Here is a 121,985-nt window from a genome sequence, read left to right as displayed (position 1 = left end):
ACTTAAGAAAAGAGAAAAGGTATTATTAACAGTTGTAATAACATAAATCATTTTTCTAAATAAGAAAGTGCATAAATTTATATACACAGAAAAGCTATCTGGAGGCTGGGCACAGTGGCTCATGCCTGTATTCCCAGCACTTTGGAAGACTCATAATGAGACTTTGTCTCTAAATTAAAAGAGAAAAGGAAAAGAAAGGAAAGGAAGAAAGAAAGAGAAAAACTATCTGGAAGGATATTTTCTCAAAATGTTAACAATAGCTACATCTGGAGAGTAGAATGTTATTTTTATTTTTTTTATTATTATACTTTAAGTTCTAGGATACATGTGCACAATGTGCAGGTTCGATACATAGGTATACATGTGTCATGTTGGTTTGCTGCACCCATCAACTCATCATTTACATTAGGTATTTCTCCTAATGCTATCCCTCCCTAACCCCCCACCCCCCGACAGGCCCTGATGTGTGATGTTCCCCGCCCTGTGTCCAAGTGTTCTCATTGTTCAATTCCCACCTATGAGTGAGAATATGCGGTGTTTGGTTTTCTGTCCTTGTGATAGTTTGCTGAGAATGACGGTTTCCAGCTTCATCCATGTCCCTGAAAAGGACATGAACTCATCCTTTTTTATGGCTGCATAGTATTCCATGGTGTATATGTGCTACATTTTTTAATCCAGTCTATCGTTGATGGACATTTGGGTGGGTTCCAAGTCTTTGCTATTGTGAATAGTACCGAAATAAACATACGTGTGCATATGTCTTTATAGTAGCATGATTTATAATCCTTTGGGTATATACCCAGTAATGGGATTGCTGAGTCAAATGGTAATTCTAGTTCTAGATCCTTGAGGAATCGCCACACTGTCTTCCACAATGGTTGAACTAATTTACACTCCCACCAACAGTGTAAAAGCGTTCCTATTTCTCCACATCCTCTCCAGCTTTTATTTTCTTATTCCAGCTCCTCTTTCTTTTTTCTTTTTTTTTTTTTTTGAGATGAAATCTTGCTCTTGTCCCCCAAGCTAGAGTGCAATGGCATGATCTTGGCTCACTGTAACCTCCGCCTCCTGGGTTCAAGCAATTCTCCTGCCTCAGCCCCCCAAGTAGCTGGGACTACAGGTGCCTGCCACCACGCCCGGCTAATTTTTGTATTTTTAGTAGAGACGGGGTTTCACCACGTTGGCCAGGCTTGTCTCAAACTCCTCAGGTGATCCACCCTCCTCGGCCTCCCAAAGTGCTGGGATTACAGGCATGAGCCACCGCGCCTGGCCTCTCCTCTTTCAATTATTTCTTTCCACACTAATATTCCTATTATGGAGAAGGAGGAAAGATGGGATAATGGCAGGCCTTGACAACACCTTTCCTTGGTCCTCCATAAGGAGAAAGAGCCTCCTCTAAGCCTGGTAGTATGGTGCACTGAGTGAGGACAGGAGGTTGGGACATTTCCCAGAGGCTTGGATTCAAAACCACCGAGGTATTGAGAAAGATGAAGTAACTTTTACATGGAAGGTAAAAACAAGATCCTTTCCTCAAAAGACTTATACTTTCCTCAAAAGAACCCATACTTGCCCTCAGGCAACCCATAGGTTGCAACAACAGTGTCTATTTTTTTTTTCACTTTTGTCGCCTGTTTTTTTTTTGACACAGTTTCACTTTTGTCGCCCAGGCTGGAGTGCAATAGTGTAATCTTGGCCTACTGCAACCTCCACCTCCCCGCCTCCCCAGTTCAAGTGATTCTCCTGCCTCAGCCTCCCAAGTAGCTGGGATTACAGGCATGCGCTACCATGCCTGGCTAATTTCTTGTTTTTAATAGAGATGGGGTTTCACCATGTTGGCCAGGCTGGTTTCGAACTCCTGACCTCAGGTGATCCCCCTGTCTCGGCCTCCCAAAGTGCTGGGATTATAGGCATGAGCCATCACGCCTGGCCAGTGTCTATTTCCTTAAGAAAAAAAATGTGTAAAAACTATAAAAATCGAAACAGCATACAAAATCCAAAGAAAATATCCAATAGGCATGAATATAATTCATTTCCACTTATTGTCCTTGCCCCCAGGAATGTCTTTAGCACCCCCTCCCCTGCATACATTCTTTGTTGAGGATAGCACGCATTGTTAGAAGCAGTTTATCATGAATTTCGGTTCATAGTCATAGTGGCAGCTGTTGTGTATTGACTAGGCCTTGTGTGAAATGCTTTTTCCTCATGATCTCCTGTAATTCTCTAGAGGGTTATTGTCCCCATTATACATTTGGGGAAAATCAGCTAGGAAGTAGCATGGCTGGGATTCAAACCCCGTGTGGGTCGGGTACAGTGGCTCACACCTGTGATCCCAGCATTTTGGGAGGCCAAGACGGGAGAATCACTTGAGCTCAGGAGTTTAAGACTAGCCTGGGGAACATACTGAGACCTTGTCTCTACTAAAAATAAAAATTAGCCAGGTGTGGTGGTGTGCGCCTGTAGTCCCAGCTACTCAGGAAACTGAAGCAGGAGGATCACTCGAGTCTGGGAGGTCGAGGGTGCAGTGAGCTATGACTTGCCACTGCACGCCAGCCTGGGCAGCTGAGCTAGACCCTGTCTCAAAAAATAAAAAAAAAGAATAAGTAAATAAAAATAAAACAAACAAAACTCCCTCATCTGTCTGAAGTCATAGCCTGGGCTCCCAATTCTTTTCCACTGTCTCTCTCTGCCCAGTGCCCACGATCAGAACTTTCTTGACTTGAGGTCTCAGAATCTCTAAATTACAATGTGGAGTAGCTTGTGGTTGGTTCACTTCTACAGGATCCAGAATTCTCCTGGCTCTATGAAGTGTACACAAAGTAATGCCACATATTCCAGTCTCACCGGTCTGAAGTGGGAGGTGGGAAATGATGGGAGGGGCTTCCCAAGAGAAAGGAACTATGATCAGGCAGGGTCGCCTGGGTTACTGATTCTTGTCTCCACACAGGGTTAACCCTGTAGGTAAGTCCTGCACTTTCCTGTAGACAGGTGCCATCAGGCCAGGTGAGGTGGCTCACTCCTGTAATCCCAGTACTTTGGGAGGCTGAGGTGGGTGAATCACCTGAGATCAGGAGTTTGAGATCAGCCTGGCCAACATGGTGAAATCCCACCTCTACAAATAATGCAAAAAATTAGCTGGGCGTGGTGCACGCCTGTAATCCCAGCTACTTGGGAGGCTGAGGCATGAGAATCACTTGAACCTGGGAGGCAGAGGTTGCAGTGAGCTGAGATCACGCTATTCCATTCCAGCCTGGATGACAGAGTGAGACCCTGTCTCAAACAAACAAACAAACAAACAAACAAAAACAAAGACAGGTGTCATCTCTGTAGGGAAGCCAGTTCCCTGCCCACGTCCAGATTCTCCTAGGACCCCAGCGTTGACTCACTCCAGGCTCCCCAGGCCCCACCTCCTGGTGGTCAGCCACCCCAGGAGCCACACCCTGCCACCATCAGGGACCTGCTGCCCTCATCCCACTTCCTCCCTACCTGTCCACCATTGCCTGGTAGCAAATCATCTGTAACCCTCAGTTCACAAAAGGCCTTTATTCCCTCTTACAGTAAAAATTACTTCTCAGGCACTTCCCATCAAAAAGAGATGACATGGTGCTTTTCATACTGTGACATCAGTGGCAATTTCTCTCACCAAAGAAGCGAGCATGGAAAGAACCCTACAAGTTTAATCTCTGATGGAATAACTGTCAGTGCTAGAATTTCTGCTAAAGGGAATTGGAGGTTTTGTAAGCATGACGGTTAAGACACTTTCCCCACCAGCGTGTCCTCCATGCTTGCCTGGGCAGAGGGAGGGATGGGGCCCCTGAGATCCATCGTGCCTGGGAGGACTGGGGACCTTTCAGAACAGCTGACATGTCTAGAATTCTCTGCTGCAAGCAGGAAGCTTGCTGACCGCAGATGTGATCCAAAGACGACAGAGGAAACCAAGGGAAATACCGCTTACAGCTGTTAGCAAACATTGCTAGGAGCGCTTTAGCAAGGCCCTGGAAGACAGATTTGTCAAAAATGGAATAATATTAATCAGCTGGGTGTGGGGGCTCATGCCTGTAATCCAAGCATTTTGGGAGCCTGAGTAGGAGGCAGGAGTATTGTTTGAGCCTAGGAGTTTGAGATCAGCCTGGGTAGTAGAGTGAGACCCCATCTCTAAAAAGAAAATTGAAAAAATTAACTGGGCTTGGTGGCACGTGCCTGTAGTCCCAACTACTTGGGAGACCACGGCAGGAGGATTGCTTGAGCCTGACAAGTCAGGGCTGCAGTGAGCTGTGATTGTGTCACCGCACTCCAGCCTGGGCAACAGAACAAGACACTGTCTTAAAAAACCAAAACAAAAACAACAACAACTACAAAAAAAAAGTGGCATAATAAACCAGAGGTGAAGTCTTACATTGAAAAAGAAAACATTTTCCCCATAGACCTGACACATTTCTCAAAATCATGCCAAATCCATGTTATTGTGGTCTGCAGTAATTTACCATATTGATAAGACTGATAGTAAATATAGTAACACACAATAAAGTTGCTATATTCCTTTTTGCTGTGCTAAGAGCTTCATACTGATAATCTCATTTAATCCTCACAAACTTCTGATGAGAAGTGCAGAAGTATTATAAAAGATATGTACTGTCCAGGCAAGGTGGCTCAGGCCTGTAATCCCACCCCTTTGGCAGGCTGAGGCTGGAGGATTCCTTGAAGCCAGGATTTTTAGACCAGCCTGGGCAACAAAACAAGACTCTGTCTCTATTAAAAAACAAAACCAACAATCAGTAGGAGAACATAAATATATAACTCAATACATAAATAAAAGATTTAAAAATAGATTTCACCACTGCCCCACTTTGTCGCTAACTAAACTGACCTATATTACAAAACCACTTATACTTATCAAGAGAGAGAAGTTTTCATACAAATTGTTAATCACACCATTCTCATATTTTGTAAGGTTTTGTTGATGTTTAGAAATGGATGGCCGGGCTCACGTCTTAATCCCAGCACACTGGGAGGCCGAGGCAGGCAGATCACCTGAGGTCGGGAGTTGAGACCAGCCTCGCCAACATGGAGAAAAGCTGTGTCTACTAAACATACAAAACTAGCCGGGCATGGTGGCGGCGCATGCCTGTAATCCCACCTACTTGAGAGGCTGAGGCAGGAGAATCGCTTGAAGCCGGGAGGCGGAGGTTGCAGTGAGCTGAGATTGCGCCACTGCGCACCAGCCTGGACGACAATAGTGAAACTCTGTCTCAAAAAAAAAAAAAAAAAAAGAGAACAGAAAGGAAAAAGAAGTGGATGGTGTGGTCTTTTGAATCCTGGCATGACTTAACATGGGCCTTGAACTTTTCCAATAAATTCTTTCAAATCGATGGCCACTGGGTAATGTATGGTCTCCATAAAAAGGGAATTTCTCTTCATACTAATAGTATTATTTATGGTGTTAAATCCTCAGCCCCTGATGAACAATAACAATTACAAAATTTAAAAATTTTCTAGCTTGCTGGGCACGGTGGCTCACGCCTGTAATCCCAGCACTTTGGGAGGCCAAGGCAGGTGGATCATGAGGTCAGGATATCGAGACCATCCTGGCTAATATGGTGAAACCCTGTCTCTACTAAAAATACAAAAAAATTAGCCGGGCGTGGTGGTGGGCGCCTGTAGTCCCAGCTACTCGGGAGGCTGAGGCAGGAGAATGGCATGAACCCGGGAGGCAGAGGTTGCAGTGAGCCAAGATTGCGCCACTGCACTCCAGCCTGGGCAACAGAGCAAGACTCCGTCTCAAAACAAACAAACAAACAAACAAACAAACAAAAAAAACAAGAATGTTCTAGCTCGAATGATGATGCTGTTTGAAAATTTTATATACCCAATGATATGATTTGGCTCCGTGTCCCCGCCCAAATCTCATCTTGAATTGTAATCCCCAAGTGTTGAAGGAGGGATCTGGTGGGAGGTGATTCGATCGTGGGGGTGGTTCCCCCATGCTGTTCTTGTGATAGTGAGTTCTCATGAGATCTAATGGTTTAAAAGTGTGTGGCAGTGTGGTAGTTCCCCCTGCCTCTCTCTCTCCTGCCGCCTTGTGAAGAAGGTGCTTGCTTCCCCTTTGTCTTCTGGCACGATCATAAGTTTCCTGAGGCTTCCCCAGCCATGCAAAACTGTGACTCAGTTAAACTTCTTTCTTCATAAATTACCCAGTCTCAAGTAGTCCTTTCTTTTTTTTTTTTTTTTTTTTTTTTTTTTTTTTTTTTTTTTGAGACGAAGTCTCACTCTGTTGCCCAAGCTGGAGTGCAGGGGTACAATCTCGGCTCACTGCAACCTCCACCTTCTGAGTTCAAGCGATTCTCCTGCCTCAGCCTCCCAAGTAGCTGCAATTGCAGGCACCCGCCACTATGCCCAGCTAATTTTTGTATTTTTAGTAGAGATGGGGTTTCACTATGTTGGCCAGGCTGGTCTTGAACTCCTGACCTCGTGATCCGCCCACCTCAGCCTCCCAAAGTGCTGGGATTACAGGCATGAGCCACCGAGGCCAGCCTCAAGTAGTTCTTTATAGCAGTGTTAAATCTGGCTAATACAGAAAATTGGTACCAGGAGTGGGGTACTGCTATAAAGATACCTGAAAATGTGGAGGTGACTTTGGGACTGGGTAATGGGCAGAGGTTGGAAAAATTTGGAGGGCTCAGAAGAAGACAAGAAGCAGCTGGACATGGTGGCTTATGCCTGCAATCCCAGCACTTTGGGAGGCCAAAGTGTGAGGATTGCTTGAGCTCAGGAATTCAAGACCAGCTGGCCAACATGGTGAAACCCCACCCCTCTAGAAATTTAAAAAAATAGCTGGCCATGGTGGTGCGTGCCTGTAATCCCAGCTACTCAGGAGGATGAGGCATGAAAATTGCTTGAACTCGGGAGGCAGAGGTTGCAGTGTGCTGAGATCATGCCACTGCACTCCCGCCTGGGCAACAGAGCAAGACTCTGTCTCAAAAAACAAACCCAAGAAGAAGACAGGAAGATGTGGGAAAGTTTGGAACTTCCTAGAGACTTGTTGAATGGTTTTGACCAAAATGTTGATAGTGATATGGACAATGAAATCCACTCTGAGGTGGTCTCAGATGGAGATAAGGAACTTATTGGGAACTGGAGTAAAGGTCTCTCTTGCTATGCTTTAGCAAAGAGACTGGTGGTATTTTACTCCTGCCCTAAGGATCTGTGGAACTTTGACCTTGACAAATATGATTTAGGGTATCTGGCATAAGAAATTGCTAAGCAGCAAAGTGTTCAAGATGTGGCCTGGCTACTCCTAATGGCATACAGTCATATGCATTTCCAAAGGATAATCTGAAATTGAAATTTATATTTAAAAGGGAAGCAGAGTATAGAAGTTTGGAAAGTTGGGGCCAGGCATGGTGGTTCACACCTGTAATCCCAGCACTTTGGAAGGCTGAAGCGGGCAGATCATGAGGTCAGGAGTTCGAGACCAGCCCGGCCAACAAGGTGAACCCCACCCCTGAAAAAAAAATACAAAAATTAGCTGGGTACAGTGGTGTGCACCTGTAGTCCCAGTTACTCAGGAGACTGAAGCAGGAGAATTGCTTGAACCTGGGAAGAGGAGGTTGCAGTGAGCTGAGATTGCACCACTGAACTCCAGCCTGGGCAACAGAATGAAACTCCATCTCAAAAAAAAAAAAAAAGTTTGGAAAGTTTGCAGCCTGACCATGTGGTAGAAAAGAAAAACCCATTTGCTGGGGAGAAATTCAAGACACTGGGCTGCATAAATTTGCATAAGTAAAGAAGTTGAATGTTAATAGCCAAGACAATAGGGCAAATGTCTCCAGGGCATTTCAAAAATCTTCATGGCACCCCCTCTCATCACAGGCCTAGAGGCCTAGAAGAGAAAAATGGTTTTCTGGGCCAGGCCCAGGGCCCTGCTGCTCTGTGCAGCCTCAAGACATGGTGCCACACGTCCCAGCTGCTCCAGCTCCAGCCATGGCTAATAGGGACCAATGTACAGCCCAGGCTGTTGCTTCAAAGGGTGCAAGCCCCAAGTCTTGGCAGCTTCCACGTGGTATTGGGCCTGTAGATGCACAGAAGACAAGAGTTGAGCTTTGGGAGCCTCCACCTAGATTTCAGAGGATGTATGGAAATGCTTGGATATCCAGGCAGAAGTCTGCTGCAGGGGTGGAGCCCTCATGGGCCTCTATCAGGGCAATGCAGAGGGGAAATGTGGGGTTGGAGCTCCCCACACAGAGTCCCCCTGGGGCACTGCCTAGTGGAGCTGTGAGAAGAGGGCTACCATCCTCCAGACCCCAGAATGGTAGATCCACTGACAACTTGCACTATGTGCCTGGAAAAACTGCAGGCACTCAATGCCAGCCTGTGAAGGCAGTTGTGGGGGCTGTACCCAGCAGACCCATGGGGGGGTGGAGCTGCCCAAGGCCTTGGTAGCCCACCTCTTGCATCCGCATTCCCTGAATGTGAGTCATGAGTCAAAGAAAATTATTTTGGAGCTTTAAGATTTAATGACTGCCCTGTTGGTTTTGGACTTGCATGGGGCCTGTAGCCCCTTTGTTTTGGCTGATTACTCCCACTTGGAATGGGAGCATTTACCCACTGCCTGTACCCCCATTGTATCTTGGAAGTAACTAACTTGCTTTTGATTTTACAGGCTCATAGACAAAAGGGACTTGCCTTGTCTCGGATGAGACTTTTGACTTGAACTTTTGGGCTAATGCTGGAATGAGTTAGGACTTTGGGGGACTGTTGGAGGGCATGATTGTGGTTCTTGTTTTTTTGTGAGACAGTGTCTCACTCTGTTGCCCAGGTTGGAGTGCAGTGGTGCAATCTTGGCTCACGGCAACCTCCACCTCCTGGGTTCAAGCGATTCTCCTGCCTTAACCTCCTGAGTAGCTGGAACTACAGGTGCACATCACCATGCCTGGCTAATTCTTGTATTTTTAGTAGAGATGGGGTTTCACTATATTGGCCAAGCTGGTCTCAAACTCCTGACCTCAAGTGATCCACCTGCCTCGGCCTCCCAAACTGCTGGGATTACAGGCGTGACCCACTATACCTAGCCTGATTGTATTTTGAAATGTGAGAGGACGTGAAATTTGGGAGGGGCCAGGAATGGAATGACATGGTTTGGCTCTGTGTCCCTACCCAAATCTCATCTTGAATTGTAATCCTCAAGTGTCAGGGGAGGGACCTGGTAGGAGGTGATTGGAGCATGGGGACAATTTCCCCCATGCTGTTCTCATGATAGTGAGTTCTCACAAGATCTGATGGTTTAAAAGTATGTGGTGATTACCCCCAACCCCCGCCACCTTGTGAAAAAGGTACTTTCTTCACCTTCCCCTTCTTCCATGATTGTAAACTTCCTGAGACCTTCCAGCCATGTGGAACCGCAACTTAATTAAACCTATTTTCTTTTCCCCTTTTTTTTTTTTTGAGATGGAGCCTTGTTCTGTCACCCAGGCTGGAGTACAGTGGTGCAATCTCGGCTCACTGCAACCTCCATCTCTCAGGCTCAAGTGATTCTCCTGCCTCAGCCTCCCAAGTAGCTGGGATTACAGGTGCCAACCATAATGCCCAGCTGATTTTTATTTTTGTTTTGTTTTTGAAACAGTTTCACTCTTGTTGCCCAGGCTGGAATGCAATGGCATGATCTCAGCTAACTGCAACCTCCACCTCCTGGGTTGAAGTGATTCTCCTGCCTCAGCCTCCTGAGTAGCTGGGATTACAGGTGCTCACCACCACGCTCAGCTAATTTTTGTATTTTTAGTAGAGAGGGGGTTTCACCATGTGGGTGAGGCTGGTCTCAAACTCCTGAGCTCAGGTGATCCACCTGCCTCAGACTCCCAAAGTGCTGGGATTACAAGTGTGAGCCACCTTGCCCAGCCTAAACCTCTTATGTTTATAAATTACCCAGTCTTAGGTAGTCCTTTATAACAGTGTGAAAATGGACTAATATACTATATATATATAATATCTAATAGTTCTATATATTAGATTCTATATCTATATCAATATTTATATCTAATAGTAAAATATTAGATATAAAATATCTAATAGTAAAATATTAGATATAAAATATCTAATAGTAAAATATTAGATATAAAATATCTAATAGTTCTCAATAACAAAAATTATCTAATTCATTGGTTTAACTTTATTCTTCCACAAAACTTTAATAAATACCATCTGGTGAAGGTGTAATTGCCTGATGAGTTCTTCTTGCCTGCTACACAAACAAAAATCAATTCACTGAGATGACAGCATTGCAAAAAGAGAGTTTACTCAGCGTGAGGTCAGCCATACCACATGGGAAATGAAATTTATTACTCAAATCAATGTCCCTGGAGGCTATGATGCTAAGGGTTTTGTGGAAAATTTGGTGGGCGGGGACTTGGGAATGGGTGTTACTGATTGGTTGAGGATGAAATCACAGGGGTGTGGAAAACAGTCTTCATGAGTTGAGTCCACCTCTGCGTGGAGCCACAGGATCAGCTGACTCATGAGTCATGGGTCCAGGTGGGGTCAGTATGAAAGATCTCCAAAACACCAATTGTAGGTTTTACAATAGTGATGTTATTTACAGTGTTTCCAGAAAGGGGTTCTGATCCAGACCCCAAAAAAGGGTTCTTGGATCTCACACAAGAAAGAATTCAGGGCATGTCCACAGAGTAGAGTGAACCCAAGTTTATTAGAGAAGTAAAGAAGCAAAAGAATGGCTGCTCCATAGGCAGAGCAGCCCTGAGGGCTGCTGGTTGGCTATTTTTATGGTTATTTCTTGATCATATGCTAAACAAGCGGTTGATTATTCCTAAGTTTTCTGGGAAAGCGGTGAGGAATTCCCAGAACTAATGGTTCCTCCCCATTTTAGACCACATAGGGTAACTTCTAGACGTTACCATGGCATTTGTATACTGTCATGGTGCTGGTAGGAGTGTCTTTTAGCATGCTAATGCATTCTATTAGCATAATGAACAGTGAGGATGGCCAGAGGTCACTTTTGTTGCCATCTTGGATTTAATGGGTTTGGGCTGGTTTCTTTACTGCATCCTGTTTTATCAGTGGGTTCTTTGTGACCTGTATCTTGTGCCAACCTCCTATCTCATCCTGTGACTAAGAATCCACATCCTCCTGGGAATGCAGCCCAGCATGCCTCAGCCTTATTTTACTTAGCCCCTGTTCAAGATGGAGTCGCTCTTGTTCCAACACCTCTGACACATTTCTCCCTCCTTTTTACAAGGGGACTAAGTGGAGTAAAGGGGTGAAGATCCATCATCAGTAACTTCTTTGGGCTGAATAGGGGTGGTGATATTCCTGCCTAACTATTAGGGTCTCTTTTATCAGGGTAGAGAAGAGCTCAGTCAGAAAGCATTAGTATGGTGAGGGTCATTCATAACTCTGAGTTCTGACAAAAAGGTGGTATCTGGAAGATTAATAAGTGTTCAATTTAAGAAAATGTTGGCCAGGCACAGTGGCTCATGCCTGTAATCCCAGCGCTTTGGGAGGCCAAGGCAGGCAGATCACCTGAGGTCAGGAGTTCAAGACCAGCCTCACCAACACAGAGAAACCCCATCTCTACTGAAAATACAAAATTAGCCAGGTGTGGTGGCATATGTCTGTAATCCCAGCTGCTCGAGAGGCTGAGGCAGGAGAATCGCTTGAACATGGGAGGCGGAGGTTACGGTGAGCCAAGATTGCACCATTGCACTCCAGCCTGAGCAACAAGAGTAAAACTCCATCTCAAAAAAAAAAAAGAAAATGTTGAGTAAGTTTATCCTGCATTCCTACACAAAGAGTACAACAGCCATATATTCCATAATAGTAAAACAAAATAGATAAAATAATTCCAAGTAAACTAAATAGGAAGGCTTTCCATGAACTGGGCAATTGTTGGAACCAAGCTGATACAGAGTTGTTAGCCAATCCCAATACATGCCCAGAATTACAAACCTGATCCAAATTTTTACATTGCCTATTCCTCCTGTTTCTGCTGAGCAGCAGACAGAGATCACTGGTTGGTTCACAAAAATAATCAGGATCAGTCTAAATAGCAGAGAAGGTCGGGTGCGATGGCTCACGCCTGTAATTCTAACACTTTGGGAGGCTGAGGAAGGTGGATCACTTGAGGTCAAGAGTTCAAGACCAGAGTAGCCAACATGGTGAAACCCCATCTGTACTAAAAATACAAAAATTACCTGGGTATGGTGGTGGCTGTCTGTAATCCCACCTACTGGGGAGGTCAAGGCATGAGAATCACTTGAACTCAGGAGGTGGAGGTTGCAGTTTGCCGAGATCATGTTGCTGCACTCCAGCCTGGGTGACAAAGCGAGATTCTGTCTCAAAAAATAAAATTTAAAAAGCAGAAAAAACTCAAAAACAATGGATGAGACCAGACTCTAATAATAGATATGTATTAGTCCATTTTCACACTGCTGATAAGGACATAGCCGAGACTGGACAATTTACAAAAGAAAGAGAGGTTTAATGGACTTACAGTTCCACATGGCTGGAAAGGCCTCACAATCATGATGGAAGGCAAGGAGCAGCAAGTCACATCTTACATGAATGGCAGCAGGCAAAGAGAGAGCTTGTGCAGGGAAACTCCCCCTTATAAAACCATCAGCTTTCATGAGACTTATTCACTATCATGAGAACAGCATGGGAAAGGCCTGCCCCCATGATTCAATTCCCTCACACCAGGTCCCTCCCACAACGTGTGGGAATTCAAGATGAGATTTGGGTGGTGACACAGCCAAACTATATCAAGGTATACCATAGTTTTTGATACATAATTTTTTCTCTCTCTCATCTCCCATTTCTATTAAATTAAAACAAATCATGGCACGACTGATTTGTTTGCAAAACAAGCTTTAGTCTTATGATACTTGGCATATTACTCACATAATGTGCAGCAAGAATAATTATTTGCTATATAGGCTTCTTCTAAATTTGGCTTTGATTGCCAGGCACGGTGGCTCATGCCTGTAATCCCAGCACTTTGGGAGGCTGAGGCAGCCAAATCACCTGAGGTCGGGAGTTCAAGGCCAGCCTGACCAACATGGAGAAACCCTATCTCTACTAAAAATACAAAATTAGCTGGGCATGGTGGTGCATGCCTGTAATCCCAGCTACTCAGAAAACTGAGGCAGGAGAATCGATTGAACCCAGGAGGTGGAGGTTGTGGTGGGCAGAGATCATGCCATTGCACTCCAGCCTGGACAACAAGAGCAAAACTCCTTCTCAAAATAATAATAATAATAATAATAATAATAATAGAAAAATAAAACTGGCTTTGATGTAACTTTGTTCTATAAGGACTCTTAGATTAGAGTTTTTAAGGCCTTGAACCCAGCCACTGATTAATCTGTGCCTGCAAATACCTATATGAGTTGGTAAATTTCTCTCTTCTTGAGGTCCCAAGATAACTTGAGGCTTCTGGGCCTGTCAGAAAGTGACATTCTTTACTTGCCACAGGTCAGAAATCCTGTACAGGGATTGTGTAGACAAGGTATGATGGCAGTTTTCCTAAGGGGCTTTTATTGGCTCGATATGTCAACTTTGATTCCTTAAAGCAGTCTATTTGAAAGCATGCCAGATAAAATAACATGATACAAAAGAAAAACAGATTCTTATTGCACTTATGCAAATAGCTATATTGCCATAAGTTAAGAATACTAGGCCAGATGTGGTGGCTCACACCTGCAATCCCAGCACTTTGGGAGGCTGATGTGGGAAGATCACTTGTGCCCAGGAGTTTGAGACCAGCTTGGCCAACATAGTGAGACCTCATCTCTACAAAAAAAAAAATTAGCTGGTTGTGGTGACACACAATTGTAGCTCCAGATACTTGGGAGGTTGAGGTGAGTGGATCACTTGAGCCTGTGAGGCTGAGGCTGTAGTGAGCTGTGATGATTGTGATCATGCCACTGAACTTCGGCCTGGATGAGAGAGAAACAAACAGACAAAAAACCAACCAAACAAACAAAAAACATTCATGAATACTCACAAATAGTTTCCAGATTTGGAAAAATCAGGTAGAGAGAAAGAAATATGCTCCAAATTTTGCTCATAGGAGTATACTTTACTCAATTGTTAAAAGCTGTAAATAATTCAAAAGAAGAGTTTTCTTGACTCTGAAAAACAAAACAGGAAGGATCAGCAATGTTTGAAGCAAAAAGTCATAAGAAGATTATTTTGGTCTTTTTTTAATTTAGTCTATGCAATTAATTCTTGTTTTGTTTGATATTTATGAACACATTACTTTTCCAAGAGAGCTTGGAAATTTCTCCCCTCTACTTTAATGGCACACTTTCAAAACTTAGCAGAGACCTGGATTTAAGAGTCAGAGTCCTATAGCTAATTATAAAACATCTTTTGAACGGGATCAAAACAAGACAATAATTGTCTGTGAATGACAAAAGGTCTTAGGGGAGCCACATTCAAAGACATAATTGACAAGGAAATTTGGTGACTTCTGTGGTATACAACAATTTTACATAAAAATTATAATTATCACTGATAACTTACACTAACTCATATCAGAACTATAGGAGTTTCCCATAATTTTGCACTATGTATCAATAACATACTTACACAAATAAATCCCAAAGAAAGCCAAACACCATTTCATATTTGACAATGCTTCCAGTATGATTTTAACATACCACATAGGTCAAATATGTTTTGTTTTGTTTTGCTTTTTTGAGACAGTCTCACTCTGTCCCCCAGGCTGGAGTGCAGTGACGCAGTCTCACTCTGTGCCCCAGGCTGGAATGCAGTACATAATCCCGGCTCATTGCAATCTTCACCTCCCATGTTCAAGTGATTCTTGTGCCTCAGCCTCCTGAGTATCTGGGACTATAAGCACACACCACCATGACTGGCTAATTTTTGTATTTTTAGTAGAGATGGGGTTTTGCCATGTTGGCCAGGCTGGTCTCAAACTACTGGCCTGGAGTGATCCACTGGCCTTGGCCTCCCAAAGTGCTGGGATTACAGGCATGAGCCACTGTACCTGGTCCAAATATGTTAATTTTGGATTTTATAGGACTTAATATCTAAAAGGATTAATCAGGTCAGAAAAAGACATAATTTAGACTTTGATTTTGGAAAGTTTGTCAAATATCAAAGATTTAAAATACTGACATTATAAAATAAAATCCTAGGTCAACATAAGTCATTTATTTAGCCAAAATGATAACTCAAAGATTTTAAAAAGACAAAAACCTTTACTTATTGATAGAGGAAGAGGTAGCTTTCCAAAAAAAAAGTCTTTTTAATTTCCCTTCTTTTTCCTGTAGTTTATTCAAAAGGCAAGCAAAAATCTTTCATTATATTTTAATATTACATGAAAATTTTGTTCAAGAGAGAAAGCCAAATTTCACCTTTGCATTAGTGTACTATTAATGTCAAACCCAATTCTTAATAAAAGCTATAGACAAATTTATTTAATTTCATTTAGTTTGACCATAAGGTAAGATTCTCATAAACATTTTATAACCCTTTACAATTTTCTGTTAAAGATCAAATCAGCCAGGCGCGATGGCTCATGCCTGTAATCCCAGCACTTTGGGAGACTGAGGTGGGCGGATCACTTGAGATCTGGAGTTTGAGACCAGCCTGGCCAACATGGTGAAACCCCGTCTCTACTAAAAATACAAAAATTAGCTGGGCATGGTGGTACACACTTGTAATCCCAGCTGCTTGGGAGGCTGAGGCATGAGAATCGCTTGAACCTGGGCGATGGAGGTTGTAGTGATCCCAGATTGTACCACTGTATTCCAGCCTGGGCAACAGAGTGAGACTGTGTCAAAAAAAGAAGGATCAAATCAATGCCCTAAGAAAACCCTGTTGTGGTTTTATTTCAATGTTCAATTTATGGAAAAATGGAATAATATCCCTTTAACTTTAGCCAATATGTTCACACGTAGAATTTGTTTTATAAGATTAATCTTTCATAAACCTTTCACAACTTACCCAAAACCTTAGCTTTATCCTATCAAACTTAAAACAATCCTTTAACTCTCTAAATTAGGCCAAAAAACCTACATTCCCATATCTTCTTTACCAAAAACACATTCTACTTTCCTTACATACCTTGCATGTGAAACTGTTTCTCCTGTACACTCAATTACATATGTTACAATATTACCTCTTAGTTACTTTTATTCTTGGTGAAAAACCTAGCAAGTAAGAGATTTTATTTATATACCAGGTGTGGAGCCTAGAACACCTGCTAAGAAGTGCAGATAAGGTCTGACTCTTCTCAGCATAGCTAGGGGGCATAGCTAACTCCACTTCCTCAGCCCCTTGCTCCAAAGCAGGTAAGTTGAACAATTATCACATTAGATAAGCAATTTATGACATTAAACCGTCTAGCAAATGTGTCAGAGGTGCTGGAACCAGAGCAACTATTCTTTTGAATAGGAGCTGGGTAAAATGAGGCTGAGACCTTCCGGACTGCATTCCCAGGTTAGGCATTCTTAGTCACAGAACAGGAGATCTGCACAAGATATCCTAGGTCACAAAGACCCAAGTGATAAAACAGGATGCAATAAAGAAACCAGTCAAAACTTGCCAAAACCAAGATGGCAAGTAAAGTGACCTCCGGAATGTCTTCATTGCTCATTATATGTTCATTATAATGGATTAGCATGCTAAAAGACACTCTCACCAGTGCCATGACAGTTGACAATACCATGGCAACGTCTGAAAGTTATATAGACTGCCTCAGTTTCAAGAATTCCTTCCCCTTTTCCAGAAAACTCATGAATAATCCATCCGTTGTTTAGCATACGATCAAGAAACAACCATGAAAACAGCCAACAGCAGCACTCTGGGCGGCTATGCCTCTTGAGTAACCATTCTTCTGTTTCTTTACTTCTCTAAAAAACTCGCTTTCACCATACTCTGTGGGCACACCCTGAATTCTTTCTTGTGTGAGATCCAACAAAGGAAAATCATCTGTGCAGCACTAATTGGCCGACTTTGGGTAAGTAGTGGGTACCTTTTATCCCGGTTAAGGGACAAAAATTTGGGTTAGAAGCCCAACTTCGAAGGGCTAGATTCCCCGCTATGACATAGGGGGTTAGAGGTCCCCCTCAGTAAGGCCCCTCTTAGTTAAAAATGGATCTAGCAGCCGAGTGCGGTGGCTCACTCCTGTAATCCCAGTACTTTGGGAGGCTGAGGCAGGTAGATCACTTGAGGTCAGGAGTTCGAGACCAGCCTGGCCAACATCATGAAATCCCATCTCTACTAAAAATACAAAAATTAGCTGGGCGTGGTGGTGTGCACCTGTAATCCCAGCTACTGGGAAGGCTGAGGTAGGAGAATCACTTGAACCCGGGAGGTGGAGGTTGCAGTGAGCCGAGATGGTGCTACTGCACTCCAGCCTGGGCAACAGAGTGAGACTGTCTCAAAAAAAAAAAAAATGGATTTGGCACTATGGGATGCTAACAGCTATCCTCTTTGGATTAATCCACCTTGCGTTCTTTGCTGATGACTGCGGGTTTTTTTCCTCCATCAAAGGGGAAAATTGAGAGCTGATGAGACTCCTGAAAAAGATCCCTTTGTTACTGACAAGCAGTTGCCTGAACTTTTGTTTCAGTGTTGCTGTGATGGTGGATCTTTCCATGGCCACCCGGTGCTTCTAATCTCCCTTTCTCTGCCACAGGCAATGCTTTTCTCCCTCCACTTTCCTCTCTCTGTCTTTCTTTCCTTTCCCTTTTCTATCTTTTCTGTCACTCAGGGTGACTGTCCACTCTTCCATCTTGCCCAGAGACCACATATTGAAACTCCTGGTTTGGAGGTCCTTCCACCCCACTTTGAGTAGATCAAAGATGACAGGGGCCAACAGGGGCAAGTTTGAGCCTTGCCAGGCTGATATTTGGTGCTCAGCAGGGTGGCTGTTTTGTCATGTGTATTTTGCTCCAGCCAGAATGAAAAAATGTTAATTAGATTTCTCCATGCAGCCTGTTGGGCAGCATCTTGCAAAATTGAGAGGCTTTTGCTTATGGTTCCATGAAACAGTAAAAGATGATTCTCTTTTGTCACATGGCTTGGCCCCCATAGCTATGGCACAGCAAGCAGGGCCATCAAAGTCATACAGAGAAAGGGAACGTAGAAACTTGGCATGCTGGCAAAAGGGTAAGAATTTCTTACCAGTCAGAGACCAGATGCAGTGACTCACGCCTGTAATCCCAGCACTTTGGGAGGCTGAGGTGGGAGGATCACCTGAGGTTGGGAGTTCAAGACCAGCCTGGGCAACATGGTGAAACCCCTATCTCTACAAAAACAAAACTATAAAAATTAGTTGGGTGTGGTGGTATATGCCTGTAGTCCCAGCTACTCGGAGGGCTGAGGTGGGAGGATCACTTGGACCTGGGAGGCGGAGGTTGCAGTGAGCAGAGATCTTGCCTCTGCACTCCAGGCTAGGTGACAGAGAGATACCCTGTCTAAAAAAAAATTTAAAAATGTCTTACCATTCAAGCTTCTGGCCTCTCTCTGTGTGCAAACTGGTTGAATAAATGGTTAAAAAAAATAGTGTCTGTCTCCTCTGCAAGGTTTTGATTAATAGAAAAAATGATTTGTGAGGCTAGTCTTAGGCTGTAGTGAATCTGGTGTACCTTGTGTCATGAATTTGTCTTTCTGTGTTGTTCTGTCATGAAGAGAGGGGTACCACAGGATAGAATGTGGACTTGGGACCCCTCTAAGCCCACTATTCAAGCCGGCCCATCAGATTTCCTGTCTTGAATTTTCCTTTCTCAGAGCTACCTTTGGAGATTCCAGATCTTATAAAAACTGCTCACCACCTCTTTGAAAATACCTCCTATGCCCATGATTAAGTCATAACTTTAGTTAAGGCTCATTGGTTTCACCCGGAGAGCTTTTAGTCTCGGTATGTAATAACTTGGTGGAAAATATACTTTTAGGGATAGCTAATGGCAGCTATGGGGCATACGCGGCTCTTTCCGTGTTTGGTTCAGAGACCCATCTTCTTGGAAGCTGCATCCTTTCCTGGCCCTGTTCCTCAAAGGGCTCCAACCCGAAGCTAGTAATCCAGTTAAAAAACTTAAAAACTGGGCCAAGTGGTTCATGCCTGTAATCCCAGCACTTTGGGAGGCTGAGGTGGGTGGATCAATTGAGGACAGGAGTTTGAGACCAGCCCGGGCAACGTGGCAAAACCCCATCTCTACTAAAAATACAAAAATTAGCCAGGCGTGGTGGCGGGTGCCTGTAATCCCAGCTACTCGGGAAGCTGAGGCACGAGAATTGCTTGAACCTGGGAGGTCGAGGCTGTAGTGAGTCAAGATCATGGCACTGCACTCCAGCCTAGGTGATGGAGTGAGACTCTGTTTTAAAAAAAAAAGCTCTTCTTCTGTCTGTGTGCATATTTATATGTGTTGTGTGTATAATGTTTACATAAAAGATCTCTAATTAATTGGTTTAAAGAAAAATGAGCACTTAAATCAAATATTTCTCAGAAAAGTAGAAATGTTAATGCCTTTTAGTTCACATGACTTAAATAATCTTTGGGAGATAAAGATAGTTTTAAAGATTATTGGTAAAATAAAAAAGTCTTACAAAAAAAAAAAAAAAAAAAAAAAAAAAAAAAAAAAAAAAAAAAAAAAAAAAAAAAAAAAAAAAAAAAAAAAAAAAAAAAAAAAAAAAAAATGTCTTCAAAATTTAGACATTTGGTGTAAGTTAGGCAGGTCAGATACTCTGTTTATCAAACTACATAAACTGCTTCTATGACTTTTGGAGCCATTAGAGTCTAGGGAAGGCCTGGGGATATATGAGGGTAGCCATGACCTCTGGCTATGCTGGAAAGAGTCACACCTTATCTGCACTACTGCCTGCTGTCCTAGGCTCCATACCCGGTACTTGCCAAGTTTTTCACCAAAAATAAAAGTTGCTAAGAGTTAACACTGGGAAATATGCACACAAGGTGTGTAAGGAAAGTACAATGTTTTTGGCAAACAATTACAAGAAGGCATGGGAATGTGGATTTTTTGGCCTAGTTTAGAGGGTTAAAGGATTGTTTTGGCCGGGCACAGCGGCTCACACCTGTAAATCCCAACACTTTGAGAGGCTGAGGCAGGTTACTTGATCTTTTGAGTCCAGGAGTTCAAGACCAGCCTGGGCAACATGGCAAAACCATATCTCTACTAAAAATACAAAAATTAGCCAATCATGGTGGCGCAGGCCTATAATCCCAGCTACTCGGGAGGCTGAGGCACGAGAATCTCTTGAATCCAGGACACAGAGTTTGCAGCGAGCCGAGATCACACCATTGCACTCCAGCCTGGGCAACAAAGCAATTCTGTCTCAAAAAGAAAAAGGAAAAAAAAAAAAAAGACTGCAAAATTTAAATAGGATAAAGCTGAGGTTTGAGCAAGTTGTGGATGGTTGTGAAAGGTTAATCTCATAAAAGAAATTCTATGTGTGAACATATTGGCTAAAGTTAAAGGGGGTATTATTCAGTTTTTTTCAATAAATCAAACATTGAAATAAAAGCACAACAGTTTTCCTTGGAACAACTGTTCTTTAAAAAAAAAAAAGAAAAAGGAAAAATCTTATAAAAGGTTTATGAGAATCTTACCTCATGGTGAAACATTAAGATTGGATAGATTTGTCTATAAGGTTTTATTAATAATTGGGTTTGACATTAATAATACATTAATGCAAAAGTGAAATTTAGCTTTCTCTCTTGAACAACATTTTCACATAATATTAAAAGACAATGAAAGATTTTTCTTCACTTTTAAATATGCTACAGGAAAAAGAAGGGAGAAAAAAGAGACATTGTTTGGAAAGCTGTCTTCCTGCTATCAATGAGTAAAGGTTTTTGCCTTTTAAAAATCTTTGAGTTATCAATTTGGCTAAATAAATGACTTATGGTGACCTGGGATTTTATTTTATAGTATCAAGTGTTTAAAATCTTTGATATTTGACAAACTTTCCAAAATCAAATTCTAAATTATGTCTTTTTCTGACCTGATTAATCCTTTTAGATGTTAAGTTCCATAAGTTCAAAATGAAATATTTGGCTTATTTGGTATATTAAAATCATACAGGAAGCATTGTCAAATATAAAACAGTGTTTGGCTTTCTTTGGATTTTATTTGTATGAATGTGTTATTGATGTATGCTCCAAAATTATGGGAAACTCCTGTAATTCTGACATGACCTATGGTATGCTATCAGTAATTATAACTGTTATGTAAAATTGTTGTATGCCACAGAAATAATGAAATTTCCTAGTCAATTGTGTCTTTAACCACGACTGCCCTAAACTTTTTGTCATTGTTAACTAAAAGTATCTGAGACAGGTCTCAATCAATTTAGAAAGTTTATTTTGCCAAGGTTAAAGACATGCACCTGGGAAACTGTGCCATTCTCCAAAGATTTTGAGGGCTTCAATATTTAAAAAGGGAAGGATGGATATTGGGAGAAGAGGAAGAAATTTTTTAAATGTCTGGGTATATAAGAGACAAATGATTGCATCTTTCTGAGTCTTTGCTCAGACTTTCACTGAATACACAGTTTACATAAGGCAGGGGAGTAGATTAATAGTCACTTATGCCATTGTCTGGCTCAGTGAATCTGCATTTTTACATATGATAATGTAAACAGTAGGGCAGAGGAAGCAGTCAGATATGCATTTGTCTCAGGTGAGCAGAGGAATGACTTTGAGTTCTATTCTTTGTCCTGCACCTGTGAAAATAAGCTATCAATTTACATTGCCAGGGTGAAATTCAACAGAATGGTTCTAAGGTAAAGATCTTGAGACCCACAAGGAATTTACTTGTGGGCAAATTGTAAGGGAGGTATATGGCTTTTTTTTTTTTTTTAATCTTTGTAGCCATCTTATTTAAGAATGGGAGGCACGTTTCCCTGATGCAGTTCCCAGAGTGACTTTTCCTTTTTACTTAGTGATTTCAGAGTCCCAAGATTTATTTTCCTTTCACATCATCTACAGACAATTGTCTTGTTTTGATCCTCTTCAAAAGGCGGCTTATAATCCGCTATAGAACTCTGAGAAGTACCCTTAAATGCAAGTTTCTCATAACTTTGGAAAGTGTGCTATTAAAATGGAGAGGAAAGAACTTCCAAGACTATCTTGGAAAATGAGTCTATAAGCATTGAGCAAAACAGGAACTAACCGCATAGACTGAACTAATAAAAAGCCAAAAAATCTTTTTAGTTTTTTCTGCAATTTAAACTTACCTTGCTTATTCCTGTGAACCAACCAGTGATTTCTGGCTGCTGCTCAGGAAAAGAGAATAATGAGTAATATAAAAATCTGGATTGGCTGGGCGTGGTGGCTCACGCCTGTAATCCCAGCACTTTGGGAGGCCGAGGCTGGCAGATCACAAGGTCAGGAGATCGAGACCATCCTGGCTAACACAGTGAAACCCCGTCTCTACTAAAAATAGAAAAATTAGCCGGGGTGTGGTGGCGGGCACCTGTAGTCCCAGCTACTTGGGAGGCTGAGGCAGGAGAATGGCCGGAACCTGCAAAGCAGAGCTTGCAGTGAGCTGAGATCACGCCATGGCACTCCAGCATGGGCGACAGAGCCAGACTCTGTCTCAACAACAACAACAACAAAAAATCTGGATCAATATCTAATTCTGGGACAGATGGAATTGGCTAGCAACTCCATATCAGCTTGGTTCCAACAGTTGTCTAGTTCATGGAAAGCCTCCTTATTTAGTTTACTTTAGATAATTTCTTAAATTGAACACTTATTAATCTTCTAAATGTCACCTTTTGTCAGAACTCAGAGTTATGAATGGCCCTGACCATACCGACGCTCTCTGATTAAGCTTTTCTCTACCCTGAATACAAGAGAATCTAATAGTTAGGCAGGAATGTCATCACCCTTATTTCTCCTAAAGAAATTACAGATGATGGATCCTCATCGCTCTACAACACTTAGGATGAAAAGTCTCCTTGTAAAAGGGAGGGGGAGTGTGTCAGAGGCATTGGAACAAGAATGACTCCATCTTGAGTAGGAGTTGGGTAAACTGAGGCCGAGACCTGCTGGGCTGCATTCCTAGGAGTTTAGGCATTATGTAGAATCTAGTGGGGCTTATTTAGAATCCAATGTCTCCAAAGTAGGTAAGTTGAACAATTATCAAATTAAAGAAACGTCCTGGCCAACATGGGGAAACCCTGAGTCTACTAAAAAAATACAAAAATTAGCCAGGCATCCGGCCACCCCATCCGGGAAGAAGTGAGGAGCGCCTCTGCCCGGCCGCCCCGTCTGGGAAGAGGTGAGGGGCACCTCTGCCCAGCCACCCATCGTCTGGGAAGTGAGGAGCGCCTCTGCCTGGCCGCCCCCTCTGGGAAGTGAGGAGCGCCTCTGCCCGGCCACCCATCGTCTGGGAAGTGAGCAGCGCCTCTGCCCGGCCACCCATCGTCTGGGAAGTGAGGAGCGCCTGGGCCCGGCCGCCCCCTCTGGGAAGTGAGGAGCGCCTCTGCCCGGCCACCCACCATCTGGGAAGTGAGGAGCGCCTCTGCCCGGCCGCCCCGTCTGGGAAGTGAGGAGCGCCTCTGCCCGGCCCCCCCATCTGGGAAGTGAGGAGCGCCTCTGCCCGGCCACCCACCGTCTGGGAAGTGAGGAGCGCCTCTGCCCGGCCACCCATCGTCTGGGAAGAAGTGAGGAGCGCCTCTGCCCGGCCGCCCCGTCCGGGAAGAAGTGAGGAGCGCCTCTGCCCGGCCGCCCCGTCCGGGAAGAAGTGAGGAGCGCCTCTGCCCGGCCGCCCCATCTGGGAAATGAGGAGAGCCTCTGCCCGACCACCCATCGTCTGGGAAGTGAGTAGCGCCTCGGCCCGGCCGCCCCGTCTGGGAAGTGAGGAGCGCCTCTGCCTGGCCACCCATCGTCTGGGAAGTGAGGAGCGCCTCTGCCCGGCCACCCATCGTCTGGGAAGTGAGGAGCGCCTCTGCCCGGCCACCTATCGTCTGGGAAGAAGTGAGGAGCGTCTCTGCCTGGCCGCCCCGTCTGGGAAGAAGTGAGGAGCGCCTCTGCCCGGCCGCTCCGTCTGGGAGGTCTACCACGGAGGCCAGAAGCAATCTGGGGGCTGGACGTGGTGGCTCACGCCTGTGGTCCCGGCACTCTGGGGGGCCGAGGCGGGTTGATCACTTCGGGCTAGGAGTTCGAGACCAGTCTGGCCAACTTGGCGAAACATGAAAAATTCAACAGACAAACCAACCAACCAACTCAGTGACAACAAAACAGGTCTACCCTGGAGTCATACTCTAATTTTTTCTATTTTCTTCCCTTTCTGATCCTTTATCCCACTTTCTTTTTCTTCCTCTTCCTTCTCCCTCTTCTTTGTCAAACAGAGGATTGAGTTATTATCACTGATCCATATAAAGTCCCTCTCTCATTTATTTTAACTCCCACCCCCCATTTCTATTCCCCGACTTCCCATGTGTAACCTTCCTAATATGTTTGATATGCATCTTTTTGTTTGTATGTATTTTTAGAAAATGTTTATTGTTTTTGTGTGCAAAAAAATTAATAAAAAAAAAAATTAGCCAGGCGTAGTGGCACATACCTGTAGTTCCAGCTACTCAGGAGGCTGAGGCAGGAGAATTGCTTGAACCCAGGAAGTGGAAGCTGCAGTGAGCCGAGATAGAGCCACTGCACTCCAGCCTGGGCGACAGAGTGAGACTCCAGTCTCAAAAAAAAAAGACAAGAAAAAGTTAAAGCAGTTTATGATATTAAAGCATTTAGCAAATGTTTCAGAGGCACTCGAACCAGAGCAACTCCCTCTTGGGTAAAATGAGGCTGAGACCTGCTGGGCTGCACTCCCAGATTAGACATTCTTAGTCACAGGACAGAAGATCAGCACAAGATACAGGTCACAAAGACCCAGCTGATAAAACAGGATGTAGTAAGAAGCTGCCAAAAACCACCAAAACCAAGATGGTGAGGAAAGCTACCTCTGGCTGTCCTCACTGCTCATTATATGCTCATTATAATGCATTAGCATGCTAAAAGACACTCCTGCCAGTGCCATGAGAGTTTACAAATGCCATGGCAATGTCTGGAAGTTAACCTATATGGTCTAGAAGGAAGATAAATCCTCAGTTCCAGGAATTCCTTGCCCCTTTCCCAGAAAGCTCATGAATAATCCATCCCTTGTTTAACATATAATTAAGAAATTTCTAAAAATAGCCAAGCAGCAGCCATCGCAGCTGCACTGCCTACGGAGTAACCATTGTTTTGTTTCTTTACTTTTCTAATAAAAACTTGCTTTCTCTTTACTCCGTGGACTCACCCTGAATTACCTCTTGTGTGAGATCCAAGAATCCTCTCTTGAGGTCTAGATTGAGACCCCTTTCCAGTAACAAATCTATCTTTTACTCAAACCAAGGAAAAGTGTACGAATAACCGCAGTTAAGACTGTAACGGCTCAGTGGGTTCACCTTGCCCACTGCCTGGACAGACTGATTTATTAAGACAGGAGAATTGCAATAGAGAAAGAGTAATTCACACAGGGCCGGCTTTGCGGGAGACCAGAGTTTTATTATTACTCAAATCAGTCTCCCCAAGCATTCAGGGAGCACAGTTTTTAAGGGCAACTTGGTGGGTAGGGGGAAGCCAGGAAGCCAGGAGTGCTGATTGGTCAGGAATGAAATCCATAGGGAGTAGAAGTTGTCTTCTTGCACTGAGTTCCTGGGTGGGGGCCACAAGATCAAAGAGTCAGTTTATTGACCTGGGTGGTGCCAGCTGACCCATCAAGAGCAGGGTCTGCAAAATACCTCAAGCACTGATCTTAGGAGCAGTTTAGGGAGGGTCAGAATCTTGCAGCCTCCAGCTGCATGACTCTTAAATCATAATTTCTAATCTTGTGGCTAATGTTAGTCCTACAAAGGCAATCTAGTCCCCAGGCAAGAAGGAGGTCTGCTTTGGGAAAGGGCTGTTATTGTCTTTGTTTGTCTGTTTGTTTGTTTTTGAGATGGAGTCTTCGCTCTGTTGCCTAGGCTGGAGTGCAGTGGCGGGATCTCAGCTCACTGCAACCTCCACCTCCCAGGTTCAAGCAATTGTCCTGTGTCAGCCTCCCGAGTAGCTGGGACTACAGGTGCCCGCCACCACACCCAGCTAATTTTTGTATTTTTGGTAGAGACAGGGGTTCACCATATTGGTTAGGCTGGTTCAAACTCCTAACCTCAGGTGATTCACCCGCCTCAGCCTCCCAAAGTGCTGGGATTACAGGCGTGAGCCACCTCACCCAGCCACCACTGCACCCAACTTATCTTTGTTTTAAACTATACACCAAGTTTCTCCCAAAGTTAGTTCAGCCTGTCTAGGAACGGACAAGGACAGATTGGAGGTTAGAAGCAAAATGGAGTCAATTAAGTTAGATCTTTTTCACTGTCTCAGTCATAATTTTGCAAAGGCGGTTTCAAGACGGCCAGGAAAATCTTACGCATGGGGAGTTCTTTAAAGACGTAAGTTAAGGCCAGGTGCGGTGGCTCACGCCTGTAATCCCAGCACTTTGGGAGGCTGAGGTGGGCAGATCACCTGAGGTCAGGAGTTCGAGACCAGCCTGGACAACATGGCAAAACCCCGTCTCTAATTTTGTAAAAATACAAAAATTAGCCAGACGTGGTGGTGCACACCTGTAATCCCAGCTATTCAGGAGGCTGAGGCAGCAGAATCGCCTGAACCCGGGAGGCGGAGTTTGCAGTGAGCCGAGATCGTGCCATTGCACTCCAGCCTGGGTGACAGAACAAGACTTTGTCTCAAAAAAAAAAAAAAAAGACGTAAGTTAATTACTGGCTTTAGGGTGGAGCCTTTTAAGGAACAGGGCCAGGAAAGTATGCAGTTTCTAGGGACTAATAAGCAGGCTTGGATCCCCAAATAAAGGGAATCAGGCTATCCCTTATAGGAGTCTTATCTCTCAGTGGGGGTGGGTGGGTATGTTTCCATACCTTCTAGGTGGTCAAGAGCATGCTTCTCTGATCCAAACATGCAAAGAACTGAGTACTCCCCTATAACTGCCATTAGCCATCCCTTGAAGTATATTTCCTATGTAGTTATTACACATTAAGGCTAAAAGCTCTCTCATAATGTAATTTCTCATACCCTAAAAGTAAAAAACATCAGGTAACACAATGCAAAACAGAGCAGAGCCTGACTTTTAACCAAATCTCTTATTACCACTCTAGCCAGGACAAATAGCCGATATTCCTGGTTTTGGACTTTACCAAAGGTAAACTTCCAGGTGAAACCAATAAGACTTAACTAGGATTATGACTTAACCATGGATGTGCATTTTTTTGTTTTGTTTTGTTTTGTTCTGTTTTGTTCTGTTTTTTGAGTTGGAGTCTTGGTCTGTTGCCCAGGCGAGAGTGCAGTGGCACGCACGATCTCAGCTCACTGCAACCTCTGTCTCCCAGGCTCAAGCTATCCTCTTCCGTCAGCCCCCCTAGTAGCTGGGATTACAGGCACGCACCACCATGCCCAGTTAATTTTTGTATTTTTGGTAGAGACAGGGTTTCGTCATGTTGGCCAGGCTGGTCTCAAACTTCTGACCTCAGGGGATCCACCTGCCTCGGCCTCCTTTTAAAGTGCTGGGATTACAGGTGTGAGCCACTGTGTCTGACATGTGTGGTATTTTCAAAGAGTGCAGTGGCACGCACGATCTCAGCTCACTGCAACCTCTGTCTCCCAGGCTCAAGCTATCCTCTTATGTCAGCCCCCCTAGTAGCTGGGATTACAGGCACGCGCCACCATGCCCAGCTAATTTTTGTATTTTTAGTAGAGACGGGGTTTCATCATGTTGGCCAGGCTGGTCTCAAACTTCTGACCTCGGGGGATCCACCTGCCTCGGCCTCCTTTTAAAGTGCTGGGATTACAGGCGTGAGCCACTGTGCTCAGTGTGTGTGGTATTTTCAAAGAGGTGGTAAGCAGTTGTTACAAGATCTAGAATCGTCAAATGTAGCTCAGAGAAAGGAAAATTTAAGATGGCAAGTCAGAAGTTGTTCATGGAGCAGAAGATAATTAATAACTGGCAAAAGTCACACAGATAGCAAACCAGAAAGCACTTATTCCCTAAGCTGGGAATTGAACCAAGGCCACCACTGTGGAAAAAAAAGATAAGGCCTTAGCCACTGAGCTAGGGTGCTGGGCCATTTCTAGTACTCTTCCCAGAAGGAGACTAAAGCAGTCAATTTCGAGCTTGCAAAGGCTTTTAGCTGCTCAAGTTAATTTTTAGAGCTAAATATGATATGAACCTCCAAAATTCCCACCCTTCAGATGGCAGAAGCCAAGAGAAAGTACCCCGACATGGTCACAGGGTTAAAGGATCAAGCTCCCGCCTCACTTCCCCAGGTAGCTGGGATTACGGGTACTTGCCACCATGCCTGGCTGATTTTTTTTTTTTTTTTAATTTTAGTAGAGATGAGGTCTTGCTATGTTTCCCAGGCTGGTCTTGAACTCCTGAGCTCAAGCGATCCTCCCACCTCGGCCTCCCAAAATGCTGGGATTACAGGCGTGCACCACCATGCCCAGCTGAAATTACCCTTTTAAACCAAAGCCAATAAGGATGTGGGTAGGCCCTTAGCTGCCTGCAGAAGTGACCTATCCTAAGAGATGATTTGTCAAGATTTTGTTAGTGGAGAGAAGACGATTCCAGAAAATCTGGGGGTTTACCACAGGCTGAGCACAAGGAAGGAAGGAAGGAATGCTTTGGGTTTCCTTGTAGAGGCAGGGGACAAGTAAGGGCTCTGGTGACTCTGTTTTCCTGTCTTGTATCCGGAATGGCCTGGGCTGCCACCTGGGAGAATGCTGCACTCCCTAGGTCCCAAAGTGATGCCAGTGGACCTCCAGACCCCCTTCAGGCGAGGGGGTGCTGAGGATTCTGGGAAGACTACATCAGCTGACCTAGGTGAACTTGTTTCTTGTTTGTTTGTTTTGCCTGTTTGTTTGTTTGAAACAGGGTCTTGCTCTGTAGCCCAGGCTGGAGTGCAGTGGTGTGATCTCGGCTCACTGTAACCTCCATCTCCCAGGCTCAGGTAATCCTCCCGCCTCAGCTTCCTGTGTAGATGAGACTACAGGTGCGCGCCACCACACCTGGCTGATTTTTTGTATTTATTGTAGAGTCAAGGTCTCACTATATTGCTCAGGCTGGTCTTGGATTCCTGGGCTCATGCAATCCTCCCACACTGGCCTCCCAAAGTGCTGGGATTACAGGAGTGAGCCACTGCGCCTGGCCTCAACTTTCTTTATTTAATTTCAAGTGACTCAAAAGAAAAACAAGCAAAAATAAAAATAAAGTGTTAAGGCATAAACAGTTAATGGGCAGTCAGTTCCTTCCCTAGCTCATTTCAAATTACAGACACCTGACAATGACGCCCTCTAGTGGAAGATTAGCAGGTCAGACGAAACCCATCTGTTTCTCCTGATTCTTGCTCTGTCAGCCCACAGCTGTGAATAAGTGAGTTTTGCTGGCCATCCCAGGAGTGGACTAGCCCCAATTGTGGGGCGTCAGCACCCAGGAACAACATCCTATGAATGGTCTTTCCTGCTTCTCTGAGTTTGCTGGGCTGTCCTCTGGTCTTTCAAGTTCCAAAGAGAAGAATCTAGCACTTACTGAGTACCTCCTGGTTAAAAAGGTCAGTTCATTAGATGGGCCAGCTGACTCCATCCTCATAATGACCCTGTGACGTGTTCTGTTTCACACATGAAAAAACCCAGCCTGGTCAACGTGGCAAGTCCTCATCTCTACAAATAATTTAAAAACTAGTCAGATATGGTGGGGCGTGCCTGTGGTCCCAGCTACTGGGGAGGCTGAGGCAGGAGGAGTGCTTGAGCCCCGGGGCTCAAGTGATCACACCACTGCACTGCAGCCTGGGCAACAGAACAAGACCCTGTCAAAAAAATAAATAAATAAATAAAAAGGAAACTGTAACTATAAAGGTAGTCTGTCTCTTTGTAGATAGGCTGAAAATACTTGTTTGTACATAGTGCTAGAAGAGCCTTACTGTTGGAATTTACCGGGGGAGAAGCTGAGATATTTGCTCAAAGTTGCTTGCTACTCAATGGGAATGGTGTTTGGGCTGAAACTCAAGTTTTTTGGGGGGCAAAAAACTTGCAGTGAGCACTGTAACCTCGATCTCCGGGGCTCAGCTGATCCTCCTGCCTCAGCCTCCCCAGTAGCTGGGACTGCAGGCATGCTTCATCATCGCACCTGGCTAATTTTTTTTATTTGTAGAGACGAGGTCTTGCCGTGTTGCCCACGCTGGTCTCCTGAACTCAAGCGATCCTCCCTCCTTGGCCTCCCAGAATGCTGGGATTCCAGGCATGAGACACCATGCCTAGCCTATTTTATATATTTTCAATGTACTATTTCTGTATTACATATTTTATATACTTTTAAATATCAATAGTATGTCTGTATTAGAAATAACAATGTAAAAGTGAAATAAGCAATGGGAGTGTCCAAAGCTATTTTAAAGGTGTTTAGGGTGGCCAGGTGCAGTGGCTCTCGCCTGTAATCCCAGCACTTTGGGAAGCCGAGGCGGGTGGATCGACTTGAGACCAGGAGTTTGAGACCAGCCTGGGCAACATGGTAAAACCCCGTCTGTACTAAAAATAAAAAAAATTAGCCAGGCATGGTGGTGCACCCCTGTAATCCCAGGTACTCAGGAGGCTGAGGCACGAGAATCACTTGAACCCAGGAGGTGGAGGTTGCTCTGTCTCAAAAAAAAAAAAAAAAAAAAAAAGCGTTTAGGAGAAGCTGCAGCTGATAAATTACAAATAGATGGGTTTTCGTCTGACCTGCTAATCTTCCACTAGATGGCATCATTGTCAAGTGTCTGTAATTTCAAAAGTGCTAGAGAAGGAACTGACTGCCCATTAACTGTTTATACCTTAACACTTTATTTTTATTTTTGCTTGTTTTTCTTTTGAGTCACTTGAAATTAACGAAAAAAGGTTGAGGCCAGGCACAGCGGCTCACTTCTGTGATCCCAGCACTTTGGGAGGCCAGTGAGGAAGGATTGCGTGAGCCCAGGAATTCAAGACTAGCCTGAGCAATATAGTAAGACCTTGTCTCTACAATAAATACAAAAAATTAGCCAGGTGTGGTGGCGCGCACCTGTAGTCTCATCTACACAGGAGGCTGAGGTGGGAGGATTACCTGAGCCTGGGAGATGAAGGTTACAGTGAGTACAGTGAGCCAAGATCACACAACTGCACTTCAGCCTGGGCTACAGAGCAAGACCCTGTCTCAAACAAACAAACAAACAAGAAAGTTGAAGTTCCCTTCAGAAATACCCTACTATTTCAAGCCTATAGAGGGTAAACCAAATGAGGTGCTCGTTAAAAGAATTTAGTCCTTAGATGAAAAATACCATCAAATGCATGTCGTTTCTTTTAGTCCTGCAGAAATTCACCCCCGATACCTTGATTATCACAGAGAAAAATGTTTTTGGCTACTTTAAAATGTTCCATAATTCTGAGCAGGCTGGCAGTCCTACCTTTTCACCATCAACAACCCCTCCATTATTTTTATGATGTATTTATTTTATGTTTTGAGGCAGGGTCTTGCTCTGTCGCCCAGGCTAGAGTACAGTGGCACAACCATGGCTTGCTACAGCCTTGAAATCGGGGGCCTCATCCTCCCAACTCAGCCTCCCTAATAGCTGGGACTACAGGCATGCACCACCAAGCCCAGCTGATTGTTTTGTTTTGTTTTGTTTTGTTTGTCTGTTTTAGTGATGGAGTCTCACTATGCTGCCCAGGCTGGTCTCAAACTCCTGGGCTCATGTGATCCTCCTGCCTCTGCTTCCCAAAGTGTTGTGATTATAGGCATGAGCCACCACTCCTGGCCCCTTCATTATTTGTATTTTATAAATCTCATTATTGGGAATATTTTATCCAAAATAGCATCGACTAAGTAGTCAATGATTTTTCTATTTATATTTATATGTATATTTGATTAATTAAAGTCCTCAGTAGATAAGGGACAACCTTGCTAGGTTGATAAAACTCCATCCCTGCTGGGTGCAGTGACTCACGCCTGTAATCCCAGCACTTTGGGAGGCCTAGGCAGGCAGATCACTTGAGGTCAGGAGTTCAAGACCAGCCTGGCCAAAGTGGTGAAACCCTCGCCGCTACTAAAAATACAAAAATTAGCTGGGTGTTGTGTTGCCTACCTGTAATTCCAACTACTTGGGAGACTGAGGCAGGAGAATCGCTTGAACCAGGGAGGCGGAGGCTGCAGTGAGCCAAGATCACGCCAGTAAACAGCAAATATTTTCTTTTCTTTTCTTTTTTCTTTTTTTTTTTTTTAGATGGAGTTTCGCTCTTGTTGCCCAGGCTGGAGTGCAATGGCACGATCTCGGCCCACTGCAACCTCCGCCTCCCAGGTTCAAATGATTCTCGTGCCTCAGCCTCCCGAGTAGCTGGGATTGCAGGCATGTGCCACCACGCCCAGCTAATTTTGTATTTTTAGTAGAGACGGGGTTTCTCCATGTTGGGCAGCTGGTCTCAAACTCCCGACCTCAGGTGATCCACCTGCCTCAGCCTCCCAAAGTCCTGGGATTACAGGTGTGAGCCACTGCGCCCGGCCCAGCAAATGCTTTCTTAGTGTAAGTATATCCCATGCAATATGCAAGGATGTTCCATCTGAGACATACTTATATTAAAAATAGTATTTGTTGCTTATCTGAAATTTAAATGGGCATCCTGTATGTTTATTGACTAAATTCGGGAACCCTACAATTTGTGAAGACAGAGTTGTACAAGCATCACCACAATCCCGTTGAGCACATTTTCTTCACCCCCAAAAGTTCCCTCTTGCCCAATGGCGATCGTCCTCCGATCCCTCTCCAAGTCCCAGGCAACCTCTGGTCGGCATCCTGTCTCTATAGATTTGGAGAAGACTGTATTTTTAAGTGGAGAAATTTGGCTGTTACATAACTGTTTAGCACCCGAGTATTTGCATGAAGAGTTTCGTTTCATTTTTTCAAGTGAAACCACGGAGGAGAGTGGCTGCCCAAGGTGGGGTTTGTCTTTTGCCGTCTGAGTGGCCCCTGGGATGCAGGTATGTCCATTATTTAAATCTCTTGGTGTTTACAGACCACATGGGTAACCCCTGTTGTGGCAAGGCTGAGGGCCTCTTCCCCTGTCACTGAGTGTGGGGACTCTTTCCAGGCCTGGGCAGGGCAGGAAGTCTGGAGGGGATATCAGGTGATCAGAGGGGCCATTCAAGAATGCTGCAGGCTACACTGACAAAATGCTGGTCCTTGGCTACCTGGGACCAGTCCTGGAATGACTTAACTAAATTAAATATTATGAATCAAGGTGCCTAGCACCGTGCCTGTTGCCTAAACGGTAGCTGGAAAATAGTCTCCCACGAATCCAGAGTGACGTTTGCTCCACACCCAGTTGGGCCTAAGCCTCTAGATCTAGAGATATCCATGAAGAATGGCTCTTGCTTTAAGAACTTAATTCTTTAGTGACTAATGTTTCTAGAGCATTAACCACAGGCAAGCATTTTCTAAGCGCTTTACATATGTTAATGTCCAGTCCTCACAGACACACTGTGAGGCAGATGCTTGTATTCTCTCCATCTTGCCTATGAAGAAATCAAGGCTCAGAGAGGTTAAGCAAATCCCCTGAGGTCACACTGCTAGTCTGGGCCTAGAAGAGCCTTTTCTCCTACTATTACTCTGTGCTGCTTCACAATATGGTGTAAGTTCTGTGGGAGCCCAGAAAGCAAGGCATCTGAGCTACTGGGAAGAAGGGATGAGACAAGTCCCCTGAGGAGTTAGCTGACCAAGGAAGCAGGGAACAGCATTTCAAGCAGAAAGAACAGCACGTGCAAGGGTTACAGGCAAGAGACCGTGGCCTGCATAAAGAGTGGCTGATGAGGTTTGGGATAAGTGCCTTCCCAGAGCATTTCAAAAAAACTCAAATGTTTTCTTTGGGGAAAATAGTCTGATTTTGGCAAGAGAAAGAATCTCAAAAGAGAGCCTTGAGACCTTCAGGAGCTGTTGTTAACTTGGTGAATTGTCTGTGGTGCATCTCTCTCCCTCACAAGGTCTGTTTGTTCTTCTGTGATAAAAGGGCTAATAGCACCTGTGCTGTGGGCTCATTTAATAGAACACAGTCGTGTGTAGGGCGTAATATAAGAGAATGGAATGGAATAATGTAGGTGGCAGGCATCGAGAGCTTCACATGTGGTGGCCACCCAGGTGTGGCACAGCCCTGGGCCCTGACGCATCCGCTCGGGCACCCATGCCTTACTGACACATTGAAGAGGAGCTGGGAATTTGTTTTCCATCTGGCAGAGTCCCTTCCGTCTTCCTCTACCTGCGGTTCTGCGGGCTCAGTGTGGAGAGGCGCCAGGCGGCTAACTGACTCTGGCGTTGGGAATGCGTTTGCAGGGAGCCAGGGGAAGGGAGAAGTCTTACTGCTCCCTCCGGGCTCCCTTCCTGGTGATTTATCACTATGGAAACTGAGCTCCTTTCCTCTTCGCGCTGCCGGCTGGTGGGAGTGCACATTGTTGATGCCGTTGCCGCACAGATCAGAAGTTCCTTCCTCTTTCCTGCCGCAGAAATGCCACAGTAACCTACGTGGCCCAAGAACTGCAGCTCACACCTGAAGAGCCCAGTCTTGGGAAAAACAATCTCATCAAATTCCCCAGGGCTCACGGGGGGCCTTCTGGGTAAGCAGAGTTGGCCTAAGAACAATGTCAGGGGAGAACAATGCAGCCACTGGGCTGAGCTGGTGGCCCTGCTGTTCCTCTTACTTCAGCTTCCCTAGCTGGGGGTTAAAAATGGATTTACAGGCAGTAGCAAGTAGCATCAGGTTAGGCGGCAGAAAACTGAAACTCAGAGTCTCTTAGTGTGGGCAAAGTCTCCCGTGACAACCCACTTGCTGTAGGTGCCCAGCCCTGCATATGCCCACCCATGACATGCGCCCACCCACTGCATTTGCCCACTCACTGCATATACCTACCCACTGCATATACCCACTCACTGCATATGCCCACCCATCACATATGCCCACCCATTGCATATGCCCACCCACAGCATACATCCACCCACTGCATATGCCCCACCCACTGCACATGCCCCACCCACTGCATATACCCACCCTGCATATGCCCACTCACTGCATATACCCACCCACTGCATATGCCCACTCACTGCATATACCCACTCACTGCATATGCCCATCCACTGCATATGCCCACTCACTGCATATACCCACTCCCTGCATATGCCCACCCACTGCATATGTCCTCCCATCACATATGCTCACCCACTGCACAGGCCTGGTGAGAGCTGGCTCTGCCGGACTTGGTCTGGCCCTCAGTAACCATTCCTTAGAGGCCAGTGCCTGGATTAGAGCACCCTGGGCATGGCATCACATGTACCTGTGCCAGGTCCTAGACTCAAGGACACAGGGTAAGGGGGGATTCCAGCGATAACAAACGAAGCTCCCTGGCCAGGAAGTCCTGAGACACTGCCAGGCCCAGCAGTCCCCTTGCTGGCCACACAGACAAGACATGGCCAACCTCAAGGCCTCAGGGTCCTTCTCTGTAAGTTGACCTAAGGGATTCCTCCGTAGGCCTCATCCTATGGGGGATGGGAGAGAGGGAGCTCAGAGCACCTCCTACTTGCTCATCTCTCTCTTAGAGAGGTTCATCTAAGAGTAGTTTTCTGGGGAAACCGGCCTTCAAACGACCTGGGAGGAAAACATTTCATTTAGGAGCTGAGGCTTGTCAATGCATCTCACAATAATTTGCAGAAATCCCCTTTACCTCCCTGAATATACAAGATCTTTTCTAGGTGCAAAATGTTCCTGTTTGTTTTCCGTTTAGAATTTCCCCTTGTTGGGAGCATATTTGCTCCCTCTCACCCTCAGAGAAAATTTCCAAGTTCCTTCCACATTCTAAAGAGCAATGTGAAAATTCAAGTTTTTTTGTTTTGTTTTGTTTTGTTTTGTTTTTTTGAGACTGAGTCTCGCTCTATCGCCCAGGCTGGAGTGCAGTGGCGCGATCTCGGCTCACTGCAACCTCCGCCTCCCGGGTTCAAGTGAATTCTCCTGCCTCAGACTCCTGAGTAGCTGGGACCACAGGCATGTGCCACCACGCCTGGCTAATTTTTGCATTTTTAGTAGAGACAGGGTTTCACCATGTTGGCAAGGCTGGTCTCCAACTCCTGACCTCAAGTGATCCTCTTGCCTCAACCTCCCAAAGTGCTGGGATTACAGGTGTGAGCCACGGCATCCGGCCCTATTTTTTAAATAGAAATATTTTTATTGGGATAATGGTACACTTGCATACATTTGCCGTAAATAATACAGAGATATGTACCAGTTTCCCCTAATGGTAACATTTTGCAAAACTACAGTATACCATCACAACCAAGTTTTCTGGTTTTTGTTTATTTGTTTGTTTTGTTTTTGAGACAGGGTCTCACTCTGTCACTCAGGATGGAGTGCCATGGCCCAATCATGGCTCACAGTAACCTCCACCTCCTGACTCAAGCAGTCCTCCCACCTCAGCCTCCCAAGTAGCTGGGACCACAGGCATGTACCCCCATGCCTGGCTAATTAAAAAACAAAATTTATGTAGAGATAGGGGTCTCACTATGTTGTCCAGGAGGGTCTCGAACTCCTGGGCTCAAGTGATCCTCTCGCCTCAGCTGCCCAAAATGCTGGGATTACAGTCACGAGCCATAGTGCTGGCTGCAACTGGTCCATTTTTAAAAAGCTCTAATTAAAGCAAGTCCTTGACATTTGGGAGGTATCCATCCGCAAGCCCAGATGTGTTCTCACATTCTGAGTATTACGAATGTTTACACAGGCTCCTGACGTGGTCCTAAATCACATGAATCTCATTTCTGTCTAGAAGCACCATTTCCTGTGCATATTCTCATACCCCAACTTGGCTGCCTTTTTGATTTTTATATATCTATTTATTTTAATTGTGTTTAATCAGGTAATGAAGCTGTAAAGAAACAGGAAACATGGAGACGGTTGTATAGAACAAGGTGAAGGATTACATCCTTGAATAACCTTGGTGAATACATATGTTACATTCAGTGTATTTCAACTGTTTCAGACTTTGATCCCTTCCACCTTTGTTCTAGACCAAAGATTTTTCTATTGTGGAACATTTCAAGAAGTCCTGATATGTTTTTCTTTTTTTTTAAGACAGAGTCTTACTCTGTCACCCAGGCTTGTGTGCAATAGTGTGATCTCAGTTCACCTCTGCCTCCCGGGTTCAAGCAATTCTCCTGCTTCAGCCTCCCGAGTAGCTGGGATTACAGGCGTGCACCACCATGCTCAGCTAATTTTTTGTATTTTTAGTAGAGATGGGGTTTCATCATGTTAGCCAGGCTAGTCTCAAACTCCTGACCTCAGGTGATCCACCTGCCTTGGCCTCTCAAAGTGGTGGGATTACAGGTGTGAGCCACCGCACCGGGCCCTGAAATGTTTTTCTTCTAGAGGCCCTGTGTGAGGAATTAGGGCTCAGGGCTGAAGGCAGGCAGCCAGCATCACCACTTCAGCTGCAGGATCGTGGACAAGAGTACTAACCTTTCTGAGAGTCTTGTTTCTCTCTTGTAAAAGGAGGGTAATAACAGTAACTGACTCATAGGATTAAAGGAAACGTGAGAAGTATGTAAGCACTCAATAAATATTAGTTATTATTATTTAAATAAAAGCTCCATAGTGGAGTCTTACAATTTTTAGGAGTAAAATCATAACTCTCATGCAAATATAAAATGAACATGTGTCAAATATTTTATTTAACTTATCAATTAATGAGTGAACCAGTGAAATGCTGTAACTTACTCAAAGGAGATTCAAAGGGGATATGTATATATGATCAGATTGATTGACCAATTGATCATTAGATACACAGATATCTACCATCAGGGATGCTAAAATGAATTGGCTTAAAAGATGTACAATTGGCCGGGTGCGGTGGCTTACGGCTGTAATTCCAGCACTTTCGGAGGCTGAGGCAGGTGGATCACCTGAGGTCGGGAGTTCGAAACCAGCCTGACCAACATGGAGAAAACCCATCTCTACCAAAAAATACAAATTAGCCAGGCGTGGTGACGCATGCCTGTACTCCCAGCTACTCCGGAGGCTGAGGCATGAGAATCACTTGAACCCAGGAGGCGGAGGTTGCAGTGAGCCGAGATCGTGCCATTGCACTCCAGCCTGGACAACAAGAGTGAAACTTCGCCTCAAAACAAAAGATGCACAATTGCTCAATATCATTAGGGGAATTATGAACTGCATCATCCCCACTGGACACAATTTGCATTTCTCCGGACAATCTGGAAAATTATAAAATATCTCAAAGACAATGAAAGACACAGATACCTCATAGAGTCAGATAAGCTGGAAGAATGCACTAGATTGCCTCTACTTTTTGTTGAAGACACCCAGGAATCTTTTAGGCCTATTTCAAATCTTTTCACCATTTTTCCTGATGCTTGTTCATTTGATATGAGGTCAAAGGACAATACTTAATGTTACCCATATCCCTATAGAATTTTATGATATTGAGGCCCACAGTGGCCTTATGAGGAGCAATCTACAGGCTGGTGAGCTGAGGCTTGGTAGACTTGGCTCACATGAGTTCAGAAGTCCACAAACCTCCTCCACGGCAGCTCCTCCTCCCTTTCTTTTTTCTTTTCTTCTTCTTTTTTTTTTTTTTTTTTTGAGATGGAGTCTCGCTCTGTCACCCAGGCTGGAGTGTAGTGGTGTGATCTTGTCTCACTGCAACCTCTGCCTCCCAGGTTCAAGTGATTCTCCTGCCTCAGCCTCCCTAGTAGCTGGGATTACAGGTGCCTGCCACCATGCCTGGCTAATTTTTGTAATTTTAGTAGAGATGGTGTTTCACCATGTTGGACCAAGCCGGTCTCGAACTCCTGACCTCAGGTGATCCTCCCGCCTTGGCCTCCCAAAGTGCTGGGATTACAGGCGTGAGCCACTGCACCCCGTCAGCTCCTGCTCCCTTTCATGGTGGGTGATGCAAAGCAGGATTGATCTTGGCCCCTCAAGGCCAAACTAATGAAACTGTGCTACGTGGAACTGATGCGGGGCAGGTGAACTCCAGAATTGGGGCTTAGCCTGGCAGGGTTCTTGGCTTTGCCCAGGAAAGAATTCAAGTGCAAGCTAGGGGAGCCGGTGGTGTTAGACAGCAACTTTTATTGAAGTGGCAGTGCACAGCAGCAGCAGACGGACTGCTCCTGTGGAGCAGGGCTACCCTGTAGGCAGTGTGCCCAGAGCACCAGCTCAGGGCAGTTCTGCATCATATGTGTGCCCATCTAGTTATATGCAAATTAAGGGCCAAACTATACAGAAATTTCCAGGAAAAGGGTGGTAACTTCTGGGTCATCAGGTCATTGCCATGGAAAGGGGTGGTAACTCCCGGTGTTGTCATGGCAATAGTAAACTGACATGGCACACTGGTGGGCGTGTCTTATGGAAAGCTGCTTTCTCTCAGTCCCTGTTTAGCTAGTCTTCAATTTGGTCCAGTGTCCAAGCCCTACCTTTGGAGTCGAGTCCCGCCGCCTACCTCAGAACATTCGTAGAGTCATTTAAAAAGGAAAACTCTCTAATGTGACCCTTCGTAGATCCACTTTATGTCTGATAAGGAAAGGCTGGAATTCTTTCTGCTGTGTAGGCACAGGTTCAGGGCCACACAGCCCTTCCCTTCTTTGAACACCGGATTAGTGTGCCAGGGAGCCCCAGTGTGGTGGATTCAGGCTCAAACACTGGAAACAGTCCAGCAAAACCTTCACCTATAGAGAGTGAAGGGCACAGGGCCAGGGGAGGTGAGCTCTTTGTGGACACAAGGCGACTTCTTTCTCTAATCTGCCTTTTGGGTGTCCTTGGCTTTTCCTCCCTCCTCCTCTTGGGTGAACTTGTGAGAATGAAGGTGCATGTCTGTGGCCCATGCTGGGTCCTCCAGGCATGGTGGGGTCTGGGAGGGCCATGACTGAGGAGCCCAAGGAAGCCGGGCCCATTGCTTTCTCACCTGAGGACTCGTCTCAGAACCATGACACAGTCAAATGAGAACAGAAACCCCACTTTAAGGCCGGGGCCGGTGGCTCAGGCCTGTAATCCCAGCACTTTGGGAGGCCAAGGTGGGCGGATCACTTGAGGTCAGGAGTTCGAGACCAGCCTGGTCAACATGGCAAAGCCCCATCTCTACTAAAAATACAAAAAATTAGCTGGGCATGGTGGCGTATGCCTGTAATCTCAGCTACTCAGGAGGCTGAGGCACGAGAATCGCCTAAACCTGGGAGGTGGAGGTTGCAGTGAGCCAAGATTGTGCCACTCCACTCCAGCCTGGGTGACAGATCCAGACCCTATCTCAAAAAAAAAAAAAAAAAAAAGGAAAAAGAAAAGAAAGAAACCTCACTTCAAATCTCTACTAGAGGTTGCTTGAAGGTTGCTGGAAGGGAGATGTGAGGACAGACTTACACCACACTGCACAGAGAAAAGCCCACGAAAAACTTGTGTCTCCCTCAGAGTCCTGGTAGTGGCCCCAGTGTCCCTGCCACCCCTCCCAAAGTCAACCAGTCAGTCTCGCCCTGTTTCCCTCACCCCCAGATCAGCTCCTTTCTGCCTCATCCTGGGCCTTCATCCTTCTGTTGTCCCCAGATGACCCCACCGCCCCTGGGGATACAGACTAGGCTGCATTTTGCTTTTCTTTTTGTTTTTGGGGTCTCTGTCATTCTAAAGTTTGTCCAGCCAATCTGCTTAGGTTTCCACAGTGGGGACACAGACACTTTTTTTTTTTTTTTTTTTTTTTTTGAGATGGAGTCTCCCTCTGTCACCCAGGCTGGAGTGCAGTGGTGCAATCTTGGCTCACTGCAACCTCCACCTCCTGGGTTCAAGTGATTCAGCCTCCTGAATAGCTGCGACTATAGGCTTGTGCCACCACTCACGGCTAATTTTTATATTTTTAGTAGACATGGGGTTTCACCATGTTGGTCAGGCTGGTCTCAAACTCCTGATCTCAAGTTATCCGGCCACCTCAGCCTCCCAAAGTGTTGGGATTACAGGTGTGAGCCACCATACCTGGCCAGATGCTGTTTTTTTATGTTGTCTGGGCAGTCATTTGTGCGCTCCATGAACAGTTTCATGGTCCTTTTTAGCATCAGGCCAGAGCTATGATCCCAGCCCACAGTGACAGAGGCCACCTAGCCACCTTTGCAATGGCAACCACTTTGACGATGACAGTCTTCCTTCCTTTTCCTTTGTCTTCAGCTGTGGCAATCAGTGGGACACTGCTCTGACCCCTGGCATTGGTTTTGACAAATACTTGGCCCCTTGTTAGCTTTATTAATAAGATGAAGAGACATTTGACAGCTACATTTTCCCCCTAGAGGAAGAAGGAGTGGCCCACATGGCTTCTGGAGTTCTTGGGAACTGACACAAAACTTGCCTCTTGGTGGAGGCTGAGTTTGCCTCAGGTGGGCCCAGAGGAGACTCCGCAGCTTTAGGAATCACCTCCCTCTCTCTCAGCTTTTTTTTTTTTTCTTTTTTTTTTGACAGAGTCTCACTCTGTGGCCCAGGCTGGCGTGCAGTGGTGCAATCTCGGCTCACTGCAACTGCCGCCTCCCAGGCTTATTCGATTCTCTTGCCTCAGCCCTCTGAGTAGCTGGGACTACAGGCGCATACCACCACGACTGGCTAATTTTTGTATTTTTAGTATAGACGGGGTTTCACCATGTTGGCCAAGTTGGTCTCAGACTCCTGACCTCAAGTGATCCACCCGCTTTGGCCTCCCAAAGTGCTGGGATTACAGACGTGAGCCACCATGCCCGGTCTCATCTGGCCTTTTAAAACATTTGCAAAACTTTCCTTACCTGCTGTGTTGCACAGTTCTGGCTGAAATATACCTCCCTATAATTTCCACCAAAAGTAGAAAAAAGTCTAGTTCTTCTTTCATATAAAAACAATGCAATTATTTAGGCTGTGCAGGATCGAGGTGTCAGGTACTTTTCAGGTCTGAGGGCAGGCCGTGGGCGGGGCAGCTTCTATGCACCTCATCTCAACTCTCCCTTTTCTTGCTCGGTGTCACATGTAGGACCAGTTACATAATTTGTGGGTCTAGTGCAAATGAAAATTCAAAATTATCGAGAATTTCAAGGTGGCGACAGCAAGGCCTCAAACCAAGCATGGCAGCTTCTGAGCACAGGGCCCCTGTGACAGCACGGGTCACACATCCATGAAGCTGGCTCTGGTCTCATGACTCATGTGTGTCAGGTCAGGAACTGGGTCTGAGCCTTCTGCCCAGAAAGGTGCTGTAAAAGGTCAGTCATAGAAGCCTTGTAGCAAGCCAGGCAGACACAGGCAGGCAGATGTGGTGCTGGGAACTTGGTTGATGTTTCACCTTCTGGCCCTCAGCTCCCCATCTGTAATATGGGTCATGATACCCCTGTGGTAGGCTGCTGATGGCCCCCAAGGATGTCAGGCCCTGACCCCTGGAAGCTGTGAATGTTGCCCTGTATGGTGTCTTAGTTTGTTTGGACTGGGTGCCTTAGAAACAACAAAAATGGGCCGGGCGCAGTGGCTCACGCCTGTAATCCCAGCACTTTGGGAGGCTGAGGTGGGTGGATCACCTGAGGTCGGGAGTTTGCGATCAGCCTGACCAACATGGAGAAACCCCATCTCTACTAAAATTACAAAATTAGCCAGGCATGGTGGCTCATGCCTGTAATCCCAGTTACTCAGCCGGCTGAGGCAGGAGAATCGCTTGAACCCGGGAGGCGGAGGTTTCAGTGAGCTGAAATTGTGCCATTGCACTCCAGCCTGGGCGACAAGAATGAGACTCCATCTCAAAAAAAAAAAAAAAAGAAACAACAAAAATGTGTTTCTCACAGTTCTGGAGTTTGGGAAGTCCAGCATCAAAGCTCCAGCAGCTCCAGTGTCTGGTGTCTGGTGAGGCCTACTTCCTCATTCATAGATGGCTGTCTCTCTGCTGTGTCCTCACATGATGGAAAGGACTAGGGAATTCTTTTCTTGCTTTTTTTTCTTTTCTGTTTTGAGAAGGAGTCTTGCCCCGTCACCCAGGCTGGAGTGCAGTGGCGCGATCTCGGCTGACCACAACCTCTGCCTCCCGGGTTCAAGTGATTCTCGTGCCTCAGCCTCCCAAGTAACTGAGGCTACAGGCGCGCCACCATGCCAGCTAATTTTTGTATTTTTAGTAGAGATAGGATTTTGCCACGTTGGCCAGGCTGGTCTCAAACTCGTGGCCTCAAGTCGATCTGCCGGCCTTGGCCACCCAAAGTGCTGGGATTACAGGCGTGAGCCACCACACCTGGCCTAGGGATTTCTTTATGGTCCCTTTCATAAGGGCACCAGTCCCATTCATGAGGGCTCCACCCTCATGATATAATCACCTCCAAAGGCTCCACCTCCAAATACTATCACATTGGGGATTAGGTTCCAACATGTGAATTGTCACGGGGACGCAAACATTCAGTTTGTAACACGTGGGAAAATGGGATTTGCAGATGTCATTAAGTTAACAGTTTTGAGAGGGGGAGATTATCTGGATGGGCTCCAAATGCAATCACAAGTGACTTTACCAGAGAGGCAGAGGGAGGCGGGGCACATTGGTTTACACCTATAATCCCAGCACTTTGGGAAGCCCAGGCAGGAGGATCCCTTGAGCTCAAAAGTTCAAGACCAACCTGGGAAACATAGCGAGACCTCATCTTTACAAATAATTAAAAAATTATCTAGGCATGGTGGTGCGTGCCTGTGGTCCCAGCTACTCAGGAGGCTGAGGTGAGAGAATTGCTGTGGTCAAGGCTGCAGTGAGTCGTGATTGAACCACTGCACTCCAGCTTTGGAAACAGGGTGAGACCCCATCTCAAATAAATAAATAAATAAATAAATAAATAAATAAATAAATAAATAAGGGAGATTAGACACACAGAAGAGAGGCGACGTGAAGATTGAGCAAAGATTTGAAGATGCTGGCCTTGAAGACTGGAGTGACGCACCCACACACCAAGGAACGCCAGCAGCCACCAATCTGCTCCTGTAAGAGGCTAGGAACAGATTCTCCTCCCATAGAGCCTCTGCTGGGAGTGTAGCCCTGCTGGCAGCTTGATTTTGGTCCATTCATAATTACTCTAGATCCAGAATGGGGAAAGAGTAAGTTTCTGTTGTTTTAAGCCAGGAAATGTGTGGGTATTTGTCACTGTAGCCACAGGAAATGAAAACATACCCTCTAAGATTTTTTAAATAACAGCTTCGTTGAGATATAGTTCACGTGCCATACCATTTACCTATTTAAAGCGTGCAATTCAATGGTGTTTCATATATTCAGAGTTGTGCAACCATCACCCCAATCAATTTTAGAACATTTTCATTATCCCAAGAAGAAACCCGTATTCTTTAGCTATCTTGCCTAATCCCCCAGCCTTAGCCAACCAAACTACTTTCCATCTCCATGGATTTGCCTATTCTGGACATCACATAGAAATGGAATTATATAATATGTGGCCTTTCATGTGTAGCTTCTTCCATTTAGCATGTCTTTAAAGTTCATCTATAGCGTAGCATGTATCAGTATTTCATTCCTTTTGTTGTTGTTGTTTAGAGACAGAGTCTCACATTATAACTTGGGCCAGAGTGCAGCAGTGCAATCCTAGCTCACTGTAGCCTCAAAGTCCTGAGCTCAAACAAGCCTCCCATCTCAGCCTCCAGAGTAGCTGGGACTACAGGGCACACCACCACACCAGGCTGATTTTTAAAATTTTTTTGAGGGAGGTTGGTGGGAGGTGAAAAAAAAAAAATTTTTGTTTTTGGTAGAGCCAGGGTCTGGCTATGTTGCCCAGGCTAGTCTCAAACTCCTGGCTTTAAGCAATTCTCCAGCCTCAGGCCCCCAAAGTGCTGGGATTACCGGCCTAAGCCACCATGCCCTGCCCAGTACTCTATTTTTTTTTTGCCAAATAATATTCCATTATATGGCTATAACACATTTTGTTTACTCATTCATCAGTTGATGAACGTTTGTGTTGTTTCTACATTTTGGCGATTGTGAATACTGCTTCTATAAACATTTGTTTTTGTTTTTGTTTTTTTGAGACGGAGTCTCGCTCTGTTGCCCCAGGCTGGAGTGCAGTGGTGTGATCTCGGCTCACTGCAAGCTCCGCCTCCCGGGTTCACGCCATTCTCCTGCCTCAGCCTCTCCAAGTAGCTGGGACTACAGGTGCCCACCACCACGCCCGGCTAATTTTTTGTATTTTTAGTAGAGACGGGGTTTCACCGTGTTAGCCAGGATGACCTCGATCTCCTGACCTCGTGATCCACCCGCCTCCGCCTCCCAAAGTGCTGGGATTACAGGCGTAAGCCACTGCGCCTGACCCTATAAACATTTGTGTACATGTTTTTGTGTGGACATGTTTGCAGCTCTCTTGACTATAGCCCCAAGAGTTGAATTGCTGCTGGATCACATGGTAACTCTATTTTTAATTTTGGGGACCTGCCAACTATTTTCAAAGTGGCTGTATCATTTTACAATGCCATAGTAGCATATGGGCATTCCTGTTTCTCTACATCCTCATCAATACTTATTGTCTGTCTTTTTGGTTATAGTTATCCTAGTGGGTATGAAGTGGTATCTCATTGTAGTTTTGATTTGCAATTCCCTAATGACTAATGATGTTGAACATCTTTTCATGTGCTTGGAGTCATTTTTTTTTTTTATATTCTTAGGGGAAATAATCTGCTCAAATCCTTTTTTTTTTTTTTTTAAGATGGAGTCTCATTCACTCTATTGCCCAGGCTAGAGTGCAGTGACGCAATCTCGGCTCACTGCAACCTCTGCCTCCTGGGAACAAGCGATTCTCCTGCCTCAGTCTCCTGAGCTCCTGAGTATCTGGGATTACAGGCGTGTGCCACCGCCTGGCTAATTTTTTGTATTTTTAGCTGAGATGGGGTTTCACCGTATTGGCCGGGCTGGTCTTGGAACTCCTGACCTTAAGTGATCCTCCTGCCTCAGGCTCCCCAAGTGCTGGGATTACAGGCGTGAGCCACCACGCCTGGCCCCTTTGCCAGTTCTATAAAATGGTTGTGTTTTTGTCATTGAGTTGTAATAGTTCTTTATATATTCAAGATCCTAGACCCTTATCAGATATATGATTTCCAAATATTTCCTCCCGTTCTGTGAATTACCTTTCACTTTCCTAATGCTATCCTTTGCAATAAAAACATTTTTAATTTTAATAAAGTCCAATTTATCTATTTTTGTTATTTTGTTGCTTGTGCTTTTGTGGTTTTGAAAACAGAATGCACAGATACCTGTTTTGGCTTCAGTGCCTGGGACATGGTGGTCCTCTTCCCAGGTCAGCGGCCAGGCCACTCGGGGTGGAAGACAGTAGGTCCCTTAACCCCTTGGGCTGTTGTGTGCCTGATCTGTTGTCAGGCCCTTCTTCATTAGGTCTAGAAGGTACAGTCATCAGAAGAATAAAAATACTGTCTAGGCAAAAGAAAATTTTAAATATATAATATGAATATATTCTTATTTATACCAGTACAGTTTCAAAATATAATTTTTTTTTATGGAGGAAGAGGTCTACAAAGGCAAAAATGCCTATGGTTGTGAGTCATAATACAACCATGTCAGCCAGGTGTGGTGGCTCATGCCTATAATCCCAGCACTTTGGGAGGCCAAGGCGTGCAAATCGCTTGAGCTCAGGAGTTGGAGACCAGCCTGGGCAATGTGGCGAGACCCATCTCTACAAAAATCGCCAAAATTAGCTGGATGTGGTGGTGCATGCCTATAGTCCCAGCTACTCGAGAGGCTGAGGTGGGAGGATGGCTTGAACCTGGGAGGCAGAGGTTGCAGTGAGCTGTGATCACACCACTGCGCTCCAGCATGTGCAACAGAACAAGAACCTGTCTCAAAAAAACCCCAAAAACAAAACAACCATGTCCCTTGTAACTGGAGGGGGCCTCCTGCAGGGGATGGAATAGCACAGACTCCTCCACAATGTCCCTGCCTGCCTCCCTTTTGCCCAGCTGCCCACCTTTGTGAGAGGCCAGACTGGGGTGGTGAGGGCAGCACATGGTGGGTGTGGAAGAAAAGGCACTGGGTGCTGCCCCTTGGGTTCACTAAGTCAGCTGAGCTCCAGAGCAGCGAATCAGATGTGGCAGGTCCAGCCAAACCAGACCAACAACTGTCGTTATTATTGTTCAATCATAACTATTGTTTCTTTAAAAACTTTAATTAATTATTATTACTTTTTGAGACAGAGTCTTGCCCTGTTGCCCAGGATAGAGTACAGTGGCGTGATCGTGGCTCACTGCAGCCTCAAACTCCTGGCTCAAGCGTTGCTCCCACCTCAGCTTCATGAGTAGTTGGGACCACAGGCATGCAGAACCGTACCCAGCTATTTTTTATATTTTTTTGTTGTTACTATGTTCTTATTGTGCTCTGCTGGTTAAATGTGCTTTCAGGGGCTAGCTCTTGTTTGATCTTCCTAACAAGCCTATTCAGTGGGTAGATGGGCACATTATTCCCATTATATAGGTGAGGAACATGAGCCTCAGAGCATTTAAGCTATTGAACTGCAGAGAACAGACAGGAACCCCAGTCTTCTGATTTATGCGTTAGTGCACGTTCACTCCCAGGCTGGGGTGTGTCCCAAACCCAGTGGATGGGGGCTGTTGAGTCTGGCTCATCATCTCTCCAAGACTAATGAGATCTGTGGCTACAGGTGGGGGAAATGGAATGGCTGGTGAATCTCATTTCTGATCACCATTGTTATGAAATAGGTGGTTGGCCTGCTGTGCCTGGTGCTGATAACCCTCTGACATGTCTGTTGCCCACCTGCCTCCGCCTTCCTCCCCCCCATCGCACCTCCAGCTGCTGAGAAAAACCACTTCCTGAAGTTTATTCCAGCAGACAGCTTTTTTTGTGCAGTTAACGTGTCGCTATGTTTCGGATCTGCGTTACTTCCCTGGTATTTGAAGGCAGGAGCACTGCAGGTAGGAAGGACTGTGTGTCTGTCCTCCTTCAATTCTGCTTGGCTGAGAAGAAGCGAACAACACCATGGGAGAAACAGGGTCCTGGGTGAGTTTGTTAAGCCTGGTGGGAATTCCTGGGGTCCCTTGGTTATGTAGGAGTCAGTCTCTTAATCAGTTACCAAGAAGCCAAAGCAGTGTGGGAACCTTTGCCCCAACCCAATCAAGGAATCCACCAAGGTCAAGGGGAAGAAGCGGGGAGAAAGGAGAGGACCACAAACGAATAAAACCCCATTCAATTTACTATATTGAAAAAGGCAAGGACAGGCATAGTGGCTCATACCTATAATCCCAGCACTTTGGGAGGCTGAGGCTGGAGGATCTTTTGAGACAAGAAGCTGGAGACCAGCCTGGGCAAGACCCTGTCTCTACAAAAAGTAAAAAATTAGCTGTGTGTGGTGGTGCACACCTGTAGTCCCAGCTACTTGGGAGGCTGAGGTGGGAGGATTGCTTGAGCCCAGGAGTTTGAGGCTGCTATGAGCCATGATTGTGCCACTGCACTCCAGCCTAGGAGACAGAGTGAGACCCTGTCTCAAAAAAAAAAAAAAAAAAAAAAAAGATTTTGGCTGGGTGCGGTGGTTCATGTCTGTAATCTCAGCACTTTGGGAAGTTGAGGTGGGCAGATTGCTTACGGTCAGGAGTTTGAGACCAGCCTGGCCAACATGGTGACACCCCGTCTCTACTAAAAATACAAAAATTATCTGGGCATGGTGGTGCACACCTGTGACCCCAGCTACTCGGGAGGCTGAGGCAGGAGAGTTGCTTGAACCCAGGAGGCAGAGTTTGCAGCAAGCCGAGATTGTGGCACTGCACTCCAGCCTGGGCCATAGAGCAAGACCCTGTCTCAAAAAAAAAAAAAAGATGCTAACTGATACATAGACGACAAATAAGCATGTGAAAACATGCTCGATAGTGTTAGTCAATAAGAAAATGCATATTGAGCCGGGCGCGGTGGCTCACGCTTGTAATCCCAGCACTTTGGGAGGCCGAGGCAGGTGGATCATGAGGTCAGGAGATCGAGACCACGGTGAAACCCTGTCTCTACTAAAAATACAAAAAAAATCAGCCGGGCGTGGTGGCAGGCGCCTGTAGTCCCAGCTACTTGGGAGGCTGAGGCAGGAGAATGGCGTGAACCCGGGAGGCGAAGCTTGCAGTGAGCCGAGATCGCGCCACTGCACTCCAGCCTGGGTGAGAGAGCGAGACTCCGTCTCAAAAAAAAAAAAAAAAAAAAAAAAAAAAAAAAAAAAAGAAAATGCATATTGAAACCATAATAAGATATTACTACACCTCCCACTAGAATGGCTAAAATTAAAGGCCTGCCAAGTGTTGGTGAGGGTGTGGAGCAACTGGGACTCACACAGTGCTGATGGGAATGCAAAATGGCATAACCAGTTGGGAAAACAGTTTCTTAAAATATTAAACATACATACACCTATCGTATAATCCAGCTGCTTCATTCCTAGGTATTTACCAAAGAGAAATAAAAATATATGTCCATACAAAGGTTTGTTCATAGCAGCTTTATCTGCAACAGTGCAAGATTGGAAACAGCCTAAATGTCCATCAGTAGATGAATGGAGAGGCGAGGTGCAGTAGCGCATGCCTGTAATCCCAGGGTTTGGGGAAGCTCAGGCAGGAGGATGGCTTGAGGCCAGGAGGTCAAGACCAGCTTGGGTAACAAGAAAAAACTTGTCTCTAAAAAAAAAAAAGAAAGAAAGAAAAAATAATAGGTGAATAAATAAACTGTGGTGTATTCATACAGTGGACTGCTACTCAGCAGTAAAAAGGAATGAAATATTGATAGACCCACCAACATGACAACATGGAGGAATCTCAAAATAATTACACTGATCAAAAGAAGATAGACCAGGCTGGCCGCAGTGGCTCACGCCTGTAATCCCAGCACTTTGGGAGGCTGAGGCAGATGGATCACGAGGTCAGGAGTTCAAGACCAGCCGGGCCAAGATGATGAAACCCCATCTCTACTAAAAATACAAAAATTAGTCGGGCGTGGTGGCAGGTACCTGTAATCCCAGCTACTCCGGAGGCTGAGGCAGAGAATTGCTTGAACCTGGGAGGTGGAGGTTGCAGTGAGCCGAGATTGTGCCACTGTGCTCCAGCCTGGGCGACAGAGAGAGACTCCATCTCAAAAAAAGAAAAAGAAAAAGAAAAAAGACACACCAAAGATAATGATAATAATAATAAAAGGTACATACTGTATGAATCTTTACAAAGTTCCAGAACAAGCAAACTAATCAGAAAGCAGATCAATCCTCGCAGTGGGGAGGGTGCAGAGGGCAAGGGAGACAAAAGGCACAGGAACCTTTTGGGGGTGGTGGATGTGTCTACTTCCTTGATTGTAGAGGTTGTTTCATCGGTATACACATGTCAACACTTTTCTAAGTGTATACTTTAAACATTTGCAGCTTATTGTATGTCAATTATATAATACTTCATAAAGCTGAACAGAAATTCAATTTCTTAATTAAAATTTTAAAGGTAATACTGCTGGGCATGGTGGCTTCCGCCTGTAATCCCAGCAGTTTGGGAGACCAAGGTGGGTGGATTGCCTGAGGTCAGGAGTTCAAGACCAGTCTGGCCAACATGGTGAAACCCCATCTCTACTAAAAATACGAAAATTAGCTGGACATGATGGCACATGCCTGTAGTCCCAGCTACTTGGGAGGCTGAGGCATGAGAACCACTTGAACCCTGGAGGTGGAGGTTGCAGTGAGCTGAGATCGTGCCACTGCACAAAAGCCTGGGCAACAGCGCAAGACTCCATCTCAAAAAAAAAAAAAAAAAAAAAGTGAAGGGTAATACAGTCACATGATTTAAAAAACAAAAGTACAGAAAGCTTTACAAAGAAAAGTCTCCAACTGCTCAGTTTCTGCCACCCACCCCTCTGTCACAGATAGTAAGAATCCTTTGCATCCTTACTGACTTTCTACAAGTTAATGTTTACCCTCCCCTACTGATTGTAAAGTATCCTAGTCTACTGTAAATAGCAAGTCAAATAAACATTAATAACCTTAGAGAGTCAGGTAAACCCTGGACAGGCATGCAGTAATCATTTTTGCCTATTTCCAATTTCAGATACCTTTTCTTACATTATGGAAACTATCTGTTCATATTCTTTGCCCATTTTTCTATTGGATTGTTGGTCTTTTCTTTTTCTTCTTCTATTTTATTTTCTTTCTTTTAATCAGGCAGCCTCCCAAGCCAGGGTAGCTTAGACAGACTCCCGATCTTTTTCTTCTTAATTTATGAGTGTTCTTCACATACTAGGGAGGTTAGCTCTTTGTCCATGATGTGAGTTGCAAACATTTTTTCCAGTTAGTAGTTTTTCTCTTGACTAATTTTTTTTTTGGCAAAGCAGAACTTTTTTTTTTTCATAAAGTACAATTTATTAATCAATTTTATGGCTTCTGGATTTTAAGTTTTAGTTAAACCAGCCTCTGCCATTTAAGGTTGTAAGGACTTCTTTTCTTCCTTTGTGTTTTCTTCTAGAACTTTTTTTTTTTTTTTTTTTGAGACAGAGTCTCACTCTGTCGCCCAGGCTGGATGCAGTGGCGCTATCTTGGCTCACTGCAAGCTCCGCCTCCCGGGTTCACGCCATTCTCCTGCCTCAGCCTCCAGAGTAGCTGGGACTACAGGTGCCCACCACCGCGCCCAGCTAAGTTTTTTTTTTTGTATTTTTAGTAGAGACGGTGTTTCACTATGTTAGCCAGGATGGTCTCGATCTCCTGACCTCGTGATCCACCCGCCTCGGCCTCCCAAAGTGCTGGGATTACAGGCGTGAGCCATCACGCCCGTCCTTTTTTTTTGCGAGACAGAGTCTTGCTCTGTTGCCCAGGCTGAAGTGCAGTGGCACAATCTTGGCTCATTGCAACCTCTGCCTCCCAGGTTCAAGTGATTCTCCTGCCTCAGCTTCCCAAGTAGCTGGGACTACAGGCATGTGCCACTACGCCTAGCTAATTTTTGTATTTTTTAGTAGAGACGGGGTTTCACTATATGTGGGCCAGGCTGGCCTTGAACTCCTGACCTCAGGTGATCTGCCTACCTCGGCCTCCCAAAGGGCTGGGATTACAAGCACCAGCCACTGTGCCTGGCCTCTTCTAGAACTTTTATGGGTTTATTTGTACATTCATATCATTGGTCCATTTGGAATGTATTCCGGTACATAGTGTGAATTATGGGATACAATTTTTCAATTTTCTAAAAAAAAAAAAAATTTATTTTTGAAATAAAGCTTTATTTTATCATGGTATCCTGAAAATATTAGAATCATTTATGAAGCAATTGCCACATTTTAGAAATTTACTTTGGAACTTGGAGGCGTGGGGTCTGGGGTCTTTGCATTTATCACTATCATTTGAATGTCGCTCTGCAAAAGGTGCTTACTTTGCAATATTGAAAAGTTACCATTGAAGCCAAAATTTATTTTATTAATCATGGTGTTGGCGGGGCGCAGTGGCTCACGCCTGTAATCCCAGCACTTTGGGAGGCCAAGGCGGGCGGATCACGAGGTCAGGAGATCAAGACCATCCTGGCTAACATGGTGAAACACCGTCTCTACTAAAAATACAAAAATTAGCCGGGCATGGTGGCAGGCGCCTGTAGTCCCAGCTACTTGGGAGGCTGAGACAGGAGAATGGCGTGAACCCGGGAGGCGGAGCTCGCAGTGAGCCGAGATCGTGCCACTGCACTCTAGCTTGGGTGACAGAGTGAGACTCCGTCTCAAAAAAAAAAAAAAAAAAACCATGGTGTTTCCATGTTTGTTCCAACATCAAAATTTGGTAGATGGGTGAGGGTAATTTCCAGTAGATTGCCAAAGAAGATAGCTTATAGTGGGGAATGGGGAGCACAGAACAGCAAATAACACAATGGAAAACGTTTCTTTAGAAATAAATGGGTAAAGTGTGTATTGCTGTTCAAGGCTCTTATCAAAACTTCCACTGAACCGCAGGTCAGAGAGGAACTGTTTTCTAGCTGGAAGCCATTACTTCTTGGTTCTTGCCCTGAGGTAAAGGAATCTGGTTTCGATTGTGGCCAGTTTGTATCTGTCTTAGCTTTACCATGGGGAAGTCCTAGAGGGTGGCATTTCAGAAACAACATGGCACCCTCAAGGCAGTGATCATCTGATTCAGACAATACAGTAGCTTGTCTTCATCCATATAGACAACCATCCATTGCACTAATGCTTTTTCATCATCTACTAGGTTCCAGGCACTGCCCCTGTCATCAAGGAGATTGCAGTCCATTTGGGGGAGGACAAGCCATTATGACACATCATATAATAAAAGTGTCCAGCTGGGCGCAATGGCTCATGCCTGTAATCCCAGCACTTTGGGAGGCCGAGGCGGGTGGATAACGAGGTCAGGAGATGGAGACCATCCTGGCTAACACAGTGAAACCCCGTCTCTACTAAAAACACAAAAAATTAGCCAGGCGTGGTGGGGGCGCCTGTAGTCCCAGCTACTTGGGAGGCTGAGGCAGGAGAATGGTGTGAACCCTGGAGGCAGAGCTTGCAGTGAGCCAAGATTGCGCCCCTGCACTCCAGCCTGGGCAGCAGAGCGAGACTCCATCTCAAAAAAAAAAAAAAGGGTCCGACATCTGGGCCTGGTGGCTCACACCTGTAATCCCAGCACTTTGGGAGGCCAAGATGGGCAATCTCCTGAGGTCAGGAGTTCAAGACCAGCCTGGCTAACATGGTGAAACCCCGTCTCTACTAAAAATACAAAAATTATCCGGGCATGGTGGCACATGCCTGTAATTCTAGTTACTCGGGAGGCTGAGGTAGGAGAATCGCCTGAACCTGTGAGGTGGAGGTTGTGGTGAGCCAAGATCACGCCACTGCACTCCAGCCTGGGCGACAGAGCAAGACTCTGTCTCAAAAAAAAAAAAAAAAAGAGTGTCTGACAGAAGGAAAACCAGGGAGGTGAGGGGGTTGCAGAGGAAGGGCAGCTCAGTCTGGGGAAGACAAGGAAAAATTCTGGAGAAATGGATTCCTGAACTGAGTTAGGAAGGATGGGTAGGAATTTGCTTGGAAAGAAGTCGGGAGGGCATTCCAAGTAGGGAAGCAGCCCGGACAAAGGCACAGACAGATGAAGAGTGCTGGGAACTAGAAATTCTAGCAGCCACAATATAGGTGCGAGGAAGGAAGTGGTGAGAGACGAGGCTTGAAAGGTAAGCAAAGGCTGTATATGGCAGGCTGTAAATTGACTTTTTCCGGTCTCAAACAGAGGAGTGAAAGGAAATGATGTATATCTTCTTTTTTTTTTTTTTTTTGAGACAGTGTTTCGCTCTTGTTGCCCAGGTTGGAGTAAAATGGCGTGATCTTGGCTCACCGCAACCTCCACCTCCCAGGTTCAAGCGATTCTCCTGCCTCAGCCTACAGAGTAGCTGGGATTACAGGCATGCGCCACCACACCCGATTAATTTTTGTATTTTTAGTAAGGACGGGTTTCTCCATGTTGGTCAGGCTGGTCTCGAACTTCTGACCTCAGGTGATCCACCTGCCTTGGCCTCCCAAAGTGCTGGGATTACAGGCATGAGCCACATGCCCAGCCAAAAAGATGTATATCTTAGAAAGCTCCCGCATAGTGGCCTAGTAGAGTACACATTTGTTTAGGGGTGCAGGCTGGAGAGGGGCCTTTCACAGGGCTGCGTACGTCATCCACACCAAAGGCCGGGGAGAGCTTCCTAGTTCTGTTACCAGATGGTGCCATGCAGCTCCAGGCCGTTGGTGCCATGAACAAAGAACTGGACATGACACATGTACAAATAGCAAAGCAGCAAATGATTTATTAAGCACAGCGACACTCTCAGAGAGGGGTGAGTGGGCTGACCTGTGAGTGGTTATCAGCGCCGGTTTGTTACATTTCATGGCCTTTTACATGTTTTTCCTCACTTGCTTAACATCACTTGCCTTTCTCTCATCGTGCCTTAACCCTACTTTATTTCTTGTAAGCTAGTTGTTCAACCTTGTTTACCCCCACTTTACCTCTTCTGACCAAATTGCCCATCTTTACTTTTATTTTTTGTGACCGAATAGCTACTGGAAGTCCTTCCAACTTACTTCTCTTACCTTCTATTTCCCAACTTACTGCTTACTCCCTTATCTATTATATTACTTTCTGTGGCAATATTTGATTGATGTTTTAAATTACAGACTATAGGCCGGGCACAGTGGCTCACGCCTGTAATCCCAGCACTTTGGGAGGCCGAGGCGGGCGGATCACGAGGTCAGGAGATCGAGGAGATTGAGACCATCCTGGCTAACATGGTGAAACCTCATCTCTACTAAAAATACAAAAAAAATTAGCTGGGTGTGGTGGCGGGCACCTGTAGTCCCAGCTACTCGGGAGGCTGAGGTAGGAGAATGGCATGAACCCGGGAGGCAGAGCTTGCAGTGAGCCAAGATGGCGCCACTGCACTCCAGCCTGGGCGACAGAGTGAGACTCTGTCTCAAAAAAAAATAAATAAATAAAATAAATAAATTACAGACTATAAAGAAACACCATAAAATATTAAGACAGTCTGAGAGATTTTGATGTCTTATTAATATCCACGTGGTTTGCTTCTTTTCCAAAGCATCTCATAACTTTTGACTCTAACAAGTCAGATTTTTAGAAACTGATGCAAAGGTCAGATTCTAGTAGTTTCTTTTCTTTACTTTTTTTTTTGAGGTGCAGTTTCACTTCTGTCGCCTAGGCTGGAGTGTAGCGGTGCAATCTCGGCTCACTGCAACCTCCGCCTTCTGAGTTCTCCTGCCTCAGCCTCCTGAGTAGCTGGGATTACAGGTGCACGCCTTCATGCCCGGCTAAGGCTAATTTTTGTATTTTTAGTAGAGACGGGTTTCTCCCTGTTGGCCAGGTTGGTCTTGAACTCCTGACCTCAAGTCATCCGCCTGCCTTGGCCTCCCAAAGTGCTGGGATTACAGGCATGAGCCACCGTGCTCAGCCACATTCTAGTATTTTCTACCATCAAAATATCTATTACCCAATGAAAAGTCCAAAGGCCAATCTTTTCTTTTTTTTTTTTTGAGACAAAGTCTTGCTCTGTCACCCCAGGCTGGAGTGCAGTGGTTTGATCTCGGCTCACTGCAACCTCCACCTCCCAGGTTCAAGCGATTCTCCTGCCTCAGCCTCTCGGGTAGCTGGGATTATAGGCGTGTGCCACTGCGCCTGGCTAATTTTTGTATTTTTATTGGAGACAGGGTTTCACCATGTTGGCCAGGCTGGTCTGAAACTCCTGACCTCAGGCAATCCTCCCGCCTTGGCCTCTCAAAGTGCTGGGATTACAGGCATGAGCCATGACTTCTGGCCCCAAAGGTCAATCTTAAAGCTACAAGGTATCTTTTAAAAGGAGTAGGAATAATGTATTTTGAGGCTTGAAGGAGTAGGAATAGTGTATTTTTAGGCTTGAAGCCATCTTCTAAAGGGTACGATATTGGGTTAACATGTCACTCCTTATTGGCATGGAAGAAGTTAATTCTATTCTTTTTTTTTTTTTTTTTTTTGAGATGGAGTCTCACTCTGTTGCCCAGGCTGGAGTACAATGGTGCAATCTCAGCTCACTGCTCTGCCTCCCGGGTTCAAGCGATTCTTCTGCCTCAGCCTCCTGAGTAGCTGGGATTACAGGCGCACGCCACCACGCCTGGCTAATTTTTGTATTTTTTTTTTTTTTTTAGTAGAGGTGGAGTTTCACCATGTTGGTCAGGCTGGTCTCAAATCCCTAACCTCATGATCCGCCTGCCTTGGCCTCCCAAAATGCTGGGATTACAGGCATGAGCCACTGCGTCCAGCCATTAATTCTATTCTTACTGCTTACTCCCTTATTTTGTATGTTCTTCTACTATCTTACATCTTTTGCTTTTGCTATTGCTTAAGCTAGCCTATGCCCAAGGGTCCTCTTTGCCCCCTTCTTCCTCTGCTGTTCTCCTGCCTCAGTTCCACTGCGTTCCAAGCTCACCCTGCCCCAGCAGCAGGTCTCTTTGACAAATCTGCAATTTTGGGGAAAAGTCAGCCCAAGAAAGGCAGGGGGCCCAGACTTATGCTGTGTGGGAAAAGCCCTCTTTGATGGGGGAAGGGGAGGACCGGAAAAGCAGAGAGATCTTTCTGGATGTCCTGGGAGAGCAGCCCTTTGGGTGGAGGCTGGAGGCAGGGAGGAATCGCCTCACTGTGCCGTGAGAAGGGCCCCCAAACTCAGGCGAGACAGAGGGAGGGTCAAGAACGCCGAGGCAAATGTCACTTGTGCCTTGTTTTTTCCCTAAAGAAACTAAACAAAGAGGCTGCGTTCGGTGGCCCCTCAGGAAGGCCGGTCATTTCCTGAGGAGATATCAGGCCAGCCCAGGCCCCATTGTTCCCGGTTTCCAGCCATGGCTGCCATTACCTGACCAGCGCCACAGCTGGTCTCTCTGCAGGCGCCGGGAGAAGTGACCAGAGGGGTTTCTGCTTTTCACAGGGCGGGTTTCTCAACGGTGACTTGTGGGCAGTGCCTTCTGCTGAGCGAGTCATGGCCCGAAGGCAGAACTAACTGTGTGTGCAGTCTTCACTCTCAGGATGCAGCCGAGGTGGGCCCAAGGGGCCACGATGTGGCTTGGAGTCCTGCTGACCCTTCTGCTCTGTGAGTGTTTACTCTGTTTCCACATCGCTTTAACTCCATGAGCATCGAAGCTTCTGGAATCAACATGTTTCTTCTGTTTCTTGCAGGTTCAAGCCTTGAGGGTCAAGAAAACTGTAAGTCTGATGTTTCCACTGTAACAGATGTTTCTACCTGGCTTCCTCCTTTCTCTTCTGTGATGCCTAAAACGCATGTCAAATTGCTGGGGTTTGATACTTCTAACAATTAAGGAAAAGATTCCAATTGAGAACTAAAGTTTATCCCATGTGGACATTTTTAGAAAGGCTTAGATCTAAGCCAAGTTCTGGTCAGTGTGTTTTAGAAGTAGCATATGTTTCCTTGGCTGGTCTGAAGGTAGTGGGTTATCTTGATGAATTGTTTAGTCAGTTACAGATCAAACTCCATGTTCTCTTCTCTGTTCTCACTACTACTCTTGACTAGTCTAAAAATATATTAGGTTGTTGCAAAGTAATTGTGGTTTTTGCCATTACTTTTTTAAAAAATGGCAAAAAACACAATTATAAGTAGCACACATTTTCCTTTTTTTCTTTTTTTTTTTTTGAGACAGAGTCTCTGTTACCCAGGCTGGAGTGCAGTGGTGCAATCCCAGCTCTCTGCAACCTCCGCCTCCTGGGTTCAAGGATTCTCCTATCTCAGCCTCCTAAGTAGCTGGAATTAGAGGCACGTGCCACCAGGCCCGGCTAATTTTTGTATTTTTAGTAGAGACAGGGTTTCACCATGTTGGCCAGGCTGGTCTCAAACTCCTGACCTGAGGTGATCCGCCGGCCTCCACCTCCCAAAGTGCTGGGATTACAGGTGTGAGCCACCGCGCCCGGCCTCACATTTTCTAGATTCCAGTGCATTGCTGTTTTTTGGGATGGGGAGGTGATTTTTTTTTTTTTTTAATGAACAATTCCATAATTAGTTTTTTGTTGTTTTACCATAATGGCTTATTTGAATATTGTAACCTATCCCCAACTGTTTTTATTTGCAAATGAGATATAATTGATTTGTTAGACATATGAAGACAGATCCTAGTTTAAATTGTTGCTACTTTTTTTACTCCTAAATGATAAAAATCACACACTGGAGCTCATTTTCCATTCACCTGTGAGGCTACAAGTATATCTGTAATATTTTGTGCTTGCACAAAGGGAAGGGGGGTGCTGCCTATCTTTGAAGCCTGGTTTATCTTCCACTTTATAGCTAATTTTGAACCTTTGTCTTGAGATGAGAGGGTTTTGTTCTGCTTCTTCTGGGACCACATGAATGAGGGGGCTCAGTAGTGTCCCAGGGCTGTGAATAGAGGGAGAGCCCACAGAACGCTATTTCCTTGTCAGAAGTCACTGCAATAAGCAAAGAATGGAGGTGACTGGGTTGCAGGCAAATTGCACAGCTCTTTGGAGGTGAAGTCCATGGGCAAGGCTAGCTGGTGAGTCAAGCCTCGGAGCAGTGGCCCCAGGCTGGGGAGGGCTGGTTGGCCACTGGCAAAGCCACTCTGCCAGGCTTCTCTGCTCAACTATACGGTGCTTCCTTGGGCATTTGATCCCCATGGCAACCCACGGAGGCAGGATATCCATAATCTTCATAATTATCCTGCTGGACTGATGGTGTCACCGAGCCTCAGAAATAACCGATTTTACCAGCCATGTTGGCTCACACCTGTAATCCCAGCACTTTGGGAGGCCAAGGGGGTCGAATCACTTGAAGCCAGGAGTTCAAAACCAGCCTGGCCAAAATAGTGAAACCCCATCTCTACTAAAAATACAAAAAATTAGCTGGACATGGTGGCACATGCCTGTAATCCCAGCTACTCGGGAGGCAGGGGCATGAGAATTGCTTGAACCCAGGAGGCAGAGGTTCGGTGAGCCAGGATTGCGCCACTGCACTCCAGCCTGGGCAACAGAGCAGGACTTTGTCTCAGAAAAAAAAAGAAAGAAAGAAATAACTGATTTGTCCGTGAGACAGGCAGTTGGGCGGGCACTGGGACTGGAACTTCCACTCTCTGAAGCCGCACCATTTGTCTGGAGCCATAGGCCTGGCTCAAGTCTTTTAGACCAGTTTTACTTAAGCTCTTTGAGCTATTTTCCCAATCTAACGTGGGGATGATAAGAGAACTTCGTGGGCATGAAGTGGGTATAAGGTTGAGACTGCATAAAAGGAGGTGATTTATTGGCCCCCGCCTCGCGGTGATTGATAAATGACAATGGTGTTTACTACACGGTCCTGGCCCACCTTTACAACTGTGGCTCCTGCCCCACCCACTCTCCCTTTGTCCACTCCAGCCCTGGTACCCTCCCAGACTACACCCTTTGGGCCAGACCCTACCCTGCAGACAATCACGCTTTGGGGTCCCTCTTTTTCTTACCCGCAACATCCTGTTTCCCAAAACTGTGGTGCTCTCCCCTCTCCCCCTCCACCCCACATGTAAGTCAATTGCTTCCTCCTTTGGGTTCCTAGAGAATGAATGTTCTTTGTACCTTCAGGGAAGACATTGGAACTGCAGAACGTGGCACAGGGAGCGACTCTCCCACTGCCTCCTCAGGCCTCTGCCTTGTTTTACACTCAAGGAAACAGACCCGGAGGCCACAAGGCACTGAGCGAGCAGGGTCAACACTGGGGGTGGGCAGGGCGGCAGCTGGAACCAGGTCTCCATTCCTTAGGCCCCCCAAGGCCAGCATATGCAGTGCGTGGCCTGCAGGCTTGCTCTGCATCTCCCGCTCTGCGGCTACCGTCCTGGGACAGCCTCAGCTCTTTCCCTTCCTTCCATCTCAGGCCTCTTTGTTCCCCTCCAGCCTGCACATCACTGCAGCTGTCTGGCCTCAGGAGGTGACCGCTTCTCCATCTTCACCTAGTAAACAGTCATCTGGAGGGAACTCCCTCAACTTCCCTCCTGGGCCTGGCTGCGGGCTTATCAGCCTCCCCACCCATCCTCTCCGCTTCCCTCCCAGCCTCGGAGGACACATGCACCCTACTTCTCGGCTGATGGGGGCCAGCCAGGCACCTAGGCTGAGACCCTCCCTTACTCCCAGGACCCCACGCCTAGGTGCATTCATGTCCCTCTCCCCTACCACCACTTCTAGAATCTCTATTTCTGCTTCTGGCTCTGTTCTCTCAGTGAATGGGAACTCTTTTTTTAGGAAAAAGAAAAATCACACGCAGACACCCACCCCCACCGTTTATCTTGTGCCCCCCTCATCTGGCCTTTCTAGTTTCCTTTCTCAATTGAACCTCTCTGAAAGTTAGTTTATAATCTGTCCCTACCCCCCTCACCTCTCAGACACGCCTCACCTCCCAGCAGCCTGGCCGCAGGCCCCACTTCTCCGGCTGTTGGGTCTCCTCTTGCTGAGGGGTCACCAAGGACCACCTGATGCCAAATGCAACGGACACTTCCAGCCCTCGGCTCCCTGTACCCCTCTCCTGCCTTTGACTTTTGATCGTGCCCCAAAGCCTCCCTCCTTGACCTTCTCCATCCTCTACCCTGCTTTGTCTCCTCCCTCTCTAACAAACCCTCCTCCTTCTCCCCCAGGGCTGCCTTTGGACTTACTTTGTCTTTTCCTGGAGTCTGAACCCCATCCTGGTCTCTGCAGGCTCCTGGTCTTATCCTCCCTAGAGACCAGCTCCCCTTTTAACACCTCCACATTCCCCCCTCCCCTAAATCCACACTCCTCCCACCTTCACAGTCCAGCCCTGGCCTCTGCCCTGAGCCTCCAGTTAACACAGGCAAACCTTTGATGTCTCCTCCCGGTCCTCCTACTGGCCCCTTGCATGCAGCTGCACCACCATCACTTTGTCTTCCTTCCTTATCTTTTTCTGTTTTTGTTTGTTTGTTTGTTTGTTTATTTGTTTTTGTAGAGACTGGGGTCTCATTCTGTTGCCCAGGCTGGTCTCGAACTCCTGGACTTAAGCAATCCTTCTGCCTTGGCCTCCCAAAGCACTGGGATAACAGACATGAGCCACCACACCCAGCTGCGTGTGGCATTTTCTATTTTAGTTTGGTGGCACACACATCCGCCTGGGAATCTAATCCAGGAAGTTTATCTTCCATTCTTTCAACCCCATATCCAATCAAACAAAATCTTTTTTTAAATTGTGGTAAAATACAAATAATATAACATTTATTATTAATGACATTTAGTACATTCATAGTGTTGTGCAAACATCACCATTGTCTAGTTCTAGAACATTTTCTTTCTTTTTCTTTTCTTTTCTTTTTTTTTTTTTTTGAGACAGAGTCTCACTCTTGTTGCCCAGGCTGGAGTGCAGTGGTTGGATCTCAGGTCACTGCAACTTTCACCTCCCAGATTCAAGCAATTCTCCTGCCTCTCCTGAGTAGCTGCAATTACAGGCATACACCACCATGCCCAGCTAATTTTTGTATTTTCAGTAGAGACGAGGTTTTGCCATGTTGGCCAGGCTGTTCTCAAACTCCTGACCTTAAGTGAACCACCTGTCTTGGCCTCCCGAAGTGCTGGGATTCATTCTAGAACATTTTCAACACCCCAGAAACAAGTCCTGTTGAGTCCACTCAAGAGATCCCCAGCCTATCCTTCCCTCATCCCCACTGCACCTGCCTAGCTCAGGCCTCATCAGCTTTCACCTGAACCACTTCCAGGCTGTTTACTGGCCTCGGGTGCTGTCACATCCCTCCTGACACCCTCAGGACAGGGCCCAGCTTGTCAGCACAGCAGGCCGGCCCTCCATTCTGGCACCACAGACCCAGCCACCTGGCCTCTCTAGCTCCACACTCTGGTTTCTGTAATGGGCCATGCCCAGAATGCACTGATTTCTCACACCCCTGTGTCCTGGTACACGCTGTTCTCCTACCTGGAGCACCACACTGCCTGTCCTTGGCCTGGCAGGCTCAGTTCAGTGGTCACTTCTTTCAGACTCCTTGACGTCTCCTGGGCAGCCCTTCCTCTTGGTGCTTACTGGTATCACTGGAGTCCAGCTATGTGGCCCCACCAACCTTTGCTGTTTGGGACAGCAAGGATGATTTCTTATTTACTCTGTCAGCCCAGCACCTGGCCCAGGTGCTTGACACATGTCTCATGGATGGGAACTTGAACTGAACTTGGAGATGCTTGAGATTCGGGTAGGAAGATGGCTCAGTGTGCTCTCTGATGAGCACAGAAGTTCATCAGGGACTCTGTGCTTCGTGGCTTCCAGTAATTTTCCTGACGAGGGCAGCCCCTCCTTCTCCTGCACCCTCCACTTTCTCTCTGAGTCATTTCCAGGTTGAGGGCCAGGTGGCTGGCTGACTTATGGTGCCGCATGTTTCCAGGGAGCACCACCATCCACTGATGAGTGGCTTTGAGGTCAAGGTCCCACTGTTTTTAGCATGTTGGGGTTTGGCACTGTGGTCACTGGCTGTTCCGTGGTGACTTTCCAACTTTGGATCCTTCTCCGTCAACCTTCATCTCCCCAGGTTGAAAAGATCTGACCTCTTTAGGCCGTCCCACAGCCCCACCCTTCATCACAGTAATCCTGAACCTTTTTGGGTTCAGTAAGGAAATCTGTGGGCTCTCTCTCCAGAAAAAGCATACATTTGCACACAATTGGACGTAGTTGATGAGCCTCCTAACACCCACCCATGCACCTCCCAGGGGCGGTGTCCCCCAGGTTGTGAACAGTCACTCTGTGTAAATAGTGAGACCTACAGGCAGTAATTCAGTTTGGCTGTGCTTGGCTGGTTTATTTAGAAAGAAGATAATGTTTTCCATATTATCAAAACAAGAATCAGGTAGAGACTTTTGAAGTTTGGTTGCGTGGTATATTTGTTACCTATTGCTCCTTAACAATTTACTTAAAACTTACTGGCTTAAGGTAACACAGATTTATCATCCTGAAGTTTCTGAGGGTCAGGAATGCAGCAGTGGCTGAGTTGGGTGGTGCTGGCACCGGGTCTCATTAGATTGCAGATAAATTGTTGGTCAGGTTTGCGGTTATCTGAAGGGCTTGACTGAGTCTGGGGAATCTGCTTCCAAGCTCACTCCTGTGGCTATGGGCTGGAGGCCTTAGTTCCTCATCCTGGGGACCTTCCACAGGGCTGCTCATGCCATGACTGCTGGCTTTCCCCAGAATGAGGGATCCCAGACAGGAGAGAGAGTGACCAGGATAAAAGCTGCATTGTCTTTTATTACCTGATGGAGTATTTTGTTGGTTGATGTTAACGTGGGAGGCGACCACGTGTAAGTGTGATGAGCAGAGGGCAAGGATCATTGGGGGGGCATCTTCAAGGACGGCTACAGCAAGGGAGGTGGTGGTTGTGGCGGTAAAAACTAGGCCACTGTTCTTGTTGTTTTGTCAATGATATTTGTGTTAAGATGAAGAGCTGAGACTCATATCCTGATAGATTTTATAAAATGCTTTTCCTTTTTCCATCCTGCTCTCTCTTCTCCCTTGTCTGTTCGAGCTAGCCATGGGAATGTGGTGTTCCTGCCAGTGCATCCATTGAGTTCATTTATTGTTAATTTATTTATTTTCTGAGATGGAGTTCTTGCTCTATTGCCCAGGCTGGAGTGCAATGACGCGATCTTGGCTCACTGCAACCTCTACCTCCTGGGTTCAAGTGATTCTCCTGCCTCAGCCTCCTGAGTAGCTGGGATGACAGGTGCCTGCTACCATGCCCCGCTAATTTTTGTATTTTTAGTAGAGGCAAGGTTTCACCATGTTGGCCAGTGGGTCTCAAACTCTTGACCTCAGGTGATCCACCGACCTAGGCCTCCCAAAGAGCTGGGATTACAGCTGTGAGCCACTGCGCCTGGCCTCTTTTCTTTTTTTTTGAGACAGGATCTCACTCTGTCACCTAGGCTGGAGTGTACTGGCATGATCATGGCTCACTTCAGCCTCTACCTCCCAGGCTCAGGTGATCCTCCCACCTCAGCCTCCTGAGTAGCTGGGACTACAGACACATGCCACCATGCCCGGCTGATTTTTTTGTATTTTTGTAGAGTCATGGTTTTGCCATGTTGCCCAAGCTGGTCTCAAACTTCTGGGCTCAAGCGATCCTCCTGCCTTGGCCTCCCAAAATTCTGGGATTACAGGTGTGAGCCACTGCACCTAGCTTCATCCATATTTTTTAAGCCATGTATAGAACATGAGATGTTTGAAGTTGTTTTCTGACAGGAATTTGGAGAGTGAATATTTTGTGGTGCTGATTAAACCCAGATTCATGTGCTTGGAAAAGAGAACCACAGGGAAGGTAGTGAGTGCTTTGAGATATGTCAAGGGGTATAGCTAGGACCACAGGTGGGCTGCAGAAGCACCTACAGGCATTGCCAAGATGATCTCCAAAAAGCAGGCCACCCTGGTCTGCTCTGAAGTTTGGACACAAGTCCTGACCCATGGGCATGGTTCAGGATCTTCTAGCCTGGAAAATTTTCAGGGCAGTGGCCCACAACCAACCAAGTGACAAAAACATGGCAATAGCTAGAAAGCACCCAGTTTTAAGCAATCCACCCTTCCATCAGCCTGCTGCTGTGAATGAGCCTCAATATGTGATCTGTAGTTAGCTGAATTCTATTGACAGCCTATGGTTACTGGATATAAGCCAATTCTGTTCTGCGGACTTCAGCCAGAAATGACACAATTGGCCAGTTGACCCAGAGCCTAGTTCCTAGCAGAGATTGGATAGCTGGTTGAGCACTGTGGCTGTTTTGGGTCTTGACTGGAGATTCCTGTCGTTGGCAGGGGGGAATCTGTAGTCTTTGCTTCTTGGTAGCAGGTGAGGCTGAAAATGCAAGTAGCAGGCTAAAAACTGGTTTCAAGTCCTCATCATCTGGTGAAACCTCAGAGCCCATCGGATAGAAAATGCCAGCTGGGACTGTGCTAATTCGGTAAGGCCTGGGTGGAGAAGGAGGGCCTGGGCACGACCATCTGGTTTCGGAATGGAGGTAGCGGTCATTTATTAAGCACTTAATGTATATCGGGCACTGTACAGGAGACGTTCTGGCTGTTCTCCTGTACATTTCCTGCAAAGACCTAATGAGATATGATTACCCCATCCTACACGTAAGGACACTGAGCTCAGAGAGGTTAGCTGCCCAGGTTCACACAGTAAATGATGAGCCAGGACTTGAACACTTGATTGCTTGAATCCTATACTCCCTCCAGGGGCCAAGATGTGGCAGCTTACAGGATGCCTACATCTTTTTTTTTCTTTCTTTCTTTTGAGACAGAGTCTCACTCTGTCGCCCAGGCTGGAGTGCAGTGGTGTGATCTCACCTCACTGCAACCCCCGCCTCCTAGGTTCAAGTGATTCTCGTGCCTCAGCCTCTCAAGTAGCTGGGATTACAGGCCTGCACCACCACACCTGGCTAATTTTTGTATTTTTAGTAGAGAGGGGGTTTCACCATGTTGGCCAGGCTGGTCTCTAACTGCTGACCTCAGGTGATCCACCCACCTTGGTCTCCCAAAGTGCTGGGATTATAGGCGTGAGCCACCATGCCTAGCTCTACATCTTTGTCATACTCTGTTCCGTTGCCTTGGTGGGAAAAGTTGCAGCTTAGTACCAACTGCCTCCTGCTTGAGCCACTATGCACAGTTACTATCAGCCTGGCCCTGTAGGCATATAGGACCCCTGGACTCAATACTGCATAAGATGGGATAAGACCACATCTGATGTGGTGAAGGTCACCGGGATGATGTTGTTTCTGAGATAACAGGTATGTCTGCCTTCCGTCCCTTTGCATTTAGCTTTCACAATCAACAGTGTCGACATGAAGAGCCTGCCGGACTGGACGGTGCAAAATGGGAAGAACCTGACCCTGCAGTGCTTCGCGGATGTCAGCACCACCTCTCACGTCAAGCCTCAGCACCAGATGCTGTTCTATAAGGATGACGTGCTGTTTTACAACATCTCCTCCATGAAGAGCACAGAGAGTTATTTTATTCCTGAGGTCCGGATCTATGACTCAGGGACATACAAATGTACTGTGATTGTGAACAACAAAGAGAAAACCACATCAGAGTACCAGCTGTTGGTGGAAGGTGAGTCCTTGGAACTGAGCACAGGCAAGCAGATGGAGCATAACTCACAGTGGCGTGAATAACAGCTGTGAATGAATAGTGACACTGGACTTAACTCTCCACCCATCACCCTCTCATTCATCTGCCTGGCATTTTCCTTACCTGAAAACGTAAGCACTAGACATATTCCCAATAGGCCGGGCCCTCCCTCCCTCCCTCCCTTCCTTCTTTCCTTCCTTCTTCCTTCCTTCCTTCCGTCCTTCCTTTCTCTGATGGAGTCTCACTCTGTCACCCAGTCTGGAGTGCAGTGGTGTGATCTTGGCTCACTGCAACCTCTGCCTCCCAGGTTCAAGTGATTCTTCTGCCTCAGCCTCCCAAGTAGTTGGAATTACATGTGTGTGCCACCACGCCTGGCTAATTTTGTATTTTTAGTAGAGATGGGGTTTCACTGTGTTGGTCAGGCTGGTCTCAAACTCCTGACCTCAAGTGATCCACCTGCCTTGGCCTCCCAAAATGCTTCTTCATCTCATCTCATAAATTAAAATTTCTTCTTCAAGACTCAACTCAATGATGTCTTCTCTTTCCAGAACAAAATTGATCTACCCCAGGGTGCCATTCAGTACAGCTCTGATGCTCTCTCTACATTCAGTGGTATTTGTGTGTATAAAGGCCACAGCAGTGTGTTAAGACACTGTGTTCTGCAGTCACTCTGCCTGGGTTTCAATCTGGGCAAGTCCCTTAACAGCTCTAAACTTCAAAATCCTCACCAGTAAGAGGAAGATAACAATGATACCCAGTTCAGGCAATTATTGAGAGGGTTAAAAGGTGTCATGTGGGGAGAGTGCTTAGCAAAATTTCCAGCACCTAGTGAGTTCCTAATAAATGGAAATTTATTTATTTATTTTGAGACAGAGTCTTCCTCTGTCGCCCAGGCTAAAGTGCAACGGCGCCACCTTGGCTCACTGCAACCTCTGTCTCCTGGGTTCAAGCGATTCTCCTGTCTCAGCCTCCCAAGAAACTGGGATTACAGGCACGCGCCACTGTGCCTGGCTGATTTCTTGTATTTTTAGTAAAGACGGGGTTTTACCATGTTGGCCAGGCTGGTCTCGAACTCCTAACTTCAAGTGATTTACCCACCTTGGCCTCCCAGAGTGTTGGGATTACAGCTGTGAGCCACCATGCCCGGTCCACAAATATCCTATTTCACTCAGTATTGCCATCCTTTCTTACACATCTATCTGCTCTTCTGGATAGTGAAATTGTAAAGACACAGATGGTGTTTGGTTTATTCTTATATCTTGAACAATGAATCTGGCTCATCGTAGGCATTCAGTCAATGTTCATGGAATAAATTAAAGTCAGTCCTAGCCTGTGGCTGCATTCAATAAAGGGTAACAACAATCACAGTGACACTGACAAATGCTGGCTACCTTTCCCCTCTAAGCATCATCTGTTGGGAATCTGATTGTGTCATCTTCCCAATAGGATTATAAACCATTGAAAACACCAAGTACATCTTGACCATATTTTATTTTTTAAATTTATTTATTTTTTGATTTATTTATTTTATTATTATTTTTTTTGAGACAAGAGTCTCACTCTGTTGCCCAGGCTGGAGTGCAGTGGCGCGATCTCAGCTCACTGCAACCTCTGCCTTCGGAGTTCAAGCAATTCTCCCGCCTCAGCCTCCCAAGTAGCTGGGATTACAGGCACCTGCCACTATGCCCGGCTAATTTTTTGTATTTTTAGTAGAGACGGGGATTTGCCATGTTGGCCAGGCTGGTCTCAAACTCCTGACCTCAGGTGATCCACCTGCCTCAGCCTCCCAAAGTGTTGGGATTACAGGTGTGAGTCACTTCGCATGGCATTAGTGGTGATTTCTGTGCTTTTGGTGCACCCATCACCCGAGCGGTGTACACCGTACCCATTGTGTAGTCTTTTATCCCTCGCCCCCTCCCACTCTTTCCCCTGAGTCCCCAAAGTCCATTGTATCATTCTTATGCCTTTGTTTCCTCATAGCTTAGCTCCCATTGAGCATATTTTATATTTTTTCCTTTCTTTTCTTCTCTTTTTTGAGACAGGGTCTCTGTTGCCCAGGCTGGAGTGCAGTGGTGGGATCACTGCTCACTGCCGCCTCAACCTCCTGGGCTCAAGCGATTCTCCCACCTCAGCCTCCCAAGTAGCTGGGACTACCAGTGTGCACCACTAACTACCCCTGGCTAATTTTTAATTTTTTTTTGTAGAGATAGCATTTCACCGTGTTGCCCAGGCTGGTCTCAAACTCCTGGGCTCAAGGGATCCACCCACCTCGGCCTCCAGATTTTACATTTTTCAAAGTACCTAGTACTGTGCTGGGCACATACCTGTTCAGTTATTACCTGGTAGGTCGCACTGGGTATTCAGAGAACAAAAAAGAGCCCTCTCATGGGTCAACTACAGTCACTTAGTGGAGGGAGGCTTGTGTCTCTCAATCAGTCTGATACTGACAGACTTTCTCTTTCCCCATAGGAGTGCCCAGTCCCAGGGTGACACTGGACAAGAAAGAGGCCATCCAAGGCGGGGTCGTGAGAGTCAACTGTTCTGTCCCAGAGGAAAAGGCCCCAATACACTTCACAATTGAAAAACTTGAACTAAATAAAAAAACGGCCAAGCAAAAAAGAGAGAAGACTTCTCGGGACCAGAATTTTGTGATGCTGGAATTCACCGTTGAGGAACAGGACCACGTTTTATCCTTCCGATGTCAAGCTAGGATCGTTTCTGGGATCCATGTGCAGACCTCAGAATCTACCAAGAGTGAACTGGTCACCGTGACGGGTCAGCGTCCTGCTCCCTTTCTCATCGTTCTTTGTGGTTTCTGGTTTGGTATGGGGAGAAAGGACCCAGAACTGGGAAGGGGCTGCTGTTCTCAGGACTTAAGACCTGTTCTTAATCATTTTAAGCCAGTATTTTCCAAGCTTTTTTGACTGTGATACAGCTAAATTGCATACAATTTTTCAAACAAGAGTTTCACCAACAACACTTTACTCTTTTTTTTTTTTTTTTAACACTTTACTCTTAATATACATGATGCTTTTTGTTTGTTTGGCTTGGTTTTTTGTCTTTTTTTTTTTTTTTTTTGAGACAGAGTCTCGCTCTGTCGCCCAGGCTAGAGTGCAGTGGCGCGATCTCGGCTCAGTGCAGCCTCTGCCTCCTGGGTTCAAGCGATTCTTATGCCTCAGCCACCGGAGTAGCTGGGATTACAGGCGTGCACCACCACACCTGACTAATTTTTGTATTTTTAGTAGAGATGGGGTTTCGCCATGTTGGCCAGGCTGGTCTCAAACTTCTGATGTCAGGCGGTCCACCCGCCTTGGCCTCCCAAACTGCTGGGATTACAGGCGTGAGCCACCACACTCAACCTTGTGTGTGTTTTTGAGACAGGGTCTTGCTCTGTCACCTGAGCTGGAGTGCAGTGGCATGATTTCAGCTCACTGCAACCTCCGCCTCCCAGGTTCAAGCGATTCTCCTGCCTCAGCCTCCTGGGTAGCTGGGATTACAGGGGCATGCCACCGTGCCTGGCTAAATTTGTATTTTTAGTACAGACAGGGTTTTACCATGTTGGCCAGGCTGGTCTCAAACTCCTAACCTCAGATAATCCACCCACCTCGGCCTCCTAAAGTGCTAGGATTACAGGCGTGAGCCACCGTGCCCAGCCTATTTCAGTCTTTAAACACTGGCCATGATGCACTACACTGATGCATTATGTGATCTGTAGTTTGGAAGCCACTGCTTTAAGCCATCAAGGGTCAGACACCAGGAAGTTGGTTTTGGAGGGGATCGGGAGGAAAGAGGGGCCAGGTCCTCAGCCTTGGCCTCCTGTTGTTCAACGTAGATTTGCGTTGGACAAACAGCAAACAAATGAGGTGGCCTGGGAAATGCTCCCAGGAGAGAAGGAGGCAACAGCAGAGGGAAGCTGGGGAGTGTCCAGGACATACAGGGCTCTAGGACAGGTAGTCAGCCACTCCCGGGACCCAGTCTCATTTGCCAAGCCGGGAGAAGTCAGGGGAAGGCACACCCATGTAGATATTTGCAAATATTTCCAAAGTAGGAAACTTAGTTTGTCATAAATGGTCCCCTTCTCTTGGCATCCCACTTTATCCTGCCCATTGTGTGTATGTGTGTCTGTATGTTCTATTATCTGATTATAAAATCATGTGTGCTCTGGGTAGAATTTTCAGACACAAGAGCAGGATATAAAGTATGTATATAAAGTGACAATCATTCATAATGCCTCTACTTAGAGAAAATCATGCAGGATCCTCTAGACTTTTTCTACATATATTTACATATCATACACATACCCAGCCACACACACACACACACACACAGAAAAAACAAAAAACATCTTTTGTTTTTACAAAAGATGGGGACCTATCACACTATTTTACAGCTTTTTAAAAACTAGACAAAATCTTATGGACTTTTGTCCATATGAAGAAATACAGATCTATCTCATTTTAGAACTCAGAACTCGACTGTAGGGATGGGCCATCTCTGCAACCCTCAAATTCCTGGGTTCGAGTGATTTACCTCATCTTCTGTTGATGGATATTTAGGTATTTTTCTCAGTTTTTGCTATTACAACAATCCTGCAGTATAGATATTTGTACTTGTAACTTGTGTACTTTGGCAACTATTTTACTATTATTATTTATGTGGTTAATTCTTAGCAGTCAAATTGTTGAATCAGATGTTTTGTGCATTATCTTTTTTATTTATTTATTTATTTTTTTTGAGACAGAGTTTCACTCTTGTTGCCCAGGCTCGAGTGCAGTGGCGCAATCTCAGCTCACTGCAACCTCCGCCTCCCGGGTTCAAGCAATTGTCCTGCCTCAGCCTCCCAAGTAGCTGGGATTACAGGCATGTGCCACCACTCCCGGCTAATTTTGTATTTTTAGTAGAGATGGGGTTTCTCCATGTTGGTCAGGCTGGTCTTGACTCCCGACCTCAGGTCATCCGCCTGCCTCAGCCTCCCAAAGTGCTGGGATTACAGGCATGAGCCACCACACCCGGCCTGTGCATTTTCAGTTAAAAACTTCAGCATGAGGCTAGGCGTGGTGGCTCACATCTGTAATCCCAGCACTTTGGGAGGCCGAGGCAGACGGATCGCCTGAAGTCAGGAGTTTGAGACCAGCCTGGCCAGCATGGTGAAACCCCATCTCTACTAAAAATACAAAAATTAGCCAAGCGTGGTGGTGGGCACCTGTAGTCCCAGCTACTCTGGAGGCTGAGGCAGGAGGATCACTTGAACCTGGGAGGTGGAGGTTGCAGTGAGCCACCGTGTCACTGTATTCCAGCCTGGGTGACTGAGTGAGACTCCATCTCAAAACAACAATAAAAACTTCAGCATGAAAAACTTATCGTAAGATAAAAAGACAAATGACAAACTGGAGAAAATATTTGCATAGTACTTTTGACAAAGAGCTAATTCCTTTAATTTATAAAAGGTTTGGCTGACTGTGCCTGGCTCGATATTGCCGAAGTGCTAGATATTGCCAAAGTGCTCTTCAAGATGGTTGAACATTTTCATCAGAAGTGATGCTAGTGTTTGTTTTCCCACATCCTTACCAACAGAGTCTTTCTTTCTTTCTTTCTTTTTTAAATAGAGATTAGGGTCTTGCTATATTGACCAGGCTGTTCTCGAACTCCTGGCCTCAAGTGATCCTCCCATCTCGGCCTCCCAAAGTGCTAGGATTGCAGGCGTGAGCCACTGTGCCTGGTCCTAACAGAGTATTTCAATGTTTTATTATTTTTGACAATCTAGTTGAGGTATAGTGATATATATCATTGTTGTGGTGATTTGTATTTCTTTAGTTTTTAGTGAGGTTGAGTTTGTTTATTCATCTATTACATTTTTTTCCCATAAACCGCCTATTCATATACACCTTGTCATTTTTATTGTGAATCACAAAACTCTGGTGCCATAAAGAAACAAGATAGGTAAATTTGACTAAAGTCATTTTTATTGTTCCTGGTTGGATTTGTTCAAGCCCTTTATTTTATTTTTATTTATTTATTTATTTTTGAGATGGAGTCTCACTCTGTCGCCCAGGCTGGAGTGCAGTGGCACCATCTTGGCTCACTGCAACCTCTGCCCTCCAGGTTCAAGTGATTCTCCTGCCTCAGCCTCCCGAGTATCTGGCATTACAGGGGGCTGCCACCTTGCCCAGCTGATTTTTGTGTTTTTAGTAGAGACGGGGTTTCACCATCTTGGCCAGGCTGGTCTTAAACTCCTGACCTCGTGATCCACCCACCTCGGCCTCTCAAAGTGCTGGGATTACAGGTGTGGACCACCGCGCCTGACCCCTTTATTTTAAAAAATATTTTATAATATGTTTTTTGAGATGGAGGGTCTCACCATGTTTCCCAGGCTGGTCTTAAACTCCTTAGCTCAGGCAGTTCTCCTGCCTCAGCCTCCCAAAGTGCTGGAGTTGCAGGCGTGAGCCAATGCCCCCAGCTGAGCCTTTTATAAATTAATTAGCTATTTGTCAGTGATATTATGCAAGTATTTTCTCTAGTTTGTCATTTTTCTTTGAGTTTTATGATAAGTTTTCCATGCTGAAGTTTTTAATCTTCATTTAGTCAAATTTACCTGTTTTGTTTATTTATGGCATCTCAGTGTTGTGATTCATACTTAAAGGTCTTCTGCATGTCAAGATTATTAAAGGAAAAAAACACACCCATGTTTTCTATTCCGGTGCTGTGGTTTCATCTTTTTTTCCCCTGCATTTAAATATCTGGTGCATCTGGAGTTGATTTGGGTGAAAGAAAAACACCCTTCAGCTATTATTAAGGTTCCCCAGAAGACCTAAAATTTGAGAGTCCTAAAGCATGTAAAGGATGCCTTCCCCTTTTTTACTTTTACTTGAAAAGGCAGGCTATTATTTTATGATAACTTCTTATTATGAATTGACTTCATAATGTTAAAAATCACTAATGAATATTAAAGTATTTGATTACTCTAAATTCACTATGAGCATTTTTTAAATATCCCTAATCTATATTTTACACAGTTGGAATCTGTGTATATATTCCAGTTATGCCCTGGGCTTGTTTTTTTGTTGTAAGTGGAAACAAAAGCCTAGGACCTATCCCTACTTCCCTGAAGATCCTATGCCCTGGTTGGTATCTGATCTATACTTGATTAAAACTATTTTTCTTTTTCAATAGAGATAGGGTCTCACTATGTTGCCCAGAGGCTGTTCTAGAACTCCTGGGCTTCTTAAGTGTTAGGATTACAGGTGTAAGGCCCCACTCTCAGGCAAAATTGTTTTTCAAACTGCATGAGTCATGAAATCAGTTTAGTGAGTGATGGCCAGCATTTTAAAAAATGAAATAGAAAAGACTAGAAGCCACCTTTTTGGAGGCATGCGATTATTTAAATATGCATTTCCATGAAGCAGCACGTTTCACAGAGCTGAACTTTTGAAGGCTATAGTATCTTCATGCTGAAATGCCAAGCTTCCATGAAGTGCTGAGAAGAGCCTAGAAAATTCGTAGTGGGCAGGAGGAAGATCATTTCTAAATACTGTGGTTATTTCTGAAGTCATCTGAAGAAGATTCCGCAGGCGAGATCTAGAGAAGGTGTTTGGCCTTTGGGAAGCTTCAGAAACCCAGAGAATTGCAGTGAAGAAGCCTGAAGATGCAAGAGTGAGTGAGAAGGCAGGGAGTATGAAAGCAGCCAAGGCAACAGTTCTAGAGAGGAAAGGTTGAATTTTTAAAGTTAGTTAGGAACAATAGAAGTTTGAAAAGGGGAAGCAGCAAAAAGAGCAGAAGAGGTTCCTCTTGCCCAGGTTTGCACCTGAGTCCAACCGGGTTGTCTTCCTCTCTTGCAGAATCCTTCTCTACACCCAAGTTCCACATCAGCCCCACCGGAATGATCATGGAAGGAGCTCAGCTCCACATTAAGTGCACCATTCAAGTGACTCACCTGGCCCAGGAGTTTCCAGAAATCATAATTCAGAAGGACAAGGCGATTGTGGCCCACAGAAGACACGGCAACGAGGCTGTGTACTCAGTCACGGCCATGGTGGAGCACAATGGCAACTACACGTGCAAAGTGGAGTCCAGCCGCATATCCAAGGTCAGCAGCATCGTCGTCAACATAACAGGTAGGGCTGCTGCTGTGGAAGGGTGCTGGCATATGGCGGGCTCAAGAGGCCACCATGCTGCAATCCAGCATGGCCAAAGAGAGCTGATTTCCTGCCCCTGCTTATCTGAATGAATGTGCTCAGGTGGGGCTTTGGTGCTCATGAGAAGAAGCCACTGCAGAGCGAGTTAACAGTCCACGGTGCTTGTTGAGGGTACAGGCTCCGGCACCAAAACTCTGCTGCTCACTGCTTCTGTGACCTTGGGTGAGTTATTGAACATGCTGCAGCTCTGTGAGATGGCGATAATGACAGCACTCACCTTTTAGGACTACTATAATGATTAATGAGATAACTATACTGTAAGCATGAGCTGAGAGACTTGTACAGACTGACTGTGAACACTGGTTAATGTTTTCATTACTCTGTTATATTTCTCCATCCCCTGTGACAAACACTATGCTAGATCCCAGACATGGGTCCTATGACAGGGCCACAAATGAGAAAGCATTAGTAAACTCAAAAATAATGATAACGTGGCTGGGCATGGTGGCTCACATCTGTAATCCCAGGACTTGGGAGGCCAAGGTGGGCAGATCACTTGAGGCCAGGAGTTCGAGACCAGCCTGGCCAATATGATAAAACCCCATCTCTACTAAAAATACAAAAATTAGCTGGGCATGGCAGCATGCCTGTGATCTCACCTACTTGGGAGGCTGAGGCCCAAGAATCTCTTGAACCCGGGAGGCAGAGGCTGCGGTGAGCTGAGATCACACCACTGAACTCCAGCCTGGGCCACAGAGTGAGACTCTGTCTCAAAAAAAAAAAAAAAAAAAAAAGAAATGACAACAATTACCCTTTGTTGAACATTGTATGATGGGTTTATATACATTTTCTTTTCTTTTTTTTTTTCTTTTTTGAGACAAAGTCTCACTCTGTTGCCCAGGCTGGAGTGCAGTGGCACGATCTTGGCTCACTGCAACCTCTGCCTCCCAGGTTCAAGTAATTCTCCTGCCTCAGCCTCCCGAGTAGCTGGGATTACAGGCGTGCGCCACCATGCCCTGCTAATTTTTTGTATTTTTAGTAGGGATGGGGCTTCACCATGCTGTCCAGGCTGGTCTCAAACTCCTGACCTCAAGTGATCTGCCTGCCTCGGCCTCCCAAAGTGCTGGGATTATAGGCATGAGCCACTGGGCTGGCCCAGGTTTATATATATTTTCATTTCATGCTCATAACAATTCTAGGAGATAGGCATAAGAATGCCCACTTTATGGACGTGGAAACTGAGACTGTGAGGTTAGTAACTCAACCAAGGATTACAGGGTTACCAAGGGGGTAGAACAAGAGTCACCCTCAGGCCTGTTTGGCTTTCAAATCCATGAACTTGAAAGTTCCCTCAGACTCCTAACCCTCCTTACCTGGCTTTATTTCCCTCTAAAGTACTTAGCACCAAAAATATACTCTACCTTTCTTTTTTATTATGTGTATTCAGCCACTAGAATGCAACCCGCTGAGAACAGGAACATTATTTTGTTCAGTGCTATATCCTTAACACCTAGAACAGTGCCTGGCACACAGTAGGAATTCAATACATATTTGTTGGATGAAGGAATGAGTGTTGGATGACAATGCTTCAGGGGACAGAGACAGTCGGCACTTCTTGGTTGCACGGTGAAGGTGTTCTCGTGTGTCTGCATTCATACGTTCATCCATTCATTTGTTCACTTATTTACTAAAAGCCTCCTATGTGTCCAGCATTGAGTGTGCAGTGTCAACAACAGTCTCCAGCACCATAGGTAGGCTACCAACTACCCAACTGGTATATTGGCATATACATGGGGTCCTGCTGGTCTATAATGTGTGCTAGCAATTTACTTAATTATTGATCATGACTTATATTTTGATGGCTCATGGTATATTTTTACTGATACAATTTATATTATCTCATTAAAGAAAAGTACCAGTTCAACACATATTGAGCATTTTCTGTATGCTGGGCAACTTACTGGGGATAAAGAGCTACCTAAGACCCCATTTTGCCTATGAAGAATTCATAGGCATAAATAGACCAGTCTACAGCATTTTGTGGTAGAAGCCCAGATGGACTGAGACATTCTGTCTCAGACACTTTCCCTGGATAACTTTCTCCAAAAGGCCTTTTCATGATTCCCCAAGACTAGATTCAGCGTCTTTTTTCTTTTTTTTTTTTTTTTGAGATGGAGTTTTGCTTTTGTTGCCCAAGATGGAGTGAAGTGGCACGATCTCGTCTCACTGCAACCTCCACCTCCCGGGTTCAAGCGATTCTCCTGCCTCAGCCTCCTGAGTAGCTGGGATTCTAGGCGCGCACCACCACACCTAGATGATTTTTGTATTTTTAGTAGAGACGGGGTTTTGCCATGTGGGCCAGGCTCATCTTGAACTCCTGACCTTGTGATCCGCCCACCTCGGCCTCCCAAAATGCTGGGATTACAGGTGGGAGCCACCGCGCCCTGCCAGTTCAGTGTTTTTTCTATGGGCTCTGTGACAAACAATGCATCTGAATCAACCACTAAATGTAAGTGCTTTGAAGTCAGAGACTGTTTCTTATTCACTGCTATCTCTCAGTGCCTAGCAAGGGGCCCGCCACAGAAAGAACCTGCAATAAATACTTGTGGGGTGAAATGAGTGAGTGAACAAATACATGAGTGAATGCATGAATCATTATTTGCTGCATTAAAAGCTGCAAAACTTTTCTTTTGTTTCTTTTTTTGAAATGGAGTTTCACTCTTGTTGCCCAGGCTGGAGTGCAGTGGAGCGATCTCGGCTCACTGCAAGCTCTGTCTCCTGGGTTCAAGGGATTCTCTTGCCTGAGCCTCCCAAGTATCTGGGATTACAGGTGCCCACCACCATGCTGGCTAATTTTATATTTTTAGTAGAGATGGGGTTTCACCATGTTGCCTAGGCTGGTCTCCTGACCTTGGGTGATCCACCCACCTCTGCCTCCCAAAGTGCTGGGATTACAGGCGTGAGCCACCACACCCAGCCACAAGTTGCAAAACTTTTCTAATCCTCATCATTGAAATAAATTGGATTAACAAGAAAGGAAAACCTGCCATTGGAATCCTAGGCAAAGAATGAACCCTAGCTCCTTACTGGGGTGATCGTTAGGTATATGAGAAGCAAAGGAAAACTTTTTGCTGGAAGTTGGAAGTTGGTTCTGCCAACAGCACCTGAGCCAAGGGCCTCTCCAGGAAGGGGCTTTAGGGTGGTGGCCAGACACATCTCGCTCCATTCCCACTCACTGTTTTTCAGAACTATTTTCCAAGCCCGAACTGGAAACTTCCTTCACACGTCTGGACCAAGGTGAAAGACTGAACCTGTCCTGCTCCATCCCAGGAGCACCTCCAGCCAACTTCACCATCCAGAAGGAAGATACCATTGTGTCACAGACTCAAGATTTCACCAAGATAGCCTCAAAGTGGGACAGTGGGACGTATATCTGCACTGCAGGTATTGACAAAGTGGTCAAGAAAAGCAACACAGTCCAGATAGTCGTATGTGGTAAGTATATCGTTGCTGACTCAGAGGACATCCGGGGTTGAATGGGAGAAAGGAAATTTATCTGCAGCTGCCGCCCTGTCCGGTCTGAGCAGACTCAGGCAGGGTAAGAACTAGAGGGAGAGAAGGATGAAATCAAAAGGCCAAAGAAACAAGGAGGTATTCCTGCTCAGAACACTGATTCACTGATGATGATGTGGCCTCTGACTTGCTAAGATTCTAGCAAGATTCTGCCTCTTGGAGCAAGTACCCACCCAAGAGGTCAGGAAGGAAACACTACTCAGTCAATGTTAAACTTTTTTTTTTTTTTTTTTTTTTTTTGAGACAGAGTCTCACTCTGTCGCCCAGGCTGGAGTGCATTGGCATGATAGCTCACTGCAACCTCTGCGTCCTAGGTTCAAGCGATCTCCTGCCTCAGCCTCCCAGGTAGCTTGGATTACAGGTGCCCGCCACCATGTCTGCCTAATTTTTGTATTTTTATTTTAATTTTATTTATTGTATTTATTTATTTATTTATTTATTTTTTGAGATGCAGTCTCGCTCTGTCACCCAGGCTGGAGTGCAGTGGCACGATCTGGGCTCACTGCAAGCTCTGCCTCCTGGGTTCACGCCATTCTCTTGCCTCAGCCTCCCAAGTAGCTGAGACTACAGGCGCCCGCAACCACGCCTGGTTAATATTTTTTTGTATTTTTAGTAGAGACGGGGTTTCATCGTGTTAGCCAGGATGGTCTCGATCTCCTGACCTCTTGATCTGCCTGCCTCGGCCTCCCAAAGTCCTGGGATTACAGGCGTGAGCCACCACACCCGGCCAAGAATATCAAAATTCTATTTTTTAAATCTGTATCCTGGCTAACCCAAAAGGGTAAGACTTCCAGTGGACAGAATGTAGGTATTTGACCACCAGGAGCTGGGCTTCTTAGGCCTGAATGTGCACGCAAGACCTGGTTAAAATACAGGTTATGATTCAGTATTTTAGGCCCAGAGGGGCCGGGTTCTGCATCTCTAACTAGCATTTTGGTGATGTGGATGCTGTTGGTCTCTGGACCACACTTTGGGTGGCGAGGTTCTGGATGATTATAGAACTCCAGTCAAGTTGTCACTGTCACTATATTATTCAGTCACAGTCCTTTGATTTAACCTGTGGCTGTGTTTTATCCAGCTAAGATTTTATTATAGCTTCAACTGAACCAGGATTTTAGCCTATTTTTAATGCTCTAACCACCTAACTCAAAAGTTAGGAATGCAAGAGACAAATGTGTGTTATTACGTTTTATTTTATTTTTTGTTCTTGGGAGGAGGAAATCTCATTGTATAAGGTTTAAATAACCTAATGCCTAAATAATGACCTAATATAATTCTTATCTGTTAAGAGGCTATAGCACTAAGAAGATTTATTTTTCTTTTTTCTTTTTCTTTTTTTTTTGTTTTTGAGATGGAGTTTAGCTCGTTGCCCAGGATGGAGTGCAATGACATGATCTCGGCTCACCGCAACCTCCGCCTCCCGGGTTCAAGCGATTCTCCTGCCTCAGCCTCCCGAGTAGCTAGGATTACAGGCATGTGCCACCATGCCCAGCTAATTTTGTATTTTCAGTAGAGATGGGGTTTCTCTACGTTGGTCAGGCTGGTCTTGAAGTCCCGACCTCAGGTGATCTGCCCACCTCGGCCTCCCAGAGTGCTGGGATTACAGGCATGAGCCACTGTGACTGGCTGAGAATAATTTAAAAACGTATATATTGGCTGGACCTGGTGGCTCACACCTGTAATCCCAACACTTTGGGAGGCCAAGGTGGGTGGATCACCTGAGGTCAGGAGTTTGAGATCAGCCTGGCCAACATGGTGAAACCCCCTCTCTACTAAAAATACAAAAGTTAGCCGGGTGTGGTGACACATGCCTGTAATCCCAGCTACTCGGGAGGCTGAGGCAGGAGAATCCCTTGGACCCAGGAGGTGGAGGTTGCGGTGAGCTGAGATTGTGCCATTGCACTCCAGCCTGGGTGACGGTCTCAAAACACACACACACACACACACACACACACACACACACACACACACACACACACATATATCTCCTCGGTCAGGTGTGGTGGCTCATACTTATAATCCCAGCATCCCAGCACTTTGGGCAGCTGATGTGGGAGGATCACTTGAGTCCAGGAGTTCAAGACCAGTCTGGGCACATAGTGAGACCCTGTCTCTACAAAAAATAAAGAATTAGCCAGGTGTGGTGTGCACCTATAGTCCCAGCTACTCGGGAGGCTGAGGTAGGAGGATTGCTTGATTCTGGGAGATTGTAGTGAGCAGCGATTGCACCATTGCACTCCAGCCTGGGTAACAGAGTGAGACCCTGTCTCAAATACACACACACACACCACACACACACACACATTTTGTTGGCTACTTGTACTTTTTCTATGCTTTCTGTGTCTTTGCTCAACACAAGAAGAGTATATTATGTGTGCATGTGCGTGTGAGATATGGTAAAATATAAACATGTATTTCTGGGGATGTAATGTTTTCCTTGAATTTCTGTCATTCTCTGTTTTGCTTATTGTACTTCTGTTTCCCTTTCCCTTCTCACCACCCGCCCCCCGCCCCCCAACACACACACAGCCTGTCAGTCTCATAGGTGTCCTATAAAGGTAAATAAGGCAGGCAGGCATTTGAAATTACAGCAGGGATAGAAAGCAAAGCTCAGGCTTTGGAGAAGGAACCTCTTGGGCTGGATGCTTTGCTTTTACCTTCAGTGCCTTTTGGCTTGTTTCTCCCTCTGTTCTAGAAATGCTCTCCCAGCCCAGGATTTCTTATGATGCCCAGTTTGAGGTCATAAAAGGACAGACCATTGAAGTCAGTTGCCAATCGATCAGTGGAACTTCGCCTATTTCTTATCGCCTTTTAAAAACAAGTAAAGTTTTGGAGAGTAGTACCAAGAACTCAAGTGATCCTGCGGTATTCAAAGACAACCCCACTGAAGACGTCGAATACCAGTGTGTTGCGGATAATTGCCATTCCCACGCCGAAATTTTAAGTGAGGTTCTGAGGGTGAAAGTGATAGGTAAGTTGCTGTGCTATGAGAAGAAATCATGTGGGCTTGGGGTATTCGTTCATGCCCAAGGACTGTGGGGACAATAAGAGAAGTAGGGGGCCAGGTGCAGTGGCTCACGCCTGTAATCCCGGCACTTTAGGAGGCCAAGGCCGGTGAATCATTGAGGCCAGGAGTTCAAGACCAGCCTGGCCAACATGGTGAAACTCCATCTCTACTAGAAATACAAAAATTAGCTGGGTGTGGTGGCGTGCGCGTGTAATCCCAGCCACTCGGGAGGCTGAGGCAGGAGAATCTCTTGAACCCAGGAAGCAGAGGTTGCACTGAGCCAAGATGCGCCATTGCACTCCAGCCTGGGCAACAAGAGCGAAACTCCATCTGAAAAAAAAAAGAGAGAGAGAAGTAGTGGGTGCTTATGCAAAGTCCATACACTAGATATGCACCAAAGCAGGGCCAAGGTTCAGTAAAGGAGGCTGGAAAATATTTGGGGGCTATTGATGAGGACAATGTAATCTCTTTCCAGAACCTTTCAACAAACTGCTAAAATATGATAAGCATGAAAATGTCCTGACTGCAGGAAGCACTGAAGTTGTGCATGTGGACTCCGTTAGCACTTTCTCCTTTTCAGATACACTGTTCTGAGAATTGTAGATCAGGACTCTGCTGTTGTGACTCCTAGCTGGGCAACCTGTCTTGTGTGAAATCCGCAGCAGTGAGAGTTACAGGCTGTGGTCTCATGGGAATTACTAACATTTGCCTTGGATTCTCATCATACTCAGGAGAAATATACTATTGTCTTGGGGGTGGACAATTTCCCTTAAGCCTCTATCTCATGCCTCTCAGAAGGCCTCAGGAGTGCCATTGCTTGCATGTCTTAGATATTTTGCATCCCGTTGTAAAAAGTTTAATAAGGCTTCCTCCTCTTTGTCCTTCTTGTTTAGTAACTGCCTATCTACACGTGCTGCTGGTGGATGTGAATAGGAGAGAGAGATTCCTGCTTCTATTCATGTATAGTCTAATAGTAGCCATACCTTTTCAATTAACATTAACATAGGCCAGGTGAGGTAGCTCACACCTGTAATCCTAGTGCTTTGGGAAGCTGAGGTGGGCAGATCACCTGAGATCAGGAATTCGAGACCAGCCTGGCCAACATGGTGAAATCCTGTCTCTACTAAAAATACAAAAAATTAGCTGGGTGTGGTGGTGGGCACCTTTAATCCCAGCTACTCGGGAGGCTGAGGCACAAGAATCATTTGAACCTGGGAGGCAGAGGCTGCAGTGAGCCAATATCATTCCACTGCACTCCAGCCTGGGCAACAGAGCAAGACTACATCTCAAAAAAAAAAAAAATTAACATTAACATAGACTAAGCACCTAAAGGTGTGAGGCATACAAAAAAGAAGACATATTCTTTGTTTCAATGCTGTAATAAGAAACACAAGCTCTCCTAATTAAATGATGGAGAAACATCTAAATCATAATACAAATAAGCATAGAAAAAATGTTAGCGGTCATGTTTGGTTGTCACATGAACTATATCCTTATAGTGATGGTGATAGTAATTCAGGGTGTGTCAGACGTCATCTAGCTTAAGTGGGTAAACATAGTGAAGAGCTGGGCTAGGTGCCAGGGCTTGAGAATGGGTGGGCAGAGAAGGCTGAAGATGGCTGAACATCTCCAGCAAACACATGAGCCAAAAGGTTCCACAGGGCACTTCAAAAGACTGTGCATGGCCAGGTGCGGTGGCTCATGCCTATAATCCCAGCACTTTGGGAGGCCGAGTCAGGTGGATCACTTGAGCCCAGGAGTTTGAGACTAGCTTGGCCAACATGGTGAAACCCCGCCCCTACTAAAAATACAAAAATTAGCCCAGCGTGGTGGTGGGTGTCTGTAGTCCCAGCTACTCAGGTGGCTGAGGCGGGAGAATCGCTTGAATCCAAGAGGCAGAGGTTGCAGTGAGCCAAGATCGTGCCACTGCACTCCAGCCTGGGTGACAGAGTGAGACTCTATCTCAAAAAACAACAACAACAACAAAAAAGACTGTGGCCAAATCAGATGGCTGGAAACAAAGGCTGGAGGTTGGGAATGGAGAATCACTGGATATGAGCTGAAAAAGTGGCTGAGCCTAAGTGTGAAAGGTGTCAGTTGCCAGTCTCAGGAGTAGGGAATTGTCCTGCATGCAGTGAAAAGCCAGAAGACAGAAGGAAGGACAGGATGCAAATGAGTTCTCCGAACGATCCGCCTGGTGGCTGGGTCAGGGAGCAGGCATGGGGACTTCAGACCTCATGGTTCGTTAGAGGCTAATGCGGAAGCCCATGTGAAGCTGTTGGTTTAAACTGGGTCAATATCAGTGGCTCATATTTACTGACCATGTGTCCAGCCCTGTGTGAAGTACTGTAGTAAATTGCTCCAATGGAAACTCACAATAACCACAGAAGACCAGTAACAGCATTGTCGTTATTTTATCATGACGCAGCTGAGGCTTAGGGCAGATAGCTGGTGGGTGGTGGGACTGGGATTTGAGCCCACTGGTGTCCCAGTCCCGGAGCTTGGCTTCTTCCATTGTCTTACCACAGCCTGCACTCATAGCAGAGTGACTCATAAGTCACAATACCATCTGCTGACCATCTGCTCTCACACTAGAAGGAAAGTCTACTTGGGAAGACAATTTAGGATCCGAATTTTGGTAGTTGAGGATGGAGCTAGGAAAAGCGGATACAGGAGGTAGCCAAGTTCTGCTTGGACCTGCAGGGAGTGAGGCTGGCTGGGCTTCCAGGTGGAAATGCCCAGGTGAAAAGGGAGACTTGGAGTTCAGGAAAGTAACCTGGACTGGAGCCATAGGTTTAGGTGTCAGTGGCTCAGAGACAGAAGCTCAGCGTGTAGGTGAAATCACCCAGGAGGAGAATGGGGATGGAAAACTGAGGATTGAATTTTGCAAAATGTTCATACTTCCGGGCAAAACAAAGAATAACCAGTGAATAAGAAAGGGGTGCCAGGTAAGAAAGGAAGAGAATCAGAGTCACGAGGAAGCCCAGAAGCCCAGAAAAAGCTGAGTAAGTAAGACCTGGGCAACAGTGAAGTGTGGAGAGCCCAAGGCTAAGAGCCTGGAGGAAGAGCATCCACCACTGAATTTAATCAGCAGGGGACTCAGGGACATTGGTTGGGGAATCAAGTGACCTTCCCAGTTTCTTCAAAACTTGAGATAGAGTGCAATGTCACAAGATTGTGACTACACAAGAGTGCAGTCAGATTTCAGGGGTAACAAGAAAGTGGGAAATAAGGATGTCAAAGCATAAAGGAAAAAGGAGAAAAAAATGGCCGATAGCTAGAGAAGGCAGTGGGTCAAGATTGTTTGTGGCCTGGCATGGTGGCTTATGCCTGTAATCCCAGCATTTTGGAAGGCCGAGATGGGCAAATCACTTGAGGTCAGGAATTCAAGACCAGCCTGGCCAACAGGGCAAAACCCCATCTCTAAAACAACAACAACAACAAAAATCCGAAAAGTTAGCTGGGCCTGGTGGGTGCACCTGTCATTCCAGCTACTCAGGAGGCTGAGGCAGGAGATTTGCTTGAACCCAGGAGGCAGAGGTTGCAGTAAGCCAAGATTATACCACTGCACTCCAGCCTGGGTGACAAGAGTGGGACTCTGTCTCAGAGAAAAAAAAAAAGTTGAGCAGTGGCTGTCTCATGTTCCTCTTCCTCTGCCTTTCTTTGCTCAGTGTGAATCCTTTTCCTGCTTTTCAGCCCCGGTGGATGAGGTCCAGATTTCTATCCTGTCAAGTAAGGTGGTGGAGTCCGGAGAGGACATTGTGCTGCAATGCGCGGTGAATGAAGGATCTGGTCCCATCACCTATAAGTTTTACAGAGAAAAGGAGGGCAAACCCTTCTATCAAATGACCTCAAATGCCACCCAGGCATTTTGGACCAAGCCGAAGGCTAGCAAGGAACAGGAGGGAGAGTATTACTGCATAGCCTTCAACAGAGCCAACCACGCCTCCAGTGTCCCCAGAAGCAAAATACTGACAGTCAGAGGTGAGTCAGGGTCTCCACAGCAAGCTGTGCTGTGGGCTCCCAAGGGCAAGACCAGAAAACACACCCCTTGTAAGAGGGAGTTGGGGGGAGTTTAGCTCATGTGACTAAAGGCTAGCAGACTAATGTCCTCCAGGCTCTTGGTTGCAAGTGACAGAAACCCACTCGAATTAAGTAAAAAAGAGGAATTGATTATTATAAGGAATTGGGAGAATGTCACATTGTTCCAATTACACATTCTTGGCAGACTCACCATCGAGTCATCTTGGGTCAAACATCCACCCACAGACCACCAGTGGCCAAGGGGATTGGGTCATGCAGAACAGACATGATTGGAGAGCTCACTTTTGTGGGTGAGGGTGGTTTCCTGGAAAGGAAGAGGGCTGAACACACATGCCAAAAAGGAGTCTACTCCACTTGAGCCCTGGAGTTGGAGACCAGCCTGGGCAACATGGTGAAACCCCGTCTCTACAAAAAGTACAAAAATAGGCTGGATGCAGTGGCTCATACCTGTAATCCCAGCTACTCGGGAGGCCGAGACATGAGAATCACTTGAACCCAGGAGGTAGAGGTTGCAGTAAGCAGAGACTGCCCCACTGCACTCCAGCCTGGGTGACAGAGCAAGACTCTGCCTCAAAAATCAAACCAACAAAAAATAGCCGAGTGTGGTGGTGTGCTCCTGTAGTCCCAGCTACTCAGGAAGCTGAGGTGGGAGGATTACTCAAGCCCAGGAAGTTGAGGCTGCAGTGAGCTGTCATCAGCCCCTAGCCTGGGTGACAGAGTGAGACCCTGTTTCAAAAAAGAAAAACAAAAAGAGTCTACCCCAGCAAAGCTGGTTTGTTCCCTCCTTGAGGACCACAGCTGACCTCTATTTGTAGCAGAAACAATCATTTCTGCACCAGCTCTGAGTGCAGAACCCCTCAGAGGTAGATGGATGCTAAGGCAAGCTGCCAGTTACAAGAGCTGTGAGAATCAGTCTGACTTTTGTTGCTTAAGCCTGATATTATTTCTTCCTGGCAGAGGAAGAGCCTATATACAAAAAAAAAATTTGTTTTGTTTTGTTTTCAGTCGTTCTTGCCCCATGGAAGAAAGGACTTATTGCAGTGGTTGTCATCGGAGTGATCATTGCTCTCTTGATCATTGGGGCCAAATGTTATTTTCTGAGGAAAGCCAAGGGTGAGCATAGTTCTTTCCTTCCATACTGACTGGTCGTCCTTGCCAGGAAACCAGCCAGGGATGTGTGGTGCTTTTCTGACCCCTGGATTCAGCTAGGCAAAAATGAAAGCTATTACTTTCCTCATTGGGCAAACCAGAAAAGATAAATTTGGGGGGAAATTGCATCTTTGTGTGGTTAGAAGAAGCCATTTCTGTAGGTTTATCCATACCTAGTCCTCTAATGCACGTAAAGTGGGGTGCAAGCGTCTTGGAGACACATATACATGCGCATAACACCCACATGTTGCACACACACATTGAATGCTTTGTAATTAACCTGGCGGTTGTGCTGTGACTTCTACCCTATGCTTGGGGTTAGCTAAGTAAGCCTGGCTGAGCAGCCAGGACCACCTGCTGATAACCAGGAATCAGAGTCAGCTGTCCAAGACTCAAGGAAAAGGGCAGAGCATCAGTAAATCCTGCAAAAATTATTTTGTGGGATAAGGTAGGTTCTTTTGGAGCCTCTGGTGCTGCTGCCCAGGATGGGAGGGGCAGATGGGGTGAGGAGGGGCCCTGGTTTTTGTCAGGAAAGCTGCCACCCATCAAGGAAGATAGAGCACACCCTGGCGTTGATCTCAGGCCAGCTTCGAGTTACAAGCACAGGGACTGATTTAGCCTTTACCTTTTGTAATTATCTGGAATCAAAGAGAGTGGTCAGGCACGGTGGCTCACACCTGTAATTCCAGCACTTTGGGGGGCCAAGGCAGGTGGATCATTTGAGGTCAGGAGTTCAAGACTAGCCGGGACAACATGGTGAAACCCCCACCTCTACTAAAAATACAAAAAATTGGCCAGACGTGGTGATGGGTGCCTGTAATTGCAGCTACTCGGGAGGCTGAGGCAGGAGAATCACTTGAACCTGGGAGGCAGAGGTTGCAGTGAGCCCAGATCACACCACTGCACTCCAGCCTGGGCAACAGAGCAAGACTTTGTCTCAAAAAAAAAAAAAAAAAAAAAGAGAGAGAGAGAGAGGAAGAGAGCTGTCTGCTTATCTGGCTAATCTGGTTCCTGTATCATTGTCTCTTTTTCCATCATATTTCACTAACAAAAATCACTTCCGGCTAAAATAGTCAAGATATCATGTTTCTGAGGAAATATCTTGGTATAAGACCAAGAGAATACCTCTTTCTTTTCTGTCTTTTGTAAAACAGTGAATATATTTGGCTTCCTTTTCTCTCTTTTTCTGGGTATTCAATCTTCTGGGAAGTCAAATGTAGCTGAAAAGAGTGTTCCTTCACAGCTTACTAGGAGTAAAACAAAGAGAAAAGAAAAGTGTTTTCTATTAGGTTAGTGCAAAAGTAATTGGCGTTTTGGCCATTATAGTAGTATGGATGTGGGTACCGTATACTGACTTTGGTTTTTCTTTCTCTGTTTTAAAGCCAAGCAGATGCCAGTGGAAATGTCCAGGTGAGTGTATTTGTAAGAAGGGGGCGGCTGCTCTGTGAGCACGGTAGACATTCTGTGGAGGGAGATTCTGGTCATTAGGAAGTTTTCAGTGGCTCTTGGCAAACTCAGAAAAACATAGGCCTTCCTTGGGTGTGAGTTGTGTGTGTGTGTGTGTGTGTGTGTGTGTGTGTGTGTGTGTATCTCAGTGGAAGAATGCCAATTGTCCTTTCATGGGAAGGAATGGCTTTTATTCTGAGATCATGTCCTTCCTACATGATTATTTGTGAAATCTCCCTTTCCTTATGAAATTATAATGGTAGTAGATAAAATTTTTTAAATTTGGCAGAATAGAGTTGGCCTTTAAAAAATAGTTTTACTAACTTTACTGTTCTTGAAATCCCAAATCCAAAAGTATAGAAATGATTGCTCTGTTCCAGAGAGAAACAGTAGCGCAGGATAAGGAATTCAGGGGCTTGGTAGTAGCCTGTGAAGGACTCCTGGTATTCATGTGCACTTTGGTCCTGATGTTTATTTTAATAGGAAAAAGTTTTATCAACGCCAAGCATGGTGGCTCGCGCCCGTAATCCCAGCACTTTGGGAGGCTGAGGCAGGCAGATCACCTGAGGTCAGGAGTTCAAGACCAGCCTAGCCAGCGAAACCCCATCTCTACTAAAAATACAAAAATTAGCCGGGTGTAGTGGTGCATGCCTGTAATCCCAGCTACTCGGGAGGCTGAGGCACAAGAATTGCTTGAACCCAGTAGGTGGAGGCTGCAGTGACCAGAGATTGCACCGCTGCACTCCAGCCTGGGCGAAAGAGCAAGACTCTCTAAAAAAAAAAAAAAAAAAACCGTTTTTTCAGATAATCCTTGGAGCTGCCAAAAAATATTAGTTTTCCAAATGAGAGAGTAAAGTTTTCCTTACCTTGGAAAACTCTTCCTGGTTTTCTCATGATCTTTCCTTGATTACTTTGGTGGTTTGGGGTTAGAACAACAACAACAACAAATATATCTATATATTGTTTTCCCTTTTTATATTTCATTTTAAGGCCAGCAGTACCACTTCTGAACTCCAACAATGAGAAAATGTCAGATCCCAGTATGGAAGCTAACAGTCATTATGGTAAAGTCATGGTCTCCTGCCATTGCTAATTTTCCCCAACTTGCTGCATACTTCCTTAGCCCTCTCAGAAGCAGAATATGTAAGTGGTGGGATTACAGTTGGAAGAGAAACCCTGGCTTCAACAGGGTACTTCATCTCATCAGCCACTGGGCCATGTAATATACAGAAACGTAAAAGGAAAGGTAACACATTTTATTCTAACTTCGCCACCTTCCAAACTCCCCTTAGAAGAAAGGTAGAGAATAATCATAATGCCCTGTTACCTTCAAAGACTTTGAACATTGCTCCAACGTAATATTATAATTCTCCATTTTCAAGACAGAGACCAGATATCAAATGAAAACATTGGTAAAACATCTTCTCAGATGGAATTATTACAAGCATAAGACAGTTGTACTTCAAATTTGCCACAAAGGGAAAGCAATTTCAATATTCTCTCAGTAGAGGCATAAAGAAAGTGTTCCAATTAAGAAATATCTATTCATAAGGCTCATCAGTAGCTTTAGGGTCAGTTCAGCTGAATGAGTAGCCAGTCCTAGGAGTTCTTAATCCCAGGTTAGTAAGAAAATTGCTCAAGCATTTCAGCAGGGATGCTACTTACTTGCCAGAGGGGGCTATAATTACATCACAAAAAGTCCTGTCCCAGACCAAATTTGGAACACTCTTCCTCTTTTCTTTCTTTTTTTTTTTAGACAGGATCTTCCCAGGCTGGAGTGCAGTGGTGCAATCTCAGCTCACTGCAGCCTCTACCTTCCAGGCTCAGGTGATCCTCCCATCTCAGCCTCCTGAGTAGCTGGGATCACAGGCATGTGCCACCATGCCCAGCTAATTTTTATTTTTTGTAGAGATGGCACTCTACCAATGCTGGTTTCAGACTCCTGGGCTTAAGAAATCCTTCTGCCTTGGCCTCCCAAAGTGCTGGGGTTACAGGTGTGAGCCCCTGAGCCCAGCCACTTTTCTTGCTTTATCAGCAGGTTTGGTCATAGAATGCTCATGTTCTTTTCTAATTCTGTAAGTGTCTCACAAAATAAGAAATTTTTAGGATATACTTTTTACAGAGACATATTTTGCTTGAGAAATATGTTTTAAGAATTGAGTAATTCATATAGTACTGAATCATAAACTTTAAAAAAGGAAAATAAAATATCTGTAGTAATAAAAGTAATGTGTCAGTAAATAGAAAAGAGCAAATATATTGTTTAAGAAACTGTATTCTAGGCTGGGCGCGGTGGCTCATGCCTGTAATCTCAACACTTTGGGAGGCCGAGGCAGGTGCATCACTTGAGGTCAGCAGTTCAAAACCCCCCTGGCCAACATGGTGTAACCCTGTTTCTACTAAAAACACAAAAAATTAGCTGGGCATGATGGTACATGCTTATAATCCCAGCTACTCAGCAGGCTGAGGCAGGAGAATCCCTTGAACCTGGGAGGTGGAGGTTGCAGTGACCTGAGATCGCAACATTGCACTCCAGCCTGAGCGACAAGAGCGAAACTCTATCTCAAAAAAGAAAGAAAGAAAGAAACTATATTTAGGCCAGGCATGGTAGTTCATGCCTATAATCCCAGCTCTTTGGGAGGCTGAGGTGGGAGGATCACTTGAGGCCAGGAGTTGGAGACCAGCCTGTGCAACAAAGCAAGACTAGGAGAATCGCTAGAATCTGGGAGGAGGAGGCTGCAGTGAGCCGGGATTGCACCACTGCACTCCAGCCTGGGTGACAGAGCAAGACATTGTCTCAAAAAAAAAAAAAAAAAAGAAGAAAGAAAAAGACTACACAGCAGGTCAAATGGAGCCCACAGGAGGACCAACGAGGGGACCCAGAGACAATGCTAGTTGTCACTACACTGAATAAATCAGGCTTGACTTTGTTAGGGGTACTGAATTTTTAAAAGGTTTTAGAAAACTAGAATTTCCCATGTCACTCACCCTAATTGTTATTTTTCAACCAGGTCACAATGACGATGTCGGAAACCATGCAATGAAACCAATAAATGATAATAAAGGTAATTATCTAATTACATGTTTTTATTAGAACCAACTTTTACATTAAAAAAAAGACTCATAGGAAAAGAAAACTAAAACTTGAAAGACTGTGGATAATTTCCCACCTCTCTTAATGACCCTGTACGCAGCCGATGTGTCAATGAAGGTAGCTAGCTGCTTTCACCAGAGATGCTGTCTAGTGTCCTCAGTGGGAAAGTCACCTACATCAAAGTAGGGAAGAACTGGGTTATACCCAAAAAACAACTTCCTGACTCATCATGGGCTACTGGGTAAGGCAGTGGGACCTCTTTTTTCTTGAGTATTGAGGTGGTGATTTTTAAAGACAATGGACAATAAATTGCTCTCTTCTGCCTGAAGCACTGAGGGATTGGACTAAATCATTTTTCAAAATTCCTTTCTCTCTGGGCTGCTGCCATGGGAGCTAAGGCTCCTAACAAAGAGAAAGGATTCTGTTAAGGTCTCTTCCTTTCTTTCTTTTTTTTTGTTTTTTTCTTGAGACAAGAGTCTAGCTCTGTCACCCAGGCTGGAGTGCAGTGGTGTGATCTCGGCTCACTGCAACCTCCACCTCCCGGGTTCAAGCGATTCTCCTGTCTTAGCCTCCCAAGTAACTGGGACTACAGGCGCCTGCCACCACACCCGGCTAATTTTTGTATTCTTAGTAGAGACAGGGTTTCGCTGTGTTGGCCAGGCTGGTCTCGAACTCCTGACCTTGTTATCTGCCCGCCTCGGCCTCCCAAAATGCTGGAATTACAGGTGTGAGCCACTGCGCCCGGCTCGTTTTTTTTTGATACAAAGTCTTACTCTGTCGCCCAAGCTGGAGTACAGTGGCACAATCTTGGCTCACTGCAGCCTCCGCCTCCCGGGTTCAAGCCATTCTCATGTCTCAGCCTCCCAAGTAGCTGGGATTACAGGTGTGTGCCACCATGCCCAGCTAATTTTTGTATTTTTAGTATTGGTGGATGTTCACCATGTTGGCCAGGCTGATCTCGAACTCCTGACCTCAGGTGATCTGCCCGCCTCAGCCTCCTGAAGTGCTGGGATTACAGGCATGAGCCACCACACCCAGCCTGAAATGTATCTTTGACTGCAGAATCGTTGTTTTAGTAGCTGATGAGAATCCCTATTCTTTAAGGCTTTAAAAACAAAACAGTAATGTTATTTTTGACTTGAAGACAAACTACTTTTCTAGCTTTCACCTTAGTACCCTGAGTGATTTCATTCACATGTATGCCTCATACTCTCCAATTATTTTTAGGCTAGTGACCCCTGTTCCCCATTTCCCGAAATCCTCTCGGTCTTGGAGGTAGCTTTGTTTGCCTGTGGCTGTGGAGAAGGCTTCCAGCATCTTGAGTGAGACTGAATTGGGAGAACTGCTGGGGCTGATACTGGGCTGTTTTCTGTCTCTACTGACCTGTTCCAAGTCCCCCCACAGTAGAAACAGGAACCTAGGCCAGAGGGTCCCTCCACATCCTGGTAACAGAGGAGTCAGGGAGGAAACCATGGGCCCCGAGGCCCTGTATCTGCCTCCTGGACCAGTGCGGGGTTTGTACTCCCTTCCTCATCCCGAATGGAATTAAGCCTGTGTCTGGCTGCCCCCTCAAAATACAGAATACTTTAATAACCTGAATGAAAATCTAGCCAGGCGCAGTGGCTTATGCCTGTAATCCCAGCACTTTGGGAGGCTGAGGTGGGCGGATCACTTGAGGTCAGGAGTTCAAAACCAGCCTGGCCAATATGGTGAAACCCTGTCTCTACTAAAAATACAAAAATTAACCCTGTCTCTACTAAAAATACAAAAATTAGCCGGGCATGGTAGTGCACACCTGTAATCCCAGCTACTCAGGAGGCTGAGGCAGAAGAATCACTTGAACCCGGGAGGTGGAGGTTGCAGTTAGCTGAGATCGCACCACTGCACTCCAGCCTGGGCGACAGAGTGAGACTCTGTCTCAAAAAAAAAAAAAGAAAAGAAAAGAAAGTCTACTTCTACGATCTGAGGTGCCCACAAGAGATTCCACCTAAACAACAAGCTGCTGTGGTTTCTTTGAGCAGAGCCTCTGAACTCAGACGTGCAGTACACGGAAGTGCAAGTGTCCTCAGCCGAGTCTCACAAAGGTAAGTGCCACTCGGGTGAGTCCCCAGGCATTGCCTTTGGCTTGGGTGTAAACCCCAGGGGTGGGGGGGTGCCGTGTTCAGTGAGAAGAGTCTGTGCACCCTCAGTCACTCCAAAGGAAGTGATTAGCAGACCTACCGGCCTGCTAAGACTGGAAGGAGCAAAGGCCCTGGCCCTGGCCCTGGCTCCGAGCTGTAAAATCTCAATAATTTAAAAGAAAAAAAGAAAAGGCCAGGCACGGTGGCTCACGCCTGTAATCCTAGCACTTTGGGAGGCCAAGGCGGGTGGATCACCTGAGGTCAGGAGTTCGAGACAAGCCTGACCAACATGGTAAAACCCCTTCTCTACTAAAAATACAAAAATTAGCCAGCTCTGGTGGTGCGCACCTGTAATCTCAGCTACTCAGGAGGCTGAGGCAGGAGAATCACTTGAACTCGGAAAGCAGAGGTTGCAGTGAGCTGAGATTGCGCCACTGCATTCCAGCCTGGGTGACAGAGTGAGACTCTGTCTCAAAAAATATATATAGTTATATATTTATATATGTATAAATATATAAATATATTACAATATATAATATATAAATATACTACAATATATAATATATAAATATATTACATAATATGTAATATATTAATATATTACATAATATATAACATATAAATATTATATATAAATAATATTTATATATAAATATATATTATATATAAAAATATATAATATATAATATATAAAAATATATAATATATAATATATAAATATACATATAATATATATAATATATATGTTTTCTTTGTGTATATATAATATATATTTTTATAATATATTTTATATATTTATATTTTTTATTTTTATATATTTTATCTATAATATTTTTGTATTTATATTATTTATATATTTTTTATTATATATATATATTTTTTTCTTTGTTGAGATGGAGTCTCACTCTGTGCCCAGGCTGGAGTGCAGTTGCGCGATCTTGGCTCACTGCAACCTCTACCTCCAGGTTCAAGCGATTCTCCTGCTTCAGCCTCCTGAGCAGCTGGGATTACAGGTGTGCGCCACCACAGCCAGCTAATTTTTTTTTTTTTTTGTATTTTTAGTAGAGATGGGGTTTCACCATGTTGGCCAGCGTGAACTTGAACTTCTGACCTCAAATGATCCACCCCCCTCAGCCTCCCAAAGTGCTGGGGTTACAGGCGTGAGCCACCACACTGCCTCAAAAATTTTAAAAATTAATTAAAGAAAAATAGAGATAGGGTTTTGCCATGTTGCCCTGGCTGGTCTCAAATTCCTGGGCTCAAGCAATCTGCCCACTTTTGTCTCCCAAAGTGCTGGGATTACAGGTGGAAGCCACCACACCTGGCCAATTTTCAACAATTATTAGTTATGATACTACTAATAATAGGTAAGATTTATTGAGCACTTACTAAGTGCCAAGGAATTAGGAAGTATTGAGCAATTTGTCCCTTCCAGAGGTAGACCCCTTGCCAAACCCAGTGTGTTCCTAAAGTTGCTTGTACAGACTGAATGTGTGTAAATCAAATGCGTGTTTCAAGATATCGAGTGCTTTGCCATTTAGAGGGACACTTAGGTAAAGGCTTTTGAAAGCACGAGATCCCTGTCCGTGTGAGCAGTGGTACTGATTTTACACCTTGGGTTTTGTTTTTGTGTTTGTGGTTCTCTCAAGGGCAGGCTGGCCTGGAAGTCCCTGTCTCTGGTTCTGTGCTGGGGAAATGGATGCAGAGTGGGCTGCTTCATAGCAAATGCTAGAACATCAATCTCATTTGTTTTGGGCACCATAAAAACATGCATCTCCTGGCCAGGCATGGTGGCTCACACTTGTAATCCTAGTACTTTGGGAGGCCAAGGCAGGCAGATCACTTGAGGCCAGGAGTTCGAGACCAGCCTGGCCAACATGGTCAAACCCCATCTCTACTAAAATACAAAAATTAGCTGGGCATGGTGGTGCATGCCTGTAATCCAAGCTACTGGGGAGGCTGAGGCAGAAGAATCGCTTGAACCCAGGAGGCAGAGGTTGCAGTGAGCCAGGATCAAGCCACTGCTCTTTAGCCTGGGTGGCAGAGCAAGACTCCGTCTAAAAAAAAATTTTAAATGCATCTCCTAACCCTCCTCCTCCTTTGCTAACCCAGATTGGGCAGTACACAGTCCCCGGGGGCCACTGCACACTCCTGCACACTCAAAGGAAACAGTGGCTCCTGCACGCTCAAAGGAAGCAGTCTCAGAACCTTCCTGCCCAGCTGGGAAGCTCCCTGGGATCATTGCCATCTGTCTCCCTTCCTCTGAGGCTAACCCCAGGCTGCATCCACCTAGCCAGGCAGGCCTGGGGCAGTTTTCCTGACTGTGCAGGCTGAATGTGTGCGGTTTTCCAGGCCACACCAGCCACTAGCCAGACCACATGGCAATGGGGTCCTGAAATCACCCCTTGCTCCATGATCTGGGAGGAGTCTTGGACTTCTCCTTGTGTTCTCTTTTTGAGCCTGGGCTGTGTGTCAGCAGGTGTATACACAGAACTTTCCTTACAGGGATGCCCTGTAGAGCCGCTGGGCTGTGTGCCGCACCACTGGGGCACATTCCCATAGCCTGCCAAGAGAATGGCCCCCGGGGTTGTGTACTGCCCAATCTGCACAACTCAGTTCCAAGTCTAGACTGGACCTGAGAGGGGTGGGGAACGCGGCAGGCCTGAAACTCTCTTCTTCTTTTTTTTTTTTTTTTTTTTTTTTTTAAGACAGTCTTGCTCTTGTTGCCCAGGCTGGAGTGCAATGGCACAATTTCTTCACGCTGCTTCCTCCGCTTCCCGGATTCAAGCTATTCTCCTGTCTCAGCCTCCCGAGTAGCTGGGGTTACAGGCACCCACCACCATCCCCGGCTAATTTTTGTATTTTTAGTAGAGACAGGGTTTTACCATGTTGGCCAGGCTGGTCTCGAACTCCTGACCTCAGGTGATCCACCCGCCTTGACCTCCCAAAGTGCTGGGATTACAGGCGTGAACCACCAGGCCTGGCCTCTTCCTCTTTATTTCATTGTAAAGTGATTGGTTTGTTGAGATAACAAATTGTGATTAAGGCCCATGAGGGACCAACCACTATGCAGGCAGCACAAGCACATATAGACCCTCCCTTGTGGAGGGACAGCCTGAGAGAGAGCCATGAACACAGTGCAGCAAAGGCTGGGTGGCGTCAGTTATCATAAGTGCCTGGAAGGGGAAGAACAGGGTGCGATGAGAAGACATAAAAGGTGACACCTTTTCTGGCTTGGGTGGCCCAGGGAGGCCTCTTTGAGGGGTGACATTTAAGCAGGGCCAGAAGGGTGCAAAGAAGGCAGCCCCACCAGGAGGGAGGGGTGGGCAGTCCCAGGAAATAGGAAGGGCAGTGTGAGGCGGTTCAGAACTTGACTCATCCAAGATTTGAAAGGAGGCCCTTGTGTCTGCAGAGTCAGCAGGACAGAAAGCAGGAACAGGAAGCTGGGAGGATGCAGGGCCTCTGAGGATTTCTTTGCATTCTATTCTAAGTGGATTCTAGAGCCTTTGGAAGGATTTAGACAGGGAAGTAACAGCTTTCAACTTTCTTCTTTAAAAAATGTCCTTGGCTGGGTGCAGTGGCTCACATCGATAATCCTAACACTTCAGGAGGCCGAGGCAGGCGGATCACCTGAGGTCTGGAGTTCGAGACCAGCCTGGCCAATGTGGTGAAACTCTGTCTCTACTAAAAATACAAAAATTAGCCAGGTATGGTGGCATGTGCCTGTAATCCTGGCTACTTGGGAAGCTGAGGCAGGAGAATTGCTTGAACCCAGGAGGCATAGCTTGCAGTGAGCCGAGATTGTGCCACTGCACTCCAACCTCAGTGATAGAGTGATACTCCATCTCAAAAAAAAAAAAAAAGTCCTTGTGGCTGGCATGGAAAACAGATTGAAGGAGGGCAAAAACAGAAGCAAAGAGACTAGTGTGTTATCACCAGGCAAGAGGGATGGGCGGGCACAGTGCTGGCAATGTATGGATTCTATTCTAGATATATCTTGGAGTCAGATCACAGCACCAGATGAAGAATTGAATGGCCAGGATGGGAGACCTAATTACTGCCTGCTGCTGCTGCTGCTGCTGCTGTGTGTGTGTGTGTGTGTGTGTGTATGTGTGTGTAACAGGGTCTCGCTGTGTTGCCCAGACTGGAGTGCAGTGGCACAATCTCAGCTCACTACAACCTCCACCTCCCTGGTTCAAGCAATTCTCCTGCCTCAGCCTCCCGAGTAGCTGGATTACAAGTGCCTGCCACCACGCCCAGCTAATTTTTGTGTTTTTAATAGAGACAGGGTTTCACCATGTTGGCCAGGCTGCTCTCAAACTCCTAACCTTCAGTGATCTGCCCACCTCAGCCTCCCAAAGTGCTGGGATTACAAGCATGAGCCACTGCACCTGGCCCTGGTTTTCCTTTTCTTGCTCAAAGGTGGGGAAGGGTTGAAGGGACAAGAAGGAGGTATTGTAATCCCAGCACTTTGGGAGGCAGAGGCGAGAGGATCACTTGAGCCAGGCATTCAAGACCAGCCTGGGCAACAAAGCAAGAACTCATTTCTACAAAAAATTTAAAAATAAGAAGGTATCAAGACCCCCCAGGATTGGGTGAAGCAGAGGCGATCAGCATGTGCCCTCCTTGCCAAGCTGTGCAGCTGCAGGGGTGCCATCACCTAACTGGTCCCTCTTTCCCCATTTGCACAAACGCTGTGTGGGCTGCAGAGGTCCAGGTAGACCCGTAAGGAGGGTCAATTGGGGCCAATGGAGAGCTTTTTGGGAATTCAATTTGAGTTTTCTAGACCCATCCTCCTCCTTGGCAGCTAAGGAGCAGTGTGGGAAGTCGGGCCTGAGCCTCAGGTGTTCCCTCTCTGCCTTCCTGTGGGTGGAGAGCCAGGTATTACCAGGTTAAGCAAAGGGGCTTTGTGGGTACAAGGCCTGTGGTGAGTACATTTGACCTGGTCTTGACCAAGCCAGTTCCCTGCTCTCAAGACTTCCTCCTCCTATGGAGGAGGGGATGGGAACCACATCCAGCTCTGACCCTAGTGGCAGCCGACCAAGTGGTCACTTGGGGTGGAGGAGGGGCAGGAAGGAACTCAGTAAATCCTGGTTTGCTGCATGTTTGCTCTGAGACTAATTGCTGGGAAAACCCCATGACGTTGAAGCCATCTCCTTCTCTGTTAACACAGAGAAAAACAGAAGCCAAAATAAAGCCCCATCCGGAAACATCCCTGACAGCAGAGACAAACAGCCTGCCAGCCTGGTTTACTCATTAGCAGGCAGCTGCTGCTGTGGAGTGGGTGGGGAGGGGAGGTGGTGATGAGCTGCAACTCTGCCTGCCCACCCGTCACTAAGCTGGGCAGATTCTGGGGCAGCTGCAACTCTAGCAGCTCCACCAAGAAGCAGAAGCCTCCCCTGCTGCCCTGGCTGATACGAGTGTTACAACATCCCCAAGGCCATCAGAGAGGTCTCCCAGCTGCCCCTCATGGGCCCGGGGACCGTGGGGTTCACAAGATGTCCGGGCCCCCAGGCCCAAACACCAAGCCCTCTCCCTCCATTTATTCCCCACCTGCCCCAGCCCCTACTGTGGGCCTGGGTCAGAGGGTGAGCTGGCCGTGACCACCCCCCCACACACACTATGCACCTGGTACATGGTGTTCGATAGCATTTATTGCAGTGTCTGAGTTGTTTGTGCACCTGTCTGCCTCACAGCCTGGAGCTCCTGAAAGCTGGGGCCAGGCCCAATCACCTTTCCTCTTCCACAGTGCGGGGTTCACACTAGGTGTCTAGGATTCTGCTGAGTGAGTGACTTGGCCAGGCCTGACATCAAGCAGAGGGTGTCTTGGGGATGTGGAGGATCCCCCAATAGGGTTGGGGATCCCTACAGCTTCCCTTGAGGCCCCCACATCTGGTGCCACAGAAAGAGAGTGAGGGGTGTGTGGGCATCTCTGCTGTCCAGCAGTGGGGTGCCCTGGTAGCTCAGCCACTCTTCTGAGTTCCAAATCCTGTTTGGTGCCCTGGGGAAGTCAGTGTAAGGCCCTAGTCACCCCAAATGCCCCAAGTTCCACTGTAGGGATCTGACCCTCTCCCAGGCTTTCTCCTCACAAATGGTTCCTGACACAGGAACCACCACCATTATTGTCACTTCAAACTTGGACAGGTGCCCCCAGGCAGCTGAGCAAGCCTAGGAATGGGACATGTCCAAGACCCCAGCTGTCACCCCATAGGAGGTCGGGCTCTGCCAGGGAGATGGACTTGGGAACAAGTCACGTCAGTGTATTGTGGACAAATGTCACCAACATGCTATGGAGCTCACGGGGCCCTGTAACTTCCCAGGGCACAGAGGGAGGGTGAGTGTTGGTGTGTTGGTACATGCGTGAAGCTCCACCAGGGTCGTGGGGAAATGGGGCAAGGAGAAAGGGCAGTGCTGGCTGTGGAGGAGTGTGTGTGGGGCCAGGAAGTGAGAATGGGGTGTCCCTGGAGCATGGTGAGACAAGGGCATCTCAGTGCAGGTAGAGTCCAGGGTCACACCCCGGCCATCCACTCTGAGGAGGGAAATGCACTGACCGTGGCACAGGAAGCCCCTTACCCTATCTGGGGCTTCCTTTCCCCATCTGTAAAAGGAGAACAGTGGCCCACACGACATCAGGCTCTTATCTATAGTGAGGCTTCCTGGGCCTCTGTGCAGGTGACAGGAGCTGGGAAGTGGCCAGGTTCCATCCTGTTTCCTCAGGGTTGGTGGGTATGTATGTGTGTGCACACCCTGTGTGCATGAGTGTGTGCATACCCAGCTTGCATGTTTGTACATACAGTGTGTATGTACACGCTGTATGTGTGTACACAATGTGTGTAGACACACCCTACACACTGTATGAGGGTGTACATAGCATATATACACATTGTGTGCATGAGTGTGCGTGTGTATACACTGTGTGTGTATTTTTGTGTACACATCCTGTGCCCATACCCCAGTGGAAGGTAAACAGATGTCAGGAAGGGCACCCTTGAGTCTCCTCCAGGTATACACCACACCCTGGGTCAGTCATCATGCTGCCGTACTGAGAGGGTCTATCCCAGAGGATCTCAGCCCTTTCTGCATATTAGAGCCCCTGAGGAGATCCTAAAAAACCAGCACCAGGGACCCCCCCAGGCCAATCCAACCAGAGGCTGCAGTGAGGCCCAGGAGCCAGCAGTGAAAACAGCCAGCCCAGCTGTCTAGCCCTGTAAGAGTTCTCAGTCCTGGCTATTCCTGGGGTCACTAACAACCCCCAGGCTCTAACCCACACCTCAGGATCTGGTTCTGGATCCCGGGGTCTGGGCTCTCAGGTGATTGGGAGGCCATAGCCCAACCCTGCGTTGAGGGAGCTGGCAGAGTGTCTGGACAAGGGTCACGGTGGCAGGGGAAGAGGAACGGGGCCACCAAGCTGGAGGCTGCAGGCCCTTGCTGGGGGCCCCTCCATCCGTGGCCCCTCAGGTCCAGGGTTCGTCTGGAACATGTGGCCCTGCTCCACGATGGCCTGCTGACCTCCTATTCCCAGACTGGGAGTGATGCTGGTTAGACCAAGACCTTCTTCTTCTTCTTCTTTTTTGAGGTGGTGTCTCACTCTGTTGCCCAGGCTGGAATGCAATGGTGCAATCTTGGCTCACAGCAACCTCTGCATCTTGGGTTCAAGCAATTCTCGTCCCTTAGCCCTCAAGTAGCTGGGATCACAGGCACGCACCACCATGCCTGGCTAATTCTTTGAATTTTTAGTAGAGACGGGGTTTCGCCATGTTGGCCAGGATGGTCTCAACCTCCTGACCTCAAGTGATCTTCCCACCTCACCCTTCCAAAGTGCTGGGATTACAGACATGAGCCACCGCGCCCAGCCAGGATCTTCTAATATCAGAAATGACAAGGTCTCTGGGTGCTTCTGGACCTGGTTCTGGTGGGGTGCAGTGGTGGGGTACAGCCTTGCCTGCAGAGCCTCAGACCTTTTCCTATGACTGCAGTGGACTGACCCTGTTCCCAGAGGCAGCTACTAACTTATGCCTGGTTCTTTTTCCAGATCTAGGAAAGAAGGACACAGAGACAGTGTACAGTGAAGTCCGGAAAGCTGTCCCTGGTGAGTGACATTCCCCAGTGCCCCAGCCTGGGGGATGCCCCCTAGCATCACTGATGGGGCCTTGGGAGTAGGCAGAGAAAAGAGGAAGCAAAGAAGGCCAAAAAAGGGGTGCCACCTCTTACACCAGCACTGTGGGCTCCCTCTCTCCCACCACCCTTAAAAAGTCACCTCGGGTTACATTTACCATTCATTTAGTCAATGAGCGCTTCTTGAGTGCTTACTGACCCCAGCCAGTGACCCTTACCTGCTCCCCACACAGGCCCTGGTGACTGGGGTTCCCCAAGGTCTTGGACGTCGAGTGTTTTGCTTTGGAGACCCCCAGTAGCTTCAGCCTTTCTTCTTGTTTTCTTTTTTCTCTCTCTTTTTTTTTTTTTGATGTGGAGTCTCACTCTGTCACTCAGGCTGGTGTGCAGTGGTGCAATCTTGACTCACTGCAACCTCCACTTCCTGGATTTAAGTGATGCTCCTGCCTCAGCCTCCCAAGTAGATGGGATTACAGGCGCGCCCACCACCATGCTCAGCTAATTTTTTTTTTTTTTTTTTGAGACAGAGTTTCACTCTTGATGCCCAGGCTGTAGTGCAATGGGGCGATCTTGGCTCACTGCAACCTCCGCCTCCCGGGTTCAAGCAATTCTCCTGCCTCAGCCTCCTGAGTAGCTGGGATTACAGGCATGCGCCACCACACCCAGCTAATTTTGTATTTTTAGTAGAGACGGGGTTTCTCCCTGCTGGTCAAGCTGGTTGTGAACTCCCAACCTCAGGTAATCTGCACACCTCGGCTTCCCAAAGTGCTGGGATTACAAGTGTGAGCCACCACGCCCAGCAGCTTCAGCTTTTCTGACAGTAGACTGACTTTGGGAGTGGGTGTGGGTTTGCGGATCTGCTCTATTTCCTTTGGTTCGGCTGGCCCCACTTCACTTCCCATGACGACCCACTGCTTCCTCATGGAAGGGCTTCCCCCAGAGCTGAGCGCAGAGCTTAAGCAGACCCGGAACTGGGGGAGCTCAACAAGTCCTTTTATTCGGGGGGTGGGGTATAATAACTGTATTCAATTCTGGTGAAATGAAATACACAATGACAATTTTTTAATTCTGAAAGTAAGTCAGCAATCCAAAAGACATAAACATTGTGGGGGAAATAGTGACTGTATGAGTATCTCGCTTTGTACAGCAGACCTCTATTTAAGTGGGTTCTTGGAAAGGGAATCATTAAAATGGTCCAGGACATTTCTGCAAAGGGTGGCTACTCCAGCTGGGCGCGGTAGCTCATTAAGGACTCAGTAAGTGCTTTATTTATTTATTCAAAATAAATAAATAAATATAAAATGATGGCTCCCCCCCAGCCCCTAAGGCTTAAGTGAGCCTCCCAAGTAGCTGGAACCACAGACACACACCACCATGCCCAGCTAAGTTTTTGTATTTTTGGTAGAGATGAGGTTTCACCATGTTGCCCAGACTGGTCTTGAATTCCTGAGCTCAGGCAGTCCGCTCCCTTCAGCCTCCCGAAGTGCTGGGATTACAAGTGTGAGCCACTGCGCCAGGCAAAAAGCACTTTTTAGAAGAACCATCCAATTCTCTGAAGACCCTGCTTTTTATCTGAAATAGTGATCACTTCTTAATTCACTTTTAAAAGTTGGTATATTTGTAAGAAGAATAGAAACTCAACCCCTTGCGGAACTTGACCCTGAATAATTTTTGAAAAACCAATTCTCTGGGGAATTTTTAGCTCAAGTACCTCATTTTACAATCTGCATATATTCAGAGCTAACAAAATGCAAATCTGACAATAAACAGGCGTTCTCTATTTGTCTAGTGTAAGGGGAAGTTATAAGTGAGGTAGGGTTCAAGGTTGCTCCCATTGTGCAATTGTACAAAACCGCCCCTTCTGCTTTCTTGGTGGTCCCTGAGATTGTTCGATTTCTTGGACAGTGCTGAAGAGTTCACTTTCAGTTGCTTTGGTTACGCAAAATCTCCTATTTGAGCACTTACTGTATGTGCTAAGTGGTCTAAGTACATCGTCTCTTTCAATGGGATTTGTCAATGGGATTCACCACAAATCCCATTTTACAGTTGAGGATACTAAGGCATAGAGAGGTTAAGACGCTTGCCCAAGATCATGCAGCAAGCAAGCCCCTGAGAATCGTTCCTCCCTGGAGTGGACTCCATGCTCTTGATCTCTGAGGTGTACTGTCTTCAGTTTGGGAAAGTCAGGTGATAGAAGGTGGAAGCTGCAGGGATCCTCGCTGCAGGACGCCAGCTCCTTACCACCTCTGCCTCGAGGCCTCCAGCGAGGTCTGTGATCATCTGAGGCTACTGGTTGGAGGCCCTTTTATAGGTGGTGAGGGGCACCTTAGTGTGGATTCTAGGGAAAAACTTAACTTTTTTTCCTTTACTCTCCTGAGTGCTCCGACTGGGGCCCTGCGAATTGGACAAGCAGATTAACAAGAGAAGAACAGAGTTTATTAACATACATAATGCAGATCACACAGGAGAAACATCTATGATGAGTAACTCAAAGGGACGGTTAGCACTTGGGGTCTATAAAGCATCTTAGGCTGATCGCAGTGGCTCATGCCTGTAATCCCAGCACTTTGGGAGGCTGAGGCAGGTGGATCACCTGAGGTCAGGAGTTGGAGACCAGCCTGGCCAATATGGTGAAACCCCGTCTCTACTAAAAATACAAAAAATTATCTAGGCATGGTGGCACGTGCCTGTAACCCCAGCCCCTTAGGAGGCTGAGGCAGGAGAATTGCTTGAACCCGGGAGGCAGAGGTTGCAGTGAGCCGAGATCACACTATTGCACTCCAGCCTGGGCAACAAGAATGAAACTCCATCTCAAAAAAATAAAAATAAATATAAATATATAAAGCATCTTAACAAAGAGCAATAAATTTGTAGAGAAATGACAAGACAAAGGAAAAATGGTTTTTGGCTTCCCAGGGTGGCAAACTGAGAAAGTCAATCAAGTGGCCACAAAGATTTTATGGGGGCATTTACAGCAGGCGTCTTTTCTTAGGAGTTTCTGCTTTTAGGGCTGGGCATGGTGGTTCATGCCTATAATCTCAGCACTTTGGAAGGCTGAGGTGAGAGAATCACTTGAGCCCAGGAATTTGAGACCAGCTTGGGCAACATAGTGAGGCCCCATCTCTAAAAAAAAAAATTAAAAAACCAATATAAAAACAAAAATTAGCTGGGCATAGTGGTGCCTGCCTGTAGTCCCAGCTGCTCAGGAGACTGAGGCAGGAGGATCACTTGAGCCTGGGAGGTGGAGACTGCAGTGAACTGTGATTGTGCCACTGCCCTCCAGCCTGGGTGACAGAGTGAGACTGTGGGTTCCAAAAAACTTAATTTTTTTCCTTTACTCTCTTAGGTTTTCTGACTGGGGCCCTGCAAATTACACAAGACAGATTAACAAGAGAAAAACAGAGACCCTCTTTGTTTTTCTCTTGTTAATCTGTCTCAAAAAAAAAAGGAAGAAGTAGTTTCTGCTTTTAGTCAGATAAACAAGCTCTGGGAAGACTTCTTTCTACATCTGAACCAGCTCAAAACAATCCTTATGTCAAAGGGGCATATTTTGTGGCATATTCTGATTTCCTTCATCTGCTTTAGGGCAGCTGGCTGTTCAAGTGGGTTCTCTCGGGGTCTCCAGGTTGGTTCTAGATTACTCAGTCCAGGCTTTGGAACCTGACCCCTCAGGCAGAAACCATAGGCATTGTAGAACCCACTCTTGCAGGATTTGAAGCAGTGTAGAGCACAGGCTTTCCTGGGAGACATCCCAGTCCCCATTCTGAGGCAGCCCCCAATCAGCTGAGTGACTGTGACCAAGATGTCTTACCCCTCGGAGACTCAGTTTCTTCAACTGTTAAATGCAAATGGGGTTAAATGAGATAGAATCATGGGAGATGGTGCTGGTTATCCCCACAGTCACTGTATTATCCCTGCCACAGAGTGAGCACTTAATCAATTTCAGTTTAAAAACACAGGAGGAACTTGAGCCCTGTAGAGTTCAGTGTCTTGCCCAGGGTACTACTAGAGCAGTCCCCTGATTCCCAGACCAGGACCCTCGCACAGCACCACCTGGGCCACCTGGAGTCAATCAGGGCTCTGTCCCTCTATAACCTTGTCTCTAAACTGGCAGCCCATTAGGGAACCTGCCAGGTCTCTAACCTGCCCAGGGGTGAAGGTAGAGAGAGCCCTGGGTCTTGCACAGGTCATAGCCCTTGGGGCCTGCAGCTGCCTGCAGCTGTGCCTCCAACCCACCTGGAAGCCTCTGGTCCTGGAAGCCAAGGGGTTTCCTGTTTGTCAGTGCTTCCTTGAGGAGAGGAGCCTGCAGGACATGGCTGATTCCTTTTCTCTTTCTTTCTTTCTTTCTTTCTTTCTTTCTTTCTTTCTTTCTTTCTTTCTTTCTTTCTTTTCTTCTTTCTTTCTTTCTCTTTCTCTTTCTTTCTCTTTCTTTTTCTTCCTTTCTTTCCATTTTCCTTTTCTTTCCTTTTGTCTTTCCTTTTTCTTTCTCTCTTTCTTTCTCTCTCTCTCTCCTTCCTTCCTTCTTTCTTTTCTTTTCTTTCTTTTTTGTAAGACAGAGTCTCACTGTGTCACCCAGGTTGGAGTGCAGTGGCACGATCAGTGCACAGCAGCCTCCACCTCCTGGGCTCAAGCGATCCTCCGGCCTCAGCCTCTGGAGAAACTGGGATTACAGGCACGCAACACCATGCCCGGCTAATTCGCCATGTTGCCCAGGCTGTTGTCCAATTCCTGGGCTCAAGTGATCCGCCCGCCTTGGCCTCCCAAAGTGCTGGGATTCAGGCGTGTGCCACCTGAATGCTCAGCTTTTCTTTCTTTCTTTTCCTCTTACTGGTTTGCTAAAGAGCAGGCATCCATCTGAGGAATTTTCTCTCCTAAATTCTCTGGGACTTCCTTAATAGAAACCATCCTCTAAGTAATCTCTTTTCCTCCACTCCCTACGTAAAATCAGAGATATTCCCTCCTCTCTGCCTGGGGGTAGTCAGATGATTCTCCAAGGAGCCAGATCCTTCAGCCAGCAATAACCCACCCCCTTAGGCTTCTCTCACATTCATCCTCAGCCTCTCTTTGTTCAAGTCTTCCCCAGATCCCAGAGCTGTTAAGGATCATTTCTTTCTTTCTTTTTTCTTTTTTTTTTTTGAGACAGGGTCTTCGCTCTGTCACCCAGGCTGGAGTGCAGTGGCGCGATCGCAGCTCACTGCAACCTCCAGCTCCCGGGTTCAAGTGATTCTCCTGCCTCAGCCTCCTGAGTAGCTGGGACCACAGCTACTGCCACCACGCCCAGCTAATTTTTTTTGTATTTTTAGTAGAGATGGCGTTTCACTATATTGGCCAGGCTGATCTCAAACTCCAGACCTCAGGTGATCCTCGGTCTCCCAAAGTGCTAGGAAAACAGGCATGAGACACCGCGCCTGGCCAGATCATTTCTTATACATCATCATAACCATCCCCAGATTCTTCATCATTGCCAAATTCTTCAGCAGCTCTTTCCTCTGAATATTATTCCACCTCTATAGACTGCAGATTTCTTTTGTTCCGTGTTGATTTTTTTCTCCCTATACTCTAATTATCTTGTGGTTGGGAGGGTCCCTTCCTCCTCGGTCACAGCTACAGCTAATACGTATTGAGCAGTCCCTCTGTGTGAGACACTTGGAGCCCTACCTTAATCCTCAAGATCATCTAACAGTTGATGGGGGTTCTATTATTATTCTTGCTCTGCAGATGGGGAAACGGGCCCAGAGGTTAACTAACTTGTCCTTGTTCCACAGCCAGTGGCAGAGCAAGTATGGGACCCAGGGGGCCTGGCTGAAGCCATGCTCTTCAAAGCCTTCCTGTTCCCTCTCTTTTTTTCTCTCAATTGGTTTGTTACCAATTGCTGTCAATTGTTTGTTGCCAAACCAATTGACCGCATTCTTCTCTGTTTTCCATCTTTCTTAGTCTAGGTTTCATGTTATCGGCATAATTGGAGAACTCTGTCTACTTTTTTTTTTCAGACAGTGTCTGACTCTGTCACTCAGGCTGGAGTGCAGTGGCACAATCTTGGCTCACTGCAACCTCCGCCTCCCCAGGCAGGCCCCTCTGACTCAGCTGGGACTACAGGCGTGCACCACCGCACCCAGCAAAATATTTTTGTATTTTTAGTAGAGGTGGGGTTTCGTCACATTGGCCAGGCTGGTCTTAAACTCCTGAGCTTAAGCAATCCACCCGCCTCAGCCTCCCAAAGTGCTGGGATTACAGTGCCCGGCCCACTTTTTTAATACTTTTTACAATTTTATTCTTAAAATTGTGGTAAAACACATATCACATAAAATTTACCATTTTAACTCTAAGTGTCCCGCTCAGTGGCACTAAGTACTACACTTCTGGTTGTCATAGCGTGGTGGACAGAGAAGAGAATGCTACTGTGTCTCGTGGAGAGAGGCCAAGGATACCGCTAAACATGTGACAATGCACAGGATAGCACCCTCCCCACCACAAAACACCACCCAGCCCAAAATTTCAACAGGGCCACCATGGAGAAACTCTGGCCAGAGGAATTCACCTCCTGCAACTCCTCCAACAGGAGAGCTGGTTTTCCTCTCCAATGCCAGCTCTTGCCTGCCCTCTGTCTTGGGAGGTAGCTTGAGGCACATCCCACCTGATTACTGTGGCTCTGGATGGGTGCTGAGTCTTGCTCTGGGCACCAGCCCTGCATGTTGAGTCAGAGGCCCACCTCCCCATCATAGAGTCTGCTCACTCAGTGGTCCATCTTCTACTTTTTTGTTGCTGTTTTTTGTTTTTTGAGACTAAGTCTTGCTCTGTCACCCAGGCTGGAGTGCAGTAGCACGATCTTGGTTCACTGCAACGTTTGCCTCCTGGGTTCAAGTGATTCTCATGCCTCAGCCTCCCAAGTAGCTGGGACTGGAGGCACACACCACCACGCCCGGCTAATTTTTGTATTTTTAGTAGCGACAGAATTTCACCATGTTGGCCAGGCTGGTCTCGAACTCCTGGCCACAAGTGATCCGCCAGCCTTGGTCTCCCAAAGTGCTGGGATGACAGGCGTGAGCCACTGCGGCAAGTCCACCTTCTACCTTCTATTTGCCTGGGATTCAGACTTCCACGGTGTTTCTTAAGGAGGCAGAAACCCTGGTCCTCACCACATCCCCTGCCACCCAGTATACCAACAGTGGCTGGGTCGAGAGTAGCCGTGACAGGAAATGGCTGAGAAAGAACCAAAGAAAAGGAGGCCTCTGTGCCAAGTCTCCCATGGAAGGAAGAGAAGAGCACTTGAGGATCAGTCCCCACCCATCCTGTGAGGCCCAGAGCCAGTGAGGCCAGAGGGCACTGCCAACCCTGCCCCTAGGGAAGCATTTCCTACTTCAGCGTGCAAGATGGAGAAAAAAGTATCCCCATGAAAAAATGGATGCTACCTCCAATTCTACTTTGGTGATGATTGCTCTGTTACCGAAAAAACAAGAACTGCAAGTGTGCATGGAGTGAGTGTTCCATCAGTATTTGAGTTTTTAGCATTTTGTCTTCAGATTGCTTTAGAAAATGCCGACTCGAGGTTCTTTCCCTGTTGGGAAAGAAGTTCCGGAGCCCTTGGGGGAGTAGGAGGGTCCAGGAATCATGGGGTCCTTTGGGTCCTTGCAGGTCAGATTTGCAGTGGGGGTGCTGTCCCCAACCTCACTCAATGCATGGAAGTTGACACAATGGCTCAACATTACTGTTGGGCTGACTCATCATTTGGCTGTTGACGCCAGCCTCTGGCCCAGCCAGAACAGAAAAAGGGCCCCTGAGGAACTTCTGGCTCTGTTCCCTCTATGGGGGAGGGGCAGTGGACTTGTGATAAGACAGGGTGTTAGGGTGAGGTGGACTTGGGGAAACAGGATATTTCTAAATTAGAGAAACAGAAGGGTTGTGACCCCCGCTGCGACAGATGGGCCCTGAGCCTGCCCGAGGTCCAGGAGGAACTGTATGTGAGCTTGGGGCTGGGTCTATACCAAGGCCCCTTGGTGTGCTTTTCTCGATAAGACTGAGGACTTATGGCCCTCCCACCATTCCCTCCACCACCTTCGAGAACAGCAACCATCCCCAATGCCCACATCTCCTCTTGGGGTCTCCCCCAGGCAGCAAGTGAGGTCCCCATGACTTCTCTGTCTTCAAGTCAGGGTCCACAGTCGGCTGTTTGGGGATCTTCCCCAACATGTGGGCCACTGACCATTGGGTGGGGTCCTGGTCCTTTCCAGAAGGGCAAGCCATACCCGTCGCTTGCCTCTCATAGGAAAGACCATCTCTAATGAATGCAGGCAGGGATCACCCACCACCCATGCAGAGCTTCCTGCTCTCATTGGCTTTTCTCACCCTCACTGTCCTCTTGCTGACATCTGGTTGGGACCATTTGCACAACTGCAGACTGGCAGGGCCAGGCACACACAGCATGCTGCCTGCCAAGAAGGTGGTGTGAGACTGGGCACGGTGGCTCGCGCCTGTAATCCCAGCACTTTGGGAGACTGAGGTGAGTGGATCACCTGAGGTCAGCAGTTTGAGACCAGCCTGGCCAACATGGCTAAACCTCATGTCTACTAAAAATACAAAAATTACCCGGCTATCGTGGTGGGCATCTGTAATCCCAGCTACTTGGGAGGCTGAGGCAGGAGAATCGCTTGAACCCAGGAAATGGAGGTTGCAGTGAGCCACTGCACTCCAGCCTGGGTGACAGAGCTAGACTCCGTCTCAAAAAAAAAAAAAAAGGAAGGTAGTGTGGGCTCCCAGGCAGTTGAGAGGAGACTCCTGAGGGGAAGGGGAAACAGTTGCCCAGATCTGCTAAGAGCGTTGGCAGTGCTTCTGCCTCCTGCTCTGTTGAGCCTGCTCTTGGAAGGGATCGACAAAATAGTATGAAATCTAGAAATAGCTTTATTCCCAAAGAGGATACGGGTGGTGTTATTGAAAAGAGCAAAAACTTGGAAAGCACCTACATTTTTAAAGTAAGGAATTGGTGAAGTCAATAGTTGCACATCCATTTAACAATTATTTAGTAGCTAATTGGACAATTATGCTTAAGAAGTTTTCAGAAAAAGTTTATAAAGCCGTGTTATATGAAAAAGTTAAGTTATAAAATGGCATATACTGTATAATTATAACTGCTCCCCACCCTCAAAAAAGCTGAATCATAGTGGAAAATGACTAGGAAAAAAAAAAAAAAAGCATCAACAGGGTTTGGAGAATGAGGCCAGAGATCATTTTTATCTGCTACTTCCTACTTTCCATAGTTTTCATTTTTTTCTTAAAAAAATATGTGCTACTAATTTTTTTTTTTTTTTTTTTTTGAGATGGAGTCTTGCTCTGTCACCCAGGCTGGAGTGAAGTGGTGCGATCTCAGCTCACTGCAACCTCTACCTCCTGGGTTCAAGTGATTCTCCTGCCTCGGCCTCCCGAGTAACTGGGACTACAGGTGCCCACCGCCATGCCTGGCTAATTTTGTATTTTTAGTAGAGATGGGATTTCACCATGTTGGCCAGGCTGGTCTCCTGGCCTCAGGTGATCCACTCATCTCAGCCTCCCCAACTGTTGGGATTACAGGCATGAGCCACCACACCCGGCCGTGATACTACATTTTTAAAAAACTGTTTAAAATGTTAAATGAGGCCAGACGTGGTGACTCACACGTGTAATCCCAGCACTTTGGGAGGCCAAGGTTGGCAGATCACCTGAGGCCAGGAGTTCGAGACCACCCTGGCCAACATGGCAAAACTCCATTTCTACTAAAAATACAAAAAAAAAAATTAGCCAGGCGTGGTGGTGTGCGCCTGTAGTCCCAGCAACTTGGGAGGCTGAGGCAGGAGAATTCCTTGAATCTGTGAGGCAGAGGGTGCAGTGAGCCGAGATAGCGCCAGCTGAGGCAGGAGAATTGCTTAAACCCCGGAGGCGGAGGTTGCAGTGAGCCAAGATGGCGCCACCACACTCCAGCCTGAGCGACAAAGCGAGACTCTGTCTCAAAAAATAATAATAATAATAATAAAAAAAGAAAAAAGAAAAAAAAAAGAAAATTTTAAATGAAGTGCCAGGGACTTCATATACATGTCATGTGGAGCTAGAAGGGTCCTGGGGAAGCTGTTTTTGCACAGAGGAGCCATAAACCTCTAAGACCACCTGCCGGCTGATGTCTCCTGGCTCTCGCCTCCTCCCTCTTTTCTCGACCTGCTCCTGCCCCTGTCATGTTGTTGGGGCAGTTGAACTGGGTTGTTTGCATTGCTCACTGCCATGTCATCCTTTGTTTTGCAGATGCCGTGGAAAGCAGATACTCTGTAAGTACACATTTCATATACATTATATTTAAAAGTACTCCACTGAACAGTGAAATATTTCCAGACTCACCCACGTCCTGCATTCCCACAGATTCTTCCCCACTCCCTAGTCTGTTTCAGACCAGAAGCCCTGGGCTTCTCTGACTAGCCTTGGCCAGTTCTGATTTCGAATATTCTCTCCTGCAATTTCCATCATTACATCTCAGCCCACATGTGAAGGGATTGGGACTCTAGGGTGCTTAGTGCCAAAAAAGCAAAACACACATTTCATTTCACGCCAGAGTCTAGGCTCTGGAAGTGAGGCAGATCTAGGGTGTATGCTTGGAGGAGTGGAGCAGCTGACAGCTCATAGCAATTTAGCCGATACCAATTACCCCCTACACACCAGACCATCAGCTGCAGGAGACACCCAAGGTTCTTGACCTCAGTTCACCTGATGAGGGAATCAGACATGTGATCACTTATCATAAAGCAAAGTGAGCTATGCCAGAGCCTATGGGAACACAGAAGAGAGACCTAGCTAGTGGCCACTTCTCCAAAGAATCATCTGGAATGGGCCATGAAGAATGAATGGAGTGATGGCAGCATCAAGGGAGAAAGATCAGCAGGAGCACAAGGGTGAGGGATGACCAGTTTCAAGCAGTGTGGGATGGGAAAAGAAGAGTGTGACAGTGACAAGTGATGGGAGAAAGATAAGACAGGGCTTAAATCCAAAGGACTTACATGCCTTGTTAAGAAGTTTCATTCTGTAGGAAATAGAGTTAGGAATCTGCTATTTGGCAGATGGGATGGTTTATGAAAGACGCAGAGGCCCATGTTCAACTTTTGCAAAGACGTGTCTTCCACTCCCAACTTTTTTGTGAGCTACCCAGCAATGCAGGAGTTAACCGGGCCCCTAATATCTTAAGAAATGAGGCATTTGCCGCATAAACTTCTTTTAGGTCTGGGAAGAACTCTCAGCAAGATTTCTGGTAGCTCTTCCAGTGGGCCCCTGGCTTCCTTTGTTTTGCCCACGTCTGGACTCTTGTAAAACAGCTCATTATGCCTTTGACAGACAGGAAGCCACTGACATTCTTTTTATGGAAGAAAGCTATGAATTTAAGGAAAAGAGGAATGAAATGAATGGTTGTTTTTTTTCCTAGCCAAAACCCACTCAGACTCCTAAAATCAGAGACTATCGTGTCACTGGGACAAGGAGCCCAATTTACAGATGAGGAAACTGAGGCCTGCACTGGTAGCATAGCATGCCTGGGGTCACCTGGATGGCTAATAGAGTGAGGAATAGAGCCCAGGCCTCTATACTCTGCGGCCAGTCCTCTGTCACGACAGAGACTCCCTCCAAGATGTGAAGTTGCTGTCCCAGCAATAATGGCTTCGAGAGTGGAAAATGAGGTCTTTGCTCCCTGGGCAGTGCGGGACACAGATGTGTTCTCCCGGAGTGATAAACATGGCTGGGTCCACCCAAAACACCCTGTAGGACCAACTTATTTACTTTGTCTTGGATCCAAAGGGTGTCTCTGGACAAAGGCTCGGAGCTCCAGGCCAGACAGAACTTTCCCCAGAAGCTGGCCCTTGGGCCTCAAAGTCTGCTCCCAGAATGATTCTGAGAGCTCACCCATGGCTGGTCCTGTCCCCCCAGAAAAAAGAATAGAGTCATTTGGTGGGAGCACAGGGTTTCCAGCCGTTGGGAAAGGAATTTTGAACCTTTAAGCAAATGGGTTTTGTTTATAAAAGAAGCAGGTATAGCTTCCCTAATAATCGGCTGGTGTGGGTCAGGAGAAAATTAATTGAATTGCCCAGTGGGGAAATGGGAGGAGATTTCCTTCCTGAAATCAAACCTGGCGATCATTCCCAGTTGTTTAATGGCCGTTGCCTCTGAAAACATTGGAGGAAATATCTTAACAATGAGATAGCCACATAGCCAAAGACTAATTTGGTATTGTTTGACTTGCTTCAATGGCACATTCTGACTTCATTTTTCCTCTGCCATTTTTACCTTGTTTATAAATTGTGTGTGTGGCCGACACAGACAGATAGCGTGGAAGAGAACACCCTGTACTTAAATGAAAGGGGTGAATCTGGACCTGCGAGAGTCTTGGGATCTTGGAGAGGACCCTGCCTTCTTACAGAAAGAAAGGCAATTGGCAGCTGTAGCTCCCCTCCCCGTTTCCTGGAGGCCAGGAGGCAGCTGGGCTACAGTGGAAACTGCCCAGGTGCTAGGATCAGGGGATGGGAGGGGAGCTCCAGCTTTCTAGCTGTCTTTTGGGTGAGCCTGTCTTCCTCAAGCTCAAGCTTCCTTATCTATAAAGTGGAGATGGTGATGATGAAGATAATAAGAGTAACCTACTAGGATTTTCTTAAGGATGAAATGAGCAACTGCAACCACCATATAAAAGCTGCAAGCTGCAAACCACCATATAAAAGCTGGTTGATTTCAAGCTCTTTCCCTCACTTGGGCAATAGTAGGTGTGGACGGGGGACTTAACTTGATTTGGCCATGAAATGACCCTGCCACATATGGAGAATGTAGCAGTTGCTTACCCAAGGCATAGGATTCAACCAAAGCCAGGCTTTGACTTAGGAATAAGAGACCCACGTTAACACTTGACTTCCCGCTTCTTAGCCATGTCACCATGGGCAGAGTTCTTGGCCTCTCAGGACCTCTGCTTCCTCATCTGTAAACTGGGAATCATAAACTCCCTCATTTGGTTGTTGCAAGGGTTGAATGGGCACCTGGCACAGACCTGGTCTATTGCAAGTGCCCATAGGAGCACTTTGTAGAAGCAGGAACTAGGCCGAGCGCGGTGGCTCACGCTTGTAATCCCAGCACTTTGGGAGGCCGAGGCGGGCGGATCATGAGGTCAGGAGATTGAGACCACGGTGAAACCCCGTCTCTACTAAAAATACAAAAAAAATTGGCCGGGCGTGGTGGCGGGCGCCTGTAGTCCCAGCTACTTGGAGAGGTTGAGGCAGGAGAATGGCGTGAACCCGGGAGGCGGAGCTTGCAGTGAGCCGAGATTGCGCCACTGCACTCCAACCTGGGCGACAGAGCGAGACTCCGTCTCAAAAAAAAAAAAAAAAAAAAAAAAAAAGAAGCAGCAGGAACTAGAGATCCCAGGGTGTGTTGAAATCAAAATGACCTTTGAGGGAGACCACACCATATTCCAGGTACAAGGCAGGGCGATTTCACAACTGCACTTGGGTGGCTGATGGCTGGCTTCTGATTTAAGCACAGCAAGCCCAGGCCTTGGATGTGAGCATGTTAACCTTTACTTCAAAATCCCTCAGGCCCTGTTGATTGTGGCCCAGCCCTTCCTGTCTGTGGCTTTGGTTCTGCAATGGTGCCCCACACATTGGCTGCCCCCACAGAGGGAGAGCGGAAGTGTCTGGGGAGGGGCTTGGTCTGGGGCCCGCAGAAAAGCTGGATACCAGAGTCATGTCTCCCCTATCCAGGCGGAGCAGAGGAAATAGGGCAGGGTGGCTGCCAGCGCTGGCAGGCCTCCAGCCTCTGGGGCCAGCACGGCTTGCTTGGCCCACTTGTATGGGGCTCTCCTGGCAGAGGAGGGGCCAGAGCCTTGGCTTGCTAGTTGGGGCACCTCGGCCCTGCATCCTGTTCCCCAAGGGTCCTCAGACCCAGCAGGGCTGAAACAAAGTGGAGACACTATCCCAGCTCACCCTCAGGAAGCCAACCAGGCTGGCTGTGGAGGTCCCAAGACCCTGGGTCATCCTCCGTCTCCTGATTCTGCCTTGCTGAGTTCCACCTGCAGCAGAGTGTCCTGTGCACATGGAGGGTCCAGAATAGTGGACTTGGGTGCTGCCTGCTCTTCAGGGCCCAATGTTGCCCAGGGGCCCCCTCTACTCTGGTATCTCCCAGCATGCCCTGCTCTTTTTCCCTCCAAGGGCTCCTTCCATTTGTCAAAATCCAATCTTTAGGCTGACTCCAGAGTTGCTTCTGTGCATCCCCCACTGCCCAGCCCAGAGCCCACTCAGTGCCTCTGAACCCCTTCTGCAGTTTGTTGAGACCTCTTATACCTTCTACTTCATAGTGGTGTTGTTTATCAATAATTGACACAATATAAAATTCTTGGGGACAGCTTCTTGCATCCCCAGCATAGAGAACAGTGTATGGGTCAGATAAGGGTCCAGGCACTGATAGGTGGAAGGTGACACAAATACCACTTGAAGCTGTTAAAGAGCACTACTGGATGGCAGAAGGCATCCAGGAATCCTTTTGTGGGTGTTTTTTTGTTTGATTTTGTTTTTTGTTTGTGTGTTTTTTGAGATGAAGTCTCACTCTGTCACCCAGGCTGGAGTGCAGTGGTGCTATTTCAGCTCACTGCAATCTCCACCTCCCAGGCTCAAGTGATCTTCCCACCTCAGCCTCCTGAGTAGCTGGGACCACAGGTGCACACCACCATGCATGCCTAATTCTTTGCATTTTTGATAGAGACAGGGCTTCACCATGTTACCCAGGCTGGTCTGGAACTCCTAAGCTCAGGGAATCCACCCACCTCGGCCTCCCAAAGTGCTGGGATTACAGGGATGAGCTACCATGCCCAGCCAGGAATCCTTTTTTTTAATTGTCATAAAATATACATAATAGTAAGTTTACCATTTTCATTCTTTTTTTTTTTTTTTGAGACGGAGTCTCACTCTGTCGCCCAGGTTGGAGTGCAGTGGTGTGATCTCGGCTCACTGCAAGCTCCGCCTCCCGGGTTCACGCCATTCTCCTGCCCCAGCCTCCCAAGTGGCTGGGACTACAGGCACACGCCACCACGCCCGGCTAATTTTTGTATTTTTCAGTAGAGCCAAGGTTTCACTATGTTGGCCAGTCTTGAACTCCTGACCTCATGATCCACCCGCCTCGGCCTCCCAAAGTGTTGGGATTACAGGCATGAGCCACCACACCCAGCAAATTTACCATTTTCAAGTGTATACTTAACCATTTTAAAGTGTATAATTCAGTTGCATTAGGTCCGTTCACATTGCTGTGCAACCATCACCACTATCCATCTCCAGAGCTTTTTCTTTTTCTTTTTAAGTGAAAGCAAGTTTATTAGAGAAGTAAAGAAACAAAAGAATGGCTACTCCATAGGCAGAGCAGCCACTGAAACACTGTACTCATTAAACACTAACTCCCCATTGCTCCTCCAGCAACCCCTAGGAACCACTGTCTACTTTCTGTCTCTATGAATTTGACTATTCGAGGTACATCACACAAGTGGAATCATATATTTGTCCTTTCATGTCTGCCTTATTTCATTTAGCATAACGTTTTCAGGTTTTTCTGTGTTGAAATATATCAGAATTTCATTCTGTTTTTAAGGTAGAATCATATCATTTTAAAACATTTAAGTTGGACCATCTAAGTTCAGTCCTTCATTTTTAAAATTAAAAAACAGGCCTCAAATGGGTACATCTTATGTTAGTTAGAGGCAGAACTGGAGCTAGAAGTCAGATCTCTTACCAAGTTTCCTTTCTTCTTCTGTGGGTAAGTGGGGCACCCTTGGGACGCTGTGCTGGGTGTACATGGGTGCTTGATGAAGTTACTTGGTGGATTGATGTGATTGATGTCCAACATGTATGCAGGGACAGAGGCTGTATTCCCTACAGAGCAGGCATGGAGAGAAGGAGAAATGCATATGGGCAGAAGCCAGGAGAGGGAGGGTGTAGTGAGCAGAGATCACGCCACTGCACTCCAGCCTGAGTGACAGAGTGAGAATCCATCTAAAAAAAATTGCTTGCTAAAGAAGTGGTCTCCTGAGGTCTTAAGACGTTCCTGACAGTGTCTTGAGTGGGTGAGAGAGAGGCTGCAGTCATTGTGCTGTGGAATTTCAGAGGTGAGAACCACACCTAACCAAAATCACTTTCACTGTTTGCCTCAGTGACACAGGTACAGGAACCCTGGTGGGTGTTGTATTAAGTAAATTTGACCTTTACTCTTTGCAGACCTGTGAAATGTTGTCTTCTCGGGGGTCACATGCATCCGTAGTGCTGAGGACTCCTTGGGCCTCTGAAGTCACAGAGAGAACCCTGCAGGGTGGGGGACCAGTGTGTGACAGCCCTGCTTTGCATTTTCTTTGAGAAATGCTGTCATTTTGCATGTCTCTCCACCAGGGCAATCTTCAATCTTGAGAGGTGTGATCATAAGTTGCCTTGTTTCTTGTCGCTACAGAGAACGGAAGGCTCCCTTGATGGAACTTAGACAGCGAGGCTAGATGCACATCCCTGGAAGGACATCCATGTTCCGAGAAGAACAGACGATCCCTGTATTTCAAGAGCTCTGTGCACTTATTTATGAACCTGCCCTGCTCCCACAGAACACAGCAATTCCTCAGGCTAAGCTGCCGGTTCTTAAATCCATCCTGCTAAGTTAATGTTGGGTAGAAAGAGATACGGAGGGGCTGTTGAATTTCCCACATACCCTCCTTCCACCAAGTTGGAGCATCCTTGGCAACTGGAAGAGCAGAAGAGGAGATCCAGGGCAAACAGGCCATTGGGATATTCTGAAACTTGAATATTTTGTCTTGTGCAGAGATAAAGACCTTTTCCATGCACCCTCATACACAGAAACCAATTTTCTTTTTTGTACTCAATCACTTCTAGCACATGGCCTGGTTAGAGGCTGTTTTTTTCTCCTTTCCTTTGGTCCTTCAAAGGCTTGTAGTTTGGGGTAGTCCTTGTTCTTTGGAAATACACAGTGCTGACCAGACAGCCTCCCCCTGTCCCCTCTATGACCTTGCCCTCCACAAATGGGAAAACCAAACTACTTGGGAGCACTGCCTTTGAAATACCAACCTGAAGACACGGTTTATTCAGGCAATGCACAAAACAGAAAATGAAGGTGGAACAAGCACAGATGTTCTTAAACTGTTTTTTTCTACACTCTTTTTCTTTTCCTCTACCATGCTGAAGGCTGAAAGACAGGAAGATGGTGCCTACAGCAAATATTATTCTTAATTGAAAACTTGAAATGTGTATGTTTCTTACTAATTTTTAAAAATTTATTCCTTGCCAGGGCAGGCAAGGTGGCTCACGCCTGTAATCCCAGCACTTTAGGAGGCTGAGGCAGGCAGATCACCTGAGGTCAGGAGTTTGAGACCAGCCTGATGAAACCCTGTCTCTACTAAAAATACAAAAATTAGCCAGGCGTGGTGGCGCATGCCTGTAGTATCAGCTACTCAAGAGGCTGAGGTGGGATAATCGCTTGAACCCAGGAAAGGGAGGTTGTAGTGAGCGGAGATCGTGCCACTACACTCCAGCCTGAGTGACGGAGTGAGAATCCATCTCAAAAAAAAAAAAAAAAATTGCTAAAGAAGTGTTCTTCTGAAGTCTTAAGACATTCCTGACAGTGTCTTGAGTGGGTGGGAGAGAGGCTGCTGTCATTGCGCTGTGGAATTTCACAGGTGAAAACCACGCCTAACCAAAATCACTTTTCCTGTTTGCCTCAGTGACACAGCTGCAGGGACCCTTGTGGATGTTGTATTAAATAAATTTGACCTTTACTCTTTGCAGATCTGTGAAATATTGTCTTCTGAGGGGCCACATGCATCTATAGTGCTGAGGACTCCTTGGGCCTCTGAAGTCACAGAGAGAACCAAGCAGGTCTATGTTTTTGTTTTGTTTTGTTTTGAGATGGAGATTCGCTCTTATCGCCCAGGCTGGAGTGCAATGGCGCAATCTCAGCTCACTGCAACCTCCGCCTCCTGGGTTCAAGCAATTCTCCTGTCTCAGCGTCCTGAGTAGCTGGGATTACAGGCACATGCCACCATGCCCAGCTAATTTTTGTATTTTTAGTAGAGATGGGGTTTCACCACGTTGGCCAGGCTGGTCTCGAACTCCTGACCTTTGGTGATCTGCCCACCTCGGCCTCCCAAAGGGCTGGGATTGCAGGCGTGAGCCACTATGCCCAGCCTAGACTCTTTTGACAATATGATGAAAGCTGTTGGTTCCTTTCCCCAACACACACACATACACATACACACACACACACACACACACACACACAGCTGTATCATGAAAATGTCATACAATTTCCAAGTTTTCAGAGTGGTGGGCTCAGACTGAGGTCAAAGGATCAGATGACCTCTAACGACCTTCATGTCTCTGTTGATGATCTGGGGACAACTGGAGCCCCTGTGTCCAGGGAGTTCCTTAGTCCCTTGCCACCACCAGAAAAGCGCAATTGCCACGGGAGCTGCAAAGACCCAATTCCTACTCTTGGTGCCTTACTTATGCAGCACGACTGAATTTTTTGTTTTGTTTTGTTGAGACGGGCTTGCTCTGTTGCCCAGGCTGGAGTGCAGTGGCACAGTCACGGCTTACCGAAGCCTCGAACCCCTGGGCTCAAGCGATCCTCCCATCTCAGCCTCCTGGGTAGCTGGGACCAGAGGCATGTGCCGCCATAGCTGGCTAATTTTTAAATTTTTTTGCAGAGATGAGGTTTCACCATGGTGCCCAGGCAGGTCTCGAACTCCTGGGCTCAAGTGATCCTCCCTCCTTGGCCTCGCAAAGTGCTGGAATTGCAGGCATGAGCCACCGCCCCCGACCTGTGGAGCACACATGAGTTTAAAATTACTTTCCCTTCTGCCTATATTTCCGAGGAGGAAACTTCATGCGCAGGGATCTTTCTTAGTGGATTTAATGGCTAAAAGGCCTGTCCGAATCCAGGACGCTGGCTTCAGCCTTCCTAGGCAGCTGCGGTAACCCTGGTGTCTTTAAGCCTGAGGCATCCCAAGAGCACCCACTCCAGGCGTTTTCTCGGCCGCGGAGCTCATTAGTTAGAGCGCCCTCTTGTGTCCTCATGTGGTAATCGGTCATTAAAGGACTTAAAATGGTCCTTAGCCAACACACAGCAGAACTTTCCCTCTTCTGACCCCAAGAGGTCAGCCACCCATTTCATGAGCATATACTGGTCGCCCCATCAGTGTTCTCTGATTGGCTAACTGAACTCACTCCCCGACCTAGACTCAAGAGAGGCGAAGCGACGCTAAGGTCAACATTCACTCACTAAAGCAACGACTGTCGGGAGATTTTGTCTCCCGTTGGTTTTGGAATGGTGTCTGGAGACATTTTTGGTTGTCACAGCTGGGTGGGTGTGCTCCTGGCATCTGGTGGGTAGAAACCAAGGATGCTCCTAAACATCCTACGGGCACAGAACCGTCTCCCACGACCAAGCATGATCAAGTCCCAAATGCCAATAATGGCCAGGTTGAGAAACTCTGCACAGAAGCATCCAGTTATTTGTCTGTTTGCTCAACAAGCTTGTGCTCATCATGCTCTGTGTTCCTGACACTGTGCTGGGTGTTGGGGGTGGAAGATTACAAGAGTCACATGGCACCTGTCCTCCTGGAAGGTACAACCCAGTAGAGACGCAGACGAACAGAGAGCCAATTACAAAGCAGTGTGACAAGCATCATGGTAGAAAATTAAAAGCTCAAACAAGGGCACATGGGAGGGGCTTCCAACACAGACTTTGGGGGATCCAGGAAGGTCTAAGAGGAAGGTGGGTCTCACCAAAGCCTTGACCATAGGCAGAGAGTAACAGTGGAAAAGGTGGGGTGAAGAACATTGAGGACAAAAGGAAGAAGTGCAGGAAGGCCCTGAGGCAAGGGAGTGGGGGGGTGCCCTGGAGGGATGGCAGCAGGGCAGTCTGTCAGACCCAAGTGGCCTCCAGCCCTAGAAGCCAATTAGCCCTCCTCAAAAAGCTGTCACTCTCCCCTAAGAATTGCTGCCAGGCTCCCACTGGCCTGACTGTCTTTGAGAGTCTTAAGGAGAAGGTCTCTGAAAGGTACACAACGAGAACTCTCCCCAGCACAGCTGTTTTTAAGACTCTCCACCAGCGTCATTAGCATGTTGGGAAGAAACCCCCTGCCACAGAGGCCAGCTTCAGCCTTTGCCTAACACTGCAGGGGCAAATGGAAAGGTAAACGGGAAGATGTCTCCCCAGAAGGCTATTTGAGGACAGTCTTCCCTGCTGAGGATCTCAACCTGGGGTCCACAGAGTGGAAATGTTAGAGTAGGGAGCTAGGCAAACATGAGCAGGACAGGTGAGGACCCCCACAGGAATGTCAGGCTACCATCAGGTGATGGTCAGTTGGTTGTTAAACTGTCTCTGTAAAATAATAATTCGTTGCAGCCAGCTCCAAGCAAGGACAGTCTCTCAATAGATAAAAAACACCCAGGTCTGGTGATCAGCTGCTTCCCAATAAGATCTCAGGAGCTGGGCAAGCAGGCTGGAGCATGCGCACCGAGAGGCAAAATGGCGGAATTTAACCAGTATATGACCTTCCTCTGGGAAGGCACGACTGGTAAGGGGAAAAATGCCTCAAGTG

General features: G+C 46.5%; 1 protein-coding gene across 3 annotated transcripts; it reads left to right on the top strand.

The window, feature by feature from the left end:
* Window positions 1–32,985: 32,985 nt before the first annotated feature.
* PECAM1 (platelet and endothelial cell adhesion molecule 1) lies at window positions 32,986–119,165 on the top strand. Of its 3 annotated transcripts, XM_030799866.1 has the most exons (17): window positions 32,986–33,068; window positions 57,521–57,682; window positions 57,769–57,795; window positions 66,377–66,670; window positions 69,158–69,463; window positions 74,524–74,799; window positions 78,067–78,315; window positions 81,089–81,364; window positions 85,097–85,384; window positions 86,450–86,557; window positions 87,976–88,003; window positions 89,030–89,103; window positions 91,051–91,104; window positions 93,155–93,217; window positions 101,286–101,342; window positions 111,629–111,651; window positions 117,827–119,165. In XM_030799866.1, the coding sequence occupies exons 2-17, from the start codon at window positions 57,619–57,621 to the stop codon at window positions 117,854–117,856; spliced, it is 2,217 nt and encodes a 738-aa protein (XP_030655726.1). In that variant the 5' UTR covers window positions 32,986–33,068; window positions 57,521–57,618; the 3' UTR covers window positions 117,857–119,165. The 3 variants fall into 3 exon arrangements, with proteins under 3 accessions (XP_030655726.1, XP_030655725.1, XP_030655727.1); XM_030799865.1 differs by lacking the exon at window positions 32,986–33,068 and having other exon boundaries at window positions 57,128–57,682; window positions 117,827–118,625; XM_030799867.1 differs by lacking the exons at window positions 32,986–33,068; window positions 86,450–86,557 and having other exon boundaries at window positions 57,128–57,682.
* Window positions 119,166–121,985: the final 2,820 nt, after the last annotated feature.

Source organism: Nomascus leucogenys, chromosome 19 (assembly GCF_006542625.1).
Source record: "Nomascus leucogenys isolate Asia chromosome 19, Asia_NLE_v1, whole genome shotgun sequence".
Classification (NCBI taxonomy): Eukaryota; Metazoa; Chordata; class Mammalia; order Primates; family Hylobatidae; genus Nomascus; species Nomascus leucogenys.
The sequence above is the reverse complement of the archived record's forward strand: the minus strand, read 5'-3'. Positions and strand labels throughout refer to the sequence as shown.

Coding starts and splice junctions, on each gene's coding strand:
- PECAM1 (XM_030799866.1), top strand. CDS start 57,619: ATGCAGCCGAGGTGGGCCCAAGGGGCCACGATGTGGCTTGGAGTCCTG. Junction 81,365..85,096: donor TCTGAGGGTGAAAGTGATAG/GTAAGTTGCTGT, acceptor CCTGCTTTTCAG/CCCCGGTGGATGAGGTCCAG. Junction 86,558..87,975: donor TTTTCTGAGGAAAGCCAAGG/GTGAGCATAGTT, acceptor TCTGTTTTAAAG/CCAAGCAGATGCCAGTGGAA.